The 140,873-nt window shown below is 35.2% G+C and overlaps 15 protein-coding genes and 2 non-coding genes across 30 annotated transcripts in view; 10 read left to right on the forward strand and 7 right to left on the reverse strand.

The window, feature by feature from the left end:
- Nucleotides 1-2,374, reverse strand: part of LOC117906297 (acetyltransferase At1g77540) — a 3,597-nt gene extending 1,223 nt beyond the window's left edge. The window contains exon 1 of the mRNA XM_034819276.1: nucleotides 2,093-2,374. Coding sequence (XP_034675167.1) covers nucleotides 2,093-2,356 — 264 coding nt within the window. The 5' untranslated portion in view covers nucleotides 2,357-2,374. The remainder of the gene's footprint in view (nucleotides 1-2,092) is intronic.
- A 1,270-nt stretch (nucleotides 2,375-3,644) lies between these two features.
- Nucleotides 3,645-8,099, reverse strand: LOC117907181 (V-type proton ATPase subunit c1). The gene is made up of 3 exons (XM_034820623.1): nucleotides 7,933-8,099; nucleotides 7,261-7,546; nucleotides 3,645-4,049 (listed from the first exon to the last, which is right to left on the reverse strand). Exons 1-3 carry the CDS (start codon nucleotides 8,006-8,008, stop codon nucleotides 3,917-3,919), a joined length of 495 nt encoding a protein of 164 aa, XP_034676514.1. The 5' UTR covers nucleotides 8,009-8,099; the 3' UTR covers nucleotides 3,645-3,916.
- Nucleotides 8,100-12,544: 4,445 nt separating this feature from the next.
- On the forward strand, nucleotides 12,545-15,333 carry LOC117907708 (BTB/POZ domain-containing protein At1g21780). Its single transcript, XM_034821349.1, has 4 exons — nucleotides 12,545-12,795; nucleotides 12,947-13,092; nucleotides 14,225-14,340; nucleotides 14,555-15,333. Exons 1-4 carry the CDS (start codon nucleotides 12,683-12,685, stop codon nucleotides 15,158-15,160), a joined length of 981 nt encoding a protein of 326 aa, XP_034677240.1. The 5' UTR covers nucleotides 12,545-12,682; the 3' UTR covers nucleotides 15,161-15,333.
- A 1,975-nt stretch (nucleotides 15,334-17,308) lies between these two features.
- On the forward strand, nucleotides 17,309-17,839 carry LOC117907272. Its single transcript, XM_034820759.1, has one exon. The coding sequence runs from the start codon at nucleotides 17,420-17,422 to the stop codon at nucleotides 17,726-17,728; it is 309 nt and encodes a 102-aa protein (XP_034676650.1). The 5' UTR covers nucleotides 17,309-17,419; the 3' UTR covers nucleotides 17,729-17,839.
- A 65-nt stretch (nucleotides 17,840-17,904) lies between these two features.
- On the reverse strand, nucleotides 17,905-21,531 carry LOC117907271 (chlorophyllide a oxygenase, chloroplastic). The gene is made up of 9 exons (XM_034820758.1): nucleotides 21,406-21,531; nucleotides 20,674-20,910; nucleotides 20,397-20,501; nucleotides 19,908-20,189; nucleotides 19,578-19,725; nucleotides 19,255-19,439; nucleotides 19,046-19,158; nucleotides 18,670-18,964; nucleotides 17,905-18,520 (listed from the first exon to the last, which is right to left on the reverse strand). The coding sequence occupies exons 1-9, from the start codon at nucleotides 21,481-21,483 to the stop codon at nucleotides 18,350-18,352; spliced, it is 1,614 nt and encodes a 537-aa protein (XP_034676649.1). The 5' UTR covers nucleotides 21,484-21,531; the 3' UTR covers nucleotides 17,905-18,349.
- A 415-nt stretch (nucleotides 21,532-21,946) lies between these two features.
- LOC117905924 (TLC domain-containing protein 2) lies at nucleotides 21,947-31,671 on the forward strand. Its single transcript, XM_034818803.1, has 3 exons — nucleotides 21,947-22,302; nucleotides 30,214-30,491; nucleotides 31,202-31,671. The coding sequence occupies exons 1-3, from the start codon at nucleotides 22,056-22,058 to the stop codon at nucleotides 31,499-31,501; spliced, it is 825 nt and encodes a 274-aa protein (XP_034674694.1). The 5' UTR covers nucleotides 21,947-22,055; the 3' UTR covers nucleotides 31,502-31,671.
- A 79-nt stretch (nucleotides 31,672-31,750) lies between these two features.
- On the reverse strand, nucleotides 31,751-31,822 carry TRNAQ-UUG. Its single transcript has one exon. It is a non-coding gene; the product is annotated as a tRNA-Gln (tRNA).
- Nucleotides 31,823-33,446: 1,624 nt separating this feature from the next.
- TRNAM-CAU lies at nucleotides 33,447-33,531 on the forward strand. Its single transcript is given in 2 exon segments — nucleotides 33,447-33,484; nucleotides 33,496-33,531. It is a non-coding gene; the product is annotated as a tRNA-Met (tRNA).
- A 2,029-nt stretch (nucleotides 33,532-35,560) lies between these two features.
- On the forward strand, nucleotides 35,561-42,977 carry LOC117907160 (filament-like plant protein). 7 transcript variants are annotated; one of them, XM_034820587.1, is made up of 7 exons: nucleotides 35,562-36,120; nucleotides 36,276-36,373; nucleotides 36,656-36,740; nucleotides 36,844-37,006; nucleotides 40,650-40,842; nucleotides 41,011-42,371; nucleotides 42,465-42,977. In XM_034820587.1, the coding sequence occupies exons 4-7, from the start codon at nucleotides 36,896-36,898 to the stop codon at nucleotides 42,867-42,869; spliced, it is 2,070 nt and encodes a 689-aa protein (XP_034676478.1). In that variant the 5' UTR covers nucleotides 35,562-36,120; nucleotides 36,276-36,373; nucleotides 36,656-36,740; nucleotides 36,844-36,895; the 3' UTR covers nucleotides 42,870-42,977. The 7 variants fall into 7 exon arrangements, with proteins under 7 accessions (XP_034676483.1, XP_034676478.1, XP_034676476.1 ...); XM_034820585.1 differs by lacking the exon at nucleotides 36,276-36,373; XM_034820588.1 differs by lacking the exon at nucleotides 36,276-36,373 and having other exon boundaries at nucleotides 36,656-36,732.
- A 625-nt stretch (nucleotides 42,978-43,602) lies between these two features.
- On the forward strand, nucleotides 43,603-45,222 carry LOC117907731 (photosystem II 22 kDa protein, chloroplastic). The gene is made up of 4 exons (XM_034821374.1): nucleotides 43,603-43,955; nucleotides 44,051-44,164; nucleotides 44,499-44,745; nucleotides 44,837-45,222. Exons 1-4 carry the CDS (start codon nucleotides 43,749-43,751, stop codon nucleotides 45,079-45,081), a joined length of 813 nt encoding a protein of 270 aa, XP_034677265.1. The 5' UTR covers nucleotides 43,603-43,748; the 3' UTR covers nucleotides 45,082-45,222.
- Nucleotides 45,223-46,948: 1,726 nt separating this feature from the next.
- On the forward strand, nucleotides 46,949-48,760 carry LOC117905918 (uncharacterized protein At4g08330, chloroplastic-like). Its single transcript, XM_034818796.1, has 2 exons — nucleotides 46,949-47,299; nucleotides 48,111-48,760. Exons 1-2 carry the CDS (start codon nucleotides 47,217-47,219, stop codon nucleotides 48,526-48,528), a joined length of 501 nt encoding a protein of 166 aa, XP_034674687.1. The 5' UTR covers nucleotides 46,949-47,216; the 3' UTR covers nucleotides 48,529-48,760.
- A 1,528-nt stretch (nucleotides 48,761-50,288) lies between these two features.
- Nucleotides 50,289-52,402, forward strand: LOC117907971 (esterase-like). Its single transcript, XM_034821661.1, has 5 exons — nucleotides 50,289-50,647; nucleotides 50,879-51,088; nucleotides 51,176-51,345; nucleotides 51,492-51,756; nucleotides 51,883-52,402. Exons 1-5 carry the CDS (start codon nucleotides 50,386-50,388, stop codon nucleotides 52,146-52,148), a joined length of 1,173 nt encoding a protein of 390 aa, XP_034677552.1. The 5' UTR covers nucleotides 50,289-50,385; the 3' UTR covers nucleotides 52,149-52,402.
- Nucleotides 52,403-53,298: 896 nt separating this feature from the next.
- On the forward strand, nucleotides 53,299-54,283 carry LOC117907101 (esterase-like). Its single transcript, XM_034820479.1, has 2 exons — nucleotides 53,299-53,380; nucleotides 54,018-54,283. The coding sequence occupies exons 1-2, from the start codon at nucleotides 53,299-53,301 to the stop codon at nucleotides 54,281-54,283; spliced, it is 348 nt and encodes a 115-aa protein (XP_034676370.1).
- A 2,464-nt stretch (nucleotides 54,284-56,747) lies between these two features.
- On the reverse strand, nucleotides 56,748-58,752 carry LOC117906172. The gene is made up of 2 exons (XM_034819132.1): nucleotides 58,171-58,752; nucleotides 56,748-57,329 (listed from the first exon to the last, which is right to left on the reverse strand). The coding sequence occupies exons 1-2, from the start codon at nucleotides 58,454-58,456 to the stop codon at nucleotides 57,013-57,015; spliced, it is 603 nt and encodes a 200-aa protein (XP_034675023.1). The 5' UTR covers nucleotides 58,457-58,752; the 3' UTR covers nucleotides 56,748-57,012.
- A 2,017-nt stretch (nucleotides 58,753-60,769) lies between these two features.
- LOC117907085 (long chain acyl-CoA synthetase 9, chloroplastic) lies at nucleotides 60,770-73,116 on the reverse strand. 3 transcript variants are annotated; one of them, XM_034820454.1, is made up of 13 exons: nucleotides 72,859-73,116; nucleotides 72,665-72,694; nucleotides 71,498-71,989; nucleotides 71,084-71,164; nucleotides 67,848-68,117; nucleotides 66,212-66,346; nucleotides 65,911-66,084; nucleotides 65,515-65,744; nucleotides 64,652-64,769; nucleotides 62,609-62,740; nucleotides 62,341-62,475; nucleotides 62,015-62,221; nucleotides 60,770-61,205 (listed from the first exon to the last, which is right to left on the reverse strand). In XM_034820454.1, the coding sequence occupies exons 3-13, from the start codon at nucleotides 71,942-71,944 to the stop codon at nucleotides 61,041-61,043; spliced, it is 2,094 nt and encodes a 697-aa protein (XP_034676345.1). In that variant the 5' UTR covers nucleotides 71,945-71,989; nucleotides 72,665-72,694; nucleotides 72,859-73,116; the 3' UTR covers nucleotides 60,770-61,040. The 3 variants fall into 3 exon arrangements, with proteins under 3 accessions (XP_034676345.1, XP_034676346.1, XP_034676347.1); XM_034820455.1 differs by having other exon boundaries at nucleotides 72,665-72,710; XM_034820456.1 differs by lacking the exon at nucleotides 72,665-72,694.
- Nucleotides 73,117-87,793: 14,677 nt separating this feature from the next.
- On the forward strand, nucleotides 87,794-96,956 carry LOC117906755 (protein NEDD1-like). Of its 5 annotated transcripts, none has more exons than XM_034819929.1 (10): nucleotides 87,794-88,095; nucleotides 88,451-88,563; nucleotides 90,123-90,404; nucleotides 90,504-90,608; nucleotides 91,749-91,814; nucleotides 91,963-92,184; nucleotides 94,107-94,682; nucleotides 95,385-95,990; nucleotides 96,247-96,426; nucleotides 96,514-96,956. In XM_034819929.1, exons 1-10 carry the CDS (start codon nucleotides 87,930-87,932, stop codon nucleotides 96,619-96,621), a joined length of 2,424 nt encoding a protein of 807 aa, XP_034675820.1. In that variant the 5' UTR covers nucleotides 87,794-87,929; the 3' UTR covers nucleotides 96,622-96,956. The 5 variants fall into 5 exon arrangements, with proteins under 5 accessions (XP_034675820.1, XP_034675822.1, XP_034675821.1 ...); XM_034819931.1 differs by having other exon boundaries at nucleotides 96,518-96,956; XM_034819930.1 differs by having other exon boundaries at nucleotides 87,795-88,095; nucleotides 90,144-90,404.
- A 528-nt stretch (nucleotides 96,957-97,484) lies between these two features.
- Nucleotides 97,485-140,873, reverse strand: part of LOC117906754 (sister chromatid cohesion protein PDS5 homolog A) — a 79,672-nt gene continuing 36,283 nt past the window's right edge. The window contains exons 13-31 of one of the 2 annotated variants that reach the window (XM_034819928.1): nucleotides 139,035-139,177; nucleotides 124,500-124,626; nucleotides 120,398-120,538; nucleotides 120,144-120,212; nucleotides 113,067-113,203; nucleotides 111,273-111,390; nucleotides 110,717-110,851; nucleotides 110,418-110,614; nucleotides 110,177-110,324; nucleotides 109,925-110,065; nucleotides 109,763-109,849; nucleotides 109,174-109,680; nucleotides 109,012-109,079; nucleotides 108,859-108,910; nucleotides 103,978-104,064; nucleotides 101,851-101,894; nucleotides 99,300-99,458; nucleotides 98,108-98,181; nucleotides 97,485-97,746 (exon numbers count right to left, since the gene is read on the reverse strand). In XM_034819928.1, coding sequence (XP_034675819.1) covers nucleotides 98,148-98,181; nucleotides 99,300-99,458; nucleotides 101,851-101,894; nucleotides 103,978-104,064; nucleotides 108,859-108,910; nucleotides 109,012-109,079; nucleotides 109,174-109,680; nucleotides 109,763-109,849; nucleotides 109,925-110,065; nucleotides 110,177-110,324; nucleotides 110,418-110,614; nucleotides 110,717-110,851; nucleotides 111,273-111,390; nucleotides 113,067-113,203; nucleotides 120,144-120,212; nucleotides 120,398-120,538; nucleotides 124,500-124,626; nucleotides 139,035-139,177 — 2,394 coding nt within the window. In that variant the 3' untranslated portion in view covers nucleotides 97,485-97,746; nucleotides 98,108-98,147. The remainder of the gene's footprint in view (nucleotides 97,747-98,107; nucleotides 98,182-99,299; nucleotides 99,459-101,850; nucleotides 101,895-103,977; nucleotides 104,065-108,858; nucleotides 108,911-109,011; nucleotides 109,080-109,173; nucleotides 109,681-109,762; nucleotides 109,850-109,924; nucleotides 110,066-110,176; nucleotides 110,325-110,417; nucleotides 110,615-110,716; nucleotides 110,852-111,272; nucleotides 111,391-113,066; nucleotides 113,204-120,143; nucleotides 120,213-120,397; nucleotides 120,539-124,499; nucleotides 124,627-139,034; nucleotides 139,178-140,873) is intronic. The other variant, XM_034819927.1, reaches the window with a different exon arrangement.

Here is a 140,873-nt window from a genome sequence, read left to right on the forward strand (position 1 = left end):
TTTGTAAGAACTACAACATAATACTTCTGTTGCAATCATATCTCCTCTACAGTATATAAAAGCAGTAAAACACAGAGTATTAGGTTAGGTTATCATAACATGATTAGATCAAGACAACATCATCACACATGACCAGATAGCATACAATTTTCCTGTATCTTTTTGCCATGGATAGCATCTCACAGCTACCATGTTTTACTGCATGGGATCAGGACAGTATCGTATCCCTTGGAAGGGAACCACATTACCATCTGGTTTTGCAGGTCTCAGTAATCATCTTATACTTGTCAGTACATAACCTCAGAGCTGTTATAGTAATCTTCCGAGTCAGAAGATTTTTAGGCTTCCGTTTGCAAACCGAATGTTACAAATCGTTGATTTTCATCTCCCCCTTGATGGAGGAGGTGGGTACACAGATCTTGCTATGCATTTTGTGCTTCACTGATTTCCCATCTTTAACATAACAGCAATCTTTGACCACATCGAAAAAAAAAAAAAAAAACATAACAATTTTTGTTCTGATAAGTTTCTTTTGATGCTAAAGAAAAACTGTTTGCACATTCATCACCTAACACCATTTATTAATCCACTGTAGCATCAATATTTAGCATAAGATGTCACTTCACTAGAATCATTTTTTTCCCTTTGGGGTAGGCATACCTTTCATAGAATCTTATTTTATTTTACATGAAAATGTATAATATTTAAAGGTAGTGAGAATGTAGTTCAAAACTTAAAAGTAGAGTTTACAATCTCACTTGAAATACCAATACTTTTTAAATTCAAATTAGAAACTGGCCCAAGAAAATCATTACCTTCCCTTGTTTGGTTGAAAAGAATCTGGAACTATATGCTCCACTAATAAAATAGATCCATTTCATGATAATACACCTAGAACTGTCTAGCCAGAACTTAAAAGTGTGAAATGATTCAACTGGGCCAACAGAGGCACTCAATGAGGTGCTCATAATATCAGTTGCTGTCACTAAGGCTTATACATGTTAAACTCCATAGAAAAAAATCAATAGTATAGAAAATGATTTTATGAGCCATTCTTATCAACAAGTAAAACATCGATTCTCAATCTTTTATATCATGTTGATCATTTTTGCAAATAGTAGTGAGTAAAGATCAAACACAAATACCAACTCATCAAAATGGTTGCCTCCAACTGTGCTAAAATGGAAGTGCCGATAACAAAAATTGGATTGCAAAAATAGAGATAGACCTCCAAAATGAAATGCAAAGGCACAAAAGAACTCTATTAGAGATTCTTTATTAAACAGCATGTGAAATATATTCCTAATAGAGGGAGGGAAGCCAACATCTTGGAACCCCGCAATGGCTAATATAATATCAATTTCAAGTATTCCAACAGGATGACAATTATTAACTGATAACCTATCACTAAAGGAGCTCATTGTCTCCTAAGTACTAGCAGAAATTCGGTACACATGCATGTGTTTAATCTATGCATAGAGAGCGATTGCATTCGACCATATTATTTATAATTTTATAATGAGTAAATCAGCAGGTTATATCATCTACAATTGCCTGAATCTCGAGACATTCTTCAAACCAATAATATATTTATTTTTTGTCTGACATGGGAGTTCTATGCCTATCAAAGCCCCTTCATAATTCATCCAAGTTCAAAGCCCAGTGTCACTGTAAAGATGAACAGGGCTTTGGAATATCAAGGCATAGCCCCATATAAGCATAACAGTCACAAAGAAATAGGCAATTCTAGCAATTTAAATCTACCAAAATATAGATAATAGAGACCCACTGATCAGAGTTTGTAGATAAAAACGTGATCGATACAATTGCATCACGAAGTTTTCATATTAAGGGGGGGCGGGGAACTAGTAGTCAATGTAGCCCCAGAAGTAAAACATGATCACGCACAAATCAATTTGGAAGAGACTCACATAAAAACAAATGAATGAAAAGATAATAGACCCATTATTATCACCCAAAATTGAACAAACTCATTGCACACAAGAGGGCGGAAATAATCAAGAAATAAAGTCAAAGGAAACCCAGAACTAAAGAGTTCATAAACTAAAGGAATTGGATAAGAAAAACATACAGACACGTAGGAACAGGAGGGAATGACAGACAAGGAATGGGATTTGGCGTGATTGAAGGCAGCAACGCAGAGGTGAGAAGCCAAGCCCAAGCCTCTCTTGGAAGATGGAACGAAGGTGTGTAGTATGTCCATGACTTTGCCCCCATCCCTCAACACGTACTCTAGGTATGCTTTCTTGTCTTCTGTTTCAAACCTATGTTGGGTCTCGTTCCATAACACCTTTGGCTCCTCTGACCCTTCCCCGCGTGTTCTGCTTGTTGCCATGTCTCTCTCCCTCTGTCTCTCGTCATCCCCTTCTATATAAAGGCTTAGACGGGTTAAAATCTAGAGGATCTGTTTGGCCGCCTGGAAATGCATTATGATTAAAAATTCCCCCTATAAAATATATTTTCTTTAAACATGGTAAATGAGATAAAAGAGTTTTGACATAAAAAATTCAAAATAAATTAATTATTTTATTTTAATACTTAAATTTATTTTTTACTTTGTGATATTCATCTATTTTATCAAATATACTTCATCAATTTAATAACTTAAGTTAAATAATTAATAATATTAAGTCAATAAATTGATTTATCAAATACTCGTTAAGTTATTATTTAAAAAAAATCTAATTTTTGTAACCTATTATTGCATCATTTAAAATAAAATGTTAAATTAAAACAAAAATTAGACTCACAAAAAGGTTTGATAATTTTTGTGTAGAAAATAGTTTTTTAGAAATTTGTTTCCAAAAAAAAAAGATGTTTTCTAAAAATCTATTTTTATTATTTTCACTTATTTTTTGAAATTATTTAAATAATAATAATTATATAAAGATCAACAATGATTGAAAATAGAATAAAATATTACAATTAAAAATCAATTTAAGAACATATTTGAAAATACATTGATAACAATTCAAATTTTCGAAGTTCTTAGAAAATCAAAGAAAATTGTTTCAAAAAATATTTTTTCAAAACTTTCCTAATTCATGTTAGGAGGCTATATGCTAGTTGTCTGGGCATGACATGAAATAGGATATGAGTAATGAATAAGATAAGTTATCCTATTATTTAATATAAAATAATTTATCCTATTTTAATTTCAATGATCGGATAATTACCCTTTATTATATATCTTTTCTATATATAAAATGATAAATAATGAGATATATTATTTAACATATTTTTTATATGAAATGTGTTAATCCTAAACTAAGATGTAAGATATAAATATCTTATTTATTATATATTTATTTATTTTTATCAAATTTTATTTTTTTAAATTTACTTATTTGATAAAATAATTTTTTTTCATTATAAAAATAAATTTGTGATTAAAAAAGAAACTAAAAAAATATTTATTAAATATACTTTAAAATAACATTAATATATCTATCTATATATATATATATATATCAATTAAGGCAACAACATGCAGTCCCAGAGAAACGATCATCCTGATCCACCCTTAAAAAGAACTATAACAAATTATCATAATGCCTTAATAAACATGCATGTTCTATAGTATCATATGCCACATGTTGTCAAATGCATATGACAAGGCTAGCTGCTAAAACAAGAAATCTCTGTGAAATCATCCATAACGAGAATCATCACAATCATCAGTCAGGTTTTCTTTAATGCTCCATAAAGGGCAATGTAATTTATCAGCATAGAGTGCAATTCTGGGGAATTTTGAATAAAACTCAATATACAAAAGGTCCAACAGTGACATCAGGTGGACCTCTGAAGTCTTCATATAACCATCCAGTAGGAGTATGTGATCCACGTTTTAAAAATAATTTAAGTACTCCAAGAAAAATGCCAGTCTTCAACTCCTTTACTCTGCCCGAGATTGGCCTGCTCGGGATGAAAGAATGATGCCGACAATCAGGCCATAAAGAGCAAGCGCTTCAGCAAAGATGAGGATGAGAATCATACCCACAAACAGCTTTGGCTGCTGTGCATTAGCCCTGAAAATAATCCCAACACAGGGAAAAAAAGGTAAACATATACAACACCATCAATGGAGGATTTGATGTTTCATTTCAAATGAGGGGGGAGGGGGGGAGAAGTCACAGAAAAGAAAAAGAACAAAAAAAATAAAAATGATTTTATCCTGAGTACATCATCAAGCAGGTTCACATTATACAATTTTAACAGGTCCCAGTGCACTTCCCGGAGTAAAGCTAAATTATAGGCATTGAAATGCTAGACTTATGCAGGAGTAAGGCAACAGATTTAAACAAGGCATAGAAGTTTGCATGGGTTGAAGAGCTAAGAACAGAATTAAGTCCACATTGAGCTTACAGAGCCTCTAAACATCTTCAGTACTCCCTCTTTCAATACAGTTGGAAGAAACACCCAATATATGGAGATGCAAACTTCGCAAATCATGATTCTAAGCCTAATGTCATAAATGGAAACTACCCAACCACTTCTTAGCTATTTAAATATCTTAATATAGTGGTTAAGCTCTAGTGAGAGTAGCAGATTCCTATTTGCTAAGGAAAATCTCTCAAAATTCTATTAAATTCAATCCAATACAATTCAATTTTTTTTAAGTTTTCCCTAACAAGATATAAGGATCTTGTTTGGTAAGGGCACAGGAGAACAAATGGATTGCAGTTGTGGTGGGGGCTGTTGAGTGAAATGGAAAGTCCATATGAGGGAAGCAGTCACACAATCCAGGTCACAGATCACAAAAGTAGTTGCCTACTTGGTAACCGTAGCTTGACTCAAAGTCTCAGGAAGTTGAATAGCTTGTCTACCCATACCCTTTTATTCCAAAATTTAATAATTACTTTTATTTTTTCTAAATTTAAGAATTAATTTTCACATATAAATTTCACTGCTACAGAAACTGAAGTTAAGATTATGTCCATTTTTTGAGCTCCCATTCCTAACTGGACAATGATCTGTGAATAGAACACATGAAAACTTTTATGACCATCAGATCAATTTCATTTCAACACTATGAAATGATTTGATCATCCAGTTATTTTAGCTATTGGAATCAAAAGAGTATAGAACCATAAAACCAGCAAATCACCTTCTATGGTACTGGGATCCTTCAATTTCACACATCATACTTTGACACGGCATGACAGGGTGTGTATACAGGATCTTTGTTGAACACTTCTATTTTACTTTGGGTGTGATTGATTTTTTTTCATTGATATTCTTTTATTCTTTCAACTTTCTTAGAAATAATTACACAAGTAAAAAAGGAGAATTTGCTGAAAAGAGAATTTTTGTAAAAATATTTAGGGATAAGAGAAAAAAGAAAAAGAAAAAGATTAGAGAGAAAGATGAGAGCTTTTAAAAAGAATATCTTCACTTCCAATTTATTTCTAATCGAATTTTTTTTTTATTAGTTGTATCCCAGCACCCGTACGCTTTTTTTGGGTCCTTTTTAGCTGAATTCCTATATCCTAAAATTCGAGTTGTGAAGGATCAAACACACATACCCATGTTTGACACTCATACACATACCTATGCTATATAGATCATCCAATCCTCTAAACCCATTTTCTATGCAGGGACCGATTTTCTTGCATGTTTGGACTGTAAACAAAACATCAGGACTAAGATTTGGAATGTTCTGCCCAACATGGGAAATGGGCTAGGGTTATGAACTTATAATCTATAATTTGATTATTGAGTCAACTTTTTAAAACCTAGGTACTTCTAAGCTCTTTTCTAACCCCATCTCAAATTTTTTTTGTCCGTCAAAATAATGAGTCAGTAAATGAAGTCTAGAATCTTTTGATCATTCTAACATCTTGTCCCATGACTCATCCCAGTGTGAACCATTAGTTATTATCTCCCATCCTTAACCTGCAAAGCAAAACATCACACCCATGCGAACTACGTTTCTCAAATTAGTTTGTATAGTTAGACTGCAGATTTCTTAAATGTTACTCGTCTCAAGTTAAATTGACTTGTGAGAATCAAGTAAAAAACCAATCCATCACCTTGTAGCATTTTTATTTTTTTTAATGCATTTGGTTTTATTTATCCCAAAAAAAAACAATCCATCAAACTCAAGGTCAGGCAACTAGCTTATTGATAAGCTTGCCTGAAAAGCACACCAGGTGCCTAGTTGACTTGACTGAGTGCCCTCTTGCTAAAGGTTCCAAGTGAATCTTGCATTTAAAAACGACAATTACTTGCCTCGATTATGACTCCTTACTCTTTAAAACCAAACTCATAAAGCATTCTAGTGAGAGACAAACATAGAAAGAACAAAAAAACCAAACTCATATGATTTACTTCATTGCATTGATGTGGATGGAAGTTTTGAAGTATTCCAACATGGTAGTTGTGGGTGAGGAACTTTATTTGGTTTTAATGTTTTGGTTGGGAGAATTTTTTTTGTGATAGGTGTAGATAAAGAGAGCATTATGTAAAAAGAGCTCCAACATGAGTGCACCAAAATACACAAAACATATACCCGCCAAAAGGCACAAGCAAAAAAGAAAAAGGAAACAAAAAACACTAGTCCTTACCTCAACAAGAATCCAACAATCAATGAAGTCAATTAAGTACATTGACTTCATTGGAAGAGTATTGATATCGTTTGCTAGTCACTGGCACATTTTGATATGTTTGAGAAAGTGGTGTTGTATCATTCTTGCATATGTTTTGAACCCCACAAAACCCAACCAAACACCCCCCCAACCCCCCAAAAAAGTAACAAAAAAAAAAACATTCAGATATTTACAAAATGAATCTACTTCAAGTTGGTCAAGTGACAGTAACATGATGGAAATCAAATATTCAAAAGCATTCTCAGTTGTTGGTTGCCACAATTAAAAGAAAACAAATTAAAACCTAAACATCATGTTTTAGATTGATTTTGTTTGAGAAAATGAAAACACTCAACTGGACCAAGCTAAATAATTGCAATAGGCTTAGTGAAGAGGGGTGTTCTGTTTCGAGTAAAAAATAATGAAAAGCTACCATCCAAAATTATAATTCCTTCGAACCAATAAAACTAGCACAAACAGTTATCCGAACCAATAAAACTAATAAAAACAGTTTTCCTACTCTTTGTCTATTTTTTCTCGGCAACCAAACAAAGCATAACCAAAGTTAAATGGAAAATAGTAGCATCATATGGTAAATCAAATACCCATAAAAAATCACAAAAACAAAAAAATGCTATAGTAAAGAGTTTACCGAACTCCAGCATCTCCCACAATCCCAATTGCCATACCGGCAGAGAGGCCAGCAAGGCCACAAGCAAGACCAGATGATAAGTGGGCATAACCATCGAAAAGATAGTAAGATTTGGCCTTAGGGTTTATGCCGGTACTAATAATAACGGCTATAATCAACCCATAGATGCCCAAAACTCCAGCCATAACAACTGGGACAATCGATTTCATGACGAGCTCCGGTCGCATCACTCCCATGGAGGCCACACCCACCCCGCTCTTTGCAGTCCCATAGGCCGCGCCCATGCCTGAGTAAAGAAGCCATTAGAAACATTCCAAGAAAAAAGCCCCATTTGTTTCCACAGGAAACAGTTCCGATGTGGGAAAATACAACACTTTGTTTCATCGGAATTTTTCTCGACGATTGCTTTCATTTCGACCGAACATAATTCCCGGAAACTTTTTCAGTTAAACAATTGACTCCGTTTATTTCCACTCCTACCCTAGAAATGTAACGGAGAGTATAAATCCTCCCAGTGCTACAAGATGATATATTAACCATTATCCGTCGGAACAAACAGGGCCATGCAGCTATAACTCGGGACAACATTTTCCAGTGAACCAAACAGGGTAAAAAGGAAATAAAGCATGAAGACCAAAATAAAAAGAAGCAGAGAGAAAAAAAGGTATTTACATGAGAAAACAAGGGCGGCGGCGGCGCCAAGGAAGCCGAAGAAGGGAGCAGTTTCGTCGCCGCTGAAGGTAGACATGTTTGATTACAGGGATATCGGAAGCCCTCTCTTCTGAGATAAAACGCGGATTAGCAGATCGGATCGGAGATGATGATGATGATTGAGGAGAGTGAATAATGACCATGGACGACTATGATTATTCAACGTGAAATTCCAATAATGCCCTCCATTGCTACTCAGAATTACTAAAGCATCAGAATAACTGACATAATGATGTGGTTACTGCCTACTGGTTTCTCCTTCTGTGGGCCTGGAGGTTGGGCCGCGTTAGTGGATTCCTTCATTTTAAAGGTTCCTGCTTGTCCACAAGATTTTTAGCTGATTTATTTAATTCATCATTTCAAGGTAAGAAAAAGATTCTACACCGAGACGGCATCAACTTACATAAATTTATTCCAATTGCGTGTTTAAAAAGATTGGGCTCAAGACCCATTTAAGGCCCACATATGATCGTTCGTTTTAAGGATAGGAAACTTTTGTCCAGGCCCAATGTCATTAAAATTAGTCTTTATTTATTAAATATAATTATTTTTATTTAATCATTATTTGACATTTAATAATATGATAAAATATATATTATTTATGAATGAGTGAAGAGTTTTTCCAATTTTTTTATTTTCCATAAAATGATTTTATCGTCTCACTTATATGTATTTGTGTCCTATCATTATTTTATTTGATTAATTTAAATAATGATTCCTTTAAAAAATTATCATAATTTAAGTTTTCATTCTCACATTACTCAATAAAAATAAATTTAGATAAAAATCAAACAAATAAAAATTAATAATTGTTTTGAATTGATTTATTTTTTAGAATCCAAATTTAAAACATAAATAGTGCTTTGATAAATCCAAAATTTACTAGTCCCTTTTTATCTTTTAGTTTATTATGAACTAATTTACATTTCTTATCCATTAGTTTATAATTGTTCAATAATGATTAGATGGATAATTCGTAGTTGTATCATTTTATATTTTTCTTTATCTTTTACCTTTTTAAGTTATTTGATACATGAGAATATAGAATGAAAATGAATATTTTATTTTCATTTTTTTTGTGACTGGAAATGAATTTAATGAATTTATTTTTAGTATTTGGATGAACATAGGAATTCAATATTTAAATGATTATTTTTTTTCATTTTAATATTTGGTAATAATAAGAATGAAAATAATAAATAAATAAATTGACAATAATACATTTAGACGTAGTTTAAAATATATTTTTTCATTAAAAAAATAAATAAATAAATTTTGAGAGTTTTTTTATTTTTTGTTACTAAGTAAAAAGGTTAATTTGATTTCTATTAGAATCATTTTCTATTTCATTATCACCTTCATAAAATTTATCTAAATATAAAAATGAGGACGGAAATAAATAGGATGTTTGTTCTGACTCTTAATTCCTACATTACAATTAGAGTCATTTCTTATTTTTAATGTTCATTTTTTTTAAATTTTCTAATACCTTTTTTATTCCATTAAACCCCATAAAATTTTATGTTTTTCTCTTTCCAACATTTTTTTCCCTAAAAAAATATGTGGAGCTATTAATCTTTTTGCTAAATTATTATTATTATTATTTTCTCTTATTATGGAAAGAATAATTATTTGTTTATATATATATATATATATATATGTATATTTTTTTCTTTTATGATTTATTTATGCTCTAAGTTGTCGCAAGCAAAGAGGCTGGTGCATTTTTTCTAAAAAATGAGAAAATTCATCATTGACAAAATGTATGTACACAATAGTTTAATTATATTTATTAATTTAATAAATTATAATCATTTAGAGCTCTGGTTTATATAAAATTGGTAGGAAAAAAAATGAGGTATTTGTAATATAAATACTTTAAATTTTATTTAGTTTTTTTTCTTTTTTTTTATTATTTTTTTTATTTTTAAAATTTTATAGTTGATAAGTTATGTTTTATTTAGATAATTGTGAATATATATTATTATGAGGTACAACGGATAATATTTTTTTGTTAAAATTTTATTATTGTTGTATGATTATAATAATTTTTTTTTAAAGCTAGAAAAACAAGTTCATTTAAAGAAAATTATATTTTTAAAATAATTTTGAGAAAATATAGGGTATAAGATAATTCAGTTTTTAAAAATTAAAATTAATATTTATGAAATTAAAAACATTAATAATTATTTAATATTTACCAAATAAATAAATTTGAGATATAGACTTTTTCTAACCTCAAATGTTAATTCCATTTTATTTTTAAAAGTACATGACACACGAATAAATTAATAAATTAATAAAATTTGTACTGACAAATTTATTATTCCATTTTATTTTTATATTGTTTTAATTTATTGAATATAATTATTATTTAGTTTCTTAAGAGTTTAAGAAATATTGTGTAGAAGAGATCCTATTTAAATAGGATTAATATTTTTTTTATTTCCTAAAATTTTAAGAAGAAGTATTGTTAAACAGATCCTATTTAATTATAATTATCAATTTAAAAAGTAATAAGGTTATTTATTAAATAATAAATAACAAATTTATGTAATATATAATTATTTTAATTATGATTAATTTATTTTGTTAGTTCAAATGTTCTCATAATCAGGTTTTGATAATAGCAAACTATGATCAAATTACTAATTAATTTCAATTATTAAGAATTTCATGTATTATTTTGAAAATTTATCAAATGACCTAATGAATACAAGATTAAGACGTTTTGAAAACCTTTAATCATATGAAACAAATATAAGATGAATGCATTTGTGCACTTAGGTTTTACATACAATTTCATGCATCTTTCAAAAAGTCAGTTTATTATTTAAAGTTATAGTTTCATTAAAACCCGAGTTTTATCAATTGAACCTTAAGCAAATAACTTCAAAATTGACATATTAATTTACCTAAAGGCATTGCCTAAGTGTTAGAAGAAAAAATACTATAAAAATTTAGGTTTTCGGGGCAAAAATTGTGAACCGGTCGAGGGATTAGCCAACTGGCTCAACCGGCCAGGGTACTGGTCAATCGGTTCCCTCTTCCCGATCGAGGTCCGATTGAGGAGTGCAAAAAACACACTCTTTCTTCCAGTAGCCTTTCCTTATCAGTCGACCTCCGGTTGAAATCTAGTTGAAGCGACAATAACCTGCCGAAGCATTAAATGCTCTAACAGCTAGTGAACCGGTCGACCCCCAACTCAACCGGTTGAGGCTATTTTTTGACTTTTTTTACTCTCTAGGTTAGAAACCTATAAATAGATAGTTCCACTTCATTTATGAGTAAGAGAGCATCTGCATTTATTTGTCTACCCATTTGTTCTTACCTTAAAAGTTCTCATTTCTTTATTGGTGCATTAAATCTTCACTTGCATATCTTTTAGTACACCTTTATGATCCATCATAATTTTGAGTTGTATTTGAGTTATCATTGAGCTAGGTTGAGAGAAGTTCATTTTTGTAAATTGAATGTTAAAGCCTTCAAGTGAGTTGAATTTTGAAGAGATTGTGTAAGAGCCAATTGAAGCCGAAATTCAAGCGTAAAGAAGATTAGAAGCTTAGTTGAAGCTTAAAGTTAGTGGAACCCCTCATTTCACGTATTTTTCCCATTGAATACTGAAAAAATATATTTTGAATATAAAATTATTATTAATTTATTTATTATCTATGTGGATTGTCAAATAAATTTTGTTCCCTTATGTCATGTATTTAAAATACAACCTATATTTTTTAATTATTTTAAAGATACACGAGTATGAAATCATTATTAAGGACACGAAATATCAAATGAAAGAATACAAAAAATTATTTATTATGAAAGATATATGAATATAACAACATAATAAACATTTATATTATATAAATCCACTATATGAATGATTATAAAAAAGAGCTAATTGTACTTAGAGGTGAAAAATATTAGTTTAAAGTCATAATTTTATGCCATAAAGGCATTCACTCTATTAAAAAAAAAACAAAATAATCCAAAATATAATTTTAATAATTTCTCAAATATATTGCTAGACATTTTTCACATTTTTTTATTCATAATATTTTAAAAATAGAAAATAATTTTTTTGTTTCTTCATTAAGAAGGTTCTAATGTTAATACAAAAGAAAAAAGTTCAATGAAAGGGTGATTTGGGTTTAATAAAGAAGATTCATCAACCGTGAAAAGGAAGGCAACCTCCAAAAGAAAGAAGATTATTCAAGAGATGGTCGGCCATGCTTTTATGGCCAAACAGATAAAAGAATACGTGAATAATAAGATTAAGTGGGAACCCACGTCAGCCAATCGCAAGCCCACCCACTCAGTTGACCTGGTATATACCAGACTTACCCCGGTTTCCAAACAGCAACAAATCAAATATATATCTTAAGATCTCGACACGTGTCACAATTTTGATCCGTATCATGGTGTGTTCGCGCCTGATAAAAATGAGTAACCGAAAACTGGGACACGAGCGCAGTGAACTTTTGAAATGACATCGGTATCCTCAAAACGACACAAAAGGGTGAGGCTTTGTAAGGGTGTTTGCGTACTTTGACGTCAGAGACTTCTGCTGTTCTGCATTTGTGCATTGCTTTTGGTTTGCCCGACTTTTCCCCTTCGAAAAATGCATCGTCTGAAAGCTTGAGACCAGAGTCCACTTCTCGCTGTAAGGCGCGGATTGCAGAGACGAGAGAGAGAGAGGGAGGAGGTGGAGATGGGGGATTCAAAGGTGGAGACAATCTCGAGACTAGCTCAGTGGAGGATCGACAACTTTGGACCCTGTTCCTTCAAAAAGTCCGATCCATTCAAGGTCGGAATCTGGAACTGGTACAACTTTCTCTGACTCAGCTCTCTGTGTGATCACTTATGGTGTATTTTGATAGTTGTATGTGTTGTTTTGGTTTTTGAAACGATGGGTTTGTGTTGGTTTCTGGGTTGGATTGAGCTTGATTTGTCTGTGTCCTGATTGGAATCTCAGGCACTTATCTATTGAGAAGAATAGGTATATGTATATTCGTCTATTTCCGGAGCCCTCCAGAGCTTCAAAAGAACAGCCTCCTATAGCTAGATTCGTTCTCCGCGTCTCCAATTCCGCCGCCTCCAGGAGGCCGTACATCTCCCCTAGTATGCACTTCCGTTACTATTGATTCTTCTCTCTTCTATGTATATAGTTTCTTGACGATGATAAACTTCTATTGTGCTTATTTATTAAATCGTGGGTTGCGTGGATTTTTTCCTTTACTGGCAATTGGAATTTTCTTGAATGGTTTGGGATTTTGGTGCTGAAATTTAAATTATGTTTGATTCTATCTTAAAGTTCACTGAACAAAATACTGGGATTTGTGTGGGCAAAACTGAATCAAAAGACACAGATGATAATAATTAATAAGCCACAGGGGATGGAAGACCAGACGAAGGGGAGTATGATCTACTTGGATTCACAAATCCATGTGTTAAAGCAGTGTGCAACTTCTCCCTAAGGAAATATGTATTGCAAAATTACATTGATTCTCAATTAAGAGTGAAAGCAAGGATAGGGAACAAGACTGATTCCTTAATCAGAATATTAAAAACAACCAAATGTAAGAATCACTGTCCTTCACATTTAAAAAAAACGGTATCACAAGTCCACATACTTGGCAAGTTTTCGTGATCGACTTGTATGTTCTGGGAAGATTAGTGTTACAATTGGAATTTTGTTGCTTTTAAGATATATTTGTACAAGTATGACTGTATTAGAACAAAGGGAAATAAGATCAGGTGGGATATGTGCTGGACTTTTTACGAAAACAGTTGGAATATGTGCTTGATTTACGCATTTGGAAAGAGTGGAATAGAAGATGTTTGAGGATGAGGAAAGTCTGAAGGTAATGGTGAAAAATACCTTTATCGGTACTTTGTTGGTCTGGCATCTCTTTGGATTCTGATGCTGGTTTCTTTGGTAAGGAGTTGCTGTTTCTTTTGCTTCTTGCTCTTGTGAGCCTTTAGCATGCTGGTAAATGCATCTTGTATACTTGAGTTGTATCCACATTTTTCTAGATGCTTTTGGATAAATTTTTATTTGGCTACTAAAATAATGTGCTTGACTTGTTAGCATTCACGAACACAAAATTATGAAACCCTTGTTCTTATCTACTTGGCAGAATCATGCAAAAAAATTTATCCCATCATTTTGCAGATTATTGATAATTATTTTCTGATTTTACATGCTACCACATAAGGATATTCATTAATTTTCTATTGCTTCATGCTGCAGTTCATGAGAGACTGCTTCGGACCAGTGATGACTTTGTCTGGCCTGTCGATTCCACCTTTCATGGCCGCTTCGTCATTGATGTCGAGTTTCTGGACTTGAAGATATGCCCATTGAATGTGAGTTCCTTTGTACTCTCCCGCAGCCAAGAACCTCTTTTAACAGTAAAATGTTGTGATTAACAAATGCAAATTGAATGATGTTTCCTTTAATTTTCCCTCTTCTTTAACTCATTTAAAGGAATAAAATTAATAGGAAGATGCTTCCTCTGAAATATATAGTAGAGAAGGTCACATATCACTGAAGTCCAAGTGGCTTTGTGCTAAAACTCAGGGTGGGGAAGCCAGCTCAATATGGCCCAGTGATGGAGTGATGCAATCTCTAGCAGCTCAAAGCACTCTTCGGTGCCTCTCTCGCATGCTTAATGAGGCAATCCATGCCGATGTCACCATTAACACTGCTGATGGCACTCTAAGAGCTCACAAGGCAATTTTATCAGCAAGTTCCCCTGTGTTCCAAAGCATGTTCCTTCACAACCTCAAGGAGAAGTCGTCCTCTACAATCGACATAGAAGACTTGTCTCTGGAATCTTGCACGGCTCTACTTAGTTACTTGTATGGCAACATAAAACAAGAGGATTTCTGGAAGCACCGGCTGGCACTGCTGGGAGCGGCAAACAAGTATGACATTACAGACCTAAAAGATGCCTGTGAGGAAAGCCTATTGGAAGACATCAACTCAGGAAATGTCCTGGAGAGGCTGCAGGAAGCATGGCTTTACCAGCTTAACAAGCTCAAAAAAGGATGCTTGATGTACTTACTCGATTTTGGTAAGATATATGATGTTAGAGAGGAAATGAATAACTTCTTCAGGCAGGCTGACAGGGAACTGATGCTGGAAATGTTTCAGGAGGTGCTTACAGTTTGGAAACCAGCTTAAAAATTGTTACCCACAGTGTCTTCTCTATCACAAACTGTCTAATGGTGGTTATTGTATATATGCATATAATAAGGATGCTTAGCTTTGGTTTAATGATCTTGCAAGGTTGAACGTGGATGAGAGTAGTCCTAAGAATCTATAATATCTATTGAGGGATGTTATTTTCTATGTAATCATCCTATTTAAACATCAATTGGTTGGGTATTTTGATGTTGAAATACAATTTATGAGACTAAGACCGTTTGATCATGTTTTTTTAAACTTTTTTTTTTTAAAAAAAAACTGTTTATAAGTTAAAGAATACAAAATAATTTTCTAATGTTTTATAAAAATAAGTGGGTTTTACAAGTTGGTTTTAAAAACATTTAAAAAAAAAAACCTGTTTGGATAAGTTGTTTTTAGTAATAATTCTTTTATTTTGATATTGTAAAAATATTATAAATTCAATTTATATAATATAAATTTAATTTAATTTGAGTTTTATTAAAAATCAAAATAGTTCTGTAATTATGAATAAATTAAAAAATAAATAGTCTTTAGTAAAACATGAATAATAATATTATAATAAAATTATAAATTAATTTTTTTTAAATAAAAATATACTATTTTGGTATATATTAGAAACATCGTTTTTTTTTTTTTTTTTTTTTGTTAAAAATGAATAATAATAATTTTTAACAATGTTTTATTTAAAATAAATAATGAATAATGAGGAATATAATATTGTAGAATGTTTTGATTTAATCTACAACTAATTAGATTCATCTTTTGAATTTAAAATTATTCTTAAAAATTTTAAATTTTATTAAATAATTTAAATTATTAATTATATCTTAATTTATAATTTATTTATCTAAATTCAAAAAATATAATTGTGTGTAGCAGAGAAATAGTAAAGTTATGATTCATAATATATTAGTTTTGATGTATTATTTTTTAATGATTAGATCTATTTTTTCAATTTCAAATTATTTTTAAAAATTGTTAAATCTATTCATAAATTCAATACAAAGTATCACTTGATTGAAATTTACTTTTATAGTGAGAAAATTTATAAAAATATAATTATGTACATAAAAATAATAATAAAGCCATTATGAAACAATTTTTATCTATAAATTTTTTGTATTAATAAGTTTATTATTTGAGTTTTTAATTATTTTCAAAAACTGCTAAATTTGATAATGAATTCAACACATTAAGTCTTATTTAATTTAAAGCTTATTTACCCAATAAAAAAATAGAAAACAATTATTCTATTTTTGTTCATAAATTTCTGATATTTATTGAATTATTATTTAAATTTTAAGTTATATTTAAAAATTATTAAACTCTATAATGAATTTAATGCATTAAATTTTGCTTAAAGCTTATTTGATTAATAAAAAAAATTGTAAATATATATATAATCGAGACATTTAAAATAAATTTTAGTTTATGACTTTTTAATATTATTGAGACCATGACTTTTTAGTATTAATTAAATTGATTTTTGAGTTTGAAATTATTTTTGAAGATTAATAAATGTTATGTATTAAGTATAGTTTGATTTAAAATTTATTTGTTTAATGAAAAATCTAAAGAAGTTAAATTCTTTTTATAAAAATATATATAATTTAAAGGAATATCATATTTGAAGATTTTTAATATTGGTATTAAATCGTGGAGAGAGAAATGGAATAATGTCATGTTCAATTTTATTTATTTTTATGATTTTTTTTAAATTTATTTAAAAAAAAAGGGTGAAAACAACTTTTATTATTTTTTAAAAAATATTATCTTTTTCATTTATAAAAAAAAAATTGTTTCTAAAAAATAATCAACAAACAATGTTAGAAATTTTTAAAAACAAATTCTTTCTAAAATTAAAAAACAAAAAATTATCGAGAAATATTTTCATGTCGATCTTGTAATCTTTTATTTGTGGGTTTCTATGTAAATTTCGAGCTGAGGGGGAAGGAACTGATGAATCCATTTTAGTATTTCTTATGATCCGTCTGGTTGACAGTTCTAGAAATCATTTCATAATTAAATTAAAACACAAAAGGGAAGACGTGCTAGAAAGTAGAAATATCCGTGGCAAAGAAATGGAGATAAAACCTAGAAATGAAAGCCTGACGGCTGACGGTGCGCGGCCTTCTTTCGTGGGCCGACCGCCTGGTCTGGGCCCAAATCACCAGAGAATCCCGGAACACTCCAGAAAAACCAATTTTCCTTGAATAGCAGGGGAAGAGGGAGAGGCGAAGCTAAAGGGAAAAAATGTTCTTCTTCTTCGTGGGAGGATTAGAACAACAGGTCCGGCAAGTACTGAAGAGCAGTGCCGGAAAATGTATAAACTGCGGGTCTAGAGCCGATCTGGTGGACTACGAAAAGGTCCTCAAACTCTTCTTCGTGCCCGTATGGCGGTGGCCTGGAAAAGAGCCTCTCATGCACTGCCCCGATTGCTTCCTCTTCTTCCCCCCTCCTACTCGTACAGGGCCACTCCTCGATGTTTTCCGCTGCGCTTCTTGCGGTCGGCCTGTTGAATCTAACTTCAGATTCTGCCCTTTCTGTGGCTCGGCTCTCTAATTCTCTTATTTTCTCTCCTACTTTCCTTCCTAGTGTTTGTTTGCTGTATTTGGACCGTTTTGCTGTTTAATAATATCAATTAATAAAACACTTATCTTTTCTTGTGCTTCATATTGAATGACACTCTGACTAACTGGGCAAATAGCGGTTGTTATGTACATCTGACAGAGATGGAATTACGAGCAATTGAGAATGATGAATTTTCATTTATAAAATGAGGACAGAGTGATGCTATTATACAGTGACACTGGCTCAGAGATCAATGATACTTATTTTGGCTGGAAAGCAATCTTTATGATTCCATTGTTCTCCAAACAAGTACCAAAAGATGAAAAAAAAAAAAAAAAAATGGATTTGATACTGTACACGAAACAAAAATGAAGGTAGTGTACAGAATCAATTTATTTTACAGGGGCTTTGTCTTGTAGGAACCATCTATTTTCTGCCTCATATTAATTCACAGTTGCCGTTGGGGGTCGCACTGGAAGGATGTTCTTGGTGGGCACCAAACTGCAGAATATATTCAAAGGAGTTATAGTTGATGGTCTGCAGAGTTGGGTACTTGGGGGTTGGTTCTGAAGGAGCAGTAATTGAAGTTAGAATATGTAGCTGAAGCTGCATTTATGTTGATTCAGTGAAGGGTAATCGCTTAGCTCCTCGTTCCACAGCGTCTCTCCATAGCCTGTACCTCACTCCAAGCTTGTCATATGATACTGGGCAGTTCCACACATTTGCCCCCATCAACATCCGGTCTTGTTGTCCAACTACAAGCCGTAGATCCTCATTCAACACCTGAAAAAAATCACACGTCAAGAAATTGTGCAGATAGAGGGTGGATCGCATATGGCATTTAACCAGAGTAATGCAGATACAAGAACAGAGCGCCTTAAACTTCATGCTACTATGTCATCTTGAGGAAATTAGTGGGAAGGAGATTTTACCTTTTCTGCAAAATATCTCCAGAGATATTGCATGAAAGGGATGTGCTGAAGCACAGGAGCAAAGTCCAGTGACATTCTGTACAGTAACCTTGTCTTGTCTCTTGATGAAGGTAAGCAGACATGGAGTTGATGAAGATGTGTCGCGCACTGCTTGGTGCTCTGTCCCTCCAATTTCCCGGGTTTTGAGATACCAATGGTTGACAGCACCATACAAGGTGGTCGAAATTCCATATCTATGGGGTAGGGATCCCAGTATCCTTGGAGTCCAGATGCAGGTGTCAAGAATTTTACCAAGCTGAGAATTCAGATAATACAAAACTTAAGCTGAATGGGCCCTCCAAAATATCCATGAAATGTAATATTGACAGGAACAAACCTAGGCACGCTCCATCCTTTGGCAAAGGTGGATGTATGAGTGAAAGGGGCATGTGCAAGATCCAAAAGGTTATCCAGAAGAAGCCCATGTTCCACTGGAAGTTCCATGACAATCTGCAATTCCCAAAAAATAATGATAGAAATGAGGAGACCAATAATGCCTTTTAAGTATTCAAACAACAGAAAGATCTGAATGCATTGATAACATACCTCAGCATGGATTTTAAATCCTGGTGGAGGTTGTAAAGAAGGAAGGGTGGCTGTTGGAGGATCACTGCCAGGCCAAATCCAGATCATTCCCTCTTGCTCTAAACACGGCAATGATTTTATTTTTACATTAAGCAATCGTGTTGACGGCATTTTCTCGCATTTCCCATCTGTTGAGTACTCCCACCCTGAAGTTCATCCATCACAAAAATTTCCACATGAGCAAACAAATATTTTTTACTTTATGCATTACTAATTGATGTTGTCAGCTGTTCTTATTAGCAAAACAGGTAAACTTTTGCATATTTCCTTCCCCTCTTACTAACCATGGTAAGGACATTGGATACGACCCTCATTTACTGATCCAAGATGAAGAGGACATGCTCTATGGGCGCAGGTGTTACGGACACATCCGGGTTTCCCATCTTTCCCACGAAAGACAACCCACGGTTCCTCAAAGCAATCAATTGGAATCTGAAACAGAAAAAGGTAAAAACTGTTACAAGGAAAACTCACAGATTATCACAAGGCCAGATAAGCTATAAATGTTTGCCTCCTCTCTTATTGCTACTTAGACATTGTTGACTAGCCACAATGTGGAAAATCTGTATTTAATCACTAAATATGAGCCTTAGATGTTTGGAAAACTGGCTTACCATGGTATCATCCTTCAGGTCTGTGGAGAAAGCAACAGGGTACCAGAAATTCTTCAGACGAGGATGGTAAGGTTGAACAGGACCTGAAACATTCAAACTTTTCTGGGGAAGCTTTCTCTTTACCATATCAAGAGATGCTGTGGAAGTACTAGGAGAAGTTGAAGTTGAAGTTTGATTTGAATCTGCTGTATTTCTGTCTTGTAATAGCCTATCATTAACCAATTCTTCCATGTAAGCCAACTTATCTAAAGCAGTGCCAACCCTTGCTTCAGATATATGAACCTGTTATTCAGAGTCACAAGGAACAAAAAAAAAAGGGCCATGAGATTGCAGTTTCAAAGCATGTATATAACCAATTGGAACTGGAAAATCCAGATTTAGTGTGACTATGTAGGCACTCATTGATAAGAATATGATGGATCAGTGAGATGCTTCTTGATTTATCTAAGTCACAGCATTTGCATCAAAGCAACCAAAACTTTTCCAGACCTGTCTGTGAGCTTGTGCTAGCTCTTCTTGCAGCCCTGCAAGCTCCTTCTTCAATGTGCCAATGGACTTGTATTCACGGGCCAAAGGATTTAGAACTTCCACAACCTACGGCCACATCATTCAATTCAGAATTCCCCAATAAATTCAAAAAATTTCAATGTATAAAACAAAAAATCAGACTCAATGTTTATATTTATAGAACTACAAACAAAAAATCAAAGGGAAGACAGACATTAGAAAATCAAATTAAAATGGAGGATAGAAAACAAGAGGGGACCTTTTCATGGAGGAGCATGATTGTAAGCAGATCTTGCCGAGCCCGCCAATCACAGTACTGAATATCAAATCTAGCTACTTCAAGAGCTTGATTTACATCCAAGAACTTCCCTTTGGATTGTGGGAATTTAGACCTTGGATCCTCCACATCAAAGATTGTGCCCCATGTGCTCTTCCTCTCCACTGACCCACTTTCCTCTCCAAATACAGCAAACACCCGAAGCCCTCGTCTTACACCCTGAAACCTCGCACCACCCATCATGATATAAGCAACAAATCTGATAACCCTAACTCAAATTTCTTCAAGATTTATCATGCGCCAAAGCAAAGTTATCAGGATAACAAATCAAAGTTCATATCATCTGGGGTTAAATTCCACAATCCACCCGAAAATTCAACTGCCCATATAATTTATCAAACAAACAAGAAAACATAGCTTTTGGGTTCTTATTGATTCATTTCTTCCCCTCTTTTGGGTCTGAATACATATTACAACAATCCAACTAAACTATATTGTTCTCTACACTGATTGGGTATCCAGAAAATCAATATTAGCCTGAGTTTCACTTTCTTGCTTGGACTGCAAGCTCTACCGGTGAGTACCACAACCAAACCTACAACTCAACTCACCAGTCAACCACTTCAACCACACTTTCCTCTACATTTAGCAAGTACCCAGATCAATTTATCCAAGAAACACCTTAAAAAATATTCAAAAGAGACAGAAACATACCTTTTTGGTGTTGATCTTAGAAGTTGGGCATAGAGATAATGGAAGAGAGAGGGCAGCAGCAGTAGCCACAATGGTCATGGCTGGCGTTTGAAGGTGGCCAATAGGGGTAAGAGAAAAAAAAAACTGGTTATAATTTAGAGAGAGAAATATAATAGCGATGGCTCCAGCGTCGGGAGATTTTGATGATAAGAGGTTGGTATTGAGCGCGATCTCGGGTGGCCTGCCAGGATATGACACGTGGAAGAGCGTGGACTAGAATGTTGCCCACGTGGCACACACTCCAACCACATGGTCTGCTTCTTCTGAAAGTGTATCCTCCGTTTTTGGGGTCCCCATATCCTGCCACGTCGGATCCCCTAGATTTCATTCTCAATCCTCTGGTGTAAAATGTTGGATTTCTTATAATAAAATATTTGATAATTTTATTATAATAATAATAATTTATTAAAATTGAGACTTATTATTAAAATATTATTTAATTTTTTTACGAAAATTAGATTTTACTTTTCTCATCAACTCACCTACCCAGAAAAGGAAAAAGTAAAGTGAAGAGGACTGTGGCAAAAGCGTTGAATTAATTGCTACTGTTACTGTGGGTCGCAGGACAAGAGGGGCGAAGAGGTAGAGGAGAGCGAGAGAAGAGAAGACTCATGGCAAGAGCACCTCAAGGCCAAAACAAAGCTCCAGGAGCTTTCTTCTTGGCGACTCTGCTGCTATGGATGATCTCTGTGTTGTTCGAGATTGTGTTTAACAAGAGAAGGGAGCTACTCTCTGTTGTTGGTGGCTTTTGTTTCTATCAATTTGCCAACTGGGTCATCCGCTCGTGGGTCTCCAAGGACCCTCTCCTGGTCAATACTTGCGTTTCCCTCCTCCACTCCTCCATCACCTCCGCTTCAGGTCAGCTCCCCGGATTTTCTTTTGCTGCTTTTTCCTGGAATTGGGTGCTTGTTATTTTATCATTTTCTGAATGTTTTGTGGTGCTTATTTGGCGTTTAGTCTTCTGGGTTTTCTTTGGGTCTATGGATAGAATTGTGTGTGTGGCATTGCTTTTCCGATGCTTGGCCCCAATGTGGGGTTAAGCATGTTTTCTACTCTCTTTTTTTCTTCTGGTTTCTTTGGATTTTTAATTCTTTTGTCAATTATGCGCGTTGATCTAGGTATTGTTTGATTAATAATGGAAGCAAGAGAAGGTGAAAGGGAGGCTAATCAAATGTTAATTTCCGCGTTCTGTTTCATCCTGAGAATTGGAAAGGATTTGCTAGAATTGGGTTTTTTTCCCAACTGAATGAGAAGGCTTGTCTCAAATTCAAAACCCCCATCCATGAGAATTAAATGAGAAGTGATTGTAATTCAGGGCACTCATGAAAATGATATTAAGTTATGTCTCATCTTAGCCTAGACTGCCTAGTTATGATATGTAAATGTGATATGGGCTTGTTGAAGGTGATAGTTGGCACCATGGGAATATTCTGCTTGTCGATGGCTGATCTAGATATGCACGAATCATCTCACATACATCTACTTTTTCATTGGGTAAAATCTGTTAAAATAACTTGTTGGAAAGTCTCCCAACTTCCTAATTAGTATAGATTCTTTTTGTAAAGAATATTGTATGGAAATTCCTTTTAGAATAAGGAAGGTTAGTTGGAATATCTTTATAAATATTCTAGGTCATAAGGAGAAAAAGTTATGAGATGTAATGGGCTTGTAAAGACTACGAGGTGGATAAGGATGTGAGGAAGAATGGAGATATCCGGTGGAGCGAGAGACTCGTTGTAATATTCTTTTCTCTTTGATATTCTCTATGGTATAGTGGAATGATTCTCTCTCATCCGTGGATGTTGACGTGGTTAGCCGAACCACGTTAAAACCTTGTGTACCGTGTGTGTGATTGTTTTATCTGTGTTATTAAACTAACATGTTTGCATTAAATCTTCTGCTAACACAACATAACTAAAGTTTGTTAACGTCAATTCCTTGAGTGAACTAATAAAAGATAGAGAACTCCCCAATCATCATGATCCATCCCCTAGTGCTAGAAGGAAGGAAATTCACATTATTGGAATCCTCTCTCATGGGTTAAAAGTTACTTTCCATAAGTCCATCTTGCCCGAGTGGAAAGCCACTTACCATAACTAGGCTAAGGCGATATTTTAAGACACAATCAACACTACATCTTACTAGCATATTGACGAAGTCCTCAACTCTATTCTTTATAATATATAGCACCAATATTGTAATTACAAGACATGGCTTTGTTCAGTTGAGAATCTGATGAACTAATGATTCAGCTAATGACATTAATATGGTCAATTGACCGATTGCCAACATAACAAAAGGCTTAAGTTGGGATACCCTCAGAAAGAATATAAACAGCTGATAATCATTGGTTTTCTTTGTCGGTCACCTACTGCTGTAGCTGAAAAACCTCCTTTATGCATCTAAAATCAATTGGCATTTGATAAGAATATGCAAAGTCAAGTAAACTATAATTTGAATGACTCATCCAAAGAGCTAATAATATTAAATCTAATCATTTTTTATGGCAAGCCTGCTCTAAGAGTTAGTTAAGTGTGTCGAACCTTTTATGATGAACCTGCTAAGAGCCATTTGGGTGACTCATTCCCTCAAGGCTAATGTAATAGTTATTTGGGTGACTCATCTTTTGAGCTTAAGTGTGACATTATTATATTTCAACAATTATTTATCGTGCTCTTGTAACTTGAACATACGATGTATAACTTTGATACTAATTATTAGTATCTAACAGAAGTAGATAAAACCTTTTATGACATTCTATATCATATCTTGCTTCAAGAGTTATTATTTGGATGACTCATCCCAACCTTAAAAGCAACATTATTTTTTTTTATAGGTAAATAAGAGTTTGTATTAGTAATGCCTAGAAGCGCGAAAAAAGTACACACGAAGTATACAAACAATGCCTAAGAGTTAGGCAAAAAGAAAGACAAAAACCTTTCACCTGATTAGACAAAAGCCACTTTATAAAATCAATCATGGACAAAGAATGATCCTCTAAATACACTCTACCCCAATTCACAAAAGTGCACCAAAAAAAAAGTTTTAAACCTTGGTAGGATCGTTATGTGTCATTGAACACTCTCTCATTGCTTTCCTTCCATAAGGTCCACATTAAACAAAGGGGGGCAACCCTCCAAGCCTTTTCCTTTCTCTTACTCACAAAAGCACCATGCCAACTAATCAAAATTCCTTTTGATTGAGGAGTGCAGGACCCACTGCACATCAAATAAAGAGAAAAGCAAGCTCCATAGCATTGTAGCCTTTTTACAAAATAAGATCAAGTGGTCACTGGTTTCCTCTTCCACTTTACACAAGTAACACCTATTCGGCATATTTCAGCTCTTTCTTTTGAGCTAATCAATGGTCAAGATTTTGTTCCAAGATGCTTCCTTAGCAAAAAAACTTACCCTCATTGGAGCCCAAGACCTCCAAATAATATTCCAAGGAAAAGGGTTACTAGAAGCTCTTGTGAAGGAGCTGATCTAACAGAAAAAAGAGTCGTTCTTGCTATTCTTCCAGCTAAAGACATCTTCCACATCTCTATGCAAAACCAAAGGATGCAATTTCCAGAATAAGCCCTCCACTTATTCCATTTCTCAATCATTAAACTAAGGGACCACCATCCTACAAAAAGTCTCTTTGAATCTTTTCAAATCTTGTACACACCTTCCGTGGAATGACAAAGAGAGACAAAAAGTAAATTAGAAGACTTGAAAGAGTATTTTTTATCAAAGTAAGTCTTTCCCCCTTAGAAGGACAAACGTTTTCTAAATCTCTCTTTCACCACGTCCCACACCCTTGATGATTTGAAAAGGGCACTGATTGGAGCCAAAATATGTGCTCTAATGGCACATATTCTATATGATTTGTGCACCAAAGGACATTCAAGTCACCCAACTTAACCTAAATCAATGCTAAGGCCCTAGCCATGAGTTCAATTTGTACTTTGAAGACTTATCTCAGGTTCAAGGGAAGAAAATGGTGTAAGTTGAATCACTTTAGATTTTGAAAGATCAAGAAAGGGCTAAATGAGGAAATAAGTGAGTCAAGGCTCATGGATCGTAAGCAAAGGCAAGACGAGGATATCATGAGTTTGGAAGATGAGAAATGACCATTATGTAGTAAGAAAGAAGGCAAGAAAACATGGCAAATGAGGCATGAAGCAAGATTCAGCTGCATGGAAATTTAGAACTCAAAAATCTGATGACATTATATACTCTGATTTTGAGGACAAATTTAGAGCACTTTCTAGAGTCCATTATATACATACTATATATCGTTTCGAAGCTCGGGAAGTCAGGAGTCCAACGCTTCAAACAGTGTGCAAATCGGAGCTAAAATGAAGAAGTTATGGCCATTTGAAGATAATTGCACCAATCTGGAGGGTTATTTCGAAATTCAACTTATGATTTCGAAATCCACTTCGAAATGACACCAATTTCGAATTCACCCACTGCCACTTTGATGTTCTGCCTCCTCTACCTGGGGAATTGCTTCTAGAGCACTCCATCCGCCCTAAGTGGACCCCACACGATTAGAAATCACCATTTTATTATTTTTTAATCATTTTTAGGAAATTATTTTGTAATAAATGGCCAATGAGAGTGTGCCACATGTTAGGTAATTGATGATATTATATAAACTCTCTCAATTCTAGGTTTTAGAGATCTTGGATTTTTTTTTCTGGAGAGTTTGACATTGAAGGTGGAAGAAGACGAGAATTTTGGTTTGTTTTCTTTTTTTTCTTTATTAAATATATTGTTTTTAGTTTCTTTTGATTCAAATTATGGATTTTTACCCTATTATGGATTGTGAATGTGACATCACCCCCATGAGAGGCTAAGAGCCAACTTGGGGCTTGAAGCATGAAAACCTAAGGGATAGGAAACTTATAGGGACAATGGGTAAATTATTATAACAATGAGATTAATTATTGGTTGGGTGACAATTTATCATTTTTTTATTCTATCCTTGTGAGTTCCTTTAGGGAATGATACGATAGGTTATTACTTGATACTAGTAATTCTTGGTACTTCTTGATCATTAGTTGTCCTTGTCTTCTCTACCGTTATTTGCCCCTAAACAAAGCTATAAGGAGTAGGAAGGGTTAAAAAGTCAAATCTTAAATTGGTAATCAATCTCATTCATTTGATGGTTTTAAGGATCTATTTTAAAAAGGAAAAATTAGGTTTCAGATGCAATTTTGAGTTATAGAACTCAACTTGATCGCGAGCGGCCAAGGATCCCAAAACCCTAAGATCATATTACTTAAAAGACCATTGTTTTCTCTAATTTCTATACCCTAGGTTGGATTGTGGAAAACCCCAAACTTGAATCAATTGAATTTAAAATCAATATTAATTTATTTTATTAATTTAATTTCTTTTACTTAGTTTCACATTATTCACATATTGTTTTTCACTTTAGGATTTAAACAAAAACAATTCATTTATTTTAGTATTGACAATTTTCATAAGCCAGTCCTTGAGGACGATACCCGGAATACTACAAAAGCCATAGTGACTCTTTCTCTAGTTTTTCTTGATCAAAGTTACTACGTAAAAAGGTTAAGTATTTTGGTACAATAGAGAATTTCGGTCAGGCACCCAAGGGAAGACCCAAATAAGAAGTAGGAAGCTTCCCAACTCTATACCCTATCACCAAAACAATATTCTCCAAAGAATCAATCCTTCCTATAGGGATAGCCTCACTTTTATCCTTGTTTACTTTTAAACTAGAAATCGCCTTGAACCATAAAAACACCTAACTCAATTATCCTAGTTGCTCACTATTGGCCTCGCAAAATAATAGTGTGTCGTCAGCAAACAAAAGATGGAGTAGATCCTTTCCTACTCCACTACTACTTCCCACCTTAAACCTCTCAATGAAACCCCCACTTCTGGCTCTGAACAATAGTTGGCTGAGAGCCTCCATGACTAATATGAAGAGATAAGAAGATAATGGATCGCCTTGTCTCAAACCCCTAGTGCTGCGAAAAAAGCCTGAAAGGGTTCCATTAATTAAAACTGAGAAATTAGCTGTGGAGATGCACCACTTAATCCAATTAATTCACCTTTGCCCAAACCCCATCTCGGACATAACTGACAGAAGGCAATCCTAATTGACACGATCAAACACCTTCTCGATGTCCAATTTCAAAAGGAAACTAAAGAAATTATCTTTCAACTTGGAGTCTACAACCTCATTTGCAATGAGCTCAGCATCCAGAATCTGCCTATCTTGAATGAAGGCATGCTGGAACTCTGAAACCACCTTCCTCATAACTAGTTTCAGCCTATTTGCCAAGACTTTGGCGAGCAACTTGTAAAGGCTCCCAACCAAACTGATCAACTTGAAATCTTTCAACTCTTCTGCACCTCCCTTTTTTGGGATCAGAACGAGAAAAATGGAGTTTAGACTCCTCTGAAAAGTGCCAAGGCGGAAAAAGTCACCAAAAAAGGCCATAATATCGTCTTTGGTAAATTCCTAGGAAAATTGCCAAAATGTCATGGTGAAGCCATCTGGACAAGGCACTTTATTGCCGGAAAGGCTGTACAAGGCTTCGAAAACTTTTTCTTCTGAGAAAGGCACCTCTAAACTTCTAGACCTTTCTGTCCCCAGAACATGAAATTGTTAATCCCAATTTGCGGTCTCCAATCCACATTTTCCAATAACAAAGTCCAATAAGCCCTACACATCCCAGACTTGATATCTTCCTCATCAATGAGAGTGACTCCATTAATTTTCACCTTGGATAAAAAATTCCTTTTTGCCCTGACATTGGCCATCTTATGAAAAAAACTGGTATTCTTGTCTCCCTCCTTTAACCGGATTTCCCTAGATTTTTGTCTCCAAGAAGTTTCTTCCATTGAAACACAATTCTTGTACTCCTCCAAATCCCCCATTCGAGCCTCTGCTTCCTCAAAGACAAGGGATTAACTCTATCCTTGGAATCCCATAATTGAATTCGAGAGAGGACTTCTAATTTTCTAACAGAGACATTACCAAAAACTTCTTTATTCCATCTTTTTAGATCCCTTTTAAGAGACTTCAACTTCTCAGCAAGGCAGTGGCTGTTAGACCCTGCAACCAAGTACACAGTCCACCACTCTCTTACTAGCTCTTTGAGCCCATCTAGCAAAAGCCACATATTCTAAAAGGGGAAAAGAGTCTTGCCTTCTAGCGAAATGGGGCAATGATCAGAGACAATTCTAGGGAGACAAAAATGATTTTAAATGGTAGTTTTTAAGAATATTTAGTTCACCAAATGAAAGTAATTAATATTAAAAGATATTTTGTAATAAATTTTAAAGGGATTTGAATCATGGAATATTTGTTTTGTGTGCTCTTATCTTGAAACATCAGGCTTTGTTCTTATTCAAGAAAACCTTCTCACCTTCAATATACTTTATTTCTAATCAAACATAATTCAATTCAAAATAATTTGATGTTAAGGGGTCTCTCATTCGTCTGATTTAAAATATTTTACTTCTCATCATAACATATAAAAAAAAACATTAAGTTATTGAAAGATTAGGCTAAATTGGTCCTAATGAATAAAATTTCAAATATTATTCTCATCATAACATATGAAAAAAAGCCCTCCTTATCCTCCGCATGTTCAGATAGATGACATATTATTTTAGATTTACAAAAACCATAGTGATACCGACTACCACTTTGTTTTTCACTTGGTCACATGTTGCCTCTTCCATATTCTCTTCATCCCTTCAGTTTACACATGTTATTATTATCATTCTGTGATAGGATTTTGATTTCACTGAACAAATACTCAATGGTTTTGCAACCTCTTGTGAAAATTTGAGTGGTGCAGATCGACAATTTGAACCATGTGACCTTTTTTCCCTACACCGCTTTATCTAGGACCACATCTTCTCAGAGATCATAAGTGGCCAATAACACATCTATTTTGAAGGACTTCACTTGTATGGACATGTTTATATCCATATTAATCAAGGTTTAAAACCCAGTCTTGTTGTCGCTTGAGGTCTATGAATTTTGTATGTGAAAATGGTTATCTTCCTTCAGTTAACTTGTGTTCATTGTTCTATCATGGATACTGATACTGAGTACGTGATACTGAAGAAGAGGATTTTTTTTTTTCCCTTCTATCAGACCAATCTTGTTTGGATATACTGTGGTTCCTCATGGTACCTGTTGATTCACACACTTTTTGGATAGTTATAATATTACCTCTTACCTAGGCTGTTTCTTTGATCATTGATTCATCACTGTCAACCTTGGTAAGTTAGGTTTCAGGAAATTATTGCTCCATTTGTGAGCTTAGATGAACATTTGGACATATGCTAAATGGCTTAGACAAGGCAAACTTGACAAGATTCTTGACCTAGGAATGATTGAAATGGACTCATTTGACAACAGAAGTAATAGAAAATACTTTGCAGAGAGTCAGGCTTCGTTCATTTATTTTCCGATCCAACTGCCATTGGATCTTCCTGTGAAAATTTGCAGTATGACTAATAAACTAACGGTTGAAGTAATGGATGCTAGTTTCTAAGAAACCAACCTTCTTGCAAACCATTACCTATCATTTTTTTCTTAAATAGAGAAGCGAAAATATGGAACTCTTTTTTTTTGGTGGGATCACCTGTTAATTGCCATGTGCATCTTTAAAATCTGTTGTAAAATTCATCCTTGCTGGAGAAAGTTTCTCCATTTTGTGTACAGTTTCAGGATCCCTGTTTCCTGTTCCTGTAATTACAACTTGTGCTACTTCCTGTGCAGTGATTTTTATTTTGGTCAATGAGTTGATAAGGGCGGGTTCCAATGGGATGTTTGAGCACTCAAAGCTGGTTGGGAACACTTGGCCCTGGGCATACCCAGCTCTGTGCTTTTCATGTGGCTACTTTGCGTACGATCAGTGGGATATGCTGCATTACCGATTGTACAGTGGTTGGATCCCTTCCATCCTAGTGCATCATCTGTTGCTACTTGTTTGCTTTACACTTGCATTATATCGGAATGTCACCATCAACTATCTTATTCTTACTCTCATTTGTGAGGTAAGCCTCTATAACTATCTTTCTCTATGTAACTATTTCTAATTCCTCTTTTCTGTTTGAATGTTCCCTTTTTTTCTCTTCTACTTTTTATTTTTACCTATTGAATTATTTAAGTACAATCCATAAAATTGCTGAGACGGTGGAGGCAATTTGGCCCCTTCATCTACATCCTTTAAAGCTTTTAAAGTTTGTGGGTATCATGCCCATTCATATATACTTGGCATTTCAATACTCGAGGGAATTAGACTTTTAAACCTTTGAACTAGAGTGGAAGGCCAGATGCTGTGTAGTGGCTTTATAGTCTGCTGTTCAGTTCTTTAATTATGAAATACAAGGATTTGAATTGGATTCGAGGGTCCTAATCTAAACTGAAATGAAATACCAGATCAACACTGTTAAATTTATGCTGATGTAAACAATGCCTGTTTTGTTTCAACAGAAACCAAAATTTTGCATTGATTCTATTTATGCTATGTTATTCAATGCTTTCATAACAGAGACTAAGGAACTATGAATAGCCAATCTATTACTAGAAAGCAGCCTCACAATTCTTATAAATTTTTTCATTGTAGAGTTTATTATGAACATGTTTAGTTAAGAACCCAACTTGCCCTTTAAGGTTGTTGTCTTGTTGACTATCTTAAGCACTTATGTAACTATGCCTCTGCTAATTTTTTATGTTAATGATGAAAATTCTTCTGATGATACAGCTGCATTCTATCTTTTTGCACACGAGGAAAGTGAGACGGATGGCTGGTATTCGTGATGCAAAAAGCAAGGCAGTGAAGGCAGAATGGGTCCTCAGCTGGATCACCTTCATTGTAGCAAGGTTTGCCCCACACATTCTCATTACAATCAAGCTTATCAGAGATTCTCCAATGTTCGAAAAGGGTGTGGAGTTGCCTCTAGCATTGTTTGGGATGGGAGGGATGAATTTGCTCAACACTTTCCTGGGTATTGATCTCTTCAGAGCTTACAGGAGAGAGAAGAGTTCTCAACATCATGAATGATAAAGTTCTTTTGTATCTTAACTTTCATCATTTGTTGTTATTGATTTTGCATAGGAAGTGAATGATTAGCTTACATTTTTGTCATGTCAGCTGTAAATGACAACACCATTTGTTTGTCTCGATTTCTACATGAAATATAGCAAAAAAATTGTCTGAATTTCAATATGAAATGGAGCAAATCTCCCATTCATAGTGAGTTAGTGTATGAAAGCAGAGGACTAAAAGTAAAAAATCTCAAAAACAGAAGTAAGGTCCTACCGGGAGTCGAACCCAGGTCGCTGGATTCAAAGTCCAGAGTGCTAACCACTACACCATAGAACCTTGTTGATGCTATGTTATATTGTTTATGATATTGTTTTTAATTAATCAAAGTGCCAAAAAAGTTTAAAAATCGTTTTTTGCGTGCTGTTTTGACAATGTATGTTCATGGACGGGATGCCAGAAGTTTAAAAATCCTTTTGGAGGGTGTTTCAGAATATTTTCCTTTTCCTGATATTTTCGTCTTCAACTTTGAGTCATACTTCATTAAAAGATTGTCTTTTAACATTTATTGGTATATTAAGTAGGTATCCCATATCCCGTTTATTTCTATCTATTTTTTTTTTTTGTAAAAAATAAACATGTATGATGACTTTGCCCTACCTTGTCCCGTTTAGTTTTTTGTTTTTAAATATTTCATTTTGGTTACTTTTAAAATTTTAAATTATATTAAAAATAAAAATAATTTATGAATAAATAAGTATTATAAATGTTTATAGTTTATTTTTATAAAAAGTTAAATTTTATATTTTATAATATGCTAAAAGGATTGAAAATTGGAAAAAAAAATGTATCAATTAAAATATATTTTTATTTAGTATTATATATAATTAGGGTGAGACAACTCGAAGAAAGTCACACCTGATCTCATCTAAAGTTTCAAAATTTCTTAAACTTGCCTCAAAACTTTTTTTACTTAAAAAATTCGATCATATTATCATCCTTAAACTCACCTCATACAAATAAATTTTATATGTTTTTACTTAGAATATTTATATTTGTAAAAACAAATATGTTGTAAAATGGGATTATATGAATTTGATTTTGACAATTTTATTTAAACTTTTAGAATACTTACAAACTCTCGAGTAATAAATTTATATTAACATTACGTGAATTTGATTTTGATTATTTCATCTAAAATCGATTGATATCAAATGAGAATATGCAAAGTCAAGTAAACCATCATTGAAATGATTCATTCAAATAGCTAATAAGATTATATCATATTGTTCCATGGTAAGCATGTTCTAAAAGTTATCTAAGACACATCAAACTTTTTATGATGAAAAATTATTGTTTGTTCGTTTGTTTATCATAATTGAAACGTCATCTTAAGCTCAATTTAAGATTACTATTTGTTTTGTTGTTTCTCTTAATTGGGACATCATTATAGGTTCTATTTAAGTTTATTCATTTGTTCATTTGATTTGTCATTGTTGAGATGTCATCTTAAATTATTATATTTTAATAATTGTTTTTCATACTCTTATAATTTGAACATAAATATACAACTTTGATACTAATTATTAGTATCTGTAGAGGTAGATAAATTTTTTTATGATATTTTATATCATATCTTACTTCAAGAGTTATTATTTTGATGACACGTCTTATGCTCTCAACTTTAAAAGCAACATTTAGACACTCAATCAACCATCATTCTGATATATTTAATCGAAAAGTTTTAAGAAATTTTTATTCATAAAGTCGAGTTGTTGTTAAAAGTCCTTAACTTAATCTAAATTAAAATATTTTACATGTCACCCTTACGTATGGAAGCCATTAAATCATTGAAAGATTAGGCTAAATTGGACCCAATGAATAAAATTTCAAATATTAGTCGGAGTGTGTTTCCATCTTATTTTGTACTTTGTTACTCTAATGTTAGGACCAGTGACAACATGGGGTGGTGGCGCAGTTGGCTAGCGCGTAGGTCTCATAGCTTCCGAGTAATCCTGAGGTCGAGAGTTCGAGCCTCTCTCACCCCATCTTTTTCATTTACACAATCAGTCACATCTCCGGAAACTTTAATAAAATTTAATTTTAGTAAGAAACAATTTATTTGAGCTCCAAAAAGGCTTTCAATACATGGTAAAACAAATATTTATAAATACTGTCATTAATTTTTTTTATTTAAAAAATTATTCCAAATGTATATTTAGTGGTTTTTTTTAATAAAAAAATCATATATATTTAAAATATTTATTATTTATATAAACAGTGAAAAAAAAAATCTGAGGGAATGAAAAGATTGGGTGGGTATGGTAGAAAAGGACCCATGAAGTGGGAGGCACATGTACCATACTTTTGACTTTAAATATCAATCACTCCTCTGACACAACTCTATGCAATATGTTGCATTTTGCAAAGGGAAATTGCAATCGACCCACATCTAATAATTGCTCGTGCACCATTCTTATGGTGGGCCCCCACATTTTAGGGAAACATATTTAACAGAATTTTCAAAAATATAAAATTATTTTTTAAAATTCCTTTATTATTGTTTTTGAAAAGAATTTAAATCGCATAGCATCACGTGTTAACAATTAAGCATGTATTTAATAGCAACATTCAACCGGTTACCTTGATTCATGCTTTAGGAAGTCATTTCTTCTCCATTTGATATCCAATAATCTGCTTTCCGGGTGCGTGATGGTCCGAGAATGAGGGATCAATGAGCTCTTCCCTTGTCTCCCAAAATTCAGTCCAAAATGGAGCGTGTGAGTGTGTTTGCCGGGAGTGCTCTCCAAAGAGAAGAAATGATACACTTCTAAAAATGCAAACACATCTCTATATATATATATATATTTCACATTACACACTTTAGTTAGACGACTTGACTTAATTGGTCAATTAAGTGAATTAGGGTAAACCCATAAAAAAATCAAGTAACAATATGTATCCAGTCCCATTATGGACCACAATACAAAAATAAATTAACACTGATATATGATATTATCAAATTGATTATATAAGTTCACACATAAAAATTCCAACAGTTTTTTTATAGATAATTTTTAAAAATAAAATAAAATAAAAAATAATTTTTAGAGAATAAATAGAATTGTTTTTACCAGTTAAAAAAAAACAAGTTTTAAAAAATATAGTGAATGGAAGAATTTGTTTTCAAAACATATATTAATTTTCTAGAACAAAGTTAAAGGTTTTTAATTTCTTTTTATATGTATTACTGATTAACAATTGAAAATATGGAAACTGTTTTGAGAATTTCTGTGTTGTATATAAATATAAAGTATTTTTATAAAAAACAATTAAAAAAATTTCCTTTTCATAGTTAAATTTACAAAGAAATTTTTTATTCTAGGAAATAATTTACAATAACATAAAAAAAAAGGAAAAAAAAAAAGGGCATGTTACCGCCGAGGATTACTTGGTGTGAGCAAATGGGTACCCTATGAATTGGCTAGGGTCCCTTGTTTCCACTTTCCATACAAAACGTTTGTTCTACGTTTGCCTCCTAAAATCCCACTTTTACTTGGCTTTCTTCATAATTCACAGCCTCACATGGGTACAATGGTCGATGAAAAAAAAAAAAAAAAACAGAAGTCTGACATTGAAATTGGTGATTGGTAAAAAGGAAAATTCTGAAAAATGGTAAATCAGTGCATAATGTTTTTGTCAAATTTTAGTTCATAAGGAAGCTCAATAATAACAACAACACTACCAATAATTGGAGAAAATAAATAAACCAGAGACACCCAATGATTTGGAGAAGAGATGTCCACCAGGAAAAAAAAAAATCCAGGGCCCGCCCACATAACAAAGCCATTATCTCTGGATCATCCTTATCAAATGGGAATGTTCCTCACAGCATTTTATTGTAATTACATAAATTTTGTGGGAAAATTGCATGACCCATCTGCATTCTTCTGATATTTTTTCAATGATTATCTCATTTGTTGAATTTATTAAAAAATTAAAATTAAAATATCCAATTTCATGAAGGTTGTGGACCTTGTTATAAATTATAATGATCTGCAGGGTCAGGCTGCAGCTCACTGTAGTGTTTTGAGAAAAATATGAGCACAGATCTCAAAGAAATGCGTCAAGCCCAACAGCAGAGCCAGAGATGGCCGGACAAACAGTAGAAGGGAGGACATAGAAAAGGGAAAAAAGCGGAATACTGGGAATAGTTTAATATTAGATTGCTACAGAAGATCCCTCATCCATGGGCGGGAATAATTGAAGCTGAATTTCAAAAATGGTTAATAAAAATAGAAGGCTGAAAAGTGTACAGTATTTAAGGTCTCATTCCGGGCTCACAGCTTCATTTATTCACGATCACATGCTCTCCTGCCTTTCCCCCTTTATATTCGATAAAAAAAATGGAGTTTCTAAAGCAAAAAATAAAATAAAAAAGAACCAAAAATAGAAACCCATTATCGGCAACTTGCTATCAGGGTTCCAACTGACATTCTACAGATTTTTGCAGAGTTGCTTTGTGGCTTTTGATGTCTTCAGCGATTTGAAATCTGAACCCGGGTTTTTGGTTTTGTTTTTTCATTTATTGCTGGTTTCAATCTGATCTCTGGGCTGGTTTTGGTATCCAGTCAAAGGTGGTTTTCTCTTGGGCCTTTCTAACTTATATTTTTTATTTTTTATTAGTATTATTTTATGCATTGAGCTTCTGGGGGAAGAGTCAGGAGGGTTCTGTGCTTCTTAGATTTGATGGGGAGGTCCATTTTATTGGGTGTTGTTGATTTTTTTTTAGTTCTATGTCTCGTGCTTGAATGTTCGCCACTGTTTCATTGATTCTGGTTTCATCCGTGTGGAGGATTTTTTTTGGAAGATTTAATGGGTTTTCAGCAGGTGGGTAGTTTCCCTTTTGGATATTCAAGTAATGGGTCTGTGGGGATTTTACAGTTCAAAGGGGTTTCGGAGACCATTCTTGGGATTGAATGTTTGGTTGGTCCTACCAGTCCCTTTGTCTTCAACATGTGTTTTGTTTCTGTTTTTCTTCTGGTCTCTTTTCTTTTATTGCTGTCTTAAAATGTTGCGGTTTTCTTGTTGAGAGTTGAATGGTGATTGGCTGGATTTGAATCAAAGCTGAAAGGCTGATAAGCTAAGTCATCTCTTTGCTAAATGTCTCAGATTGTTGAAGAGGAGGTGTTTTGCATATTTTTTTAGGGTCTGGAGTTTCGTTATCCCATGAGTAGCAGCAGAAACTGGTTTGGATGTACATTTTATGCTTTCATGTTTGATTTCCTGTTATTTGAAAGATTTTTTTTTTTTGGTGGGTTTTTATTGAACTGTGGTGACATGGGTTTGTGAATGTGCAGATGAACACTCTGTGATGTGCTAGTTGGTGTTTGATTTTTGAGCTTGTTGGAGATGGAAAAAAGGAAATGGCTGTGGAAAAGGAAGTCTTCTGAGAAAAGCCCTGGTGAGACTGAAAGTTCTGGATCAATATCCTCCCACTCTGAAAGATACTCGGATGACCAGGTTGGTGTTTAACCTTCCCCACAACATTTTTCCTCTTGATTCCCCTTTTTGCCTTGGGCCTTTGGTTTGATTGTGTATGTCTGGTTAGGAATCCATTAACCGGAAATAGTCTCAAGCATCCATTGTTGTGCTTGTTTCATTATGTTAGAATAGTTGCATTCGGCTCTTTCTGTTGAGCTAACCTCTTAATGGAGGTTGCATATTCTGGTGAATTCAAAATTTTGACAATTTCCTCTGTGAAACCCTGCTTTTCATAGAAGTTTTCTTTTTCCTCCTTATAAAGAGTTTGAAGATTGAAGTTGCAGAGTTGAATTTTGATGTCAATTAAGATACACGGAAGCCATTATTCTTTGGTGGGTATTAGTTGCTCGGCTGTCCTCCATGTTTTCCATTTTTCCAAATTCCTTCACTGAACTAGCTCTGTTCAATCATGCATGAGAGAGAATAGGACCACTGGATTGTCCCAAGCGGGTGGACTTTTCTGGTTTCTGTGGAACCACTACAACTTCTCGTGGGTCCAAGTCCTTGAGCAATTCAAGTTGCTCCTATCTCTTGCCTAATAGGCTACCACTAGAGCACATCATCCCTATAAAAATCTGGCATTTGGGTCCTTAATATAAATAATAAAATGCCACAAAGTGTTCCCAAGAGATCTCATTTTATTGTGATTAACTTCCACGTTGAAATTTGTCTTTGATTGAAGACATTGAGTGACAATATTAACAATTGCAAATGTGTCTTATTATGGATGTTTTATATGATGTCCAAGACTTGTCAATCCCAAAGACCTCTCTGTTTAAAATCCCAAGCATCAATTTCTTTCCCAATGGAATGTTAAAAGATGCTTTGGCCAATAAGTTTAAAGGGGTAAAGAATAAAAATCATCTAACTAGGTTTCCAGCTTGCATTTTATGTCACAAGTGTAGGTAGGTTCTGGCATATCTAGGGTCTCTCTGTAGCAGAGTGCATTGCATTTGCACCTTGTTAGAGCAGCTCAAATCTCATGGCTAGACATGGCTTGTTATAGGCCCTAGTTACAAGGGTCCTGTTACATAATTTCAACATTACTTTGATTTTTGACTTATGGATACCTGGCCCAATGTACTGAGCTTTAAAGACATAAATAATCTTCTTGTTTCACTTGGGAACAAAAAGTCCTAGGTTTGAGTCTCAGGCTTATCCAAAACATAGGTCTTGGGAGAGGGTTCATGTATATGTGGTTTCTGGGTTGGGGCAGGGCTAATGGAGTTTCTGCATTATAAAAGAAATTATTCTTGCTTCTAGAACTTAATTTTTTGAGATTGAGAACTTTGCTTTTGAGATGACCATAACTGGTTTCCATTTTTGTGTAGTCCACATTTGATCTCAGATTTGATCCTTTCGATATTATAAAAACAAATTCTTGTTGTTTCTTGAACTTAATTTCTTGATATTGGGATCTTTTGCTTTTGACACAAGCATAACTTGTTTCAAATTAGGATCATTTTTTGTGTAAGTCCACATTTGATCCTTTCTAAGCAACATTGGTAATGTCTTCTGAGCTACTACTTTCAGTTCATTGAGGATTTATCTCCCCTTGAAATTCACTCAATATTTTGAGTAGTTGATCCTAAGGCAGTGAGTTCTGCTGGAACATGAAACTGGAAATGATTAGCAGCTACTCCTATCAGCCATTTAATGATGTACTAGTGTTGGTTCTGACAATGAAGTAGTATCCATATGATAGGCCTGTGGCTATCAAAGAGAAAATGGATTTAAGCGCATCTTTTGTTGAAACTCCTTAATACAGTGCTGTGGCAAGTAAAAAAAGAATATGAGCAAACATATAAAGAAAATTGCTCGAACAGTTTCTCTTAGCTGAAATGCCTATGGATACTACACATTCCCTCTTGAGATACCGACTTCAAAGTCTCTTTCAACTTCTTTGTCTGAATCAGCTGTTTTCAGTCTTGCCTGAATTGCCTGCTTCTTTACATTAGCAGTACCAAGGTTTTAAAATGCAACCTTTTGGATGAATAGCACCTTAGAAGGGCTCCAAGTTTTATCTTCCATTTATCCTAGCACTACACACAAGGACAAAGAAAGAAAAACTAGAAGTAAATGAGTACATACAGTCATTGCAAGCTTGATGGATCTGTGGAAAATTTACAATGCTAGGCCTCCTGTCAAAGGGTTTACCCAATGTAGATGTCCGGCTTTTACTAGTAAGGGACCTTCAAACAGGAGTTGGGGGCAATATGAATTCCAATTGAGTGATTTGAGAACTGTTTTAAAAAATGTTGCTAAAGAGGTCCTTATTCTCTCTCTGTTGGCAGTTCTTAGAAGCAGTCAGTAAGATGTGATTATGTGAATCACTTTTTTACAATAGGATGAGGCAAATATGATCATTTCTCCTGATTCTGGTGTTGCTGGCAATGGGGAAAAGTTTTATAGACTCGGAAGACATTTTACATTGGTTGAAGCAGTTTCCTACAGTGTGATCTGAAGTTATGATTAACTAGCAAGTTTCCTGGAAAGAACTAAAGTTTTTCTGGAACTCTTAGCATTCGGGGAGGTGGGAGGAAGTTCTGGAGTCACATGTAAGGATGTACTTGCAATTTTCAAGCTTGTATGCATGGTTTCTTGGTAGCTTCACTGGTTTCCAACTAGAAGGAACTTTTGGAGCATTCATAGAGGAATTTAATTGTAATCATAGTTGGATTCACTTGATGTATAGTGGCCTTTTCCCCTTCTGGATTTAGTGATGAATTTCAAGTAGTGAAATTTCCTGTTTAGTTATTAAATTAGAAATTTCCAAAATATTTAAGTGAATGGTAGAATAATTGGAGGATTCTGCTTGTGGAAGAATGCTATGGCAATGTTAGGATTCCATGCTTGCCTACAGTTCCCTTATTTGCATTTCTGTTGGAGATCCAAGATACTCCACTCAGGTTACTTGAGAGTTAACAGTATGAGCATACTATCATGGAGAATCATAGCCTTTGACTAAGCAATTTCCATTTCTTCACTATCATGTAAGCTGAATCTATTTGATGAGTTGATCTCTTTCCTCAAAATTTTAAGATCTCTGGAAACATCTACCTCTCTCCCTGATGCATATATATCTGTATTAATTAAATGGAAAGAGAACGTTCTTTTGTGTATGTGTTTGTGTTTCAAATGCATCGTTGTGATATTTATGGTTTACAAAAACTTCAACTTCACAGCTGCACTCATAAAAAACAACTCATTATACTGCAAGTTACATATGATACAAAATCTGTGTGAAAATAAACTTCAATGCAGTATCCAAAAACCACCATTACTTTACTTTCTAACCGAATTTTCATGTGTACTAACAGGCATATGCTAGATGCATTGCACATCTTGATACAATGGGTCTTCCTTTGTACATACAAAGACATCCTTGGCAATGTCAAGACTAAAAAAACAAAATTTGGAAACTGTAAATGATTCATAGAATTCCTCAGTTCCAGCATTGACTGGGAACCTTGTTCCAAATTTATGTCTTATTTCACTTCAATGCTTCTTCTAGCTACTCCCCATCAATCTGATGGTCAATGTTCTCATTTTATGGATTCAAATTCTTATTGGGTTGTGTAATGTTGGCTCTGATTAACCCTTTATCTAATTACTGGAGTAGGATGGATTGAAGTCATCTCCAAATCATAGCACTCAGTCACCAGAAGTTACATCCAAAGTTGCTACCAGTGGTGATGAAGTTAATGATAATGTGAAGAGTCTGACAGAGAAATTATCAGCGGCTCTTTTGAATGTTGGTGCTAAAGATGATTTGGTTAAGCAGCATGCCAAAGTTGCTGAAGAAGCTGTTGCAGGTATAGTCATTGTAACGTTTTGATACAATTTTACATGCACAATTTTCATATGGAAATGGATTGTTTGCTTGATCAGTTGTCAGAATGACATTGTAATTATTACTTTGCTGTTCTTCCCTTCTGTAATTACATTTTTTTTGGTTGAATTTTTTATTATTTAAATGATAGGCTGGGAAAAGGCTGAAAATGAGGTGGTGGTTTTAAAGCAACAACTTGAGGCTGCAGTTCAGGAGAACTTAGTGCTAGAAGATCGAGTGAGCCGTCTTGATGGTGCCCTCAAGGAATGTGTTAGGCAGCTAAGACAAGCAAGGGAGGAGCAGGAGGAAAAGATCAGCGAAGCAGTGGTGAAGAAAACCCGCGAGTGGGAATCCACCAAATTTGAGCTTGAGAGCCAGCTTCTTGAGCTCCAGACACAAGTAGATGCTGCTAAAGCTGAACCTCCTGTTCCTTTTGACCCAGATCTGTGCCATATGCTTCAGGCTTTGGAGAAACAGAACTCAGCCCTCAAGCATGAGCTCCTCTCTCAATCTGAGGAGCTTCAGGCTTTGGAGAAAGAGAACTCAACCCTCAAGCTTGAGCTCCTTTCTCAATCTGAGGAGTTAGAGATTAGGACAATTGAGAGAGACTTGAGTACCCAAGCAGCAGAAACAGCTAGCAAGCAACATTTAGAAAGCATAAAGAAGGTAGCAAAGCTCGAGGCTGAGTGCCGAAGGCTAAAGGCCATGGCTCGTAAATCATCTTCAATCCATGATCATAGATCTGTTGCTGCTTCTTCACTTCATATTGAATCTCTCACTGATAGCCAGTCTGACAATGGAGAGCAGTTAAACATGGTGGATATCAGTCTCCACCAGACTAGCAGCTTTGATGTGAATGATTGTGAACCAAGTTGCTCAGACTCATGGGCATCTGCCCTAATTGCTGAGCTCGACCAATTCAAGAATGAAAAGGTTGTTAGTAGAAATCTTCCTGCGTCGTCCATTGAAATTGATCTCATGGATGATTTCCTTGAGATGGAGCGACTTGCTGCCCTGCCCCAGGCCGAGCATGGAAGCCGTAGCCTTGAATCACAAGCTGTTACTAACCAGGCCAGTAATGAAGATAGTTCATTGAGAGCTGAGCTTGAAACCATGACTCATCGGATGGCTGAATTGGAAGAGAAGTTGGAGAAAATGGAAGCAGAGAAAGCTGAATTGGAGATAGCTCTAACAGTAAGTCAAGATTGTATTGAAGCATCCAAAATTCAGTTGAGAGAGGCTGAAATGAAGTTGGAGGAGATGCAAAAGGAGCTCAATTTTGCAAATGAATCAAAGCAAGCCTTTGAGTCTCAACTCATTGCAATGGAAGCAGAGGCTAGGACCATGTCTGCAAGGGTTGGTTCCCTAGAAGCAGAGATAAAAAAAGAGCATGCTATGTCAGCAGAAATTGGAGTCAAATGTCAAGAATTGGAGGATGAACTACTGAAAAAGAAACAAGAACTCGAGTTTCAGCAAGCTGCAAGCTCAAATAGTGAACGAAAGGTGAAGCAGGTCAGTCATTCTCTGAATTGCTTATCTTCTTTTCCATGTCAATCTAAAAGAGGCAGGATATAAACATTCCCCTGGTATAACATAACAATGCAGGAGGAGCTAGCCATTGCAGCTGGAAAACTTGCAGAGTGCCAGAAGACAATAGCATCTCTGGGGAAGCAACTAAAATCTCTGGCAACACTGGAAGACTTCCTGACCGATGCCGGGAACCTAGCAGACTTCTCTGGAAAATCAGTGATTTCTACAGCAGGTGGTGGAGAAACATGGCAGTTGCATTCCAATGACACATTTTTGCCTAGAAGAAGTGCTGATTCTTCCAACATGAGTGCTGAGATTTGTGGTCCTTCAATCAATGGTAACAATGGGAATTCATTCTCATCTTTGTCCCTCTCAGCTTCATCCATAAATCATCTCAGCTCCGATAAAACTCTTAAAGGGTTTGGAAACCAGTTGTCTCCAACTAGGAGTAGGAGTGGGATTCAGCTACAAAATCATTGATGGTACATGGAAAATGGAAAAGAAAAAACCCCCAAAAAAAAAGAGGATTTTGATTTTGCATTTGTAAAACAGAGATTTAGTATCTGTTGAAATAGGAAATTGGTGATTGAGTCCGGTGTTTAATGGGCAGTTGTGTTCATATGGATGATGGTGTCTTAGAATTTTGAGAAATTAGAGAAGGTTTCAGTCACAAATTGCATTTTTACTTTGTTTATGGTTGGTGTTACTTATTAAATCTCATGTGTTTTTTTTTTGTTTTTTAAAATGCATTTTTTGTCATTTATTTCTAAAATAAGAAAATAACATTGAAATAGTAATATTTTTAAATTTTTAAAAATTATTTACTTTTTTAAAAAAAAATTATCATCTCATGTTTTAAAATAGATAATCACTTGTGATAATTTTAAATATGTATTTAATTAAATTTATAAAAAATAAAAAATCACTTATAATACTTCCCAAGAAAACACCTAATAAATGAATTTTTTTTTCAAAAAAATAGATCTAAAAAAAATACTTTTTCCATTGAAAAATAATCATTTTGAGAGGATGATAAATAATGACGTAATGTTCAAAAATATTTATGATTGAAATTGGGGTGCCAAGGGCCAGGTGGACTAGGTTGGGTTGGAGTGACTTAGTGAGAACCACCCAAAGCACACACTGAAACCTCACTCCCAAACACAAAGTACACACCGACGTGGGCACTTTGGTTACCCTTCACACCCTCTCTCATCCTATCCACATCTCTCAGCTCTTCATTATGCTTCCATTCCCACCTCTCAGTTCTCAAAATTTAGCTTGACGAACACAGAGCTAGAGCAAAGGTTACATTCATTTTCCCAAGAAAAAAAAATTGTATTTTAAACCTCAGGCGCCATGGCTCAGACCATGCTGATCACTCCTAGCGTTTCCGGGCATTCAGTGCTGGATTTGAAGAGACAGCCTCTGCTTCAGAGACTCAGGCCCAAGCCATTCTCCCACCTTCTCCTCCCTCCACTTCCCACCTCTTCCTCCACTTCATCTCCTGCATTTACAACTCTTGCTCTCTTCAAATCAAAGACCAAAGCCGCTCCTCCAAAGAAGGTCCCATCTCCATTTCCTCAATCATTCTTTACTATTATTATTATGTCTCAATCTCTGTGTTCATTATTAATTTCTTGGTATTTTCCCTGTAACAGGTTGCGAAGCCGAAGCCACAGGTTGAAGATGGAATATTTGGCACCTCTGGTGGCATTGGCTTCACCAAAAAAAATGAGCTGTTCGTGGGTCGTGTTGCCATGATCGGCTTTGCTGTGAGAAAATTTTCCTTTTCCCATCTATTTTCAGCTTCTTAATTCACTGCTTTTACAAGTAATTTTGTGGTTAATTAGCTTAGTATTGAAATCAGTAGAATCTAAATTGGATGAAATGATAGACGTACTCCAGATTTGATTATTTCACTAAACGACATAGCTCCTTCTCGTAGCTTCTCTTGTATGTACACGTGTCCGTGTAAAAGCCATACATAAAACAATAATCATAGAAAGAAATCACAAAAAGTAATTTGAAAAATTCTATTTTTTGTCCACTTCCAATGGAGGACCATGTTAATGGGTGATTTGAGAGAGTTATGTGGGAGCATTGCAGGCATCCCTGTTGGGTGAGGCAATTACAGGGAAGGGAATCCTAGCACAATTGAATCTAGAAACTGGAATCCCTATCTACGAAGCTGAGCCACTTCTCCTCTTCTTCATCCTTTTCACCCTGCTTGGAGCCATAGGAGCTTTGGGTGACCGTGGCCGCTTCGTTGATGATGACCCTCCGACTGGAATTGAGGGGGCAGTCATCCCTCCCGGCAAAGGCCTCAGATCAGCATTAGGACTCAGGGAAGGAGGTAAACTAATACGCTCTCCATACATACATTTTTATAGAAGTAGTACTGCTGATACATGTATTCTGAGCTTCACTTTTCATTGTTGTGTAAGGTCCTCTATTTGGATTCACAAAGTCGAATGAGCTGTTTGTGGGAAGATTGGCTCAGTTGGGCATCGTCTTCTCTATAATTGGAGAAATAATTACAGGGAAGGGAGCTCTGGCACAACTGAACATCGAGACAGGAGTTCCGATTAGTGATATCGAACCCCTCGTCCTCTTCAATGTCATTTTCTTCTTCTTTGCTGCATTGAATCCCGGGTCGGGAAAATTTGTGACAGATGACGAAGAGGAGTAGATTCTTGTTTGTGTGAACAAGACTGGATTTACAAGCAACTTCTTTACATTCTACGTTCAAGCATGTATCAAATAACGCTCTATTTTGTTGCCTAATCTCTCTTCCTTTGAAATGGCATTTTGCTTTCTCTTTCTGTTTTAATTGTGCACAACTTCCTTTACCTGATAACCCCAATTGGTTTGGAGTTGGAGTAGACCCAAATATATGTATGCAAAACCACCATATCCAATTTTTAGTTAGCTGCACATGGGGGTGGGTTGGAGGAAAGGGCAAAAAATATCTAGACCATGCACATGCATTCTTTGGTCATGGTCAAAATAGTTGTGGTGGTCTGAGGCAGATTAAATCAAGGGGCAAAAGCACCACCCCTCTTGGCACTCAAAACTTAATTGCCTTTATTTATTTATTGTTGGTATATGATTAATTATATGTATCAATCAAAAGATTTTTCTCAACAACTTGCTGCTCTCACTCTCAATGATTCAAATGACCAATCTTTTATGCTGATATGATAAATAATGTAAATAAATTAATGAATAATACATATTAAATCATATCATGAGAGTGATACGATTTATATCGGAAATGAAAATAAATATATCAAAATTTTAAACAATTATATTTTCGAAAAAGTTATTTATCTTCATTCCCAATAAGAGATGATAATGGGACAAAATTTTTTGAATGTATGCCCTACTCCATCCTTAATGGGACTAGTATGAAATCTAAATAAATAAATTAAAGGCGAGTTTGAGATTTTTTAAAACTCCAAACTGGTTTGAGTATTTGCTTGTCTCATTTTATCATATTCTAATTATATATAAAATTAAATTAAATTAATTTTTATTTTTCTATTTTTAATATATAATAATAATAAAAATAAAATAATTTTTAATAAAATAAGTTATAAAAAATTATAATATTTTAATTATTTATAATTTTTTTTATTTTAATGTAGTTACATTTAAAATAAATTTCAAGAAAGAAAAGTTAAACATAATGAGACGAATATGAGAAATTCGTATACCACCCTATCTGGTTTAAATTTTTTTAATAAGATAGGAACAAAAATTATTTTAAATAAATGAATCAAAATTGAAATGAGGGTAACCCATCTGGAACCACTCCATTACTATTCCCACGGTCCCACAACAAAGATTATTATGAAAAATGAAACATTTAATTATAAAAATATCCAAAATCAAATGCATAATAGCAATAACATATAAATATATATTATACAACATTTGTTATTCTTTTATTTGTATAACCACCATTCTTTCTTATATAAAAAATAATAAAAATTAATGCTTCCACCTCTTAATCATCAAAGTTTTCATATCTAATAAAAAGGAATTGAGGTATAAAATATATATATATATATATATATATTTTTTTTTTAATTTTAAATTACTACAACTTTGACTTGATCCAGTAAGGATGTAATAACGAACTCATAATTTACTCGAGCACAAATACCTTTTCACGTGAAGCAAGTCAAGTAATAATTGAAATACACATAATAATTAAAAATTAAACAGTCACGAAGAATCAGATACATGAAGAGTCCAGGATCAGTTTGATTCCAATTCATCAAGACTGGGCTGAATCAATTCAGCTTCCCCACACGTTTGCAGCCACGTGGGAAGGAACATGCCTGGCTGTTCCCGTGAGAAAAGACTATTAGAAAAAGAAATGATCGTGAATGCATGCACCCACCGGCAAATCATGGTCATCCAAGGTTTCTGAAAGAGTAGTGGATGGAGAAACGCAATCCTAACCGTCCACGTACGAATCTGTCATTAGAGAGAAGGACAAGTGTCTTGTAAAGGGAGCAGCATCTAACATTAAATTATTCATTTGGGGGTCCGCTGGTCGTAAGCAGAGTAGAGGAAGGAAGAGACCAAGAAAAAGCTTCCGATCAATCTCAATCTCTCCGTCCCCCTCGTCACCGACCTTTTCCGTAGATTCCCCAAAGCTCTGTAGAACCTTATCTCCAACAAGGAAACACGTCTTTGTGTTTCTCTCGCAACCGATTCACTTCTGTGGAGTCTTCTTTTCTGGATTCGGGAAGAACGGTTACAGTGTCTAAACCCCGCTCTGAAATCTGAATCGCTTCTGCCTTCTGATAATATATGGAGAATTCGATGGTTCTCGCCCACGAAACTCAACCTCACCGGGACTTTTCTGCTTCTTCTCTAAGAGATGTCAGTTACAGGTACTCTCTCTTTCTCTCTCTCCACTGACCTGACTCTATGAATGAATCATCCTCCTGGTTTGCTGGAATTTGTTTCCCCATTTTAATATTGAAAATTTTCGGATGGAATGCGCACTGGTAAACATCAAAATATGATTTTTATTAAGGAATCGCTTTCATTTATTATTGTTTTTTCTGCTGCGGAATAATTGCTAGACCACTGCTAAGTGAATATTTGCCCTTTGTAGTTATATTTGGAATCCTAGAAGTAAAAATCTTGTGGATTTTGCTTTGAATTATCTCCCAAAGAGGAAAGAGAAACATTAATATCTCCCCTTTCGCCAGGCTTTTAACACTCAGTTCTGAATCTGAATTGTCTTGAAAGGAAAGAAAAGAAACTGTCAGGCATGTATGATGACTGACCTAGAAAACGATTCAACCCAGAAAATAGGTTTGGCGGAGAAGAATTGTCTTGAAAAATTTCGAGATTTTTTTTTTTTTTGAAATGCTGAAAATTTTCCCTTCCTTATTTTGTTCATCAAGACTGAGGAGTCCAAAAATTTATTAACTTCTCCATGATTACGTTGATTTTTGTTTTCCCTTTTCTTGTTGTTGTCAAAAAACCGACCATAGGTTTTGAAAAATTGTTTTCTTCTAGTTTTGGGTTTACCGCTGAAGAAAGCAGTCTTTGGATTTTCTATAATTACAAACCGATAGCAAACCCAGAACCAGTCAATTTGATTTGTCAAGAAGCGATATGGTATGGAAATGAGTTTATTTATGGAATATTTATAATTTGGAGGTGTGACAATAAGATGTATGTTTGATGCAGCTGTGGTTCTTGTGGGTACGAACTAAAGCTTTGCTCCTCTAATCGGAACACAAAGAATATAGGCTCCAAATATGGGAAAAACATAAAACGCGGCGTCATATCATTTCTCCAAGTCGATGAGAGTAGATTTACCCTGGTTGATGAGTTCAAATGTATACCCTACTTCATCTCCAGGCACTCTTGGGGTTTGTTCTGCCACAGAACCAAACTTCTTTGCCGTAAGTGTGGCAACCATGTTGGCAATGCTTATGTCAGGACGTCTCCTTACCCACTTGTGTTGGATGAATCGGATTCTGCCCCAGCCCCAGCCCCGGCCCCAGCCACCACTGACATCTCCACTTGTAGAAAATATGACATTCGACTCCGTGCCCTGCAGCCCTCATCTTCTGAGCCCTCTGCCATTCCGCTTCTCACCTGATCTTCAGATTCAAACCAAGAATATTCTTATGAGGGACTGTATAGCAATTGAGTCCTTTGTTTTTGGTCTTGGTTTTTTGCTCTTTTGTATTACTAGGTGGATGGTGAGTCGGTGACTTGTAAATATCAGTTTCCCAGACTGGATTATCAAAGTTTATTTTTACACTTCCAGTAACTTATAAATAACGCGGTCGATGTGATTTCTTGTCACTCAGATTGTGCCCTTGTTCTCACTGTTCTCTGTTAGCCATGACCATAATCACAACATATCCTTCTAACTATGATTCACATATCTTGCCCACTTTCCTATTCAAATTGGAAACTGGAAAATGTTCAAAATTCAACAAACTTTCCTTCGCCACGCCCTCAGTTTATGTCATTGGATTGGAGTTTTGGGTAAAAATAGCCCATTTATTAAAAAAAATATATATATAAGATCTAACTATTTTTTGAAACTTATGTTCAAATTAGCCTTTTTGGTGTGTAAGTGTAATTAAAAAATATATTTTTTTCATCATTTTAATTAAAGCGTTAGTTGGTAACTGATGCTTCATTTTTAAACTAAAATTGTAATTATCAACTGAGACTTAATTTTTGAACTAAAATCGCAGTTGTCAATTGAGGCTTTAATTAGTTTTTTTAAAATTAAAAATTATTAAATTACAATTTATAATTAAAATTTAAAAAATATACTTAAATAATAAATTATTTATATTTAAACTTAAAAATCTAGTATTACTTCAATAAATATAAATTGATAAATAGAAGATATTATAAATAAATATTTTATTTATTAATAAATTAATAATCTTAAAATAATAAACTTATATAACATATAAATAATATATAAAATTGTATAATTTATTAATTTAAGATATTTAATTTGTTGTTTTTTAAGATATTAATTTTTTTGTATTATGAAAAATTTATCTTTATCGAAATAATAGTATACTTTTAAGCCGGAGTTCCTAATTGAGATTTCAATTATAATTTTTTTTTACTTTCAAATTTAATTAAAAACTATTAAATTACAATTTATTATTGAAATTAAAAATATATACTTTAATAATAAATTATTTATATTTAAACTATATTTAAAATGAAGTTTCAATTGTCAATTGAAACTTAGTTTAAAAATGAAGTCTCGGTTGTCAATTAGACTTTAGTTCAAAAATGCAACCGAGACTTTAACTAAAATAATGAAAAAAAATATTTTTTAATGATATGACGCCTACGTTACATCAAAGAGCTCAATTTGAATATAAGTTTTAAAAAGTGGTCATAATAAATGGGTCATTTTAACCCAAATCTCATTAGATTTGGCATGCGGACGTGGGCGTTGAGTATGCATTTACGTGCGAGTGTCTTGCTACCTTAGACACGAAACCCTCCTCTTCCACTCATTTTGTTGCGGAAGGAGGCCAGGCCATTCTTATTCAAACAAATTAGCTGGGAACTTTGAAATCTTAAACCGTCGTAGATATGTGATAAACTAGTACACCTTGTATGAGATAATCTAATCCTGATTATTGCTAACATTGTCAATTTTAATCAGCTCCGGCCTGTACGTTGTTGGACCAGTTGCCCACAAACATGTAGTTCACATGGAAGTGGGTCCTGAGGTCAGTACCTGTTACATCTCCAACCACAAAAGAATTATCTAAAGATCAAATGTACAATACGAGTACAGTCAGTAATGGTGCAGTGCACTGACTCAATTAAATTAAACACTTTGAATTTCTTCGTCACGTAATCCAAAAGTCTACGTTCTCACGGTATTTCTCAACTTCACTCCCTCCTTCCCCATTTTAATACCCTCCTCCTCCTCCTCTCTCTCTCTCTCTCTCTCTCTCCCTCCATGGAGTCTCCCAGCATCACCAGACTTGCCACTTCTCTCTGCTGTATTTGCGTGCTTCTATCTTTTACTACCACAGTGATCAACCCTGTTGTTGCTTTGGAAAATTGCAAATTTCCAGCAATCTTTAACTTAGGAGACTCCAATTCAGACACAGGTGGATATGCTGCTGCCTTCTCTCAACCTCCCTGGCCTTATGGGAGGACCTTTTTCCGCATGCCAGCAGGCAGATTCTCAGATGGTCGCCTCATGATTGATTTCATTGGTACGATTTACCTTCTCTTTAAACCTATTTTCTGCATATCTACCTCTCAGTGGCCAAGAGCCAGTGTTTATAAAATCGGTACAGGGGACAAGAAAAGCCAAATTCAGACATTCATTTTTATTTCATTTTCCATCAAAATTAGAGAAAGGGCTAGGAAATGTACTGTTTTAGTCTAGGACTAACCAAAACTTGGCAGCATTATTGACTTGGTCAAAATTTACATGGTTTCAGCCAACAGTTTTGGTCTACCATTTCTCAGTGCTTATCTTAATTCGCTGGGGTCCAATTACACAAATGGTGCAAACTTTGCCACGGCTGCTTCTACAATCCGACTACCGACTAGCATAATACCTGCAGGTGGGTTCAGTCCATTCTACCTGGACTTGCAATACGATCAGTTTGTGCAATTCAAGTCCAGAACACTAAAGATAAGGAAACGAGGTAAATGATAATTTAGCATTCATAGACGTTTTGTAGTGCATAGCTATATAAATGATATTTTTCTAAGTGGCTTTTAATGATTTTTAGGTGGGGTGTACAAGGACTTAATGCCCAGAGAGGAGTATTTTCCCAAAGCTCTATACACGTGGGACATCGGTCAGAATGATCTTGGTGAAGGGTTCTTTGCTAACATGTCTATCCAGGAAGTCAATGCAACTGTCCCTGATATAATCAATGGTTTCTCCACCAATGTTAGGGTAATCCTTAGATTAGGGACTTCGATTTAATGTATGTTTTGAAGCATTTCCTTTCTGGGTCTCGGTTTTTCATTGCTTTTTTCTCTGTCACAACTTATTGCATAGTACTGAGACTATGTACATGAATGAATCACATGATGATGCAGCGTATTTACAAGTCGGGAGCAAGATCATTCTGGATTCACAACACAGGACCCATCGGCTGCCTCGCCTATATCTTGGCCAATTTTCAGGCAGCTCAAAGGGACAGTGCCGGTTGTTCAAAGCCTCACAATGAAGTGGCTCAGTACTTCAACTACAAGTTGAAGGAGGCTGTTGCCCAACTCCGGAAGGACTTTCCTTTAGCTGCAATTACATATGTCGATGTCTACTCTGTCAAGTATTCCCTCTTTAGCCAACCCAAGAAATATGGTAAGCCATATGATGATATATATATATATATATATATATATAGGAAAATAGTAGCTCGTGTCATCTAACTTTAACTCATTTATGCACCATGTTGTTAACAAATGATGCTTTTCTCATAATCTGCAGGGTTTGAGCTTCCACTTGTGGTTTGCTGTGGCTATGGAGGTGAGTACAACTACAGCAATGATGCTGGCTGTGGTAGTACCATCACTGTTAATGGTAGCCAAATTTTTGTGGGATCATGTGAGCGCCCTTCACTTCGAGTGAATTGGGATGGAGTTCACTACACTGAGGCAGCTAACAAATTTGTTTTTGATCAAATCTCCAGTGGAGCATTTTCAGATCCGCCTCTGCCCTTAAAAATGGCATGTCATAGGAACGCTTCATATTGAAGGCAGACCAACATGCACTTCTGTTGGTATTATCATTAATGTATGCTCCTGGTTCTGGGTAATAAGTAATAAGCATCATGCATTGATCAAAGGGTAGCCTAAAATGTACCTTTCTTGTATGTAATAAGCATCATGCATTGATCAAAGGGTAGCCTAAAATGTACCCTTCTTGTATGTAATAAGCATCTAACTCAACAGACTTAGTCTACTCATGCTCTCTAATATATTTGGCAAAGCCCATGTCCTTTATTGCAGAACCTGCACTTTATTTGTTAAATTATTATTGTCTCACAGACATGAATAAGCCTGTTTTAAAAGGAAATTGAGAGGAAAAATGAAAAATAAAATAAAAATGGGGCTGTGTAGAAAGGTGGGTGACGTGGGTCTAATTTAATAGTGACTTGAAAATATCCTAAGTATGATCCTTTGAAGATAGAAGAATCTTCATAGGGTGTTTACTTCAAAATTACACCTACCTTGAAAGTTTCCTTGAATTGAATTTAGCACAATAGACACTCATCAATTAAACCAACCAAGATATTGTTTTGATACATTTTTTGTTGTCTATTTTTAAAAATATAATAATAATAATAATAATAGTAACTTTTATCCAAAAATGATACTTTTTGAAGACTGTTAAAAAAAAAAAACCTTTAAAATTTAAAAATGTAAGATAAATTCATACATTTTATATAAGATTTACTAATTTTATTATTATTTTTATTTTTAAAATAGAAAATATAGAATGAATATTGTGATTAACACTAAATTTTACTATTTTTGAGATGCATTATGGGGAAATGGACGTTGATCATTTTCTAGAATGTGGAATTTTTATTTTGATGATGAAGCATAAGTTTTTGTTTCTATGTTAGCCAATACCTTACTTGTGGTGGAAAAGCCAAAGACACACATGACAAATTTCTATGAAACGTTATCTTCCAAGTTGCGGGTCCAAGTATGCATGCTGTGTCGTGTCGAGAAGAATTAGGCAGGCGGCAACATGTGAGGCTGTGAGCTCCTACAAAGTCAAGGCCTCCATGAGCGTGTTTAGAATTTATTTTCTCTAATATTATATATATATATATATATTCAAATTTTAGATCTGACAAAATCTTCAAGCTCGTGAAAGAAACTAATAAAAACGAATATGAGACTAGAGTTAACTGCAAGGCTTTTAAGGTCATGTTTGTCTGATTTCATGCAGCCTTATCTTACTGCAAAGATCACACGTAAGTTTGAAGAAATTTTTGTACCTGAGCTTAAATATCACCAAGTCCTAGAAATTAAATTCAGTGGCAAAGTCCACCTTGTCACAGTATATAAATCAAGCTTCCCTTACTGTTTCCTCATCTCAACACCATCTTCTTCCTCTTCCATCATGGACTTCTCTGCTACCTTCATTATCAAGAATGCCGTTTCTCTCTGTTGTTTCTGTGTTCTTCTATGTTTTGCCACCAAAGTCTAAATATTGATCAAACTAAAACCCATAAGATATATATTAACATGCTATGATTATAGGGTCTATACGATTTGGGAGGAACAACGTTTTGGATCCACAACACAAACCCAATGGGCTGCCTCCCATACATGCTGGTCAGCTTCCCAGACGTCGCGGCCCAAACTGATAGCATTGGCTGCGCCGAGCCTTTTAATCAGATATCTCAATACTTCAATTCCAAGTTGAAGGAGGCCGTTCTCCAGCTCAGAAAAGACCTTCCCTCGGCTGCCATCACATACGTGGATGTTTACTCAGTCAAGTAAGAACTATTGAGCCACCCCAAGAAATATGGTAAGCCCAATTCAGGCCCATTAACCATATTTTCATCTGAAAGACTGAATTAATGCATCTTATACGTATGAATGCAGGGTTTGAGCATTCACTTGTAGCTTGCTGTGGCTATGGAGGCAAGTACAACTACAACAATGAAGTGGTCTGTGGAGGTACAATCACTGTTAATGGCACCGATATATTCATCGGAGCGTGTGACCGCCCTTGGGTCCGAGCAAATTGGGATGGAATTCACTACACTGAGGCAGCTAACAAGTTTGTTTTTGATCGAATCTCCAGTGGAGCATACACGGACCCGCCTGTTCCCTTGAAAATGGCATGTCACAGGAGGGATTCCCGTTAAATTAGGAATCAATCACTAATAAGAGCCATATCGCCAGAAAATATATCTGGATGACTATTACTATTGTTAATTGGTTGTTATTATGTACACTTGCATGAAATAAAAGAGTTTGGATTATCAAAATGTTTGGTTACTTTCCATCCATTTTATATCATCCCAAGTTCCCAACAAGACCAAAACCAGTAACATGGGCCCTTGTGGCAAAATGAAAGAGGAATCATAAAATTTCAGATAGTGGACAATGTACGTCCGGTAGCTAGAAAAGGCTATTGGCATGGGTAATACAAGAGAGAGAGAGAGAGAGAGAGAGAGAGAGAGAGAGAAAGGGTAGGCTCTTAAGTGATAAATACAATGAATCATGTCATGTGAAGGGTTGTGATTTGAAGTGAAAGGTGAGAAAGAGGAGATGAAGAAGGGATAAGTCGTTGAGTGCAAAAGGCCTACCAAGTTGTCTGTAAAGTCTATATTGCCTTTCATTTATTTATGAATACATAGGAGATAGATACCACCTCCCTTCCATTCAAGAGTGACACAACAATGTGCTTCTCCAAAGTGGTTTGACTTGTAGCTTACAAAAGGGGATAATCCCCCTTTTTTCTTTCTTTCCTTCTTTCTTTCTTTTCTTTTTTATTTTTTTATTTTTATTTTTGCTTGTAATCAAAGGAAAAGAAAAATAAAGTTGCTTCCCTTTATTGGTTCTTTCTTCTGGCCATGTTGTCTGCTTCATTTTCCCCCTTTTTTCTTCTCCCTCTCCTTTTTTCATTTTTGGTGGATTGAGAGAGTTGAGGGTTCCTTGTCCATCATTCTTTGCTTCCTTTCCCTCTTTCTTTTTATTGAATTGTATGATCTATTTTTATTCATTGTCCATTTAGAAAAGCTGCAAGAGCCTAGAACACATTTTCCCTTTTCAGGAAAAAAAATCATTTTCACTTGGACCCTAGCACTACACCTTTATCAAAATAAATAAATAAATACATAATTATCAAGTGCTAGCCAAAAACTATTTCAAGTAAAATGCCATACTATTAGAAGCACTTCCAAATGTGCTTATAGCTTTCAATTTCATTTCAGCAGATTTAGTTCAAGATTTCACAATTGAGAAATGATGGGAGGAAATCAAATACCTTCGGCATCTTATTAAACAAAGACCATTTCAATCCTCTTGTCAGTTGGGGGAGGGGAAGCAAAGAATCATCAATCTTGTATTTATTTATTTGGGTGATTCTCAGGAAATACACATGTAATGAAGATATATCTAATATTGTGGGACATGGTGGCCGTCATTTATGACTTACCAACTCTTCTGCTTTTGTTTTGATGAGATTGGTATGTTTCAACCTCAAATCTCTTTTTCTCTTTTTCTCTTTCATTCAGTATGATGAATAATTGATTGGATAGGGTTAATTAAGAGAGAAATCAAAAGACTAATGGGCTATGCTTTAGTGCATCAAAATGAGGGTCCAAACCATTTCATTTTATTTTGTTTTGTTTTTCTATGGAAATGATGAGAGGTTGTACCATGACATGAGTTCCACAATGAAAATGAAAAGATTCTTTTTTGTAGAATCTTCCTCAACAAATAATGTAAATTTTGAGTTCTAAACCAGGAAAAGGAAAGCCCTTGTCCTTGTCATTCCAGAAAGAAAGAAAGGGAAAAAAAAAAAAAGAATTCTAGAAATGCATTGGACCAATGTTGGAGAATGTCATTATCCTTGATTTAAGTATATTCTAATCCACCAATCTTCTGCCTCTCCATTTTCATGAAGGCAGTACATGTGATTGCACAACCCATCAAAATCAGTTCAACTGTAATCTCAAATATTTAGGATAATGGGGACTGTGTCCAAGCTGAAGCAGGTGAGCTAACTTACAAATTTTCAAAGAATTAAAGAAAGAAATGGAGGGATAATATAATTCAGTCTTCTCTGGTACTCTGTAGAGAGGTTGGGTGGGGAATCATGTCTTGTCATTTTCGTCCGCCCCATTTGAAGCTTTTCTCAACATCCATGGTGGTCCTGCACTGAAAATGGTCCCATAGGAGGCACTAGGAACAAATTGCCCTACATGCCCTTCTCTTACAGTCTTACTATATGTGAAGGGCATGCAGCAGGAACAAGTCAAGGCATTGTTGGCAGTGCAGGGGCAGAGAATATTCAAGGGGCGCCTTTACTTCTTTAGCCATGAAAATTATCATTAAGAATTTTACTATTTCATTGAGTAGTTGTTGAATGAGAAGGAACAAGATATTCTGCTACTACAAGACAATTAAAAGACAAGGTGCAGCAGTATGCTGATGGACCCGTTTGCATGCTTCGATCTTACAGTGAAAACCTAACAATGGTGGGGAGGATTAATTTTGAGATGTATTCCATGGGGATGCTAATTATGGAACAAGTGCCCACCATTGTCTTGCCTGTGAAATTTTTGTGTGTGTTCTTATGTGAGGGAGAGAGAGAGAGGGAGATGTGACAACACTTTGGACTAGCTTTTCTTTTACAGCAATTGCTAGCTATTCAAAAAAATACAAAGAAGCCAAGAATTCAAAGGAAAGCACATTTTTAAAAATGACAAAGCTATTTTGACTCTTCCATCTCAATAACATATAGCTTTAGGGATTCACATTGAGCCCACCATTATTGAGCTTCAACACACAATTTTTTTTTTTTTTTTGGGGGGGGGGGGAGGGGGGTGGTGGAGGAAAAGCTTAGTGTCTCTTTCTGTGCAACCCTTTATTCTTTGGTCTTCCTCCTTGTCAGAGTCCTTATCCAGCCCTTCCTCATCACCTTGACTCCCTCCACCTTGCTGCCCACGTGGCACACGTTTGCCTTGGTAGACCTCTTCCATCTGATCAGCTGGAATAGGTGCCCAATCCGCTTTCTCCACCTCAGCGTTGCACGTGGTTTTGCATGTTCTACTACACTCTTAGTCCCCTTGGCCTCTTTGCTCAATGGCATATTGGTGCAATGCTGAAGAGGGACCTTTGTGGCTGTGGTCTTTTCCCATGAGGCAACACCATTGTCTTCAAACTTGATTGATATGAAGGAATCTACAAAAAAAGATTTTGGAGTAAGAATATGATGATTGGGTGCCAAGAAAACAGGAGTTTTTTACTATATGGTGAAAAATGTGTGTTCTTTTGTACATGTAACCAAGTGAAATGCTAAGAACATGATTAATAAGAAATGACATTGAATGGATTCTGGTTGTGGACCAAGGGGTCCCTCTCAGGTTTCACAATGCACCGACTTCTGATGTGTCTGCTTCCGTGCATTTGCCACCATTCACTGAACCTCTTTTCTGCTCTTGGCTTACCTCATTTGTCATGTATATTTCAGTATTTCTTGATTTTCTTTCTCATATACTGCAGAGCTTTCAGAAATATCTTTGGACTAGTTCCTGAATTATTGAGAACAACTTTGCTGTTTCTCGAGTATTTCCCAAAATTATTGGCAAAGTTAGAAGATTAAGTTCCAAATATACACAAACACATTCCCTGATTTCCAACATTTTCATCATTTCTCCTAGTTAATCCTCCAATTTTGTGTAACTTCTTCCCCTTGAATTACTGCTAAAGTCTCTAGTTTGTCACTATTTTCTATGCTGTTACCATTCACCATATCTCTTTGACATAACTAGAAAAGAAGACTGCAAAGTTGAAACATCTTCAAGAATAAAACATCAGCCTCTGGAAATGGCTAACACCCTTAACACACACAAACCCTTTCGCACATCATTCTAATTTGATCCAGCACTTAGAACTGAGATAGGATGTAACTTCATTTATTTATTTTCCTTATTTTGATGGGTTTATGAACATGAGAATGGAGACTCAGAAGAAGATGAAACAACAACAACAACAACAACAACAACAACACCACAATACATACCTTCTTGACTGGTGGAGGCATCATGATCAGAGTGATCAGACTTCCAGTGGCGAAACTCAAGGCGGTTGAGAAAGGAGCCCAAGGCGAAGATCTTGGGAAGGTTGATGGGGGGTTTCTTGTGCATGAGGCTGTGAGTTCTATGGTGGCCTTTGGCAAGGGAATGGTGCCCTTGTTTTGCTGCCAATATGAGGAGCCTCTCATTCAGACACAGGGGACACACCCCCACAATCACCTCTTTAGGATGGAAATAGCAGCAGCATGGATTATCTTCTCTATACAGATTCATTTCAGTAGAAGAGCCAGTAAAGGTTGAGACCAAGTGCAGAAGAATTTAAGAGAAAACTGAAAACTAGAGAGAGAGAGAGTTTTCAACACCTATATATCACATATACTACAGAGAATGGAAGTAAGGTTACCATAAGCATGCCCCACCAACATACTGATCTGGACAGCTTAATAGGTGGGGAATTTCTAACTGTCTGATTTGCAGACTATTTTCCGTGGTCAAGTTGTCAGTACTATTCTTCTGACTCTGATTCTCCCATTGTAAACTGTGACCCTTTCCTCCTGGGGTAAACCAGTATTTATCTTTTGATATGATGCTCCTTGTTGGTATTTCACTTGAATTCTGGCAGCTCTACCACACCTTCCTCTCATAAGTACTTTTTACTGCACTGAGTGAGCTGTAGCTTAAAGCTTTTCTTTTATATAATATATATATGTATGTAATGTATATTATAATATAAGTTGATATGTGGGGAATCAATATTCTAATCAGGCAGTCCACAGTTAGGTTAAGCATGATAAATTTTTAAGGAGGAGGGAATCTAAGTTTTCTCAATCAGCGCTGCCCCATTTGACCTGTTCCCAGGTTTTAAGTTTGAGGACATTTTAATAACACTAGAATGAGGTTGAGCAGCAGACAGAAGTTGTTTTAGGTAAGGCATCTTGCAGCTTAGATGAGGGAGCTCTGCCTCATCTCAATCATTTCTTTTTGGACTTAAAAAATAAGAAAAAAAAAAGGGGAATGTTTGGATCAGTAGTAATTACTGACTTCTCTTGATTCGAGACTGTATATACATCATCAGGAGGGAGCAGAGGTTGGGTCTTGGTGCAACCTGAAGCATCTGAAAGTGGGCATTTTCTCTGGCCTCATCATTCTTGGGAGTATGACTTGTTTTTGGAGAAATGTGCTGTCTTGAGGGCTCCTGTTAGGTAGAGCGTTTGGCATGTGGGCTCATGGAATTCAATAGCCATATTGGTAAAGTGCTCCACAGCCACAAGGCTGGTTCATTAGCTTTTATACCAATTTTAACCAACCTAGGATCCTCTCAAAAGAAAAAGGATAACTTGAGATAACCCAGATGTTATACTGAGGATTTGAATAAAAGAGTCTAAAGAGGAATGGATTAAGTGAAAAGTTGGCACGCAAACGCATTAGAAAAGTGTCACTTCAATAGTTAGAGAATCATTGGCTGCCCGTGCCTCCCATTTTCCCCCACTTCCTGCAAATCATTCTCGGCTCGTGTTTCCCATTTCCATCCTGAGAGTGCTTCACAGTTCTCACTGTCCCTGCTCCCAAGCTAATTATTATGAGATACATGCAACCACTACACCTCAATGGTCTCCAGACCCCACTGGAACACACTGGGGAAACAGTTAGAAAAACTTCCCTAGTTTTTGAATATTCAAATCAAACTCGTGCACCACAGAAAGATTGTCGCCAGTACACTGCAATGGAGTGTCCATGAAACATCCTAAAAGGTGTAAAGTGATGGAAACAGAAGAGCTGATGAGCACATGGGAAGGGGGGGGGGGGGGGGGGGGGGGGGGGGGGGAGGGGAGGAGCTGTTCCCATTTGGGTTGGTTTCAGGTCAAGTTCACATTATGGTCCAAAGTTGTGTGTGGGTCTCCCCTTATGCCACCTTATTGTGTAGTCTCCTCTTATCCTGGCCCCCATTTCTGCCAACTAACAATCCACATTCCTTACAATAAATCTTTGCCTTTTCACTTTGTTTTTCCGATTAGGACACCATCATAGCAATGATGTCCACAAGAAAAATGAAATGGTTCAGAATTAAGGCAATTCAAAAAGAGAGAGGGAGCAGAAGAAGTGATTTGGATCAAGTAGATAGCGTGAAAAGGATAAAAGGGGGGCACCAAAAAAGACATGAGTTAGGTAAGGACAAAGGAAACTACTTTACACCCGTCCTAGAGTGGAATGGTGATAGATTTCTCTTGCTTACCTGATTAGTTGATGTAGGCCTTCGTTCATGGCTGCATTGGCTTAACCCATGACTTGTCAGCCCAACAAAGAGATTAATAATAATAATCATGCCCCCTTTTAAGCAGAATTTCATTTAAGCTGTGATCATGATGCTTCTATGCAACCAATTAGAATGAACATATGAATAATTCTTGTTTATTGTTTGGAAATGATGCCTACATAATTTGAGGACCTTTTTATTCATAGTGAGACATAATCCAAATCTACAGTAAAAATCTATTAGCTATTTTCAGGACTGCAACCAAGCACAATTTGAAACATGGAAAACTTGGTTTTCAGGCTATGAAAATTCACTAGGAAATAAACGGAGGATAAATGAAAAATAACCAATGATTAATTTCATTCATCTAATCAGAAAATCTGAATGAACTGCTAACATTTCCAAGTTTTGAGCATGAAAACTGACTAGCTTCTCTTTGAAATTTCCTAACAATAGCTCATGGCAAAAACAAAAACATAAAGGCAAAAATTAATTTAGGAGTAGACAAAGGGGGGAAAGTGAATATAAAGAGAGGTCTTATAAAGAACCATTCATCAAGATTCTGCACAAACTCTTAAAAGACCCAAGTCTTTTCAATTATCATCATGTATATAACCTTGCGAGGTCTTCAGAGAATCTCTTCCTAATGACATCTCTCTTGATCTTGAGAGCTGCAGTGACCAGCCCAGTTTCAGGAGTCCATGCATCAGGAAGCAATTTGATCTTGGCAGGGATCTCAAACTTCTCCAGACGTGCCTGCTTTGCTGCCTGTATGATTAAAAACAAAGAGAAAAAGTGGCAAAATTAGTGAACAAATTAAATTAACTTGCGGCAGGTATATCATTTTCTAATGTATGTGTGTAAACATACATATACATGCAAGTATATGTGTTAAATAGACACATTCAGAAGAGTGTGTGTGTGTGTTGCATACAAAAATATATACAGACATGTGTGCATGCTAAATACATAAATATATACATGCAAGGGTGTGTTTGTACATGCACAAGTCTTTTCTTGAAGCTTTGGAGGTGGTTCAATTTCTTAAGGCCTTGGGGTAGGGACAGGGTGGCTGGCTGGACAAAAAACAATCATTCAAAAAAAAACCACATTTCACTATGATTTTGTTCAATAAATACTGGAACTGAAGGTCAGGAGCCACTCCTTAGTCTCAACTACTCACTCTAATACTGTACTTTGCAATGACCAAAACAAAAACCCAAGGCACTAGGCAAATCTTGGAACTGTAACCAGAGTTAAGCTTTTGTGATAAACTGCGAACTAATTTTAAAATATAAAAGGACTGTATGGGACCAATCCATGTAAACTACAAAATTGATGAGCTCCTAAAACTCAGGGATCAGTTGCATGGAGTGGTTGAATTTCCATGCCTAATCAAACGCTAGAAGTTTTGAAGCTGAAATTCATTGATGGAGTTAAAATGTTGCCCAGCAAAAATTGGTGTGAAGAAAAAGCATGCATAAATGTATGGAGCAAAGGGAGTGCTGGGAGTAAAAAGTCCCTAAGATAATGCCAAAATCTGAATGACACTGGAATTGTTTATCTAATAGGCCTACCTTCACAAGTGATGCATGTACTTCCTTCACAGTTTCTTCTTTCTGGCATAAGTCTGAAAAATCAATGAAAGCTATTCCTTGCTTCAAAGCCCAATCTTCCACTGCCGGCTGTGAAGCCACCACAAGAGCCACACAGTAATTACGAAAAGGATTAGCATGCAACATAATATTGTCGACATAGGGGCTCACGATGAGAGCAGCCTCAACCTGTAGAGGAAGGTATTAGTCCCTGATTTAAAAAATAAAAAGGTAATAATAATAAAATAAAAATCAAAGGAGAAGAAAAGGAAAGAAAAACGAAAAACATTATTTTACATCATGCATACCTTTCCTAGAGATAAATATTCTCCATGCTGAAGTTTAACTATGTCCTTTCTACGGTCAATTATTTCAAGGCAACCATCAGCATGAAACTGCCCTATGTCCCCGGTGTAAAACCACCTCATTCCTCTCTCATCAACCTTCAACAACAAAAGATTAACAAAGTTTATTACATGTCCAGTTTACAATTATTCTTTGGTCGGAATTCTGAAAAGAGTACTATATATATATAACCACAAAAAGAATGTGGATAAACAAACTCCAAAGCTTTACCTTGTAAACTTCATTTGTTTTCTCTTCATTTTTGAAATATCCAACAGTAACATTTGGACCACCAATGACTATTTCTCCTCGAGGCATTGGTTTATCACTTGTTAAATACCCACCCTCAGGCCAATTTATCAACTGAAACAGAGAAAAACATTATCTTAATATGATTAGAATTAGTAAGGCCATATATTGAAATGCATTAATCAAAATTACAACAGGGTATAAGATTTTCTCGTACAAGACCGATGATAGATGATACAGGTAGAACAGAAATTTAGGAGAGAGAGAGAGGTATGGTACCAAGAAGAGATGAAATAAAACTCAAAGGTGAAGAGAGCATGAGGAGATTTAGCACATCAAGATCAAGAGAGAGAGAGAGAGAGAGAGAGAGAGAGAGAGAGCTTTGGTACCTTCACAAGCATGAATAGAGCATGAAGAAATTTAGTACATTGAGAGGGTGAAGTGAGGAAAGCATGAAGAAATTTAGCACATCAAGATCAAGATAGCTTTGGTAACATGAAGCGATCAAACAAAACCCAAGGATGAGGAGAGCATGAAGAAATTTACCGCATAGAGAGAGAGCTTTGGTATCATGAAGAGATGAAACAAATCCCAAAAGAGTGACTAGAGATACTATTTCCGAGTTCCAACTACTCTCCACATGTTAGATAAAAAATTCTATCCTAAATGAGCAATCAAGCAAGAATAACATGATGTTTGGAGGAACTTTTTAAATGCTAAAAGCAATATTTGAAGGTTAAAATCAATGTTTTAAAAACCGGACCGGTCATTGAACCGAAAAAGTTACCGGTTCACGGTTCACTGGTCAGACCACCGGTCGAACCGTTATCAAACCGGTGACGTCATAAATATATATTTTATTATTTTATATAATATAAAAAATTAATAAATTAATAAATTCTATGTAAATTTTGACAGCATCTACTTTGTTTATTGAGTAACTTGAGTTTTGTCACAAAATTTTTTACCTGTAGAAGTCATCAATTATCATATATGATATTTATAACACAATATAAGATGTTATACATTCATAATGTCAATAAACTCAATATTTATCAAATAATCAAACCATTACTATCCTATAATAACCAAATTATCAAAGAGTTGTTAACTTAACACATTGTCCATAACAAATAATACAAATGTCAACCATAGGTCCACAACACTTAAATAATTACTCAAAATAAAAACATAACATGTCAATGTTTGAATATTCATGAAGATTTTTGCATACTAATAAATATAAAATTCATGTCTTCATTTATTTTGGAAATTGGAATATGGAGATTGAAAATGAGCACTTGGAAAACCAAAAAAAAAAATTAAAATAATTTGAACCGGTTTTTTCCCTCAGAACCGGCCGGTTCGTCCGATTCACCGGTTGGACCGCCGGTTCAACCGGTCCAATCCCGGTTCGGTCTCCATCCGGTCTAATGACCGGACCGAACCGGAACGATGACCGGCTGGCGGTCTGGTCCGGTTTTTAAAACCATGGTTAAAATACACTTTTAAGGATATATATATATGTGTGTGTGTGTGTGTGTGTGTGTGTGTGTGTGTGTGTGTGTGTGTGTGTATGTATGCATATGGAACTCTTAAACATGAACCTCACAATGCAATTTGTGTACATTTTGCAAAAGTAGGAAGAACTCTGCTTTTCCTTAAACACGACGCAAAAGGCAAATTTTTAAAAAATTTAAAATTATTTTTATGTTTAATTAAAATATCCTTAAAACACAGTTCCAAACATAAAATCAATCACATGATAACAACTTACTGTTATACAAGCTAAATAGCTTATGAATAATGCATAACATTTCAATAAAATTGGGACTGTCTGGGGGATGCTTTTTTACCCTAATGAAGGGGAATGATGACACCTCCTTGCATCAAGACATTATTCCGGATATGAATGAATAGCTGTTTGTTTTCTACCAAGGTCAGGGTTTTCAGCTAGGAAGTGCACATGTAGGTCCAAGATCTCGCATTAAAGCACATGCAAGTAAAATATTTTCATCCACTTACCTTAATAAATGAGCAAGCAAGTGGAGCACCAACACGACCAACAGATGTATCATCATACTCGGAAAATGTACCACCAGCACAACTCTCTGTCAGGCCATACCCTTGAACTATTGGAGCACTGAAAATGACAGTTCACTTAGAGCAATTACAACAAGAGGAAGGATAATATTGCATACTGCATGATTGTAGGACATTGCCAGCTAAGTGTTTCCTTAAATTACTGAGAAAGACTGGATGTATATTTTCCTCATGGTTCAAATGCATATCTTGTATGTAAAACCATCTAATATTAAAATAATTCTTTATTCTACCTTTTCCCCACCTTTTTACAAGGTCTACATGTGATGGGTGATGAATCCAAGGAACCAGGTTTTTGAAAAACTCTAAATTATAGCTACCCATTTCAGGACGGGCCAGATCCAGAGTTTGCAATAGCCAAGTGGAACCTGTCCTAAACTAAAGAAATATTGCCAGTAAAACTAACTAGTCATGCCAACCCAGTTTGCCATCCATAAAATTGAGGCACTTCTCTGGACACAAGGAAATATGAAGCATTGGATGCATCTGATGCACCACATTTGGAGATAATAAAATTCACAGATGTTTGATTTTAATAATAAACTAATAACTTTTTATGGCAGAAACATTGTTGTCAATTAAAAATAATCTTATTCTCATACATGTTTCTCAATGGCCAATGAAAAGAAAATGCAAATCATACAACAAGGGCATTGGCAGGAGCTTATGGACAAAAATCCTACTTTTCCATTTTTAAATTACCAGCATCAAAATACATATATTTGGATTCATACTTCTATTTATTGGTAAAGATCAGCTAAAGCTTTCTCAGGCCAGATACTAACCCAAGACAAATATTGATGAATCTTTGAGTATCACCAGAAAGAGGAGCCCCTCCACATAGCAAAAAGCGGATTCGACCACCCAGAATAGCTCGGACCTTTCTGAACACAAGGAAGTTCCATAGAAGGCTTTCTAGACCCCAAGCCCCAAACCAACTGCCATTGATTGCTGACAACCTACGTGCATATGCTAAATCAAACAATTTCTTGGCTAGACCACCCTTTGCATCTACCTGAAGTGTTAACAAAATTCATTATTTATGTAATCACCTTGTATCAGACATCAAATTCAACATTCTCAAATACACACCAAAATATATAATAATAATAACTATGCATGCTTGCAGATATGAATATGTATGCATATGTATATTCTTATGCATGCCAAAATTCACAAACCTTCTTGCGCACACCATCTCGAACACGATCAAGAATGGCTGGGACAGCCGTCATCACTGTTGGTACCAGAGCAGAGGCATCCCCCTTTGTTCCTCTTTTTATCCTGCTTGATGTATCAGTAAGGGTCAAAGCGGATCCATACCCTATTGCACCTCCAATAGCAGCTACTACGTTCTACAACATATAACATAGAGTTTCATTAAAACACTGCTGAAGGGAAAATTGATCATTGATGGGAACAAAATTCCCAGCAAACTACTCAAGCTATGACATACAACTAGTTTAGAAAGGTTGTCCATACCTCAGCAGCCAATTCAAGGATATGAGCCATGGGTAGATATGCTAAATAAACATCCTGCACCTTTCCAAGGCCAGGAACAATTGTCATGACAGCAGAAACTGTGGCTAGGACATTTCCATGAGTCATCATCACACCCTGGATGAAGTGGCAATGATAAGTGGATTAACACCAAAAAGAAAAAATCATCAATCAGGATTTACTAACCATCTTAAAAAGGAAAAATGAAATTGGACATAAAAGCAGTTTGCAGATAATACTCAATAAATATCACAGAAATTCAAGTATGAAAAGAGATGATAAATAAATACCATGTACGAAAAATAATTCCACTTTTCATACTTGCCTAGTCTTTTGATATATTAGGAAAATGAAGAAAACACCGCATTACCTACCAAACACTGTAAATCAACCCATAGGCATGTTCTAGGTTACTAATTTGCAAAGCTCAGGCGCTAAAACCCCACATCAGGGCTTACATCTGTACTGGCCACCTAAAGATGCCTTACATGGCCAATTGACTCATAATTAGTTGCAGGGAAGATCCAGGATGAGTGCAACAATGCTGCTTTGCGCTAGGGGTGGCTCTGAAAATCGGCCCACAGTGGATGTGATATCGAATATCATAAAAGATTTAGGGCATATTTGACAACTGTTTTCGAGAGTAGTTTTCTGTATTTTAGAACAAAAATATAGGAAAATATGTTTGACAACTAAAAAACTATTATAAACAGAAAACAAAGTGTTTTCAGAGAATGTCTTTTAATTGTTTTTAGTTGTATTCACTTGTTTTTAGAAGTTGTTTTAAAAAAATAATTATACAAATAGGTATAATGATTAAAAATAAAACACTAAATATAAAAATTATTTTTAAAACATATTTAAAATATTTTAAAAAAAGGTTAAAAACATTTTAGGTTCCCAAACAAATTTTTGTTTTGCAAAACATCAAAGAACAATTATCAAAATTTGGTTTTCAGGATTGTTTTCGAAAACAATTCCCAAACAAGGCCTAGCCTCCCTCACTAAACACCAATTGGTTTTTAGATGAGATGGTCAAAGCTCAATCCAGGAATTAGTATCAAGCCCAAGGGCGATCGATTTGAGTTAGGTCCTATGATCATCCATCTAATAACTAAATATGAGTGTTGGAGAAACAAAATGATATAGCAGCTAAAAGCGTGAAAACTAAAAATCAAGAATCTGTCCTTGGATTAATTGGTGTAAATCACCAGTAATTTTTCGAAAAAAGGTGAACCAAAATAGCTTTAATAAAAAAATTATTTATTTATTTTGAGGTTTTATATTTTTAAATACTTTAATTTAAATTTTAATAAGATGGACCAGGTGATTTGAACAACCACTCAAACTAGTGAATTGGGAACTGGTGACTTGCAAGAGCTTCTTTTGTAGAAGAGAGAACTAAATCATTGCCAACAGAGACTAAAAGAAATAGAACATAAAAAGTTAATTGTGTTCAGTGTGACAGATAAAAGATATAAGCACCAAAAAGGTCTGAAATCTAGATGAACTAGATACATGCGTCAGAAAGCTAAATAATGCATCATATCAACTAAGGTGAATGTGTACAACCACAAGTAAAAAATCTATACTGCCTAAGGTAGATGTTTCTACTAACCTTAGGCAATCCAGTACTCCCACTTGTATACATTATGACTGCAATATCAGCTGAAAGAGGTAAATCCGCATCAACAGGATTCTCTCTGCCAAGTTTCTCCACATCAGAAAATGAAGTGATTGTCCAGCTACCACCACTCTCAGCCAATGAGGTGTTACACAGGGTTGAATCATCCATACATATTACACGTTTCAGAGTGTCAAGTTGTCCACTTATATCAATAATTTTTTTCAGTTCTTTGTGCCCACAAATTACAGTTGTGACCTCTGTCTGGAGAAAAAAAGATAAAAAGTTAGAAAATATTGGACAAAAAGAAGCAAATTATTAATTTGGCATAATACAAGAAATAAAAGTACATGATGAATAATGCAGATACTATCATTCCATGTAACAAAAAAGTTGAAATCATATGGAAGAATGCTGGTGGAGTTACTGATACTGATAACAGAAAATTGTAGCATTAACTAATGAGATGCTTTCTAACAATAGGGCTTTAAAATAGGCTTTTCAATGATGGCGTCTTAAAGAGGACTGCATGAGTTTCAACCAAGAGAATATCTCGAGAAAGAGCTCCATAACTCTTGCAAATGGGACTTAAACTCAATCACTTGCTCTGAGGTGAAGGTGAAGCAACATCATTGTTAACAGGTGACTATTGCATCAGCACCATGTAGCTCTAGGAAGCATCGCATAAAAGATGTAGCAGTGCCATTAGTGATGATTGCAGAGATAGCAGGCAGTAATATTTGGAGGAAAGCATTTGAGAGGATGGAATCGATAGAGCATACAGTATAGCCTAAAAGGACGCTCCCCTTGACAATGAAAATCTTCCACCAATAAAGAAAAAGAAATAAATGCAAAAAAGAAAAGGAAGCAACTTTCCCTTGGCCCCTACCAAAAATAACATTTCAATGAAGTTTTTGTCGAAAAGGATGTCAAGTAACTTTTCATTAATATATGACTCCCCATCATTTTCTCTTGAAAGGGATACTTAGTACAATTATGCACATTCTAGTATTTCTTTTACAAGGAAATGATTTTAGCCACCACCAGTTTTTAATAAAGATGACACTCAATTTTGAATAATGCATTAAAATCCTGTTAAACTTTTTCTATGAAGTTTAATGGGATTGGCTTTTCCTTGCCCTTACCAAAAATATCATTTCTATGAACCTTTTGGCCAAAGGGATATCAAGTAACTTATTAATATTTATTTTCATTATTTTCTTTTGAAATGAATACTTGGTACAATTACATATATTCCCATATTTTCTAAGCAGAAGGTGAAATTTTGGAAGGATAAGTGATGTGGTGACTTATCGTTGGGGGAGTTTTTTCTTCTGTTGCTTTATATTGCTACCACCAAAAAAGAATGACTAGGCCCTTTTGGAACCCTTGTTTCTCAAGACAGATCCGTGACTGGATGCTAGATGGAGTGGAGGCGCTTTTTAGGAAATTGCAAATGCAAACAATTCAATAGGGATAAGGACGATAAAATGGTTTGTCTGAATTTAAACTATAGCAAATTCTCAATTAAATCTCTTTACTCCTCTTTGTCTAATGGAAGAATGGAGTCTTTCTCTTCAAGTATTGTTTGGAATCCTTAGGTCCCATTGAAGGTCAGTTTTTTTTTTTTTTGGGAAGTAGTTTAAGGAAGGATCGTGATGTTGGAAGGGCTTGATAGGAAGGGGCAGAAGTTGTCGATCCAATGCTACATATGTAAAGGAGAAGAAGAAATGGTCAATCACGGCCTTTTCATTGCTCAAAAGTAATTATCCTGTGGTAGTTTTGTTTGGGATGGATTGGGTGATGCACTTGAAGTAAGAGGTCCCTTTTTTGTTAAATAAGAGAGAGCATTATATAAATGAAAAAAGCACACAGAAGTACACGGGTTGTATACAATGAGTACTTAAAAAAAAGAAGCAAAAAATAAGGGACACAAAAATACTCCCTCCTTCAACAATGTCTCAACCAATATATGAAGTCCACCAAAGGCATATAGGCTCTGCCTATGTACAGGTCCCTTTTTGAGTTGATATGGATCCTTTATTAGGAATAAGAGGAAGAAAGATAGGAAAGTTGCTCCTTTATACTTATTTTGGAGTACATGGAAGGAAAGAAATAGGAAAATGTTTGAAAATATTGAAAGGGCGGATCAAGCAATCAAACATTTCCTCAATGTTCATGGTGGACTTCATTGGCTGGTTGAGCTCCAAATAAGGAGAGGGAGTTGTTTTTTGTTTCTTTCTCCTCTTTGTCGGCCTTTTGGAGCCTTTATATAGGTCGTGTATACTTTTGTATACCCTTTTGCTTGGAGCTTTTAATATATTTGTTGTTTTCCTTTAAAAAAAAAGAAGCATATTCCCCATTTTTTTTTTACAAGACATTGATATAACCACCACCAATTTTTAATAAAGATCACATCCAATTTTATAAACACATTAAAATCCCATTAAGCCTTTTCTTTGTTATTCCAATTACCTTTATTAAGTATTGCAAAACATGGTCTAAAACAAGAGGTAAATTTCAACAACTCATGCATAAAAGACGATGCCTTTGTATAAAAATAGGATGCAACTATCATTTATTGATATTAGGCACAATATTGTGATTTGAGCGAGTAAAACACATCCAATTCAATAATGAAGTGCCTAGACGAAAGCAACATACCCTCCCATCACAAACATCATAGTTATGATGACATCAAGTAGAACTATAGTTTGAATCTTTTTTTGTTTTATAATAGGGAATCCACCCCGACAAGGAGGTAATTATACCAATTAATGCCACGGGATATGGACCCACCCCTCTATCCCATATCACTTAAATATCAGGGAGGCTAGAACTTGGGACCTCTACTTCATTGCTAGAGAGCACTACCACCTAGCTGCATCCTAATGGTAAGATGGTTGTGAATCTAATCACATATGGCCTTTCTTTCTCTCTTTTTTTTTTTTTTCCTATTTTTTGTTGAATTTGATTATCCCAAGGTTTAGCATTTCAAGTCAATTTGAAAATATTATGCAATATGTTAACATATCATATGTCCCTCCCTGCATGCTCATACCCATAAATGTGTCAACAGAATATTTGTCCTCCTTTTCCTGAATCTTCCCCCAAATTGTCGTAGTTTATTCTTTTCTGGCAAATTATATAAAAAAAAACCCAATAATGTGCAACCTGAAAGCATAACAGAGCATACAAGATTTGAGAGAGAGAGAGAGAGGGAGAGACACCTCGTTCAATGAGTGGCATAGAGCCTCCTCCCCCAAAGATGCATATATGGTCACAACAGTGATGTTGCGCCTAAAGCAAGCCTGATCCAAGGAACCACATAAAAAATATCATATTATTATTAGAACATCAGAAAGGAAAAAAAATGTCTAACCTACAAAATTGCATCTTGATAACAATTAAATGTGCTCAAAGATCCAAGATATATCACTACCTTCACTTATATGGAATTAAATAGTACTGATGGTATACACTTTTAGAGAAAATAATGCAATCCAAGAAAAGAAAAGATATCTGATTCAGATAAACTAACAAATTTGCACAATCATATATAATTAGCTTTATCTTTAAATTAAATATAAAAAAAATCAAAAGAATGATGTGATTTTATTTAACAGGATATTTAAGATAAGAACCTGCAATGCAATAAACCATTCTTCCCGTGTATCAGCAAAGATTGCTGCACGCTCTTCTCTTTTATGACCAAGTTGTGCCAAACCAGAAGCAAAACTGCAGACCACTTCAAACGTTTTGCCATAGGTTAGCCACTCATAGTCTCCCAGATGAACTTTCTCAAAGGACCTTCCATCTGCAGTTACTTCTGTCTCCCTTGAAATCAACTTCCGAGTACCAAGTAAGTGTTTGTCTCGGTGCTGCTTGCATAACTGCTCAAAAAGTTCTGCAAGTGTTGAAATACCTTCCCAGGCTGATTTTACTGGGGAAGTAAACCTACGGTTTCGAATTGCATAACCAGGTTCCCCTCCAACATCAACAGGCAAGCCCCGTTTCTTTCCGCTCTTAGCATTCCGAAAGAGGAGAGTAAATACCAGAGGAACAAGGAGGCCAACAAAATAAGCACTCATCTTTCAAGGACTAAACAGCCCCAACAAAATCTTCCAAATTAAATCCTGATAAGAGAAATTAAATCCAGCCAGTTTCATCAGTACATCCACAGAAAATAGAAAGAAAAAAAAAGCGCTTGCAATATACATCATGGCAATACAACGAGGTCAAATCAAAAGGTTAACCAAAAAATTATAATTAATTAATCCTATAATTAGGCATGTCAACCACATCTTTCATCTTATTAAAAATGTGCACAATGATAGTCAAAACAAAATATGGCAAAAACAAAATGATGCCCTCCAATGTAAATTCAATCAGAGATACCTCCTAAAATTGCTGAATTTATTGACTAGAACTGCCAAGTTAAAAATAAAATCAAATAAAATATAAATAATCGGCAATCAATAAGGCATGTACTCGAGTATCATCAAACCGGAGTAGAACCTTCAAAGTAGATGGACTTTGATGTCAATAATACCAAGCACCTGGTAAATCACTTTCTGGAAAACCAATGTACCCAAAAAAGGTTCATAGGCACTACAAAGATTACCTATTTTGGGTGTGCCTTTCCATATAACCATGATAAGAAGCCACATAAATCGAAGCAGATGTAAATAGAAAGTAGTAAATTAGCAACCATGAATCCGACATATACACCTAAGAACTTTGGCAGCACGACCTTCAACTGCAATTATAACTTTCACAGACAACTAAACAAGGTCATGGAGAGAATTTACCTTCAGAATCTCAGCTCAAAATCCAAATTTCTGGAAACGAGAATAGCTTCCAATGATCAGCATTGCCAGAATTCAAACGATAAATTAAATCATTGTAAAAAACTAAAAATAAAAAAAATAAAAAAACAACAACAACAACAAAAACAAAACCCCGAAAGAAAGGAACTGACGAACTACAAATAGAAAATAAGTACCTTCAGATTTTCATCTCAGAGCCTGAAACTCTTGAAGAACAATTTGCCAAAACAAATTGAAATTCAGAAGATGAGCATTAGAATAACTTTTAAATAATGAGTTGAAAAATCGGCTATGTTCCGAGATCCAAGGAAGCAATGGAGCGGCCAGGATCGAAACGACAGCGTTTATATAATGGAACTGGGAAGCGCAGTAAGTTGAGGCGGAGAAAACAAAGAGTTCAGAGGTTGGAGTTTCAGAAGCGTTCTCTCTCAATTTGTTTTTGTTTTTTTGTGTTTTCGCTGATTTCCTTTTTTCCCTTTTTTTTTTTAAAAAAAAAATAATAAATAAAAAAATATATATATTATTATTATTATGAATACGTATGCCTGGTGCTGAATGAACAGAAACGAGGGTGTCTCTCTGGCACCATACACGTGACCATTTGGCTAATCTGGACCGTACATTCTGGTGATGGAGAGTGCTGCATGTGTGTGTTGAGGTCCAGATGCCATCCGTGCAACCATTCAATCCTAGCCGTTAAAGTAGATGCTGTGCGTAATGACAGGGAATTTGTAATTTTTTTTCAAGGTAATAATAGAGAAATATTTTAAACAAGTAATTAAAAATCCTCGAATCCCTATTAAACCAAAATTTATTTTTTACTTACTTAAGTTATTTCGAATTTATTAAAATTCTTATAATATTAATATCCATATTTAAAATTTACTGGAAAAAAAATGAAGATAAGTCGGTTTGTATTAAATAAGGCATTTTCAAATATAAAACTATATATTATAATTATAAAATTCAATATTAGTAAAATCTCAATCCCATTTGAATTTTCCCAAAGTTGAAAATTATTGGACAGCTTCAAAGTCTTATTTGAATTTGACCGGTTTTTAAAAAATTTAATGCCATGTTTGAAATTAAAATTATCCAACTGTTCACGACGACCGGCGTGACAACATTTTCATACTTGTTGATTGGTTCAAAGTAAGGCAACTGTCCAATCCAAGAAAATCAAGCATATTAAAATGAAATACTAGAATAATACGGGTACAATACAATGAAGAAGAATAATCGTTATGGTAATGACAACATGATGTTGAATAATTTCCAAGCCGTATTCCTTTGGGCAGCAGCGGTCAATTGTACAATCACAATGAAAGCGGCCTTTCAGTGTTTTCTTTTAATATCTTCATTCTTATATTCATATAAATGTGACAAAATAGAACATAAGTAATGGTGATATGTGTTAACTTTGAAGAAATGGACAACGGACGACGGACGTCGGACATTGGTTTAAATTTTGTAACACTTGGTTTTTTAAATATTGGTATGATACGTTGGACTTTTCTCAATAGTACGGTAATTTAAAAAAATTATTTTAAAATTATTATAGTAGAAGAAGTTATTACAAATATATGGTAGTTTTTGCCATTTAAGAAAGATGGTGAACGGATAAATTTTTTTTAAAACGAAAATGTCTTTTCAAATTTCAAAAGACGATTTTTTGAAGAGACGATTTCCCATTAAAAAAAATTAATATTTTTTTATAATATTTATTACAAATTATAAAAATAAAAAAAAATAAAAAAACCCATGGGAAATTCCCATGAAAAAAAATAAATTTTTTTTTAAAAAAAAATCCCAAAGTAAAAAAAAAATCCTCAAAGGAATTCCCATGAAAAAAATTAATATTTTTATTTAAAAAAATCCCAAATTATATATATAAAAAAAAATCCTCAAAGAGACGAGTTATTCAAGAGACGAGTTCCCATGAAAAAAAATATATATATTTAAAAAAAAATTCCTAAATTAAAAAAAAAAAAAATTCCTCAAGGGAACTCGTCTCTTGAAGAGACGAGTTCCCATGGAAAAAAAAATATTTCTTTTAAAAAAAAAAATTTCGTCTCTTGAAGAGACGAGTTCCCATGAAAAAAATATATTTTTTTAAAAAAAGAAATCCCAAATTATAAAAAAAAAAGATCGTGATTATTTAAAAAAAAAATTCCCAAATTAAAAAAAAAAATCCTCAAGGGAACTCGTATCTTCAAGAGACGAGTTCCCTTGAAAAAAAAAAAATTCTTCAAGGGAACTCGTATCTTGAAGAGACAAGTTCCCATGAAAAAAAATATTTTTTTAAAATAAAATTCTCAAATTAAAAAAAAAAAATCCTCAAGGGAACTCGTCTCTCCCATGAAATATATATATATATATATATATATATATATATATTTATATATTTAAAAAATTGCCAAATTATAAAAAAATAAAATAAAATTCCTCAAAGTTTGAAGAGACGAGTTCCCATAAAAAAAATTAAAAAAATTTCCCAAATTATAAAAAATTTAAAAAAAAAAATCCTCAAGGGAACTCGAGTTCCCATGAATTTTTTTTTTTTTTTAAAATTCTCAAATTATAAAAATAAAAAAATAAAAAAATTCCTCAAGGGAACTCGTATCTTGAAAAAAAAACATATTTTTTTAAAACAAAAAATTCTCAAATTATAAAAAAAAAAAATTAAAATTAAAATTCCTCAAGGGAACTCGTCTCTTCAGAGACGAGTTCCCATGAAAAAAAATTCCCAAATTAAAATTAAAATTCTTCAAGAGACGAGTTCCCATGAAATAAAAAAAAAAAAATCCTAAGGGAACTCGTCTCTTGAAGATACGAATTCCTATGAAAAAAATACCCAAATTATAAAATAAAATAAAAAATTCCTCAAGGGAGACAAGTTCCCATGAAAAGAAAATTAATATTTTTTTTTTTAAGAAATCAATATTTTTTAAAAAAAATCAAGAGACGAGTTCCTGTGAAAAAAAAAAATATTTTTTTTAAAAAAAATCCCAAATTAAAAATATATATTTTCAATGTCATTAAAGCACATGTAATGGCTTATTCTGCTCCAAAAATGAAATTATTTCAAACAAAAATTAGATTTTTAGGACATGAAATTTTTCAAGGAAAAACAAAATCGATTCAAAGTTAAATAGAATTTGTTGACAAATTTCCTGATGAAATAAAAGATAAAAAACAATTGCAAAGATTTTTAAGTTGTTTAAATTATGTTTCTCATTACTTCAAAGATTTGAGAATCATTTGTGAACCCTTATACAAAAGACTTAGAAAAATGCACCGACATGGACTGAGCATCAAAAGTCACATCAAAAGTCATGAATAGTAGTGAATAGTATAATTTTTCTACTTTCTACTACTTTGCAAGCAACGTGGAGGATGGGAAAGTAAAGTGAATTTTTCTTTTTTCAACCCTCTGACAAAGAAAATAAATTCTCCCTCTGCAGACTTCAGTACCCAGTTGTCTCTACACGTGATGAATTTCAAACTTTTTCAAGATTGAAGATTCAATAGAAATTCAAGTCCGAATGCTCGCCTATAAATAGAGCCTTAACGTTCTTCATCAAGCAGAGTCGGGAAGAGAGCTTCAAGAGCAGAAAAAAAAAAAAAGCTTCAAGAGCATAATAAATTTAGAGAGTGCAAAATTTTGAGAGTTTAAAAAATTTTCTCTTGTAATTTTCTTCTTTCAGTCTGAGTCATCCATCTGATGTAAACCAGCCTGTAATCATCCCTCTGTTGTAAATCAGCCTGTAATCATCAACTCTCTGTGAGGTATATTTTCAATAAACAAAATTTTCATATTCAAATATTTGCGTTATTATGTTTAAATTTCTGCAATAAATTAGACAGTATTAGAAATTAAATATTTATGTTTTTATGCTTGAAGATTATTAGACAGAATTTAATTATTGCGTGCATGAATTAATTATTGTGTGCATGAATTAATTTAAATAAATTTAGTAATGGTGGTTAGTGTTAAATTATTAAAAAATTAATATTATTATTAAATTATTGAAATAATTCTTGTAAGATATTGATAGCTAAAAATTAAAAATAAATAAAAGTAGAAATAAAACTAAATTATTATTGGATTTATTTAAATGGATATTTTAATGTATAATATATATATATATATATATATCAAATAAATTTTCTATAATATAACATAGTAACAGTGAGTATTACAGGTATCTATTATATATTTAAATATTAAATGTATATATAATATATATATTTAAATATTTAAATATTACATAAATTTAAATATCCATTTTAACAAAGAAAAGAAATATATAATTGTAAAATGTTAGAATATATAATAAAATAAAATAAATAAATTTATTAATGGTTGTTAGTGTTAAATTATTTTTTTCCATATAATATTATTTAAAAAATATTAAATTAAAAGAAATTTAAGTAGAACATTATCGAAATTATGAATTTATCTTCTATATTTTATGAAAAATAATATTAGTATTAAATTATTGAAATAATTCTTGTAAGATATTGAGACCTAAATATAAAAAATAAATAAAACAAAAATATTATTTGATTTATTTAAATGGATATTTTAATGTATAATATATATAAGTAATTTTCTATAATATAAAATAGTAACAGTGAGTATGAAAGGTATATAATATATATTTAAATATTAAAATATTATATACATTTAAATATCCATTTTAAAAGAGAAAAGAAATATATAATTGTAAAATGTTAGAATATTAAAATATTAAAAAATATTTGAATGATGCAGGAAATAGATTCTCATGGATCCTGGACCTGTAGATCGTTCAGTTCTATATAACCAGGAAATACATCGATCTTCACTTATATGGGAAGGAAATGATTCCGGAGAGCTCCATTATCGACGTCATGAAGCCAATTTTTTCCGTAATAGTGTTTTGGATGCACGTATCATTCCATATTTGCAACAATCTGGATTCTACGGTGTTGCTCGATTAGGTTTTATTTCATTGGATTGGCACCTTATTATAGCATTCATAGAGAGATGGCGCCCTGAGACCCACACTTTCCATGTACCTCAGGGAGAGTGTACCATCACACTTCAAGATGTTAGCATTATTTTAGGCTTACCGATTGATGGTGTTGCAGTTACCGGTACCACGTGCTTAGATTGGAGAGAGGTGTGTGCTACACTATTAGGAGTGGTGCCTGGAGATAGAGATATATCTGGACAAAGACTTCGTTTGATGTGGTTGACATAACATTTTCCTTCATTGCCACCTGATGCTGATGTGGAGTCCGTGAGATGCTATGTTAGGGCATTCATCTTACAATTGATTGGAGGTTTTCTTTTTGCGGATAAATCAAACAATATGGTACACTTAATGTTTTTACCACTGCTTCAGGATCTTGGAGTTACTGGTACTTACAGTTGGAGTAGTGCTTGCCTAGCTTGGCTATATCGAGAGATGTGTCGAGCATCTCGTATTGATGCACATGATGTATCAGGTCCTCTGATTTTGTTACAGTTATGGATATGGGATAGATTTCCTTTTATGGCACCTATGCGCTTACATCCGGCCCCACATGATGGAGTACTGCCACAACCATCGTTAGGCATGCGGTATGTATTCAACCATAGTTATAGCATATGTAAATACATATATGCATAAATAAACAATTACTAAAACCTTTAATGTATATTCTTTTTGTAGTTGGAGAGATGAATTTCGTACTACTTCGACGCCTATGCATGTGCTATCCCAATATAGATATCTACTTGATTGACTTATGCCAGAGCAGGTGATAAATTCATTATTTTGAATAATTTTTTAAAACGATTTATAATGAAATTATTATTAAATAATGTGAGTTATATTTCAAATTTAATTGCAGATTATATGGGAGCCATATACTGATGATGTCATCTCTGCACTCCCATATTACTGTACTATTGCCTCTAACTTGTGGTTGACTATTTCACCCCTTATCTGTTTCCACATAGTGGAGTGGCATAGACCTGATCGTGTTTTGCGGCAATTTGGGCTAGTACAACATATTCCCGAGCAATGCGATACAAAATTGGGCTTACATAGATATGATTTGAGGGGTCGACATGATTTTGATTGGATGAGTATTCATCACCACTATATTCAAAGGTGGGAGGCTAGGTACAATCATCTTGCTAGAGTTGAGGCAGCATATACTTCGTACGGGTATAACCACCCATATATGGTGTGGTATCGTTCAATCACTCGCCTTTTTTTGACTCTACATGGATCTTTATGGGAGATAGTGGTAATTACAATGTCTTTTTATTTATTACTATATTTTCTTCTTATTACAAAAACATCTAACTTTTTATTCTTAATTCTTACAGAACCGTAGTTTGCAACAAATACATTTATGGACTGCTCCAAATACACCGAATATCTGTCATCGTGATGCAATTCATCAATTATGTGCAACCACTTTAGGCTATACACGAGGCTGATCGGTTAGTTATCCCCCCTAATGTTGTTGATACGGAGAGACAATCATCGGATGAGGAGGTTGGGATAAGAGATGGTGGGGTGCGGACTAGGGGTGGTGGGGTGCAGACTAGAGGTGGTGGGGTACGAACTAGACGTTCAGAGATCCACGAGGCCGATGAGTTTCTTATTTCCCCTAATGTCGTTGATGCGAAGAGACATTCATCAGATGAGGAGGTTGGGATGACATATATTGGGGTACGGACTAGAGGTGGTGGGGTACATCCTACAGGTGGAGGTGTTCGCACTAAAGGCGGAGGTGTACGAACACGTGGAGGCCATATTTCTGATGATCTACACTTCCATAGTGATGATGCATCTATACATTTTCCACCATCAGCTCTACAACATTTTTCCTTCAATTTTTCTACACCACTTGACCAGTCACTGCCTTATTCATCAGTTCCATCCATTGCTGAGGGGGTGATACAGGAAGATGTTAGGACATCATTCATGCAAGAGATATTGCATTCTTATATTGATGGGCCTTCTTTTCATATACCTATGTCGTTTAGTATCGATGTATCATTTATTCCACCTACAACACCACTCATTGCTTTGTCACCACAATCATTAGGACATCCATTTAGAGATGATGTGGCGACACAAATGCAATACTTTCCGTCACCACTTGTTGAACAACAACGAGAGGCACAAGTGCAAGATGAAGGACGTGGACGAGGAAGAGGTCGAGGACGAGGACGAAGACGAAGACGAGGAAATGAAGCAACATTAGATGGTCCCTCAGATCAATCCGAGTTGGAAAGATGTCACCAACGGCCACAACGAAGAAGGAAGCCTCTTTCATGTGGCACACATTGATGACTTTTATATCTTGTATCGAACATAAATTGATGATATATGTTTTTTTTTATTCTTCGTTTATTTGTATTGATGGTGAATATAACTTTTATTGGTTGTTAGTTTATTGGAAATGATTTGCCAACAAAAAAAAAAAAAAAAAATCCAAAAGGGAAATCAAAGAAACGATTCCTTTTTGGATTTTTTTTTTAATTTGGGATTTTTTTAAAAAATATATATTAATTTTTTTGAATGGGAAATCGTCTCTTGAAGAAACGAGTTCCTTTTTTTTTATTTTTTTTATTTGGGATTTAAAAAAAATATTAATTTTTTTTAATGGGAAATCGTCTCTTCAAGAGACGAGCTCCCTTGAGGTTTTTTTTTTTTTTTTTTTTTTTTTTTTTTTATATTTGGGATTTTTTTAAAAAAAAATATTAATTTTTTTTAATGGGAAATCGTCTCTTCAAGAGACGAGCTCCCTTGAGGTTTTTTTTTTTTTTTTTTTTTTTTTTTTTATATTTGGGATTTTTTTAAAAAAAATATTAATTTTTTTCATGGGAACTCGTTTCTTGAAAAGACGAGTTCCCTTGAGGATTTTTTTTTTTTTTTTTTAATTTGGGATTTTTTTAAAAAAAATATTAATTTTTTTTAATGGGAAATCGTCTCTTCAAGAGACGATTTCCCTTTTGGAACTTTTTTTTTTAATTTGGGATTTTTAAAAAAAATATATTAAATTTTTTTTAATGAAGAGACGATTTCCCTTTTGGATTTTTTTTTTTCATAATTTGGGATTTTTTTTGGAAATTTTTTTTTTATTTGGGATTTAAAAAAAAAATATTAATTTTTTTCATGGAACTTGTCTCTTCAAGAGATGAGTTCCTTTGAGGATTTTTATTTTTATTTTTTTATTTGTGATTTTTTTTTAAAAAAAATATATATTTTTTTTTCATGACAAATCTTCTCTTCAAGAAAATTTAAATTAAAAAAAACTTTAATTTAAATAATTAAATTTTCAATTGGAACTTACAATATCATTGAGCAGTTATGTTAGAAGACTCCCCTCTGTTAGGACATTTTCGCCTATTGTGACCCTCTTGTTTACAAAGCCCACATCGCACTTTAACACTTGGTTCTCTCCAATCCATTTCATTTCTAATCCTTGAAGATCTTAGTCTTCCTTTATCACGTACTAGAGTTGGATTAGGATGAACAATTGGAAAATTAGGCTCTGGCCAATAGGCTTTATGTGGAATTGGATTGAATTGAGGTGTATAACAACAAGCATATACATACATCCTATAATGTTTGTCAACAAATTGCCAACTATCAATCCTTGCACGTGCACATACAACCAACACATGTGAACATGGTATACCAAATGATTGCCATTTATTACAAGTACATGTTCTTTCTTTTAACTTCACAATTTGTATATTGTTTCCTTTATCCATATGAAACCCATGGGGAGCAGTTGTAACTTCAAATATCTCATTTGAACGGTGAAAAATATTGGCAGTGTGTCCACTAGCCCTTGATTGATATTTTGTTATTTTGTTAATGGCATAGGAAGTATACAAATCTTCATTTGCCATTTGAGTTTGTACCTCTGTTCGACGAGTCTCGAAATATGAAACACAACGATAGAAAGTTAATCAAACAAAAGTAGTGATAGACAACATTCTAGTCCATTTGAGCACTCCATTTATGCATTCAGCAATATTTGTAATCATCCACCCATACCAATGTCCTCCATCATGTGCCAAAGTCCATTTCTTTGTGTCCAACCTGTTAAACCATTCTAAGCATTTCTCATCTAATCGTTTTAACTCAGTCATACATGCTTCATACTTTCGTGTTTGATGTTGAGACCCTACTCTATACACTAAGTCTTTTAACATCTTATTTCTATATTTATCATTGAAATTCCTTGTCACATGCCTAAGACAATATCGATGGTGTGCATAAGGCGGGCTCCAACCAACATTAGGATCCCTAATGGCGGCTTGTATTCCTGCATGACGATCTGAAATGAGACATATGCCTTCTCTTTGTGTGACTTCAGTCCTTAATGTATAAAGAAACCAAGACTAACTATCTGATGATTCATCTTCAACTATTGCAAATGCTAGAGGGAAGATATGACCATTAGCATCGATTGATATTGCAATCAAAAGTTTCCCTATGTATTTTCCATATAAAAAAGTACCATCTATTTGTATTATTGGTCTACAATGCTTAAATCCTTCAACACATGCCCCAAAAGCCCAGAACACACGCATAAAACGTACATTTCCATTGCAACCTGCTATTAATGATGTATTCCAAACAACCTTAGTCCCAGAGTTAGTAAGTTTAACAATATTCATCCACCTACGTAAAGTTTGGTAAGATTCATCCCAATCACCAAATATCCTTGTCATTGTTTTCCTCTTTGCTTCCCAAATCCTCTTGTAATGAACATTATAACCAAATTTATCTGTCACTATTTGATGTAATGCAACAATTAAAATTGTGTGATCACTTTGGACATTTTGAACTTTTCGTGCAATGAAGGTTAAGTCTAATTGTGAGTGGTCTTGTGATAGTTTAGGGTAAATACAAATGTGAGAACCTATGTACTTTGTTATCTCAAACAAACCATTTATGACGACATGCACGAAGTCTCCAATTACAACCCTCAAACCATTTTTTACACTTTACAGCCCAAATATCTGGCTCAGATTCAATAACAATCAAATGTTGATTCCTACATATAGAATAACGTTTAACAGCATATTGTAAGTCCACCTTACTCTCAAACCACAAACCCTTAAACAATTCATCTGATTCATTCCATAAGCCAGTGCGTGCTATTAAATCCTTATCAACGATGAAGTTAATTACATCCCAATTCAATTCTCTAAATATTGGGGAAGGGACATCATGTTCACCACCACCTAGCAATGATGCATCATTTTCTGTATTTTCATTATCCTCCATGTCCATAATATCCTCATTACCATCATCTTCATCAAATAACTCTACATTGTCATCATCATTTCCAGGTAAAATATCAACATAATTTCCAACTGTCATTACAATTGACTCAGTAACCCCTGCCATATCTACCCTAAATATAGATTCCATGTCATTATCATAACTTTGCATATACTTAGGGGAAGATGTGTTATTTTCTACCATATGTTGACTTGGACCTAGACTTTCAATATGCAATGGGGTAGTAAAGCTACTAGGCACAGGGTGATAATCAATGGAAGAAGTTTGACAATACATTTCAATAGTATTTGGAGAAGGAGATTGTGCGACAACGGTAAACATTATCCTTACATCACCATCATCTTGAATAGGCAAAGGGACATAATTAACAGTACCATTTCCATTTGGAAAGGGAACTGGATATCGGAACACCATATTTAACTTGGTATAAGTATGATTGATATTTAGAGCATGACACAATTTTGTTTCTAACTCATCAAATGTTATCATACTATTGATTAAAACACCTTTATCAGGAGAACGATTATAACTTACCCCAAATTCACAATCAATAATTTCACCCCTAGTATAGCACAACACCGTGGTGTAACCGTCCATTATAAAACATATTCAAAAGATCAACAAAAAAGTATCATCATCAATAAAATTTATGATAATAAACAATGTATATTTTGCAAATCTATTTTACTAATATTATGGTGCATTGTCCATTACAATATATTTCTTTTCTTTTTAAAAAGGGATATTTAAATGTATATAATATAACATTTTAAATGTCCATTTACATATTATATAAGATAAGACCAACTCTCGGATAATGTTCTACTTATATTTCTTATATTTTTATATTTTTTTAATTAATATTATATGCAAAAAAATAATTTAATACTAACAACCATTACTAAATTTATTTATTTTCTTTTATTATATATTCTAACATTTTACAATTATCTATTTCTTTTATTTTTTAAAATAGATATGAAATGTATATAATATTTGAATATTTAAATATATATAATATACCTTTAATACTAATGGTTACTATTTTATATTATACACAATATATATATATATATATATATATATATATATATATATATATATATATATATATATATATATTAAAATATCCAATTAAATAAATCAAATAATATTTTAAATTTATATCTACTTTAATTTATTTTTAATTTTTAGCTCTCAATTTCTTACAAGAATTTTTTCAATAATTTAAGACTAATGTTAATTTTTATAAAATATAGAATACAAATTCAAAATTTCGAATAATGTTCTACTTATATTTCTTATATTTTAATATATATATATATAATGTATGCAAAAAAATAATTTCAAAATAATTTCACACTAATAATATTATATATTATAACATTTTACAATTATATATTTATTTTATTTGTTAAAATGGACATTTAAATGTATATAATATTTTAATATTTAAATATATATTATATATCTTTAATACTCACGGTTACTATGTTATATTATAGAAAATTACTCATATATATATATATATATATATATATATATTATACATTAAATATCCATTTAAATAAATCAAATAATATTTTAGTTTTATTTCTACTTTTATTTATTTTTATTTTTTAGCTCTCAATATCTTACAAGAATTATTTCAATAATTTAAGACTAATATTAATTTTTTTACAATATAGAAGATAAATTCATAATTTCGGATAATGTTCTACTTAAATTTCTTATATTTTAATATTTTTTAAATAATATTAAATGCAAAAAAAAATAATTTAACACTAACCACCATTACTAAATTTATTTATTTATTTTATTTTATTATATATTCTAACATTGTACAATTATATATTTCTTTTCTTTTCTTTTTTAAAATGGATATTTAAATGTATATAATATTTTAATATTAAAATATATATTAGATACATTTAATAGTCACGGTTACTATTTTATATATGTGTTAAATTACTTTATATATAATAAATCAAATAACATTTTAGTTTTATTTTTACTTTTATTTTTATTTTTACATCTCATTTTATAACAAATTTGTTAATTATTTAACACTATTATTAATTTAAAAAAATATATAAGATCAATTCATAATTTTGGATAATATTGTATTTGTATTTGTATTTTTAAAATTTTAATATTTTTTAAAAATCATATATTATGCAAAATATATAGAAATATAATTATTCTATTATTATTATTTTTCATTCTCGTTTTATCAATATTTATTTTATTTTTAAATTTAAATTTTAATATTTTATTAATAAACATAAGCAATAATCCTATTATTTAATATTAATTAAATAAAATAATATCATTTTTATTTTTTTAATGATTTAATTCATTTATCTTTATATAATGATAATTTACAATAAATAATATTCTAACAAAATTATCATAAATCAAATAAATTAAAAAAAATGCATGTAACAACAAATATCTAATCTATCATGTATTACACAATAAATATGAAATAAAGGCAAAAATATTACCTATCAATAAAAATTGATATAATAATAAAAAGGCAAAAATATTACCTACCAATAAAAACTGATATACCAATAAAAACTGATATAATAATAAAAACTATATATCATAAAATAAAATAAAGCAAAAATATTACCTTAGAAATATGCTCAAAGTCTACCAAGGTGAAAAACTGAGAAGTGAAAATTTTAGTTTCAAGTGGGAAAAGTGAGAAAATGCAAGTGAAGAAGTTTGAAGGTGAAAATGAGAATGAAAAAGGTAATTTATAGTGTATGAGAAGTTGTAAAAAGGTATGATGAGTGGTTAAAGTTTGAGTTTAAAATGGAATTGGTAGAGTGTAACGGTATGATACCAAACGTTCTTCTTCGAAATAGCAAACGGGCTAGCTATGATAGCAAACGGGTTAGTTATGATAGCAAACGGCTTACCTATGATAGCAAACAGTGTTGTTCAAAATAGCAAATGGTATTGTTCATAGCAAACGACTTACCTATGAAGAGACGATTTCCATTTTGGATTTTTTTTTAAATTTTATAATTTGAGATTTTTTTAAGAAAAATATTAATTTTTTTTAATGAAGAGACGATTTCCCTTTTGGAATATTTTTTTTTTTAATAATTTGGGATTTTTTTTATAAAAGTATTAATTTTTTTTAAATATTAATTTTTTTTAAAGAGACTGTTTCCTCTTTGGAATTTTTTATTTTATTTTATAATTTGAGATTTTTTTTAAATATTAATTTTTTTAATAGGAACTCGTCTTTTCAAGAGACGATTTCCCTTTTGGATTTTTTTTAAATATTAATTTAAAAAAAATATTAATTTTTTAAAAAAAATGGGAACTCGTCCTTGAGATTTTTTTTTTTTTTTTTAATTTGGGATTTTTTAAAAAGAAAAATATTATTTTTTTTTATGGGAACTCGTCTCTTCAAGAGACGAGTTCCTTGAGGATTTTTTTTTTTTTTTTTTAAATTTGGGATTTAAAAAAAAAATTTAAATTTTTCATGGGAACTCGTCAAGACGAGTTCCTTGAGGATTTTTTTTTTTTTTTTTTTTCATATAATTTGGAATTTTTTTAATGGGAAATCGTCTTGGGGATTTTTTTTTTTTTTTTGGGATTTTTTTTTTAAAAAATATTAAATAATGGGAAATCGTCTCTTCAAGAGACGATTTCCTTTTGAAATTTTTTTAAAATCGGACGTCTTTTGAAATTTGAAAATACGATTTTGGTTTAAAAAAAAATTTATCCGTTCATCATCTCTTTTAGGTGGCAAAAACTACCATATATTTGTAATAACTTCTTCTACTATAATAATTTAAGAATAACTTTTTTAAATTGCCATACTATTGAGAAAAGTCCCTTTATTTGGTACTCCTTCCACCCAAAACAAAAAGAAAGACATGTCTATATATATATATATATATGTTTTAAGATATATTCTATTATAAAAAATTTATATCATAAGATATGATTTTTAATACCATATTTTTTGATATTTTGAAAAAATAAAATTTTTAATACTTATAACTTATTAAAATATTTAAACTTTATAAATAATCTTTTTATGTCATGTTTATTTAATATATATATATATATATATAGGGATGTTAGAAACACCCCCATACAACAACAAACATCCATATTCGATGATAAAATTAAGTCATATATATATATATATATATAATTTTGATAATTTTATCCCTTATCTGATATGAAACATTTTATTTGATTACTTTTTCTATCGAATATTTGAATGAATGAAAAAATAAAATGAGTGATGAAATAAATTATCTTATTCCATTATTATTCAAATATATTATCTCTTAAACTATGTTATGTTATATCAACCCAATTGAATTATTCCAAATATTCATGGTTTTTTACTTAGATAATATTATTAAAAAATATATATATTTGATGTAATAAGTGTTATTTTCACGTCAAAATTAAGTGGGTGGCCCCACTAACCTAGTGTTTTAATTTTTTATCCACTTATAAAAGTTTTTTAGCCAATTAAAAGAATATCCAAAATATTTAATAACTGTTATAAGGATATTTACCCTTCAATGGAGAGGGTAAATAAGAATAAAACAATTATTAGAATAACAGGGGATTTGTAAGGATATTTTTTATCCACTATAAATTACATATTTAAATTTTTTTTTTTTTATAATAAAATGCAACTATGATGTATCGAGAAGAAAATTTCACACGTGGAAAATGGGATTAAAAAAAGAAAAAGAAAAAAAAAGAACTTGGATACCCGCACTTTCGCATTTGAAATTTTATTTTTCGCTCCTGGCAGTTGGGGTTTCCCGCATTTGCATCAGAACAGAAGCAAACGATGGTATATACCTAACTTTCCAAAATTTTATCGAGAATCACGATAGGTGATTGTGAATTTGACGGAAAATTTGAAGCTGGAAAAAATGGCGACGTCGCATTTTGCAGATCCGTCAATAGCGATGTTATCGACCAGCGGAGGTGACACCGTCAAGCTTTTCGACGTCTCCTTAGGGCTGGGCGACCCCTGCACTCTGAGCTACTCGCCTTCACCGGGTCACCATGTCTATTCAGTCAAGTGGAGTCACACCAGTGAGTCACTCCACATGCTGTTTCCTTTCTCTCTTTTCTTTCTTGTGTTTGGTTGCGGAGAAAATGTGAGGAAAGAAAAGGTGTTAGAATTCCGAATCTTGAAATCTCGAAAATTCTGTTTTAGGTGCCGAGAAAAAAGAAAAAAAAAAAATCCACATGACTGAGTTCGGCATGACCATTTGGCTTAGGTGAATCGAGTTTTTTTCCAAACAGGCACTGAAAACGTAAGACCGAAAGTCTGTTTTATTCACTTTTCCTTCGTATACACAGCAACTGAAAAGTTTGGCATTCTTCATCTTTATCTGTCTGTCTGTCTCTCTCTAATTGAACTGGGATGCATTTTTTTTTCCCAAAGATTTGGTTGTGGCAAGTGCTGGAGAAGACAAGAAGATCTCTCTATGGCGGAAAAACGGACAAATTATCGGAACTATTCCAGTTTCTGGGAGTGAAAGCGGAGACAACATCGAGGTAAATTTTCCTCTTGTTTATTTTTATGATTGGATAAATTTGGGGCGATTTTGTCTTTGTAGGTGTTTGTGGTTGAGGGGTCTGTAAGGAAACTCTTGTCAACATTATTCCCTTCTTACGGGAGCAAACACTGGGGAGAGTAATATAATCTCAATCTCCATTTTGATTGAGAGCAATGCCCATAAAGAAGAATTAATTCACTATGCCAGGGTATGGAGCAGATGCTGTAGATACTTATTTAGATTCTGGAACCTGGGGATGTGTTACTCTATAAGGATGCCTTTATATTTTAAGGGCACATTTGGATTTCCTAAAGAATTTACACGGCCTTTGTGTTTTTAATTGCTGTTTTGAAGATAAAATTAACTATTCAAATCGAGGTCATAAAAGAAACAAAAGCCACAACCATAACTGATGGTATGGTATTGATTAGGTTCTCCAAAAATTACATTGTTTCAACTTTTTATGCTTACTTTTGAGATTTTGGTTGTTCTATGTAATGATCCTTTTTTTTTTATTGATATCCCTTTGGAGGGAAGGTTTTCTTTTTTCTTTTTCATCTTCCTTTTCCTTTCCTCTTCTTATTTCCTTTTTTAAGCAGAGATCAGAGGAGCAGTGCTAGTTAACTACAGGGTTGGACCAAACATGGGGGGTTTTGAGATTCTAAACATATAAGTGAGTTGCACGATCGGGAGTTGGAGTTGCCGGTTTCCTTCTCAACAAAATCCGTAGGGTTAGGGTGGTGGCTAGGGATCCCAATGTTACGTTATGGAAAAAAAGATTGCAAGTGGTAGATTGATGGCAAATTTTTTTCTCAAAGCATCAGTTCAAGGGAATAGGGTTAGCTTTCTTTAACATTCGATTCGCCTTTTTTTCAAGGTGTTAATTCAAGGGATTGGAGTCAGGTCTATAAAAATTAGACTTGGGGCTTAATGACCCTTCTCAAGTAGGCATCCTGTTTGGATCACAATTTGGGAGAAGATTCTAACCTTTGGCCAGCTGATGCATAGAGAGAGAATCTGCGACATCGATGCTGAATGCTATTCCTCCTTCATTTTTTGTTGGCTAGGGAACTTTGGTGTCTGATTATTTGCCCTCTTTGGAGTTGGTTGAGGGTGTTATTTTTGAGCCTACATATGAGATTTATTGGAAGACGTAGGAAGAAATGTTGGAGTGCTGCTCTTCCTTGTGTGATCTGGTGTATTGGAGGGAGTAGGATATAAAGATCTTTTAGGGGGAGACTAGTGGAGTGTTCTTGTTGAAAAATAAGGATGTTACCTTGAAAAGATTATACGTGTGGGGGTGGAGATCATCTGAAATTCAAATGGTAGGTGCTCCTGTTTTGACTTTCTTCATAGTTTGTGGTACTAGAGTTGAAAAATTGGTTTTGTGGCTACCTTGTTTGAATTTCCTGTTTTTTTTTTCTCTCTTCTTCTATCTGTTTCTTTTCTCTTGGTTGTAACTTTGTGTACCCCATGTCCTTGGGTTACTGTCTGTTAGATGTCTTTTTACTGTGTAGTATCTATTTTGTTTACTTTCGAAAATTGAGGATTTGTTAGATTTCTTTGTTTCAATTTCAGGAATCTATATTTGCTATCAATTTTAGCAACAAGGGATCCAGGTACATATGTTCTGGGGGAAGTGGTAAAGTTGTAAGAATATGGGATTTGCAGAGGAGATGTTGCATTAAGTGGTTGAGGGGTCATACTGATGTGATAACTGGGGCAATGTACAATTACAAAGATGAGCACTTGGCTTCCATTAGTTTAAATGGGGTTCTTATTCTACACAACCTTGCATCTGGTGCAAAGGTGGCTGAACTCAAGGACCCCAATCAACAGGTTGTTTAGTTTGTTGCATCTGGTTACTGCTTTAATGGTGTTTGTGGTTTAGAGTTTCTGGTATCTAAATGCTAAATCTTTTATGGATTTTAAGATCAGGTATTAAGAGTGCTTGATTATTCACGAAGTAGTCGACACCTTTTGGTGACTGCTGGTGATGATGGGTCAATACATCTGTGGGATACAACTGGTCACAGCCCAAAGGTTCGTAACATGTTCTATAGTTTATGAATAAGAAATACATTTGTTGGGATGAAAACCTTAGATGGCTAAATAAGTTAGATCCTTTAGGATATGTTTGGTTCATGGATATCTTAATTAGGGAATGAGTATCTTATATCCAGTTATAAGATTACCATGTTCTGTTGCACACAATTTCAGGTTTTGATTTCCTTGGACATGATATAATTTGAGAATGAGGTCTTGATGATTTTTTTTATTTTTTTATTTCCAACCCTAAGGAATGAAGATAAAAGGAAGGTGGACAACTTATTTTATTTCTTTCTTTTTCATACTGAATCCAGTTTTTGTAAACATTTCTTGCATTGTGGTGCAAATTTACATTAATTCCCCAGTAATTTCCAAGATAACCAAAAGCTATAATGGAAATAAAATTTGAAAGAGATTTTCAAATTTCCAACTTCAGCCAAATATTAGGATTGAATTCTAACATCCATTACATTTCAATAATTTCTAACTTTAGCTAAACATTGGATTGAAATCTAGCATCCATTACATTTCGAGAATTTATTTTGGCAAATATGATTTCCATTCCCAAGTTTAGATGTTGACAAGCTAAACACACCCTTAATGGAATTTCATGTTTAATGAAATTTATAGAACAATTAAGTTTATTTGATAATATGAAAAATGGATTGTAAAAATGGTTTAAAAGGGCTCATGTTGCTTGTATTTGTGTTGTTGTGCTATTAAAGTACTGCATGATTTTAAATAAATGGGTATTGGAAGTTTGCAGCCTGCCTAAATCATGCAAAGCAACATCCAGGAAAAAGAGTTAAATAAATAAATATTTCTTCTGTTCAAAAAATTTTAGTGGTAGAATTGTAAAACTAAAACCATTTCTTGGATCTACTTTCTTGTTTAACAAGTGGTACCTTAAATCTACGATGTGTCGATGAAATTTCTATTATTGCATTGTCAATAATTTGCTTCTCCTGCTCTATTTAACATGATAAAATTGGAATCTTGTCTTTTAGTTTTTTAATTTATTTATTTTTGCCTTTTTCCCTTTTCTTCCAGAAGATCCATGTTTCACTATCCATGTTCCAGTCTTTTTGGCTGGGAAGAATGTTTCAAGTATAAATGTATTTTTCTACTTCCCAGGTTTCTTGGTTGAAGCAGCACTCTGCACCAACTGCTGGGGTTACCTTCTCACCCTCCAATGATAAGGTCTCTTCATTGTTTTATTGGCTGTCCTATTTCATCCTTTTATTCATAGAAATTGAATTTGTTACATGTCATTGAATGGTGAGTCTTCTTTGAGGTGTGAATTGAAAAGTAGTTAGTTCTGTTATCCAATTTCTTTTTTCTCATGCAGATGATTGCTAGTGTAGGTCTAGATAAAAAGTTGTATACTTTTGACAGAGGGTCCAGAAGACCTTCATTTTGCATTCCTTATGAGATGCCATTCTCTTCATTGGCATTTAGAGATGATGGCTGGACTCTAGCAGCTGGAACAAGTCATGGCCAGGTGGTATTCTATGATGTCCGTGGAAAACCACAGCCTTTCTCCATTCTCTGTGCTTATGGTAATTCAGAGGTGAATTCTTCTTGCTCAATATTTGTTATCAATCAAGGGTTCCCTAAATTTGAAGATTTTTCACTCTCTCTTGGCTTGCTTATAATTTGTCATTTGCTTGCATACAGCATATAAGTATGTGTAATTGATATTTTATGTGCTAAAGCAATATCAAAGGGAAGTGCAGTCCCAGCAACCAGTCATAATTGATATATGCATTTATCTCTCACTACTGGGATGGCACTGCAAAATTTTTTCCCTGGTTTCACAGTGAAGTATATCTATGTAAATCCCACCCATCTTACCACCCATTCGTGGGAAAAGAAGACCCAACCTCTGCTATGGATGCAATTCTTTATTCAGCACCTCTAACCAATGCAGTGTGACCAGTTCTAACCTAATCGTATCTTTCTTTCACATTATGTACACACATTCTTTTATTTACATGAGAAGGGCAAAGTTGCTTGTTTGACCAGAGTCATGTTCCTCTCACATTGATTTTTTTAGCTCAAAACCAACCCCCCCCCCCCCCCCCCCCCCCCTCTGAATATTCTGAATGTTTGTTCTAGGGCCCTTTGAAACCATCCACTACCATTTGTTATGCCTGCCACCATCATGATGGAGGAGCTAGTATTTTGACATGTGGATCCCCTTCTGTGAAGGGTAATCATAGTCTTGGTCATGCATTGTATGTAGCTGTGTGGGGTTATAAGAAAGGGTGAAGTGACCATTTAGGGGCCCAACACATGTCTAGTTCCTTGTTTTTCTCTAAGAGAGGCAGGTCCAATGTGCTGCTGCTTCTTCACATCAAAACCTAATGGGCTCAGAGTCCATGGATAATCAATATAAGGGAGGCCTTTTTTTTTTTTTGATAGGTAATTTTTTTGTCCCCACTAGGACTTGAGCCCGGAACCTCCCACAAACCCTTCCCACCTTTACCACTTGAGCCAAGCCTTAAGGGCAATATAAGGAAGGCCTTTCCTTTATTTACTTAATCAATGGTTGATTTCTGAAACGTTCACTCTTTTTGTTTTACTTTTTTCTGCTACATCTATAGAGTGACCTGTTTTCTGGTTTGTTTTGTTTTGTTTAATTTTTTAGTTTTTTGTTTATGTACCACTTAATATTACTTGCAATCTCTGTAATTTACCAGTAGGTAAAAATAGTGTTGGCAAATGATAAATTGATGTTTATTAAATTGCAGATGATGTTGGTAATGTGATAAATATCTGAAAGTAACAGAAGTAGAGAGTTCTCAAGAGAAAAAAGATAAAAATGGGAAGTCGTAATATGTACAGATGCTTATATATGCTGGCATGCTCATTTGACACTATAGACTTGTAGCCACTTAAAACCTTCATCTCTACCAAATTATAGTTGCTTTCAGAACCTTGTCTTGTTTATGACTGTTGTTGCTTTAATATTGATAGTGCAATGAATTGCTTGAGAGCCAAAACTGGAGATTGTACTTTGTCTTTCTTGTTGCGCTCTGAGACCTACTTGAGGAATTCGTTCAGGCCCTAACACTCAAAAATTACTGGGAAACTTTTGATTCATTGAAGGGTTCATCTGAGGAAGTGTAAATACACTTTGGAAAATTGAGGATGCATCTACTTTATATAGCAGTTTGAAATGCCTCATGTAGGTGGAAGATACAAAGCTTTTAGCTGGATACAAAAACTAAGTAAGCCTTTGCTTAGAAATGAAGACTAGGTCAAAAAAGAAAGTAATGTTGTGATGGGAATATGTCTAATGAGTTAGTAGATCATGCCACTTGTGTATATGCCATCGAAGAGTGTCATCTTTAACAAATTGTCCTGACTGATGATACTTTATCATTCAGTTCACAGATTTGCATTTGACAACCTCAACTCTTTTAATCTTTGTCGATCTAAATCTATGTAGTTTTTGATAGATTACTTAATATTTATAGTTCTGATCAGGCTGTCACAAGTTTATGCTGGCAAAGATCAAAACCTGTAATTGTAGATGAAAGTAATTGCAGCCCTGAGATTGCTCTTATGGGAGGTGCTACCGAAGATTCAGTCATTATTCCTGACCCACTTCTGTCTGTAACATCATCAAGTCTTTCACTATCCATGGCGTTACCTGGTTCTCAAAATCCTGGCCGCCTAGGTCCGTCAACAGAAGCATCTTCACTTACTGTAACCAGTGGTGGTTCTATGTCAAGCTCGCTCTGTTTGTCTATGGCAGAGGAAACACCGAGTAGAAGTCATCTGCGGCTAGGTGGAACATTGGCAAAATTACATGCTCCTCATTCCGGTTATACCTTCAAGGACGATATGGAGGTGTTTTCTCCTCTCGTGGATGTTCAACCACTTACACCTACACTTGATAAGCTTTGGGATGATCATGAAGGAGCAAAGAAAGATTATCTACCTTTTGATAAGAAGCCTTCGTCTCTGTTTTCTTCACCTAGTAGGAGATCCTCTATAGCAGAGGGTGAGGGCAATAATCATCCAATATTCAATTGGAAATCCAATTCAACTTCCAGGCAGGTCGGTACTTCTTTCCCCTCAGTGCCTATGTAACTGCGTTGTGAAATATGGTTTGTCTTTTGTTCTTTCTAATTGTGAAATACTGTCTTACCTAGATTCCCATGCTCATTTCTTTTTACTTGACTGTTGCTTATTCCAGAAATATAGGGAAAGAACACAAATGATCTGTGTGTACATTGGACCACTTTTAAGAAAAATTTTAGAAGACCAACTGTTCTACCTTTTTCACTAGCATTCATCTAAGAAATGATGATGAGATATCCCATGAATGTGAATTTTGGGCTTAGTCTCATCAAAGAATGCTGCACCAACTGAAAATTGTGAACTAATACATGATCATATCAGCCCAAATACTCTGGAAAGAGCGTGTGAGTTGTCTATTGATTTATTACTCTATAGACATTTCGATCTGCAGTTTGTGGATATGATTAAGATGCTGTACATATGGTCTGATCTATGGATATGATTCTTCAGCTGTAATCTTGTGGAAAAAAATAGCACATGAACTGAACATTTTGAGTTAATATGTGGTTATCTTATAATAAATATGGCTTACGGTGACTCTTATGCGACTTTAAAGAGTACCATAATAAGTAAAATTTTCTCTCTTGTAAATAGTTTAGCCCAATTTTATGGCCTAAGCGAACTTTATTTCAATTTGTATTTTCTGAATTATGTTTTATCTACGACCACTTCATGCAGGACACTCACGCTTCCCTTACAGCACCGGGATCATCTACTACTTCATCTTTCAAAAGTGAAGACACTTCCATCACTCCTCCAAAAGCCTGGGGTGGTGAGAGATTTTCTGATAAATTTACCCACCACCGTCAGCCTACACTGTCTCGCTTTGGGATGTTGGCAGCTAGTGGTCTAGCATCAGGGTCAATGTTTTCTGGATTACAAGAACTATGGTCATCAAGAAGTCATATGAGTGGAAGCTCCTCGTCAAATCAAAACCTGACTTTTGCAAATTTGCGTGCCAAAGATTTCTCTTTTAATCAGGAAACTCCACTGGGAGTCCCAGAAAATTTCCCTTCTATTTCTGTATCTCTGCCTCTAGATACAAAAGCTGTCACCAGACAGGGTAACCTTGAACTGCCAGGATCACCAGCATCCTTGACCCTCCCACGAAGATTTTCCACCTATGCCGAGAGAATAAGCACTACCTTATCCTCCAGTGATGGGACCTCTCCTGTTGGTTCACCAAAAATAAAGAAAACAGGAGCTGAAACCAGAGCAGAAATTTTGAATGGCTTATTTAATTCTGTTACATCAGCTGCCTCAGAAGCAGGGACTCATCCAATGGTAAATGTATAAAATATCGGATGGGTTCAAAAAGAACACATCAGGCTTTTGCTTCCGTACAAGGGTGTGACCATGATAGGTTTATCGGTGTTCTGTCATCTAAAGTTCTCTCACCATCGTGCTTTTGACTAAAGTGTAGATCATGCATAGGTCTCACTTGCTTTGGTTATGAGGTGGTGATGATGAATCATCACACATGTTGATGATGCTAGCTTGTTAAATGAAAATGATTTATTGACTTGTAGTACTGTAACAGGGAGGAACATCACTATCCCAGAAAGGTCCTTCTCAGTCAGATACCCAGCAGGGAACCTCATTTACCCTTCAGATGTTTCGAAGCACCCTTGAAGAAACCCTTGATTCCTTTCAGAAATCCATACACAAAGATATGAGGAACCTTCACATCGAAATTCTGAGACAATTTCATATTCAAGAGGTATTTAATATGTGGTGTCATTCTCAGATTTCCATTGGTTTTGCTAGGTTTTTTTCCTTGTAATTATTCTTCTTTAGTTACTGCCAGACAGAAATCTCAAGTGTGGCAAGCTCGATTTTGGAAAACCAAGCTGAGCTGATGAAAGAAATCCAGTCTCTCCGGAAAGAGAATCAGCAACTCCGCCAATTGCTTTGACCCTTGAAGATTGTAAAAATCATCCCAAATTTCCTAGTCACTATGTATTTATATTTTATTTATTTATTCATTTGTTCCTGTTTGAGAGAAGAGGGTTTGGAGGCTAGAAAGTGAGGTAATTCATGATGCATACGGAGCATATTCTTCAGTTTCTAGAAGTATTACAGATCAAGTGTGTTGTAAGTTGTGTCGAGAGAAAAACGAAATGAAGTCAGGTAAAAACCAACTAGGGCTTCTTAGTTTAATGTATCCTATGTAGATGCAACATACAGAATAGAAATGATCAAGCAATTTTGAATTCATCTATGAGGAAATGATGTCAAAATTTTATAATATGACAAGTGTAAATTTTATGTGCTGTTATATTCAAAATGATAGTTTGGCATAATGAGCTTGTCATTGTTTAAGATTTCAGCCATATTCACCTTTTGACAAATTCACAATGGTCTCGCTAGGCTCCAGACACAATGAAAGGGAAGTGATCAGATCAGGGTATGTTGAATGGCCGCAGAAAAATAAATGCTTCCCAAATGAAAGGGCCCGAAGGTACCATATTTTCCCTGAAAAACAAAATCTAAAAAGCAATGATGATGCCCTTGTATTGGTATTCATGTGGATTTGAGTAATAGCTTCCATCCAATTGAATCATCAACAGTATTCCCCAGTAGGCCCAATGTGACCATTGTTTTTCATTTATTGGCCGCCAACAGTAATTGCCTCCACACAATTTCACTAGTCCTGGAAATTTCACACTCAACAGTGTCAACAAAGTGAAAGTTTTAAGTCCATTTTACATGTGCATTGTCAAAAAGAGTACAAGAGATTTTCCCAGCAGAGATGACCACTCCGGAACTCACTCTAAATTCCTCTTATCCAAAAATTGCATTTACATTTCTAAAAACTTGATTCAATTACACAATATTCAAGTCCAAACTTTGGTCCACTTACAGAAAGAGCACATCATTTGTTATTTACAAACAGCAAGAGCGTACATCTTATCACTAAGATTGCGCCCCCCATGACTAATTGTAATATTTGCCTTTTTATCAAGAAGTATAAAAACTCATTGTCTCTTAAAAAAACCAAAGTAACTTAAGTTTTCCTTCTCCGGGTCCTTCTACCTACCTGAAATGAGCAAAAATATAAAATAATCAACAATAACATATGTGCATGCATATCAGCTGCTGCCACATATCCCATAAATAAAACTGACAATCCACAAATTCTTTTAAAACCTTTACTATGATGCATCAAAACCTTTTAAAAGTGCAAAGGACACATAAAGCCACCCATCATAAAAATATAATAATGAAAAAAAAAATCTGATAAACAGAACCATTAGTTATATATTAATCAACAAAAAGAAATAATTGTGTCAAGAATCTTGTATGACATTTGCACTCTGCAAAAAGTAGTTTTTTCTGATATGTATTTCCAAGCTAAGAACAAAGTGTAATGAATTGAAGCAAAGAGTAGGAAAGCTTACAGCAATCTCGTTCATATTGACAACTTCTGATGCCAATGTGTCAACAGAAACCTTCTGGCCATGCTTTCCCTTTACTGTAAGTGGAAATTAGATAATTGTCCATAAAATGCTGAATGAACTGTGTGTGCAACTTGTGACTTTACAAGACAAAATCCTACAAATTTGTGGATTAATACGTTCACAATCCAGGGGCATCCTAATATGCCATAAAACCATTGTCTTACACAGCATCATAAAATGTTGGTAGATACTGATAGATATTCAAGACATCACTGTACTTACCAAACAAGAAATATACACACACATGTATATGTATGCATGTATGTCACTCATAAAACAGCTCCATAACAATTGTTGTTCAGCAAATATTATATCACTGGAGACTCCTAAATTATAAGAACCTCAGGTCCTTAAATCAGCTCTAACAGGTTAGGGTTGTATTGGCCCTCCCAACCCCTTCCCTTCTTTTTGTTTTTCATTTTCTTTTTCTTTGAAGTCTACCTGCATCACATCTATATTGGACCACAATCAAATAGCCTAGACCACTGAACTAAACAAAATCTTACTACTTGGAGTTAGTTTTTTTATGGTTTATATAAATAAAATAACCCACTGAACTCTAGCTCAGTTTGTATAAGCATGGGTCTTCAAATAACCGCTAATGCACTCACTGGTGCAGCAGTGCTGGATGGCATGATCAGCACATAGTTTGATGGGGAAGGAATTTGGCATGTACCAGGGCATGCACAGAGCTGTTGGATGTTAAAATATGAGGGGAACAGAAGAAACTAAATTGAAAAATATAACTCCAACTAACATGTTAGGGGTTCCATGAAGAGCCTGCATCCTATTCTACTTTCCAGATTTTAATGTTTATGAGGTTTGGCATATTAAGCCACATTATATCATTTTTGCACGGACTATTATATGCACATAAAAAAAAAAATGAATGCAACTGTATTTGAAAACAAATCACAACAGAACTTTATGTATCACCATTCCAATTAATTCAACTGATACTTCATATAAAATCTTGCTCGATTTAAAAGGTTCAAAACCATTTTCCAATCATGTCATGTAATCTTCATGTCATTGACAAAGTAAAACTTATAAGTGCTCAATGGATAGTTAAACCCATGAAAGAAATATTTTCACCTGATATGGAACAGGCTAAAGAACAAGAAATTCTTACCACAGAGAGAACAGAATATTACCAGAACCAGGATTTGTCATATAAAGTGAATTTGTCCTCCCTTTATTTTGAAAATTTTCGTGCTGTTGGGATGCATCATCTCCAACTGCATCAACAGTTTCCTTCAGACTACTGAGAGAAGAAATCTCCAGAGGATCACTGCAATATGCCGTTCTTGAGCTCATAAACCAAATGGAATGAAAAACATATACAATGAGATTGAAAAATAGGTAGTCATGTCTGAAAAATATAAAGCTTCTGCTTGTTTACATCTTTTCTGATATCTTGCAAAAAGAAAACACCTATTCACTTTGTAAATCAAATAATGCTTCTTAGTTTTGGAAATGAAAGCTTCCCTAATGTACAAATCTAAATGATCCCGTGGAAAGGTTTACCTATATTTGACATCATTTTTTTTTTTTTCAAATTGACTCAGGTCAAAGGTAGGAAACAAATTCCAATCGAGCTAAAGGCTTAAGCTAGTAGTTAAGGTTTGTCAAATTAATAAACTTACGACTTAAAACTACAGAAAAACCACAGGGGTCACTCTTAGTGTCTCAACTTGATGTATACAAAGAGCGCTAAAGGATCATAAAAAACTTCTTCCCTTAGCAAGAACCCAACCAATCAACAAAATCTAATAAAGACTTTGAGCCTTATTAGCATTAGTCTATTTAAAATAAATAAATAGAAAATTATTTTTATTACATGTCTATTTTTTAATTATATAATATCAATATTATTGGCTCATTTTAATTACTTAGTTTGAGCTTAATTAGGAATTCTATTTAATTAGTAATTTTAAGTAGAATTAATTAGATTTTGAATAGAAACATTTGAAGAAATTTAATTACAATTAGGGAGATGATTATGTATGATGAGGTAATTGAAGGCATTCAAAACATTTCTTTTAATTTAACCATGACGTTACAAGAAAGCAGGTCATGGGGGTCTTAGTGTAATTTCAAAAAATTGGGTACTAACAATGTAGTATTAATAACCTCAAGGGTCTTGTGTAATTTTCCCTTTCAAGTACTGCAAATTATCGGCCAATATCACAAATTTTATCATACAAATATTATTTTAAAAAATAACTTTACCACATGTATTATTGCTTATTTTATTATATCTTAGAGCTTTTTCAACATTTTTATGAATTTTAATCAATTTCTTTCTCACCAATTTTTGTTTTTGAATTTCCGATTGATATTTTCAATATTTTTCAAAATTTCTTTAAAATCCAGTTGTCAATATTTTATCAATTTTTGATATTTTCATCCTTGGTTTTAACATAAATGAAAATCAATTCTTTCTTTCAATAAGATACTAAAGCACATGATTGTTGTTTTGTTATCATGGCATCATGTATTGTGCTAAACATGGCAATCATAAGAAAAGAGGGTCATGTATGCTAAGTCAAGCCTTACTCTGCATGCTTAGGCCAGCTTGAATCGACTTCTGAAAAACCAAAAACCCTTTTTTTAAGCTCAATAAAAGCTTTTGTGCCAGTTTAGCTAGTTTAATTCAAAGAGCTTATGACTTAAAAAGGAGTTTAACAGGGGAGCCAAAAAAATGTTAGTTCATAATATATTTTAACTTTTGTAAGAAGTTATTTTATGTTTAAAGGACTTTCGTAGTACCAATATCGCCCTTTGAAACTTACAACTTTGGTTTCACCTTTAGCTTCTAGCAAAATCCAAAAAACAGGAAGTTGTCCCAAACCCTTAGTGATCTGTTTCCCACAGACAATTATTTCATTGCATCCATACAAAATTGTTTATTAATATGAAATATTTATGAATTTTATTTCCTATGTCTATTACTAAGATGCTCCACAACCTGGGAATATATTAGTTAGGATCTAGCACCTATTCATTCCAAAACAATAAATTTAGTGAATTTGATGATTGGATGTCCACTGAATATTATAGACTTAAATCTGATTGGAAAAATCAAATCTAGACATGCACAATTCAATTCAGCACACACATATACAGATGCATTCATATGGACACACTTGCGTACATACAACCCACATATTCATATTTGAACATGGTCTTAATTTGATATGAACAATCCAAATTGGGCAGCTCTGTTCCATATGCAAATCCAGTACATCTCCAAATCCTATTGGAACATTGTTTTTGCAAAACATATTTGGATATACTCATCAACCTGTGTCAAACCTATATTGGTCCATTGACATACTATGGCCAAATAGAGATCCAACAAACCTAAACTTATTTTAAGATCATCAATATGTAAGAGGAAATAGGGCAAAATGGCATAATTTGCTCTTTGGAGTTGAACAATACTTCACCTTATGAAACTTTACATAAACACAAATATAGTTCACATCATCCTACAATGTAACAATTGAATAAAATGCAAATAAAGAAAAATTCATGTAGACACAAATATAGACTATAGTTGACTTTGAAAATGATAACAAGACTAACAGTACTAAGAACAATGCCTTATTGGAGGATGTTTGGAAAAACAATATGCTAACATAAAGAATATAACAAGTTAAAGACTATTAACAACTCACCGCTTCTGCATATGGAAACCATTTGTCTCCTGTGCCAATTTAACCTAGTGTAAGGCAGCAAATTGACATAAAATCAATTAGGATCAGATCTGAAATTTAGGCCGAATTTTAAACACAGTGATTGGAAACAAGGATGGGAAAACAAATAAAAAATCCTAATGTTGGATGAAAGAGGATTAGATAAGGAACTGGATTCAAAGTAATGAGTCAGCATATGTTTTTCATATATTACATGGAACAGGGTATTTTCATCTTTTGCTACATGTGGATTGGTTTTGACTTTGTAGCAAAGTGATTATAAGGTACTATGGTCAATTTAAACACAAAAAGTTGTGTTTTAGTCTGTCTAAAGAAAATAAAATTTGCAGTTTAGTCTGTGAAAAGAAAGAGATAACCAAGTACTTTGGAGGAATTGAAAATATGTTTTTTTTTAAAGGCAAACAGAAAATATATTAACAGTGCCTAGCAAAGGGGCGCCTAGCAAGCTTGCTTAAGATATCATGTCCATTTCAGAGAATCAAGTAGAAAGACTAAAATTTGATTGTTTGTGTTCTTATCTTCTTTGTTTCCTAATGAGATGGTTCTTCTTGATTTATTTTGTTCAACAAGTAAATTAAGAGAATCTATAAAGAGTGCTTGGAAAATGACGCATCCAAGGACATACAAAGTATACACTTAACACCAAAAGGCAAGCAAAAAAGAGAAAGGAATAGCAAATACCAACCACCCAAACAAAAACCAACCCCCTACACCCCTAGAAAGCTGGACTGTCCCCAGCAGGTACTCCTAAAACAAGGAAAGAACCCCAAACCTAGATCAACAGAAACACCTTAAAACATAAAAAAGAACACAATCCGCTCCCTGAGCAAGTCTGCAACCAAATTCCCTCAACCAATCCAAGAGCAAAAAAACAACCTCACATATTAAGAGCTGAATCCCCATTGCTCCTCCCCCTTCCCCTTACTGTCAGAGGAGAACTATTGTAATTAACCAAGCATTCCAGCTTTCTGATTTCCCTCTCAAAATGGGATGACAAGAAAGATTTCCTTTTCCCCCCTTAAGGCCTCAACACCATGCCCTTCTCTTGCCTCCATGTTCCTTAGAAGGGAGCTAATCTCCTTTTCGAAACCTGCAACTGGCATCCCCACAAAGCTACTGACATCGATCAACTTATTCTTTCCATTATACCTTTTCATGTGCAAAAATCAACCCATTATCTTTCCCTTGCAGATGCAATATAAGCCCCTTCTAGAGTCAAAGCATTTGCTTCATTAGTGGCAAATAAAAAGGTCGACAGCAATGACATGTAGTTGAAGAGACCTAGCAAGGTCCATTGTCATGACTGGTAAGATTGTAGTTAGTTGGATGACCATATTTTTTTTGTGTTCTTTCTTCTCTTTTGCTTGCTCAATAATGCCAATTGATACACCATGTATACTTTGGTGCACCCTTTTCATAGGCCTTTTAATGTAATTTTTGTTTTGCCTATACAAAAGTAATGAGAGAGATGCTAACTGTATGTCTGAGACGTTGCATCAATGACCTTAGAATCTATAGTCCAAGGATTGAAGGGCTGTACCTGCTACACTTGTTTCACTATTAACAGTTCATTGATCTATTTACAGTGTTGGATGTTGTATTCCAGTGATAATTTTCCAATATTTCTAGCTCCAATGCAATCACTTTCACCCCCTCTCTAGACTGATAGGTTCCTTCATTTCTAGTCCAATTCATCCTTTTGAAACTTTAATTTCCAAAAAAATTGAGGGACCAAGACATTCATGACCATCTACTACAATGGGGAGAGATCAGTGTAATTTTTGAATATGCGATGAGGTCCCCTATAGTTTAACCAAACCCTAGGAAAGCCAACACAATTGTTCAGATCACGATATAACAAAACTTCAGACAAAATACCATGTTTCTTATTAGGCCTAAATCCTTCTCAAAATCCAAGAAGAATACTAACATATTCATAACCAAGAAACAACTATCTGATTTATAACTAGAATTGAATTCCTTCCAGTTTGAATCAGCATTCCAATTAAGAACCATAATTCTAATTCTAAGCCCCAAATGCATGTATACATTTGCAAGTCAATGAGGATTTTCAAATTCTAGTTTTACCGTCTTTGACAAGGAACCATCACTTATAGTTTCCCAAGTCTCACTTGCCAAGCATAATGCTTCAATTGCACCATTGTCATATACAACCTACAAAATGTATAAATTCAATTGATCATGTCAGAGAAGATAGGAATTGAATTGGTAAATACATGTCAAATTAAGAAGCACAACTGATGATATAAAACAAGTGGCATTCAAGTTTAGAAGACATGGAATTCATAATATCATCACTAACCTGAAAAAAGGAAACAAACACATTTTCATTTTAGAATGAAATAAAAACACAAATGGGAACTAAAATTTATGTACCATTCTATTAAGTGAAGCATGTGATTTGGTTTTCCCTTCTTATTACAACTTTATTTATATCCAATCCCAAAAAATATTCAAGAAGGAATTTTTGATTGGTTGGACCAAACATTCACAATTATTGAAGGCTCTCCTATTTCTCTCCCTCTAGATAGTCCAAAACACGCATAACAAAGCAACCTTCCATACCTTTTTTTTTTTTTTTTTCCAACAAAAGACCCATGCCAACAAGAGATACCCCCTAACTAAAGAATGCATCACCCACCATACACCGAATAAAGCAAAAAATCAATTGCCACAAAGTGTGTGCTTTTGTGCAATGTAGGAAAGGTATGATCACCCATTTCTCCTTTTTCTTTGCACATATAGCACATGTTAGGAATCCTCCAATCCCTTATTCTAAGCTGATCTAGGGTTAGAATCCTAGCCTAGGTTGCTTCCCAAGCAAATAAGCTAACTCTCACCATACAATGTCATGAGGGAATGGCTCTGCTCTCCTACTAGCTAAAGAGTAGTAGAACTTAACTGAGAAATTACCATTCTTTGATCTCAACCATACCATAGTACCCTCAGAGCCCAAATCGATGGAGTGGTCATACAATCTCTTTAAAAACACATCAACCTCCTCTAACTCCTAATCATGCAATTGTCTAGCGAACCTAGGACCCCAACTACCATTGTCCCAAACATCAACCACCCATATATCTTTTGAAGCGACTATAGAATGAAGGCCTAAAAATGATTCCCTTAAGAGTGTTTCCCCACACTTGTTCGTCCAAAACACGAACTTGATGTCAAAGCTTATCTTGAAACCTGTTCTATCCTTGAGCACCTCCCAATCACCACTAATTGCCTTCCACATACCACTCTATCTCTTCTTTAGTGCACTACCCCCCTTCTTCTTACTTGTACTTCCCAAAACTTACCCTTTTCTAAAGAGGGTTCCTTTCCTACACAAATCTTCAAGACCATTTTCCCAAAAGAGCCTTATTAAGGATGGATAAGCTTCTGATGCCCAAGCCCTCTTTTTGTTTTTCCATGTAAATGACAGACCAAAGAAAATTCCTTTGAATCTTTTCCAATCTCATAGCTACCCTCTTCGGGATGGCGAAGAGGGACATGAAATCAATCAATAAATTACACAAAGAGTTCTTTATTAGAGTCCGTCTTTCCTTTTTTAAAAGATACTATCTCTTCCATAGAGAAAGCCTTTTCTAAAAACATTCTTCCACCCTTTCCCAACCTAATGACCCAACAAACTCCTCCATGTTAGAGAACTCCCTATCAGAGATCAACTCACTTTTCTCCAAGTTAATCTTTAGCCCTGATATCGCTTGAAGCCACATAAAGTTCTAGCTCAAGTGCTTTAGATTCTCCTTGCTAGCATCACAAAAGATGAGGGTATCGTCTACAAATAACAAATGAGATTCCTCCACCCTTGAATCATTTCTACCCCTTACTAAGAAGCCGTCAATAAAACCCCTTTCTTTTACCCTGATAAGAATGCAAAAAAGAGTCTCCCTTGTCAAGATAAAAAGGTAAGGGGACAAAAGGTCTCCTTGTCTCAAACCCTTTAGAACTTTAGAAGAAACCTGAAGGGGATCCATTCATCAAGACAACAAACTATGTTGTAAAAATACACCATTTGATCCAACTAATCCACTTCGCTTCAAAACCCATTTTCTCCATAGGAGTTAGGACAAAACTCCAATCTGCATGGTCATAAGCCTTTTCAATGCTTAGTTTGCAAATGATTCCTCTCATATTGCTTTTAATTCTAGAATCTATGGCCTCATTTGCTATCAAAATAACATCCAAAATTTGTCTATCCGCCACAAAAGCATGCTGAAAATCCGAGACTAAGTTGCCCATATTAAGCTACCAACTTACTTTCCTAAAAGCTTAAGTTGTTAGGATTTGGATCACAATGTATACCAAGCTTAACATAATCTACATTGGGATCAAAGCAAGGAATTGGGGTAATTTCGACTTTATAAGGTGCAGCAAATGGGTGCTTTCTTGTAAGCTCGTATGATTAAATATAGAAGACCTAGACTTCAGAAACCTTGATGAACATTACCTCAACCATTTTTCTATCTACTATATCATATTGATTAATATGTAAATTGCTTCAACTCTATAGAGTCATCCTTTCTTTATTCTTCTAAGTAATTATGTATGTTCAAATGCGATAGCCATTTTGATAGACAAGCACACATGCACACATAGAGTCCACCATTCATCTAAGGAATTACATATCTCCAAATAAGAAAGCTATTATGATACACAAGAGAAGTCAGAGAGGGAGAGGGAGAGGGAGAGAGAGAGAGAGAGAGAGCGAGAGAGGAGCGGAGGAAAGATTATCAAAATATGACCATTGATTTAAAAACCAGACTAGACTAGCAACCCAACATGAAACGTTTTTTATTAATAAAAAACAAAAGATATATTAATTATAAAAAATTTAATACAAGGATGAGAGGTCTTCCCTACAAAATACAAGATATTGATCAAAGTAAGAGTAAACGTCTCCATTATACAAAGAGAATTGCACACAAAGGTATAGGGCGCTTAAGGATACACCAAGGTAACATCTCCTCAAATCCAGACTCAACTCCTCCCATTGTTATCCACCCTATTTGAATTACAAATAGAAAGCCAACTAAGTTGAATAACGTTGAGTGGAACACCTCTCAAGGCGACGATACAAGAGACCTACAAGGAAGAATAGAAGTGAAGTAGATCCTACATTTCTTCTATTACCACATAGTCCAAAGTATAGTGAGACAAGCGATTTACTGAAAGGTCTTGCCTATGATGGAACTCCTCAAACTTCTCAATGATATGGTCATCATGTCACATATACTCCTAGGCAGAACCTAACCCATCTTGGCTAGACCGAAAAGCATGTGCCAAAGCCTCAATGTTAACGGGACCTAGTATAATATTAAACCTTATATGCAAGAGAGATACCTCATCAATTGGGACCTAGTATGCAAGCCAAATATAGAAGGGGGTTTGGGCTTTGGGAGGATTTTTTTTTTTTTTGGGGGGGGAAGTTGGGGAGGGGGGGAATCGACCCTTTTAAGGATGTGGCTTTGCAAATTTCCTAGGAAATGCTCTACTCTTTGGCATTAGGTTATTTGGAGCATCTATGAGAACACCCCAATGGGTGGGACACCAACATTCTAGTTAGGTTGTCACACCATTCCCCTTGGAAAGCCATTATACAAGTTTTTCAATTTTTTTCCCAAATATACTCATTTTGTAGCAAGTCATGGGGCAAGAATTCATTTTTGGGAAAATATTTGGTGAAAGGATCAACCATTATGTTCTCAATATCCAAGCATTTTTAGGCTTGCCACAGTTAGAAGTCTTCCGATCTCAACCATTCTTGGTTTTTCTTCCCCCTTTTTTTGGAATTTGAATTTTTTTTTTCATAACCTCAATGAATTGAAGATGAGTACTTAGACTCATTTCCTCTCTCACTTGTGTGCACTTGTCCAATCCTACAAACATGGTTCCTTTCTCTACAACTAAATGTTTATGGAAATCTAAAGCCTTTCCTTGGCCAGTGGCATACAAGAGGGTAAATACAATTGACATGCTATAATTAAGAAGACCTTATAAAGCTCTTAATCCTAATTGGTGCATTTTGTGCATGAGGTGTAGAAAAACAATTGACCATCTGTTTTTACATTGCCCGTTGACTTTGGGCCTTTGACACAAACTATTCAAATTAGTTCGTTTGAATTGGGTTCAAACAAGAAGCATATGTGATATGATGATCATCTCATACAAGGGTTTGGGGAGGTCCATCAAAGGCAAAGTCTTGTAGCAAATTGCTTGTCTCACCCTAACATGGATTCTGTGGAGGGAAAGAAATACTAATATTTTCGAAAACAAGTGGAAGACTTCTGAGACACTATGTGATCTAATTCATTTCTAGTCATCTGTTTGGACCTCTATCACAACATTTAAGAGTATTTCTCTCAATGCAGTTTAGCTTGATCAACATTCAGTATATAATTCATAAGGATTTGGATAGGGAGGAGTGGAGATTTATTTTGATTTCTGTTCAAAGGAGAATTGTTAATCCTCAAGGAAGGTTGAAAGGTTTAATATTGAATATTCTCAAATGATTCTATATGGATGTATAGGTTCTATTAGTATAGTAGAGAAGGTTTAATCTTCCATTTTTTTATCAGCTTCTTTAAATTTGGGGAGGATTGTTCATCCTTCTCATGCACTTACTTTATCCATTTCTAATACATTCTTATTTCAAAAAAGAAAAAGAAAAAGAAAAAAGGAACACTAGAATGATCTAATACCAATGGATTTCCATTCCAAAACTGAACCACCAATTTTAATAACAGAGTGATCTGTTACATTCCAAAAAATAAATAAAAAAACACAAAAACAAAGCAAAACAAAACAAAACCCAACACACCAAGCAGAACAGATTCCATAAGTACTGATTTAAACTTCTAAGTCCCACAGATCTCAATACTACCAATGAAAATTAGATGCAAGGAAAATAAAGTCTAGTTGCTCAAAATTGCAAAAATTCACCTTGTGAGTATTGTTCTGAGAATTAAACCCATCCACAGTGACTGAATAGAAACTGAAAAATTTAAAAAGCCTTAAAATTTAGAAACAAAGAAATGATATATAGAATGACTATAAAGATGTTCACAATTTGTTTCTTCAACAACCACTTCTCACCGTTTATCAACAGGAGACCACAATTTGATCCGTTGTCCAATCAATACCTCACTGTTGTTTATAATTTCCTATGTAGATCATAGAATATGATTGATGAGAGACACAACTACGAAAAATCAAAACATATAGATAGCCCATCTTCGGAATAGATGACACACATACCACTGAACTACAAGGATCTTTACGCTTGGATCTGGAAGATTTTGAAGGTTTCGTAGTAATGTTGCTACTTTCTTTTGCTGTGCCATTTGCTTTTAAAGAAGCTGCACGTGGTAAAACCATCTTCTTGGCGGAACTTTGTGACTCTGTCAAAGGTCTCATTGTTGCAGAGCCACAAGAAGATGAAAGTTGCCCTTGTCCCAAACTTGGTTCAGATTTTCTGCCTTTATCACTTTTGTGCCCATTATTAATGCAACATTCATTGTGCAATCCAACTGATTTGTGAACAGTGGGAGACACAGGATGCTTTTGCCTTCCTCCAGTACTGATTTCCTGCATCACAGTTTTTTGAGTCTTTCTATGTAAGGATGAACTCTGGCCTATTATTGTCCCATTTTTTGATGATGCAACTTCCCTACTTGGTGCCAGGTTCAAAGTGTTGCTCTTTATAATATCTAAATGTGAACTGTCCTGACATTTTCGACCACGTTTAGGATGCACAGTACTAGGCTGAAATATCAACAGGAAGTTAATCAGTGTAAATCATGTTAAGCATACATTAAATCCCTAAGACTGGCTTCTATAAACTTACCAGAGAGAGATTAGATTTAAAAATAGGAATAAGCTTCTTAAGAAATTTTTCATCCAAAGTAGACCCAGTAAGTCTTGTTGAATCAACCTGCACAAGATGTGAATAATATTCAACATTACTTCATGTTTACAATCAAATCCCAATATCTGCTTGAGAACTTGCCTCCTCGCTTTTCTTTGCACTACTAATTCTATATAATGATGATGGCAGCAAAATTTTGTCAGGGGTATTAGACATGGAAATGCCCCAGGTATTTAATGCCTTAAGAATGGAGATGCCAATGTCTGCCAGCATATGTAGGTTCTGCAATAAAAGAAAGCCCACCATCATATAAAGTTCTACAGTATCATTACATTAGTATAATACAAAGAAGAGCTTCAAGAAGGAAACCATCCTACAGGAGACGATACTTACAAGAGTTCTCTGAGCATCAACAGCATCATCAGCCCTTTTAATAGCACGGAAAATACTAAATATACATGAGATAGCATCATTGTCAAGATCCATGCCACCATCAACAAAACTAGCATTGACTAACACTTGCAAGGCGAAGAAAAGGGGACTGGAAAGAAAGGAAGATATTTCAATTTTCATTGTGTTGACTAACATCCAAATATCAGTGCTAAAATAAACATTGGCTGAAAAAATGCCTTACCTGCAAAACTGAGCAAACATTTCTTCGTCTTGACAAGTTTCAGATGGGAAATTAGTATCATGAGCAAGAACATGGACCAAGAATACCACCATGTATGCTGGGTAATCGGTAATGGTTCCTCCTTGCATCACAGAAGTTTGGCGTACTTGAGCTTCTTTACGGTATTCTTTCATAAATTCTGCCATATATTTCAATGACTAAAATGCAAACCAGCTCAGCAGACAAAATCCGATAGAAACATACGTTAAAATGTAACCAAAATAATAAATACAAAATACATAAGAAGGATATAGACCTACATCCTCTTGCAGATCTTTGGGGCAATCCGGGCCAGCAAATGCAAAAGCACATGCATATCTACTAGGTATAGCATGTTCCTTCAACAGCTTGTGAGTCTTGTCAAGAAATAGTCTCCTTATAAGTGGTGAAGGATCCTGGAACATGACAGAAGATAAATTTCATCAAAACAAACAAGATAACTCAAAGAAGACCAAAGGTTACAACCAAAATATTTTACCCTTTTTTTTTTAATCTGAAACCAAAACATTTAACCTTGAACATGGAGATATCAAGGAACAGATTGACAAGGTTGCAAAAAAGCTATTTTTCCATAAAGAGAGTCCCCAGTAAAAAACCAGTTCGGAGAACCATCTAGTGCTTTATCAATTTGACTAATTTTTGTTCTTAATCCATTTGACCCATTTTCCAATGTACATCTTTTAAAGTAATAGATTTGTTTTTGCAATTGGATGATATCAATCAGTACAAAGACAAAACAACAGCTTTTAGCAGTGGCATAGACCATTTCAGAGCCCCTACTTGTTTGTTTCCAGAAGCAAAATTCAATCTACATACCTTTGCCACTAGAATTGTAGAGCGAAAGATATGGGGTGAAATATGCAAATCCCATCTTCCAGCAAGTCGAAGAACAGATTTTGCAGCAGCTAATCTGATATGAGCCTCGTCATTTTCACTACAGAACACAATATCCACGAAGCAAATAAGCATATAATGACTGTAGTTTTTCTTTTTGACAAGCAAGCTAATAAAAATCTAACCTAATAAAGGAAACAGCAGAAGAAATATCACAATAGTTTGGAAGAGGTGGAAGTCCTCTTTGAGAGGTTGCAAGAGCAGACCATTAGAAGGACATTAAAGATAATTTGGTTTGAACGAACATGAAGAATGGCATTTTCCCAGTTAAGCTTTTAAATTCATCTTTATCATATGGGAGGGTGGAGGCATTTCCTTTTGGTATAGTTTCAAATTATTCGGTACCATCAAGGGTGGACGATGCTAGTTTTGCATCAACTCAAAAAGAAGGGTTGGAGGATCCCAAATAGATGCTACAAGTGCAAAAAAGAAGACATGGTTGACCACATTGTCCTTCACTGTTCGAAAGTGGTCATTCTGTGGATGTTAGTTAATGCCCTTCTTGGAGTTTGGGGGATGATGCATTCTTCAGTGAGAGATACTCTTTTGAATTGGCATGAGTCCTTTGTCAAAAAAAAGACAAAAAAGGCTGGGAAAGTTGCACCATTGTACTTATTCTAGACCATTTGGAGGGAGAAAAATAGGAGAGCTTTTGATAATATTAAAAAAGTTGAGCAAGCAATTAAACAATTGTTCATGTTTATTTTAATGGACATTTGGAATTGGTTAAGAGTGTCTTTAGGTGATTATTCCTTGTCCAAGATGAACTTTGTGGAGTGGTTAGGCTCTAAGTAAGGCAGGTTGTAATTTTCTGTGTACCCCTTGCCTAGTTTTTAGGTCTTTTAGCATTCTTGTATACATTGTGTATACCTTTGCGTTCCTTTTTTAGGCATTGTTAATACAAGTGACATTTTACCTATTAAAAAAAAAAAAGTTTGGAATTTGGGACTGGTTCACACCTAGTTTTGAGAAACATAAATTCAAAATACACATATCAACCCATTCCAAAATAATGTGTCTCACTTGCATTCCTGAGGCATATAGATGTCATTTTTCTCTTTTATTCTTTCACTTGCTCACGCTATCCATATATGATCATGATCCAATTAAATGGTAAAGTGGAATTTATTTCAAAAACCAAAATTATTTATCACATTTGATAACATAATCTAGAGGTGAAAATTTATTTGGTGGGGCATAGAAAGTCCAATATTATTTAAACTCCAAGCTCAAGCCTATGAAGCCTATCTTTTGAGAATCAGAGATCAAAATATAGGCAGATTCAGAAATCTTATGTTAAAGCACTTCTAATCCAGTTACAAATTTCCAACCTTTTCCCCACAAGCACTTGATGTGCTTGCATAACAGAAAAGAAAAATGAGGTCAAACAGTGAAAATTTTAAACCATAGTTTTTGTCAAGAGAACCTCAACACAAGCTTGAGCATGCAAATTTTAAAGGCCAGAGCAATAGAATCTATATGGGAACTTGTGCATACAGATTTTAAAGGTCCAATAAACAATTCAGCATTTTTTTCCTTTTCAAAATATAACCTAATCCCAGGGGAATCTTGAATTCAAAAAAATAAAATACTAATGAGGCTCAAGATGTTAATTTAAATGTGAAGACTCAAATGTGGTGACAAAGTAGTTATCGAAGTAGAAAAATAATGAATTCCTAGCAGGACATAATATCATATATTACTTTAGAAGCATACCATGACCCAGTATCATAAGAGATATCACCCTTTGGCAGCATTTCTGACATAATGTCCAACAAGTCGTTAATTTGACGTTTGACATGAGTTCCTCGATGCGGCAAAAAGCTCCTGACAAGTGCTTTTAATGCATAAATCTGCAGATGACAGCAACCAAAACAGAAAAATTGAGGAGAGCACCATTTATGGGACATTTCAATAAGCAAGTTGATAAATATGAAAACTTTCATAATCAGAAAACCTTATGTAGGTTCATTCCAGCTTTGGTGCATGTAAAACCATTTTCTATTCCATGGGAAGACCATTTTACTTTTTAAGCCTGAATTAGTTTTCTAACTGTTTAAACTAAGGCCAAACCTAACTCTGGGATGAATGTGGGCTTTAATTATAGGGAATATAAATTTTATCAGAATAATAATAAAAAGACTAGAAAGAAAGATGGAGACAATGGAAAAGTAAAAAAAAATAAAATACAAGAAACCTCCATCCAAATAAAACAACCACCGGTCGCTGACTCAAAAGGCCTCAAAAAACCCCTGTAAACTCTTTGAATATAGCATCCCCCCTCATGGCCAGATCATCAGTCAAGCCCATTTGGACACAAACTATATTTGAAGAATTTCCTACATCACCACAGGATTGACAAATTATTGAAATAAATAAATCCAAACTAGTAAAGAAACATAATAACAAATATCTATTTCAGAGTGGTAGGGGCAAAGTACAAGAGAAACAAAGTTTCCTGTAAATTGTTTACTGTCTTGACATGCTAAAAGAACTCACATCCAAATGTTTGGATAAGCCACTTCCCATCTTATCCAACTTTTCTTTTCTCAAGTTGTTTTGCACCACTACCTTTAACAATTGTGGCAGGTATGAAGACTATGCTCGACTGATTTAACTCCTTTGGTGAAAGCATCCTCTGGATAATCCTAGAAAATTAGGTATAGGAGGTTTGCTTAGATATAATTATGGGAAATGTTTTTTTTTTTTTTTTTTGATAAATAAGCAAGAGAATTGTATTACGAAGAGGCGCTAAAATAGCGACCCAAAGAAGTACAGTATAGAGACACTCACCCCCTTATAGCGGAACCCAAAAACAACAAGGAAACAAAAAATCTTCTCCCTCATCGCGAACCCACCCATTTTATAAAATCTATTAAGGTCGAAGGGCCACCTTTTATCCACAATTTGGTCTCCGACCACAGTAAATACACAAAAGAAGCTTTCAACCTTTAGATGGACAGTACACAATCTTCAAAGGCAATTTTATTCCTTGCCTTCCAAATGACCCAAAACAAACATAATGGTCCCACTTGCCACACTGCCTTCCTCTTTTTATCCACAAAAGAACCCCTCCACCCTAAGAAGGTTTCCTTTACCGAAGAGGGAAACACCCAAGACACTCCAAACAAATAAAGGAGCAACATCCACACTTCCCTTGTTTCTTCACAATGGAGAAGGAGGTGATCAATCGACTCCTCAAACAATTGGCATAGAAAGCATCTATTAGCCAATGCCCAACCCCTCTTTTGCAAATAGTCCAAAGTTAGAACTTTTCTCCACGAAGCCTCCCAAGCAAAGAAACTTAATTTAGGCTGCACACAAGAGTTCCATATAATCTTCGAAAGGAAAGAAACAAGAGAAACCGGCTGCAAGGCTCTATACAAAGACTTTACTGAAAACATGTCATCCTTCGAGTCCATTCACCTCACCCACATTAACCTTCTTCCCATCTAAGCAACAAAACAACCTTTCCACCCCTTCCATCTCCCAATCATTGAAAAACTTAGTGAAACCAAGGCTCTAACTTCCCCACCTTTTCCCTGCAGCTGTCCAAACTTTATTTACCCAGACCTCTTTAAAAGTTGCTAGAGCAAATAAACAAGGGAAGGACTCGCACAAAGGAGTGGTTCCACACCAATTGTCTTTCCAAAATCTCACATTCCTTCCATCACCCACCACAAAGTCAAAAGAAGGGGTCACTAGGTGCCCCGGCTTTCTAATTGCTTTCCACAACCCAACTCCATAAGCCTCACAAGAGCTCCACCCTCTTATTCCCTTCTAATCACTTGGTTCCAAAGGGCCTTTCTTTCATTTGCAAAGTGCCAATTCCACTTGCCGAGGAGAGCCCTATTGAATGTCCCAAGACTCTTAACTCCCAACCTTCCTTTTCTTTTATCTAAAAAAACGATCGACCACCTTACTAAGTGAGGTTTTTGTTCAAGAGTCCCACCACCCCACAAAAAATCCCTTTGAATATGCTCCAATCTCATTCTAATTGCCCTAGGCAATTGGAAAGTATACATCAAATAGATCGGCAGATTAGACAAAGTACTACGAATTAAGGCGGTCCTCCCCCCCTTAAAAATGTATTGACGTTTCCACATAATCAATCTTTTCTGGAGTCTTTCTTCAATTCCATCCCAAGCAGCTGCAGATTTAAAAGGAGCACCCAACGACATTCCTAAGTGGAAGGCAGTCTTCCCACCTTATAACCAAACTCTTTAGCTAGCTCTTTCACATTCTCTACCCTACCCACCGAAATCAACTCACTTTTATCTAGATTCACTCTTAACCCCGAAATTGCCTCAAACAACATTAACAGCCAGCACAAACACGTCAACTGCTCCTCCTTTGCCTCACAAAAAATCAAAGTATCGTTAGCAAACAACAAGTGAGAGACCTGGACCCTTTCACCCCTTCACCCCCTCTTCCCCGAATCGAGCAAGGCAATAAAAAGCCTCCAAAAACTGCTCTCTTCAACAGACAACTGAAAGCCTCCATCACAATTATGAACAAATAAGGCGAAAGGGGATCTCCTTGCCTTAAACCCCTTGAGCTCTGAAAAAATTCAGTAGGGGTTCCATTCACCAAAATAGAGAATCTAGCAGTGGATAAACACCACTTTATTCAACTACGCCACTTTTCCCCAAACCCCATCTTCTCCAACACTGCCAAAAGAAAATACCACTCCACATGATCATAGGCTTTCTCAATGTCCAATTTGCAAAAAATTGCCCTTCTATTGCTTTTCAAAATCGAGTTTATTGCTTCATTAGCAATAAGCACTACATCCATAATTTGCCGCCTTTTCACAAACGCATTTTGAGACGTTGAGATCACCTTAGCTAACACCCCTACAACTTATTAGCCAGCATTTTGGTTAACCACTTGTCCAGCCCTCCCACCAAGCTAATTGGCCTAAAATCCTTCAAGTCCTCCGCCCCCCCTTTCTTAGGGATCAGCATTAGAAAGATTGCATTCAGACTCTTTACAAAGCACCCGGAATCATGGAACTCTCTAAAGAAGTTCATCACCTCCATCTTTACAAAGTCCCAAGAATACTACCAGAAAACCATTGGGAAACCGTCAGGGCCTAGCACTTTCTCCCTACAGAAACTTGACAACGCACCAAATACCTCCTCCTCCGTAAAAGGCTTCTCCAACCCTTCCACATCTAATCCTTCCGACCTCTCAAAAATCAACCCATCTATATTAGGTTTCCATCCTCCAGGATTTGACAACAGACCCTGGAAAGCTCTACTCACTTCCTCTTTAATTTCACTGTCCTCAGTGAACCACCTCCTATTGACTTTTACTCTAGTTAACTGATTCCTCCTTCTATGAGCATCAGCCATTTGATGAAAGAACCTTGTATTTCTATTCCCCTCCTTCAACCAAATTTCTTTAGACTTCTGCCTCCACGACACCTCTTCTAAAAAGACCCACTTTTTATAATTATGGGAAATGTTGAAGGCATAGTTGTTGGAGTTGGTTTAGTTATTGATGTGGAGATACTAGTATTATGGAAAGGCCTGTTGCAAGCAAAAGTTTTGTTTCTCTCCAACTCAGTGTAGAGAGATACTCTATTGTTGTTACTTGCTAGGCATGTAATAAGAAGAAAGGCTCATGGAAGTTTGAGAGTAGACTCTGCAAAATTACATGTATTGTTAGTGAGGTAGGATGCTCTTTCTCTTGGGTTCCTTGCTTAGTCAATCAAGTTGCGAACCGGTTAGCCAAGCCAAGAGCAAAATGAGTAGTTTCTTTTGTTTGAGACGTTTTTCCTCCCTATGCATAGAGAGAGGTTTTAGTATGCATGCACTGTTTTTTCTGCCTATAGTTTAAATAATGAAGTTCTTTTGAGCACCATACTCCTACTTCTTCATCAACAACTGTATATTTTGGAAGGATTACTCATCCTTCTTTATATTTACCATCAATGACTATGTTGTTTTTTATTTCAAAAAAAAAAAATACCAAAGTTAAATTTGTCAATATCTTCCAAGTAAGGATTAAAATATTGGAAATTACATAAATATCAATGATTACATTTTATAAAAATATTGGAAATAACGATCGAAAATTTTGTTAAAAATTATCGATGAAATAGAAATTAATCAAAACTCATAGAAATATTGCAAAAAACACACCCAAGAAATAATCAAATAAGTAATAATACATTTATTAAAGTTGTTTTACCGAAGAAAATTATAAATGTATCAAAAAATTTATGATGTTCAACAACAAAATATACACAACTTGCAAACATATTTACAATTAAAATGATGATCTATCTAATTTAGATGTATTGGATATAAAAGATATTTAAAACTGTTTATAACTTATTTATAAGTTTATATCTATACAAAAGATATAAAAAAACTTGTTAAAAAGATTATCATGGTTGTGATGTTTTTATATTATCAACAATCAATTACATGAAATTTAAAAATCAGATAATTAGAATTAATTTATTTGCTAAAATTTTATTTTATATTTCATTTTTTCATACTTTTTTTTTTTTTAATACGTAAACACAAATATATTAGCAAAGGCAAACGCCGCAAGGTACACAGGGAGTATACGAGGCGACGACGGCCTCACAACAAAGGACCAAAAAACAAACAAAAAAACCCACCAGCCCTCAACTGGAGGCTAGCCACTCCAGGAAACCTATAAGGGAGCGGGACTCCGCACCATTATACAACTTAGCCCACCCTCACAAATTACAAACAAAAGAATATTTAATTTTCTGTATAGCAAGCTCCCCCCCCCTAAATGCTAGTCTATTCCTTTCTTTCCACACCGTCCAAAAAATAAATAACGGTATGGATCTCCAAACTCTCTTCCTCTTTTTGCCCACAAAAGAGCCCTTCCAACTGATAATCACCTCCTTTACAGTTTCTGGAAAAACCCACTGGACTCCAAACAGGCTAAGAACCATCCCCCACAACACTCCAGCCACTGTACACTGAATAAGAAGATGATTTACATTTTCCTCCTCACTACCACAAAGGTAACACCTGTTAGGCATCTGCCATCCTCTCTTTTGAAGCCTATCAATAGTAAGAACCCTTCCCCAAGTCGCTTCCCAAGCAAAAAACGCTAACTTGGAAGGAACATTCTCCACCCAAACTTCTTTTTTGGGAAACATAGGGATGCTATGGCTGGTCACCAGCCCATACGCATCCTTGACTTCATACTTCCCATTTTTTCCCCCCTTCCATACAGCCAAGTCTTCCTCCAAGGATATTCTTTGACTCCTTAAAATTTGTAGCAATTCGTCAACCCGGGTCAGCTCCCAATCATTGAACCTTCTAATAAACCTAAGGTTCCAGCCTCCTTGGCCAGCAGACTGGTCCCATAACTCCCCCACAGTGGCACTTTTTTGTGCAGCCACATTAAAGAGACTAGGGAATCTCCTGGCCAGCCCCACATCCCCACACCAAGTGTCCTTCCAAAAACTGATTTTGGTGCCTTTTCCAACCTTAAAAGCCATATTATTCCAACACCAATCTGCTTCTTTCATAATATCCTTCCAAAGCCCAACACCAAAAGCCCCATTTGCTTTTTTAGTTCTCCACCCAAATTCCTCTTGTCCATACTTAGCCACAAGAACACGTTTCCACATCTCCTCCTTAGCATGAGCAAACCTCCAAACCCATTTTCCAAGGAGGGCTTTGTTCAAGAAGACTAGTTTCCTCAAGCCAAGCCCCCCTTCTCCTTGCTCACACACACCCTCTCCCAACTGACAAGGTGAGCTTTCCTCTCCAAACTTCCCCCTCCCCACAAGAAGTCTCTTTGCAAATTCTCTAGTCTTCTCGCCACTGTCTTAGGCATACGGAATAGGGACAGCTGGTAAAGTGGCATGCTAGCCAATGTACTCTTTATAAGGGTGATTCTACCACCCTTAGAGAGATATTGCCGCTTCCACAGAGCTAGTTTCCACCTCATCCGTTCCTCCACCCCATCCCACACGTAGCTAGCTTTATTTGGCGCACCCAGGGGCAGCCCCAGATAGGTTGAAGGCAGCTGCCCAACCTTGCATCCCAATTCCACAGCCATCTCCCGAATCTCCTCCACCTCCCCCACCGGAATAATCTCACTTTTAGCCAAGTTAATCCTCAGCAATATATTTGGATGAAGATTGCATCCCAATTCCTTTCATTTTTTCATACTTACATACATATATATAGTTGAAGAGAAAATTAGCACATATATTTTATGTGCACCTACTGTTCACAAGAGTAAGCTTGCCCTGATGTTCACTGCCATGATTATCCATGTTGAGAAGCTGGTTTTGGGCCCTAGTGCTTCCTTTCTTTATATTTTAAAACTCAGACCAACTGAGTTTCCTTCCTAGATTTTGTGTCAGCCATGGCCGATAACTGATTTTATCAGCGAAAATTTCCCATAATACACCGATTTTTTAATCACTGCTTCCAAGTAGGATCATTCCAGCTCAACAACCCAATAAACCCTCGTAATTAGCAGCTCTACTAACAAGTCAATGGTATAATTTCTCTATCATAGTTATGTTTGATTTGTTTGATAAAAACTCTTTCTTCTAATCTAATCTCTTACCCTTTCGTCTTAAGAAGATGATTAATGTTCACCTAAAGAAAAGGTTACTCCTTTTCTCCTATTCTCCTATTCTGAAGTTTTTTAGTTCCTGTAGCTCGAATAGTTTAAGTGTCCACCGCTGTGGTCCAAAACTTTTATAGATAAAAATCATAAAAGTAGCTGAACCCAAACTAAAGAACTCATTTGCAATTTCCCTTTTCTAATGCTCACCTTCAATTTGCACGAGCTGCTGCATTCAGAAGTTTCATCAAATGAAGCTAGATTGTCCAATGGTTCCACCTATACAAACAAAAAGTCGGATTATTTTGCAAACAAACAATTTTCTGTCAAGTGTGAAAATCAAATGAGAGATTTCTGAACAATCTTCATCCAAATATAGTGAGAAAACAATTTTTTTTGTCTTTTTTATCAGAATATAATGAAAAATAAATAAATAAGCAGAAATATTTAGAGTCATCAATTACTTGAAAAAATGTTTCATTTATATATGATGTGATCTCTTTATCTCGAGCTTCAAATGCAGAAACAGAATGTTGTGCCATACAACCCAAAGACTGCAGGACAGTTGGAATGTTCTGCCCACCATGTAGAGAATCCACAAGTGCCTGGACAAGATGAACATAAGTAGGTAAGTTAGATTATCACCTCAACAGGCATTTGTACATAACAGTGCCATTATTAATGAGTTGCATCAACAAACATGGATGGATACACATGTATGAACTACACATCGGATCAAGAAACCTTCCCACCTTCCTGACTTGGGTATAGCATGGATGTCACTAGTAAGATAGCCCAGAAGATATTTACTACTTTGTATAATATCTATCTGAAATGTCCTCATCGCTTTCTTTTAATGGTAAGGTTTTTGTTTTTTGTTTTTTGTTTTTCGTTTTATTTGGTGTACGTGACTATTACATGGAATCAAACTAGGACCTCCCATATCCCCACCCCAACCTCTTACCACTTGAGATAGATCTCAAGCACAAATTCCTTATTACCAAATCTTCAAAAGAGATAAATTGCTTTAGAAGGATGCATCCCTCATGCACATAGAACTCCAACTAATGGGTACAAAAGAATAACAGAATATAGAGGATGATGATGTCATTCATCTTTAACCAGCTACGTATAGACATTAACCTACTTGCACATCTCACAAGGATGCCTTGGGAAACCAAACCATCCAATTCAAATTACATTTAGCTCGTGGCCGGACTTTTGGAGGGTGGGATGATACAGAAGGATATAAATAATGTCACATTTGATTGAAAAAATGGACCTTCATAAAAGGGTTTGGAGGTATAGAAAGGAACAAAACCAGGAAAATCAGTTAATAGAGTAAGCTAGCATCATTACCTAGTTCAAGAGGAACGTAGAGACAATAACAGTTCAATCAAAGAATGAACTTGTCAAGGTAACCACATGTGAAACTAGGGGATAACGAAGCGACAAAGTGATCAGTGAAAAAGAAATGTCAGGCAACAAAAAATCCTCTTTTGATGCAAACGAAGGTATAACAACAAGGCCATCCACTGCAAAAATAGTCTTGAGGAACATGAGGACCATAAGGTTCAACACCAGGCCTAAAGTGGACATGGAAAGTACCTTTGAGTTCCCACAAGTGTGCATTATGGCATCAACACAGTTTTGAGAAAAAAATATTGTATTTCTCATACATTCTTAGAATTGAGTTTACAAGGAACCATCATACAAAAAGGAGGACAACTTTACATAAAAATAATAGACTTAAAATCAGTAACAGAAAACTTTAAATAAGAACTGTTGATTCTACTAATTTTATCCCCTAATTGATTGCACCAACTCAGGAATTGACCACACCAAATTAGACATGAACTCTAAATGTGTCATAAGGTGGGAAATCTTTTGTCTACTGGGGTCTACCTTTCGGAGCTCCATTTAGGGCAAAAACAGTGTGAGATAGGGTGGAGGAAAGGCTTTGACGAAAGCTATCAATGTGGAAAAGATAGTATATCTCAAAAGGGGGAAGACTTACTTTCATTCGCAATACCTGATCCGTTAAAGGTTGGTCTACAATCACTCTGCCAAGCCACAATTCTAATGGATAGTCATTGTGACCCCAAGGCTTGGTGTACATAGCAAGAACCCACTCAACGTGACAAGATATTGTATGATTGAGTTTGAAAAGGACCCTATATGACCTCCACCACCTACCTATTCTTACTAGGGCAGAGAACCTTCACAATGGATATTTTTTATTTTGAAAGGGCGGAGACTCACTTTTATTCACGATACCTTATCTAATTTACCTATCTACTTTATGTCTTTATTCAACATTCCTAAAAAGCTTAAGAAAATTCAAAGGAATTTTATTTAGGGAGGGAGGTTAGGTGATGAGTACTTGGGAGGTTGTTAGCAGCCGAGTTGTGTGGAACCTGGGATTCACGAGGCAGCTCCAAGATTGGGTACACACCATTAAGGAGTTACATAGGAGGCTCTAAGTGCTTGGGAAGTACAGTGAGGATGGCAATAAGTTGATTTGGAAGACTAGCAAGAGTGGAAGTTCTTGGTGAAATCTTTGTAGTCTTCCTTAAAGTCAAATGGAGCTATTTATTTCCCCTTGAAGCTAGTGTGGGGCTCTTGGGTGCCTTTAAAAGTGGGTATTTTTGCTTGCAAGACGGTCTGGGAAAGGTTCCTAACCTTAGATTAGCTTAAGAGAAGAGAAAGGTTAGCTAACCATTGTTATTTATGTATAAATTCAGAAGAATCAGCTAATCACCTACTAATCCATTGTAGAAAGGAAGGAGTCTTTAGCATTTGTTATTTCTTTCTTTAGCTTTTCTTGGGTCCTCCCTATTCCTATGAAATATTTGGTAAAGGATGGCATGGGAGTTTTGTTAGCAAAAATAGAAAAAAGATTCAGAGGACAACCCCTTTTTACTTGTTTTGAATTCAGTGGCAAGGGAGGAATCAAAGATGCTTTGATGGAATTCATCGCTCAAATCGAGCACTAAAGGACTCTCTTATTCATACCCTTTTCTATTGGACTCACCGACATATTCAAGAAGGTCTTGGTTCCTTGTTAGATTTTATTTATTGGTTGTGTTAGTGTGAGGGAGTTTTGTGTGCTCTTTTGAGGTGTTTATGTTTTTTTTTTGGCATCCTTTGTATACCTCCCGTGTACTTGGGGTGCACCTCCCTCTTTTTGCTTGGCATCTTTAATATATTCTTAGTTGCCTATCAAAAAAAAAAAAACTCTTCTTTGAAAGTGGAGTTAGAGATATGTCTTTCAAGAAAAGGCTTTTTGAAAGCGGGTTATTAAGGAAAAGTATGGAGAGAAAGGAAGGGGCCTAGAGGTCGTGCATATGGACTTCTTTAAAACTTCTTTTTGAAAAGGGTGGGACCTTTTCAACAATTAAAACTTCTTTAGAGGTGGGGGATGGGAGGAGGACAAAGTTTTGGAAGGATAGATGGTGCAGAGAAGAACCCTTACAAGTGTCTTTTCCCACTCTATATGTCTTAACATTGGCATATATGATGGCCGACTGCCAGATATATGGGAAAAGCTAAGGGAGAGGGGACATTGGACTTCATGTTTTGCCAAACACCTAAACGATTGGGAGTAAAAAATTATAGAGGATTTTATCCCCCTAAGTTTGAAGCAAAAGTTGTGAAAAAGGGAGAGAAGGACAAGGTGGTGTGGACAAGGTCAAGGAATGCTGTCTTTTTGGTCACATTTTTTATTCTATGCTGGAGTTAAGTCGATCAATCCCTTTTCAGTCAAATCTCTTCATTCTTTGCTTAGAAGTTTGCTGGTGAAAGACATTGACTTTAGATCAACTTCAAAGAAGAGGATGGTCTTTGGCAAACAGATGCTACCTTTCACATTGCTCACTTATCAAAGATAAAAATGAGCTCCAAATGTGTCATGGGCTTATAATGGCCCTTGATGCTCAATTCTGATAACTGTGCACCTTGGCTAAATAATCTAAGAGAGATTATTTAGAGATTAACAATACTTCAAAAAATGCAAACAGGGAAGTGGATGTTGATGCAAGTTAAGGTGACAGAACAGAAGATGACAAAGCTAGGTACAAGAGGCTCCCCCAAGCTCTTGACAAAAATTAAGTGGTAATTTAAGCAATTGCAACATGCAATACTATTTTCTACAAGCTTACTACCAAGTAAAACTAAACATGGACCAGGAAAAAAAAAACAAGAAGTATATGTTACGAAATCGCAGGGAAAAATGAAACATAGTTTCATGTTGCATGAAACTGAAGTAATGGGAGAAGATCTCAGTATCATAGCTTATAACACAATAAATTCGCCTTAACTAAACTAATGTTCTTTCTCATCATACAGTATGCCATTATTAGAAAGACATCAAAGGAAAGCAACACCATAGAAAATTAGATTATGTATAACTGGACTTGCACTAAGCACATAAATAAAATCACTGCAAAAAGTCATAAAATGTCTGAAATCAAATGATTCCATAGAATTTAAGTTGCATTATTAATAAAATATATAAATAAAATCATATCCAACAGTATTTAGAAAAAAAATTCAAGATCAGTACACCTTGCACAATTCTGAGAAAACAAACTGCTCAGAAGTACCAACTAAAGCAGCAATTGCAGATACAGCAAATTTGGACTGAGCACGACTTCCCTCCAGGCATATCCTCTCCAAGGAAGGGTAAATATCACTATACAGACAAACACAATATAATTAATCCAATTTAAGACCCAAGGTAAAGGGATTTTTTTTTTTTGGGAAGCAAAAACCAGGAAATTATTAATATAAGAAAAGGGAAATATACCAAGATGAACCTCTAAAATACAATCATAAAAGCAACTATAATAGTCCAAGAAACTCATTAAAGCAACACCATCAAAACCACATGCTAAGCATCAGTTGGTTGCTTAACAACAACATAATAGATCCGTAGTTAAACTTGAAGGTGTATTCAAATGCACAAATGACATGACCACTATTCACAATATGCAGATAAAAGTGAACAAGGAAAGAAAACTCCAAAACGATTTACCATAACTGTTGCCTAGACTCCAGGGAGCATTGAAGTTAACAAGCAGAAGCAGACCATGCATATGATTCCCAGTTAAAATCAAAAAAGAAAACTGGATTACAGAAGAACTATTCACCTTATTGAGGACATCTCTAATGCTAATTATGGCAACTCGTAATTTCATAAGCCCATCAGTGACTTCATTGGTTACTTCATGGACTAAGAGTTGTTGTCATTATCATCGTGCATACCTCACAAGGAAAGTAACTTTTCAGAAACCTTCAGGCTCATCTAGATGGACCCTTAGGTAGCCCAATTATAAATTTGAGCCTTCTGATAAGAGGTTGGAAACTTCAGAAACAATTTACAGCCCACCCTCCCCCACACAAAAGGGGCTAAAACAACCTCAATAAGGGCTCAACCAATCAACAAAACTAACTAAAGTCAATTGATAATCATCTATAGACAACTTTGCCTTTGGCCAAAGGAAGAAAACAAAATAACTTCTCAACCTTTGGATCAAAAGCATGTCATTATCAATGGCCATTCTATTCCTTGCCTTCCACACTATCCAAAAGATGTGTAAGGGAACTGCTCTCCAAACCTTCTTGTGCTTTTTGTCCACAAAAGAACCATGTTAATCCAATAGAGTCTGTCTAATCGACAAAGCACCCAAGACACCCTGAATATAGTAAAGAGCAACTTCCATAAAACTCTTGTTTTAACATAGTGAATAAAAAGGTGATCTATGGTCACTTCATTCTCATGGAACATAAAACATCTATTTGCAAGGGCTCATCCTTATTTCTAAACTAGATCCAAGGTTAAAGCTTTACCCCATGTTGTCTCCCAAGCAAAAATGCTAACCTTAAGTTGTACCCATGAGTTCTAAATGCTTCTTTAACAGAAAACTTGTCACTCTTTGTTTCAATCCAAAGCAACGTGTCTTCCCCATCCCCACACACTCTCTTCCTGTGCAACCACTCTAAAACAGGGTTCAAAGTATCAGCCGAGTCCGATACAACTCAGCAAAGTTGTATCCGCCTTAACAACTGTTGCAATGAGTCCGATACCAGATACAATATAATGTATGAACTCAATACTAAACCAGTGAGACTTGGTGTGACTCAACTCAGATTCCGAGTTAACTCAATCGACTCAATTAGGTTACATAGAATTTTCCAACATAATACGAAGATTCTCTTTTCTATTCAATCACAACAAAAACTCATAAAATTTTCAAAAAAATCAAAGATTCCCCAAAAGCAAACACCTATGATTCTGAAATTGAATCTTTCAATCAATCAATGAGAAGATCAAAGAAAAGAAAAAGAAGAAGAAGAAGACAAAAAACAAACTTAACCCAACCCATAACCTTTTCGAAAGACTATAGGAGGAGAATCCACCAAAGGATGGGGCCACAAACGATTTAAGATTTACTTACCTGATTTTATAAAAATCAAGCATTACTGAAGTGTAAGAGCTTTCGTGCGGTGCGGCAGTGGTGCTCGTCAAGTGGATTGAAACCTTCAATCTTTCATCGACAAGGCAACTTTCCCTCATAATTAGATTCATCTCCACCTCTCCCTTCAGTCGTGGGTTGCAGAGTTAGAATTTTGCAGTTGTGGGTATTACATGGGTATTGTGGACTGTGGGTGGGAGGAGAAATTGATAAAGTAAAAAGTTAATGTCAAATTCCTTCATATTTATATTTTATGGTTTTTTTATCAACATTTTTATTTTTATTATATTTTATGGTTATGTGGGTGGCTGGTATGATTTTATGGTTATATTATTTATGGAATAAATTATAAAATGCATTTATTGGTAAAATGAGAATTAAGTATCCAATTTGGTGAAGATGTTATCGTATTTGAAATAAAAGAATTTTCTATTCTTAGCATTATTATAAATAACTTTTAGTGGATGTTTTTATAACTATTTAAATAATGTTAAATGTGAGTCAATTTTGTTTTATTAATTTTTTTTAGCTTATTCAATTGTACCTATTTTTCTAATAATTTGTATAATATTTTTATAATTTTTTGAACTTTCTAATTATCTTATTTTGTGTATCGTCTAATACTTAGCCGATACACTAAGATTGATACTCCTCGGGACCCTCCGAGTCAGTAACCGATATCGCGACTTTGAACCATGCACCAAAAAGCTCTCCATAACATCCACCTCCCAATCATTGAAAGGTCTAAAGAAGCAAGGATTTCATCCCCCCCCTCCCCCTTATACCGAGGAGCCTTAAATATCCTCTACCTATGCCTCTTTTGAGTCAACAAAAGCAAACAAAGACAGGAAAGACACACAAAAAGGAGAATCCCCATACCACTTATCCTTCAAAAATCTCACACTTCGCCTATTACCCACTAAAAAAGAGATCCTACTACTCACAAGATATCAATCTTCCCTTATCACTTTCCACAACCCAACACCATACACCTATCTCACTTCTCGGGAACACCATCTCCCTCTTTCTTTTCCATACTTCCCTATAATAACTTGATTCCAAAAAACCCCTCTCTCATTCGCAAATCACCATTTCTATTTACAAAGGAGAGATTTATTAAGAGTTGAAAGACATTTGATACCCAAACCCCTCATTCTTCTTGTCTAAGCAAACAATCGGCTAGGCTTATTTGAACCTATACCAACTTTATTCTTTCTTTTTTTATATACATAAATTTTTGTCTCCATTGGAACTTGAAACCAGAACCTCCCTTTACCACTTGAGTGTGGCCTCAAGGACAACTCATGCTTTAATTTAGGAAATTGTATGTTTTTCTGAAGATATATTCTCACTACAAGTTTCAAATTTATCTCTTTCACTAACTATTTTATTATTGTATGTAATTAATATATCTTTACCATAGTTGCTAAAAACTTACAATATAATGACAAAATACACTTTTTTTATGAAAATCAATATGTATCACAATCTATACCACATCTTAAGCACATCTTATAGTACATATATGATACATTATACACTATATTATATGAGATGCAATATAACATACTCCTTTCACAATTTTTTAAGAAAAATCAAATTCAAATTTTTTTAAAAAAAAAAATATTATATTAATTGTTTCAAACAAAAAATAAGGTTAGAAATTGATCATAAAAGGATAAAAGAGGTAAAATAATCCAATATGAAAACCTACATTCTTGTTATCAAAGGGCATATTGGAAGTTACATTCTTCTCACAATGAATATTGGAGAATTTCCATTTGAATGATTTGAATTTTGACATTCAAAATGATGGTAATTAATGAAAAAAAACTTTTAATATGTTAGTTTTAAGAATATAAAATGTTAAAAACTTCGGAGAGGACATATAAAGACATATATATCAACACATATTAGTATATATACCTAGTAAGATTTATAACAAAAAAAATTATATCTAAAAATTTAAAAAGTTTATTTTTATGAATTTTATGATGAACGTGTGCATTAAACTCAAGTTTTGTTATAGTCTCGTCCTTCTCCATACAAAGAAAACATCGATCACCAAGTGTTATCTTCTTCTTTGTAGCTGAAATTCCAAGAGAATGGGCGGGTAGATCCAAGAATTGAAGAAATATGAGTATTTTTATCCGTGACTACACTAAGTAATCTTGGATATTAGACCCCCAAAGGTTGGTCTCCCCACCACAAGTCTTCCCAGAACCAAATTCTATCCCCGTCTCCTACCACAAACTGAGTAAACTTGGAAAACCCTTGGGAGACTTGTGCAATGGCCTTCCAAGGACAACGATGTGACCATCTGACTATATTGTTGACATCCCAACCATTGGAGTGTGATCCATAAATGCTTGAAATAACCTGATGACACAGAGCTAAACCCTCCTTAGGATATCTCCACAACTACTTCCCTAAGAGAGCGACATTCCTTACAGAAATCTTTCCAAATCCCAATCCCCCTTTCGTCTTCGACTTACACACTACGTCCCTGTGAAAAGAGAGAAAATGGAGAATCCCTAATTTTTGTTATTAAAAAACTGTTAATAATACACATTGGATTTGGATATATATATATACATGTTAGTGAGACCCACAATACAATAAGGAAAGAAAAGGAAAAATAAAACTGTACACTATCTAACACTCCCCCTCAAGCTGGAGCATATATGTTATATGCACCAACCTTGTTACAAATGTATTTAATTTTAGGACCTCTGAGAGATTTAGTAAAAATATCTGCTAGTTGATCATTTGAATTGACAAAACTAGTCGTCACACATCTTGATGCAATCTTCTCTCTAATGAAGTGACAGTCAACTTCAATGTGTTTGGTCCTTTCATGGAAGACTAGATTGGATGCAATATGCAAAGCGGCTTGGTTGTCACAGATGAGCTTCATCTGTTCATCCTTTCCAAATCTCAACTCCCGAAGAAGATGTTTCAGCCATATGAGTTCACATGTTGCCAGAGCTATAGCTCGATACTTGGCTTCAGCATTAGATCTAGCCACTACATCTTGTTTCTTACTCTTCCAAGATATTAGGTTACCTCCAATAAAAAAACAATACCCGGAAGTGGAACGTCTATCTATGGGTGAGTCAGCCCAATCTGCATCTGTGTAACCAACAACCTCAGTATGACCTCTGTTCTCGTATAACACACCTTGCCCTGGTGTGCTTTTGATATATCGAAGAATGCGGATTACAGCATCCCAATGGCTATCACATGGTGACTATAGGAATTGACTAACAACACTTACAGGAAAAGAAATGTCTGGACAAGTAATGGTGAGGTAGTTCAGTTTACCTACAAGTCGCCGATATCTCCAAGGATCTCCTAAAGGCTCCCCCTATCCTGGTATAAGTTTGACATTTGGATCCATAGGAGTGTCTACCTATTTACAGTCTAACATACCGGTTTCTTCCAAGATGTCTAAAGCATACTTCCTTTGGGAAAGAACCACGCTGGAACTAGATTGAGCTATCTCAATCCCTAAGAAATACTTGAGTTTCCCCAAGTTTTTAGTCTGAAAGTAGGTGAAAAGGTGTTGCTTTAGTTTCTAAATACCATTCTGATCACTGCCTGTAATGACGATGTCATTCACATAAACTACCAGATAAATACACTGTCCTAAAGAATTATGATGATAGAAAACGGAATGGTTTGCTGTACTGCGGAACTTGCCAAACTCCTGAACAACATAACTAAAACGGCTAAACCATGCTCGAGGAGATTGTTTCAAGCCATATAGAGAATGGCGTAACCTACACACTAAACCAGACTCCCCCTTAGCAACAAAACCAGGTGGTTGCTCCATATAAACTTCCTCAACAAGATCCCCATGAAGGAAAGCATTTTTAATATCTAACTGATAAAGAGGCTAAGAACGCATAGCAGCCATGGAGAGCAATAGAAGAACAGAAGCTATCTTGGCAACAGAAGAGAAAGTGTCACCATAATCAGAACCATAAACCTTAGTATAGCCTTTAGCAACTAAGCGGGCCTTAAGGCGATCAACCTGATCATCAGGGCCAACCTAAATTGTGTAGACCCAACGACAACCAACTGTAGATTTACCAGAGGGTAAAACAACAAGATCCCAAGTGTCATTAGAGTGTAAAGGAGCCATTTCATCTACCATTGTCTGTCACCAGCCTGGATGGGAAAAAGCCTTAGAGGTGCTCTTGGGAAGAGAAACAGAAGATATAGCAGAAACAAGTGCAAAATAGGATGAAGATAATCGATAGTAACTCAAAAAATTGTAAAATGGGGTGAGGATTACGAGTAAATCGATTACCTTTCCGAAGAGCAATGGGTAAGTCAGCAGAAGGAGGCAGAGTCGGGGCAGGAGAAGCCGAAGGGATAGGAAATGAGTCAGCAGGTACCTCGGCCAAAAAAGGAGGAACAGTGACACGATGACTACGATGATAAACCTAAAGTGGACGAGAAGGCACTGCATCAGGTGGGGAGATAATGGGAAGGGGTAAGACTTCAGAAACAGGAAGAGACTCAGAGGTGGAGAAGAACGGTGAGTCCTCAAAGAAAGTGATATCAGCGGAGAGAAAGTAGCGATGAGTCTCAAAGGAATAACAACGATAACCCTTTTGAAGTCTGGAATATCCCAAGAAGATGCATTTTGTGGCTCTGGCAGAAAGTTTGTCCTGTCCAGGAGTGAGAATATGAACAAAGCAAGTACAACCAAAAACACGAGGAGGAAGGAAATAAAGTGGTTGGTCAGGGAAAAGAAGGGAATGAGGAATCTGATCGTGTAATACAGATGAGGGCATACGATTAATCAAATAACATGTTGTAAGAATAGCGTCCCCCCAAAAACGAAAAGGGACATTACTATGGAGAAGGAGAGTACGAGCTGTCTCAACAAGATGTTGATTCTTACGTTCAGTTACCCCATTTTGTTGAGTATGAGCACAAGAAGACTAATGAAGGATCTCATGTTAGGACATAAATGAAGTAAATGGCGCAGAAAAATATTCTCTGGCATTGTCACTGCGTAACACACGAATAGAAATATTGAACTGGGTTTGGATTTCAGCATAAAATTTTTGGAAAATAGAAAATAACTCAGCTCGATTTTTCATTAAAAATAACCAAATACATCGAGAATAGTCATCAATGAAAGTGACAAAATGCTAAAATCCTAAAGTAGACGCGGTCCGACAATGACCCCAAACATCAGTGTGGACAAGTTCAAAAGGAGACTTTGCCTAATTATTCAAACGCTTTGGGAACGAGACACAAGTATGTTTCCCAAGCTAACATGACTCACACGCAAGTGACGACAAAGATGAAAAACGAGGGACCATTTTCTGGAACTTGGATAGACTAATGTCACAGGATGCTTCAAATGACCCTCCTCATGGGCTTATATAGGAGGAAGGAAGCTTCTGGAGACTCCTGGAGCCATCTACACTAAGCCATTAGTGGGAAGAGTGTGGAAGGTTCTAGAAATGCCTAGAGATGTCCACACATCTCTACACTATGGTAGAAGGCATGAGAGGAGTCCAGGGCTTTCTAGAGAATTCTAGAGATTTCTTGTACATAAGGATGTACATAGATTAGTGTAGAGAGTTCTAGAATATTCTTGATTTGTAAGGAACCCTCCAAGGTTCTAGAGAGTTCCCTTGGTGCCTATAAATAGGTGAGGGCCTCATTTGGCCAAGGGACCACCCAAATCACTTCCTAACCAAGCAAGTGAGCATCCAAGCACTTGTAAAAGCTTCTTTGAGCAATAAAGAGCTTCCATTCTTTCAAGGGTTGCCTACCAAGCTTTTTAAGCTTTCGAGTCGCGAGTGTCTTAGCCGAGAGAGCTAGGCATTGAGGGAGCAAGGCTGACTTAGCAAGATCAAGGGTCTTGGCTTGTCTAAGTGCCGCACGAGCTTAGTGAACGACTAAGTCCGTGACAAGTGGTATCAGAGCGCGGTTACGAGGTGGGCATAGCAAAGGAAGCATGTCGGGCTCTAATGTGGATGAGACTAGTGAGCAAACCCGTGGAAGGGAGACCGAGCCTACTGCACGGGGCAAGGGTAGGAAGGATAAGTCTCGTGACGCCTTAGCCAACATGGAGGCAAGGCTAGCCAAGGTGGAGCTAGCCATGGCGGACACTCGGGAGGGGTTGGACTTGATCGAGCAAGGCATGGAGAAGGGCTTAGAGGATCTAAGGGAGCAGATCCAAGACCTTCGTGAGGGGGTGCAAGTCTCACAGGTTCAGCCAGTATCGCACGAGGAGTTTGTGTCCTTCCAAGGAAAGGTCTTGAGCATGCTTGCTAGCATGGAGTCAAGGATAGAGGCCTTGGCCACTCGAATGGAGTCCCGAGACCAGGAGGTTAGGCAGGAGTTGGCCATCTACAAGGCTGCTGTGTCGGCACGGGTCATGGCCACACATGAGGCATCTAGGGTGGAGGTGCCGAAGCCATATGGGTTTAGTGGCAAGCGGGATGCCAAGGAGTTGGATAACTTCTTATGGCATATGGAGCGATACTTCGAGGCTATCGCATTGACGGATGAGGCGACTAAGGTAAGAACTGCAACCCTCTACCTTACTGACACAGCTACTCTATGGTGGCGTCGGAGGTTTGCCGATATGGAGAAAGGCACTTGCACCATAGAGACATGGGAGGACTTCAAGAGGGAGATCAAGAGGCAGTTCTACCCCGAGGACGTGGCTTACCTGGCTAGGAAAAACATGAGGCGTCTCAAGCACACAAGCTCGATACGCGACTATGTCAAGGAATTCTCTTCACTCATGCTTGAGATTCCTAACATGACTGAGGAGGAGTTGCTATTCAACTTCATGGATAACCTGCAAGGGTGGGCCGAGCAGGAATTAAGACGCCGAGGTGTTCAAGACTTAGCCACTGCCATGGCAGTAGCAGAGTCTTTAATGGATTATAAGAGGGAAGACTCCCCCAAGGTTGAGTCTTGGGAGGATAGCCACGCCATGGGTGGGGGAGACGAGGCTTCAAGGGACCACAATGCTCCTAAAAAGGGATCAGGCAAGATGCCTAACGTCCGAGAAGGAAGGGGTAAGGCGGAAAGGAAGGAGTTCACACCTAAAACCAAATGCTTCCTATGTGACGGTCCACATTGGGCACGGGATTGCCCAAAGAGGAAGGCGCTTAGTGCCATGATCGAGGAGAGGGAGCAGGAGGACGAAGCACATATGGGCTCAATGCAGCTACTAGGTGCCCTCCAATTCAACCCAAAGCCTAGTACGCCTAAGACCTCCTTACTAGCAGGGGTGCAAGGAAATGAGGAAAAAGGGGAGCGAGCTAAGGTAGCCCGCACATACGTGAAAGAGGTCACCAAGGGAAAGGTGAACTCAATGGGTAAGAGGAAGCAGCACTCTGAGCATCGAAAACGCACGGGTCTGCATCCATCTAGAGCCTCACGGGAGAAGGAGGTGAAGAACATCCTGGCTAAACGGGTCACCAGGAGACAAGGGGTTCCTCCTGTGATAGAGTATCTAGTCCAATGGAAAGGACTACCTAAGAGGCAGGCAAGCTGGGAACATCTGGATGCTTTGAGAAAGTTCTGGAAACACATCGAGAGGTTTCAGAACGAGGCAACGACGAGGACGTCGACAGCATGGGTGGGGGAGAGTGTCACAGGATGCTTCAAATGACCCTCCCCATGGGCTTATATAGGAGGAGGGAAGCTTCTGGAGACTCCTGGAGCCATCTACACTAAGCCATTAGTGGGAAGAGTGTGGAAGGTTCTAGAAATGCCTAGAGATGTCCACACATCTCTACACTATGGTAGAAGGCATGAGAGGAGTCCAGGGCTTTCTAGAGAATTCTAGAGATTTCTTGTACATAAGGATGTACATAGATTAGTGTAGAGAGTTCTAGAATATTCTTGATTTGTAAGGAACCCTCCAAGGTTCTAGAGAGTTCCCTTGGTGCCTATAAATAGGTGAGGGCCTCATTTGGCCAAGGGACCACCCAAATCACTTCCTAACCAAGCAAGTGAGCATCCAAGCACTTGTAAAAGCTTCTTTGAGCAATAAAGAGCTTTCATTCTTTCAAGGGTTGCCTACCTAGCTTTTTAAGCTTTCGAGTCGCGAGTGTCTTACCCAAGAGAGCTAGGCATTGAGGGAGCAAGGCTGACTTAGCAAGATCAAGGGTCTTGGCTTGTCTAAGTGCCGCACGAGCTTAGTGAACGACTAAGTCCGTGACACTAAGGTGGCCTAGGTGACTGTGGATGAGGAGGAGAGCATCAGTGGAAATGCAAACTGCAAGAGTTGAAGGCGAGGTGAGGTGATAGAGGCCTTGAGACTCACGTCCTATGCCAATCGTCTTCCCCGTACTCCAGTCCTGCAAGGTCACAAATTTATCAGAAAAAGTAATAGAGCAGTTAAGAGTACGAGTGATTTTGCTGATGGAGATAAGATTAAAGGAACACTCAGAATATAAAGGACAGAAGTGAGAGGTAGAGAAGGGAGAAGACGTGCCAAACCAATGGCTTTAGCTACAGTTTGAGAACCATTAGCTAAGGTAACAGTAGGTAAGGCAGAGGTAGTAGTAATAGAAGAAAAAAGATCCTTATTACGAGATATGTGATCAGAAACGCCAGAATCTAGAATCCAAGGTCCAAGAGAAGATGTGTGGGTAAGACAAGCAGAAGCAACAGAAGCTAACTTGGTGGCCTGATAGCGGAGATAGTCATCATACCCACTATCAATGAGGGAAATACCCTGAGATGTGGAGGAACTGGGAGGCTGAGGTGGCTGAGGATCAGATGACTGGGCCACGTGGGCAGTGCGGGGAGGCCACCCATGTAACTAATAACACTGATCACGAGTGTGGCCAAGCTTATTGCAATAGGTGCAATAAGGACGTTGGCCTCTACCTCGGTTACCACTGCGTCCCTCGAGAGTTAGTTTAAGAAACTAACACAGAAGAATCTAAAGTGTTATTAGATGGCAAAGTCTGAGTGGAGGAGATACGGAGGAGACGAGCAAACATATCATCCAAGGATGGAATGGAGGAACTGCCAAGAATCTGATCGCGGACGGTCTCAAGATCTGGACGGAGGCCAATAAGCGTAAGAACCATAAAAAACTTGTCAATCTGTATTCGTTGATCCCCAACATCAGTAGTAAGAGGCATCACGGTCAAGAATTCCTCCTTAAAAGAGGCAATCTGGCCAATATAAGTAGACAAATTCATGTCTTGTTGTCTGACATTGACAATAGAAGAAGCCACCTTATAAAAACGTTGGATATCATTCATGTATAGCTCTTTCGCCTGATTCCAAAATTTAAAGCATGTTTTGTAGGCCCGAAGATAAAGCAAAATCTTAGGATTAACTGATTGCCATAACACACTACATAATTATGCATCTATCTTCCTCCATTGTACTCTGTCAACCTCAGGGACATCCGCCTCCTGCGTAACAAGGTGACCCTCATAACCTTGACCCATAAACCAAAGCTCCACAGAGGCAGACTAGAACAAATAATTTTCACTGTCAACCAATTTATCCGAAGTAATCATAGGAGATCCAGATATGACAGAGGAAAAAATGGAATTTTTAGTAGTCATATCTACTTATCTGGAGAACGAAAAATATTTGGATTGAAGAGAACCCTAATACGGCTTCAGATCGCGGCTAAAAGAAGAAAAACCGAGGATTCGCGGCTGTGAGAAACCAAATAGTAAAGAAAAACAAATGTGGCACTACTAGAAGGGTAGAAGAATACTTCCTAAGACACGTGCAGGGCTTGGGGTGGAGAGGAAGTCACTAGAGGTCGTCGGAAAGGCTGTTTAGAGGGCCGACGGAGACCAAAAAAACCCAAAAAATGCACTTGCAGGGCTCGGATGGCACAAGCACAGATGGAGGGTGGCTAGACGGCGTCAAGCGAGGCTGGAGGTGGAAGCGCGTGGCCGGAAAGTTCTCCACGCGCCGACGCATGAGGTTTAGGCCGCCAGAGAAGAAATGCGCGTGGCCGACGCGTGATTGAGAATCTCCCTCCAGTGCTTTGACAAAACTTGAAGATCTCCTCCTTGCGCACTTGATGGTATGGTCGGTGTTGGAAAGGACTTCGCCGGAAAAAGTCGCAGGAAAAGTCGTCGGCAGTGAGGGTTTTCTAACGGCGATAGGGTTGAGCGAAAAGCTTTAAGAGATGGGAAAGGTGACCGGAATGAAACACGGTCACGGAAAGGTTTCCCAAAATTGATTTACGGATAAACCGAAAATAATTAGGTTTTTTTTTTCTCCCTTGGCTCTAATACCATGTGAAAAGAGAGAAAAGGGAGAATCCCTAATTTTTGTTATTAAAAAACTGTTAATAATACACATTGGACTTGGGTATATATATACATGTTAGTGGGACCCACAATACAATAAGGCAAGAAAAGGAAACGTAAAACGATACACTATCTAACCATCCCAACTAACCAAATGATCTTTTTTGCCTTCCCCTACCTGACCATAAAAAATCTCTTTGCAATCTCTCAATTTTTGCTGCCACTAAGGCGGGAATCTTAAACAAGGAGAGAAAGTAACATGGCATATGGGTGAGACAAGATTGAATGAGAGTTATTCTGCCTCCAAAAGATAAATACGCATTTTGCCACCCATCTAATCTCCTTGATATCCTCTCAATCACAGGATCCCAAAAACCACACGCCTTAGGATTCCCTCCCAGAGAAAGACCCAGGTAAAGTATAGGCCACCCAGAAGCCTTGCAATCAAGCATCTCGGCCAACTTAGAAAGATGATTTTGTTCAAGATTAATGCCATAGATATTACTTTTGTAAAGGTTAACTGTCAACCCAGAAATATGCCCAAACACCAGCAAAACATTCTTACGGGTCATCATATCCTCTTCTCGAGTACTAGAAAAGAAAATGGTATCATCTACAAATTGTAAATGGGATACCCTTATTCTGTTCCTACCCACCCTGAAACCCTCCAAGACGTTTCTCTCGTCAGCTCTCAATAACATCCTACTCAATACATCTGCAACTAGAGTGAACAAAAAAGGGGATAAAGGATCACCTTGTCTTAAACCTCTAGATGCCTTAACCCACCCTTTCGCGTTACCGTTCATTAGGACTGCAAAAGAAACCGAAGACAAATAGCCTCTCATCCATTTCCTCCATCTATGACTAAACCCCTTCATCTCCAACACATGATCCAAAAAGCCCCAACTCACGTGGTCATAGGCCTTTTCAAAGTCAATTTTAAGACAACTCCTTTCTCCCCTGATCTTCTTTTCTCATCCACTATCTCATTGGCTATGAAAACTGCATCCAAAATTTGTCTCCCTTGAACAAAAGCTCCTTGAGTAGAATGGATGGTTTCATGAAGTACCCCTCTTAGACGTTCTGCTAATACTTTGGCTATTATCTTGTATAGACTAGTGATCAAGCTAATAGGTCTATAGTATGAGATTCTCTTTGACATGCTTTTTTTGGGTAACAGAACTATAAAGGAAGCGTTAGTGCTTTGATTGATAATTCCATTCCTGTGAAACTCTGCAAACACTCTCACTAGATCCTCCTTTATCACTTCCCAACAATCTTGAAACACTGCAATGGTAAAGCCATCCAGCCCCGGTGCCTTATCCCTATCCAACTGAAAAATGGCCCTAGAAATCTCTTCTTCAGTAAAGGGGGATTCCAACCTAGACGCACTCTCACCAGATATAGGGAACCAATCTAAGCCTTCCACTCTCCAAGGCTCTCCAGAAGGACTCGCGTAGAGCTTTTCAAAATACCTTAATATCTCCTCTTTGATGCTCTCTAAATTATTCAACATTAGGCCACTTTCATTCTCCAACTCCTTGATAAATTTCCTATTTCGCCTGCCATTAGCCACTTTATGAAAGAATTTTGAGTTACAATCCCTTTCTTTAACCCATTTCACCCTAGCTTTTTGTCTCTAATGTATTTCTTCCCTCAAAATCAACTCCTCTAGCTCCCCTTTTCTTAAAGCTCTCTGGACTAAAAGTTCAGGGGATAGACCCCCTTCTTGCTCCAAGGTATCAAAGTTAGCTAAATCAGACAAGGTCTCAAAATATCCTCATGAAAACCCAAGTTTCAGCAAACTCCTCTATTTTAGTCGCTGATAAAAGAAAAAGAATCAATTGCAAACCAATTAGCTGTGTTTGAAGTAAAGAATAAGTATCTTACAAAGATCTCATACCACACCAGTGCCATGTTGTGAAGACACAAAACCAAATAAGTTTCCTTTCAAGTCATATAAGCTTCAAAGGGTGACATTATGTTGAGACAGGTTTATCAAGAAAAGGAGCACACACAGTTTGAGCCATACAAAGCTCTGTTCTGAGAAAAACAGATAGAAACTGACGTGATCCATTCAGGAGAAGCATCTATTTAGCCATTGTTTTTGAAAACATGCTATTGATTTTAAGATATGTTTCAATACAAGGGAGTGCATAGAAAACAACCATTAAAGGTTTTTTTTTGAGTCGTACAAACATCATAGCATGACATTATGCTTAAACAGATTCAAATATCAAGATAAACATAAAGCAACAGCAGAATTACCTGCATCAGAATCAAAAAACCAAAGATAAATAAATAAAATAAAAGAGAGAAAGAAAGAAAGCAGAAACTACCTGAGTTTAATAGAAATGTGAGGACCTGCTTTTCCTAACACTTGAATCAATTTTTCTTGAAATGGGATGTCCTCCTTAAATAACAACATTTGAAACAGTTTCTCCGAGCCTTTCAGAAGAGAAGGAAAAATGCTGACAATAACCTGCAATAAAATGGCATAACAAAGTACATATAATTTACAATGAACAGTAACAACAGTTGAGCTAGCAAACAAGATAAGTTGACAAGGAATACATTGTAAATTAGAGTTTCATGTCCAAGCCTATCCAAAAAAAAAAAAAAGTTAATGTGTAACCTTGCACTCAATGTCACCAAACACATCAATGAAGCAAGAACTTGTTGGTCCAATAACATGCGGAAAGAATATGGAGAGCTAACTTTTACACAAAATCTCTCATACAAGTGGTTCTTCTACCAAAACTTAATTACACCCCTTTTGTTCTCTCTATTATTTGAAAACTACTTATGCCCTTTTTTTTTTTTTTGATCAAAAACAAATGATGTATTAAATATGGAAAAGAAAGACTTGAGAAGGATGAGGAATTCTCCCCACAATTATAAAAAAACTGATCAAAACATAATTGAACTCCTTCACTATACAAGAAAATCCATAAAAAATGAATTAGACCACATAAGAATATGCATAGATATTGTCTCCCCAAACCTAGACTTAGATCCTCTTTTTTTTTTTTTTTTTGATTAGATAGACTTAGATCCTCTTATTGCTAACCAAACCCTTTTGATCTACATATTGAATTCCAATAGAACCAAATAACATTGAGATGAATTCCATTAAAAGTTCCAATACAAGAGGCCCTAAAAGAGGAATAAAAGTGAAGTAGACCCACAACGTCTCTAACGTCCTCCACTTACCCTCTAAGATCCAAGCATTTTTCTCTTACCACACAATCCAAAGCAATGTGGGACAAGTAATTTGCCAAACGGTCTTGCTTCTAATGGGACAAGACAGGCAATTTACCAAAGTGTCTTGCCTATAATGGAGCCCTTATATGAAATGATCATCTTGTCACATCTACCCTAGGGCTGAACTCAATCCATCATGGCTAGTCTGAATACATTATGTCATAACCCCAAAGTTTATCGAACAGTATAGAAAGAGATGGTCAATTGCCTCTCCATTAGTTCTTATGACTCTTAGTCACAAGACTGCACCCATCTTGCTGAGATCAATCTGAGCTCCAAAGCATTCACCTAAACAAGCACAAAAGGAGACCAATGCAGTACAATCAGTCAATTATAGATGTTTTGATCAGGTAGACCCCTTCCCATGAGTAGCAGAACAGCTCAGGTTTGAAAGAATTGTCATACACATGGGCCGAGCATGCACCTCAATGCTCAACAGCCAGTGGTTTATATAGCTTAATTGATGGAAGCTATTCAATGATTGTTTCAACTTCATTCCTCTTGTTTTGTTTAATCATATACAAAGTTAAAGGTTGTCGTTTTTCCTTTTCCATCCTTTGGGAGTTTGTGATTCGGAATTGGGGAAGTAGTTTAAATGGGAAGTGATTAGCTCAACAAAAATGAAAGAAATAGTGAAATCCTTTGGCAAGATATTTTTACATCTGTCCGCCGGAATGGACATGTTACATTTGAGCAAAAAATAAATGAAGCCATGAAAACTTATTAAAGCCTACAAATCCAGATATTTTAGTAATACCCAAAATACAATCAACAGAAGCAAGACATGCTTGAAATGAATGAAGATATATAAGTACACACAGTGTAGATATCACATTTCAAACATCTATAGCAACCAATCGGTCAAATTTAAAACACTTTATATGAAATGCAATTTGAACAATTACCCTCATAAG

The sequence above is a fragment of the Vitis riparia genome, chromosome 18 (assembly GCF_004353265.1).
Source record: "Vitis riparia cultivar Riparia Gloire de Montpellier isolate 1030 chromosome 18, EGFV_Vit.rip_1.0, whole genome shotgun sequence".
Lineage (NCBI taxonomy): Eukaryota > Viridiplantae > Streptophyta > Magnoliopsida > Vitales > Vitaceae > Vitis > Vitis riparia.

Coding starts and splice junctions, on each gene's coding strand:
- LOC117907181 (XM_034820623.1), bottom strand. CDS start 8,008: ATGTCTACCTTCAGCGGCGACGAAACTGCTCCCTTCTTCGGCTTCCTT. Junction 7,547..7,932: donor CGCCGCCCTTGTTTTCTCAT/GTAAATACCTTT, acceptor TTCTTTACTCAG/GCATGGGCGCGGCCTATGGG. Junction 4,050..7,260: donor GTGGGAGATGCTGGAGTTCG/GTAAACTCTTTA, acceptor GATTATTTTCAG/GGCTAATGCACAGCAGCCAA.
- LOC117907708 (XM_034821349.1), top strand. CDS start 12,683: ATGGGGGATTCAAAGGTGGAGACAATCTCGAGACTAGCTCAGTGGAGG. Junction 13,093..14,224: donor GAGGCCGTACATCTCCCCTA/GTATGCACTTCC, acceptor TTCATGCTGCAG/TTCATGAGAGACTGCTTCGG. Junction 14,341..14,554: donor TGAAGATATGCCCATTGAAT/GTGAGTTCCTTT, acceptor GCTAAAACTCAG/GGTGGGGAAGCCAGCTCAAT.
- LOC117907272 (XM_034820759.1), top strand. CDS start 17,420: ATGTTCTTCTTCTTCGTGGGAGGATTAGAACAACAGGTCCGGCAAGTA.
- LOC117907271 (XM_034820758.1), bottom strand. CDS start 21,483: ATGACCATTGTGGCTACTGCTGCTGCCCTCTCTCTTCCATTATCTCTA. Junction 20,190..20,396: donor TAGCACAAGCTCACAGACAG/GTCTGGAAAAGT, acceptor TCTGAATAACAG/GTTCATATATCTGAAGCAAG. Junction 18,521..18,669: donor GGAGATATTTTGCAGAAAAG/GTAAAATCTCCT, acceptor GATTTTTTTCAG/GTGTTGAATGAGGATCTACG.
- LOC117905924 (XM_034818803.1), top strand. CDS start 22,056: ATGGCAAGAGCACCTCAAGGCCAAAACAAAGCTCCAGGAGCTTTCTTC. Junction 22,303..30,213: donor CTCCATCACCTCCGCTTCAG/GTCAGCTCCCCG, acceptor CTTCCTGTGCAG/TGATTTTTATTTTGGTCAAT. Junction 30,492..31,201: donor TTCTTACTCTCATTTGTGAG/GTAAGCCTCTAT, acceptor CTGATGATACAG/CTGCATTCTATCTTTTTGCA.
- LOC117907160 (XM_034820592.1), top strand. CDS start 36,896: ATGGAAAAAAGGAAATGGCTGTGGAAAAGGAAGTCTTCTGAGAAAAGC. Junction 40,843..41,010: donor TGCTGAAGAAGCTGTTGCAG/GTATAGTCATTG, acceptor TTTAAATGATAG/GCTGGGAAAAGGCTGAAAAT. Junction 42,372..42,464: donor GTGAACGAAAGGTGAAGCAG/GTCAGTCATTCT, acceptor ATAACAATGCAG/GAGGAGCTAGCCATTGCAGC.
- LOC117907731 (XM_034821374.1), top strand. CDS start 43,749: ATGGCTCAGACCATGCTGATCACTCCTAGCGTTTCCGGGCATTCAGTG. Junction 44,165..44,498: donor TTGCCATGATCGGCTTTGCT/GTGAGAAAATTT, acceptor GGAGCATTGCAG/GCATCCCTGTTGGGTGAGGC. Junction 44,746..44,836: donor ATTAGGACTCAGGGAAGGAG/GTAAACTAATAC, acceptor TTGTTGTGTAAG/GTCCTCTATTTGGATTCACA.
- LOC117905918 (XM_034818796.1), top strand. CDS start 47,217: ATGGAGAATTCGATGGTTCTCGCCCACGAAACTCAACCTCACCGGGAC. Junction 47,300..48,110: donor CTAAGAGATGTCAGTTACAG/GTACTCTCTCTT, acceptor TGTTTGATGCAG/CTGTGGTTCTTGTGGGTACG.
- LOC117907971 (XM_034821661.1), top strand. CDS start 50,386: ATGGAGTCTCCCAGCATCACCAGACTTGCCACTTCTCTCTGCTGTATT. Junction 51,346..51,491: donor GTTTCTCCACCAATGTTAGG/GTAATCCTTAGA, acceptor ATGATGATGCAG/CGTATTTACAAGTCGGGAGC. Junction 51,757..51,882: donor TAGCCAACCCAAGAAATATG/GTAAGCCATATG, acceptor CATAATCTGCAG/GGTTTGAGCTTCCACTTGTG.
- LOC117907101 (XM_034820479.1), top strand. CDS start 53,299: ATGAGACTAGAGTTAACTGCAAGGCTTTTAAGGTCATGTTTGTCTGAT. Junction 53,381..54,017: donor TCTTACTGCAAAGATCACAC/GTAAGTTTGAAG, acceptor GTATGAATGCAG/GGTTTGAGCATTCACTTGTA.
- LOC117906172 (XM_034819132.1), bottom strand. CDS start 58,456: ATGAATCTGTATAGAGAAGATAATCCATGCTGCTGCTATTTCCATCCT. Junction 57,330..58,170: donor TGCCTCCACCAGTCAAGAAG/GTATGTATTGTG, acceptor CTTTTTTTGTAG/ATTCCTTCATATCAATCAAG.
- LOC117907085 (XM_034820456.1), bottom strand. CDS start 71,944: ATGAGTGCTTATTTTGTTGGCCTCCTTGTTCCTCTGGTATTTACTCTC. Junction 62,476..62,608: donor AAACAAATGAAGTTTACAAG/GTAAAGCTTTGG, acceptor TTGTTGTTGAAG/GTTGATGAGAGAGGAATGAG. Junction 61,206..62,014: donor TACATGCATCACTTGTGAAG/GTAGGCCTATTA, acceptor TTAATCATACAG/GCAGCAAAGCAGGCACGTCT.
- LOC117906755 (XM_034819929.1), top strand. CDS start 87,930: ATGGCGACGTCGCATTTTGCAGATCCGTCAATAGCGATGTTATCGACC. Junction 94,683..95,384: donor CCAATTCAACTTCCAGGCAG/GTCGGTACTTCT, acceptor CACTTCATGCAG/GACACTCACGCTTCCCTTAC. Junction 95,991..96,246: donor AAGCAGGGACTCATCCAATG/GTAAATGTATAA, acceptor GTACTGTAACAG/GGAGGAACATCACTATCCCA.